The sequence below is a fragment of the Macaca mulatta genome, chromosome 12 (assembly GCF_049350105.2).
Source record: "Macaca mulatta isolate MMU2019108-1 chromosome 12, T2T-MMU8v2.0, whole genome shotgun sequence".
In the NCBI taxonomy this organism is placed as follows: domain Eukaryota; kingdom Metazoa; phylum Chordata; class Mammalia; order Primates; family Cercopithecidae; genus Macaca; species Macaca mulatta.
In genome coordinates this window covers 104,684,032-104,828,210 of record NC_133417.1, presented here as the reverse complement: position 1 = coordinate 104,828,210, position 144,179 = coordinate 104,684,032, and the positions used below count along the sequence as shown (strand labels likewise).

General features: G+C 39.9%; 1 protein-coding gene across 9 annotated transcripts; it reads left to right on the top strand.

Annotated features, from left to right (window-relative positions):
* Window positions 1–33,380: 33,380 nt before the first annotated feature.
* Window positions 33,381–123,881, top strand: FTCDNL1 (formiminotransferase cyclodeaminase N-terminal like). 9 transcript variants are annotated; one of them, XM_077956637.1, is made up of 6 exons: window positions 33,407–33,953; window positions 35,598–35,719; window positions 38,383–38,478; window positions 40,046–40,198; window positions 65,490–65,675; window positions 75,501–78,510. In XM_077956637.1, the coding sequence occupies exons 2-6, from the start codon at window positions 35,605–35,607 to the stop codon at window positions 75,935–75,937; spliced, it is 987 nt and encodes a 328-aa protein (XP_077812763.1). In that variant the 5' UTR covers window positions 33,407–33,953; window positions 35,598–35,604; the 3' UTR covers window positions 75,938–78,510. The 9 variants fall into 9 exon arrangements, with proteins under 9 accessions (XP_077812765.1, XP_077812763.1, XP_077812764.1 ...); XM_015110642.3 differs by having other exon boundaries at window positions 33,415–33,846; XM_028830958.2 differs by having other exon boundaries at window positions 33,433–33,827.
* The last annotated feature ends 20,298 nt before the right edge of the window (window positions 123,882–144,179 follow it).

Here is a 144,179-nt window from a genome sequence, read left to right as displayed (position 1 = left end):
TATCTTTGTTTTCCCTTAAACCTGTCCCTACTACCTTCAAACTTCCTTGTCTCAGTCAACCAATCCAGCATCCTCCCAAATTCTGATTACTTAACCCATAAATCTTGTGATATGTACTTAAAATACAATCCACACTTCTTACCATGACCTAAACATTGTATGACCTATGTATTATCCATATTTTCAATGTCACCTCTTTCCATTTTCCATTTTACCCATGGTGTTTCAGCCATACTCGTCTTTGATTGCCTAGAACAAACCACCTCTGCAGCTTTAGGGCTTTTGCCTTTCTCTGCTTGGTTCACTCTTTTGGTTTTTTTGGCTAGGTCCTTATTTTTTCAGGTCTCAATTTGTACCTGTCTAAAGTCTTTCCTGACTTTTCTATTTAAGGTAGGTTATCCTCTTCCCACTACTATATTCTTGTCTCAGCCTCTTGTGGGGTTTAGCTTGAATATATTGATGTAAAACTCAAAGAAGAAGGCATGTACTAATTAGGGAAGAATGCACATGGGCATAGGTAAATTTAGGGAACAGACGGTGTATTTGTCTGTTCTCACACTGCCAATAAAGACATACCCAAGACCGGGTAATTTATAAAAGAAAGAGGTTTAATTGACTCACAGTTCCACGTGGCTGGGGATGACTCATAATCATGGCTGAAGGTGAATGAGAAGCAAAGTCACATCTTACGTGGCAGCAGGCAAGAGAGCCTGTGTAGGGGAACTCTCCTTTATAAAAACATCATATCTCATGCGACCTATCACAAGAACAGCATGGGAAAGACCCACCTCCATGATTCAACTACCTCCCACAGGGTGCCTCCAACAGAATGTGGGAATTATGGGAGCTACAACTCAAGATGAGATTTGGGTGGGGACACAGCAAACCACATCAGATAGACAAGATATTGAGTTTCCTGCTAAGAAGGAAACAGGGCTATCAATTGAGAGTAGGGGCCTTGAGAATGGTAGAAGTTTGTAATAGCTACTTGGGGTGAGAGGTGGGGTGAGATAGGGCATTTTCACCAAATAATTGGCAGAGTATTGAGTAAGAGAATTGACAGAGTATTAAGGCTCCAGCTGAGACCAGCATGAATTTTTTCCACAAGCTCAGGTGTGCAAAAAATACCATGTTATTTTTTTAAAGGAAATTTAAAAATAATTCTAAATCTCAAGTTAATGAGGGTGGAGGGTAATCCATTCTCAGTCATTATTGTGACTCCCAGCGTTGTCCAAAAGCCACATGTATTGTGGAGCCCCCTTTGGACATCCAGATATAAATTATCAGTTCATACTGCTTACTACTGAAACAACCATTGCTACCAACCCTTGACCAGTCCTTTAGATCCAATAACTCTGCTGCCTGCCTGCTTGGGGAATAGAAATATGTTGCTAGTTGGTGGTTCCTGTGCCTCTAGTCCAGCTTCCCTACGTATCCTCTTTTGTCTTACCACATCTCTGGTGCTAACATTCTGGGATCTGACAACTTCTGACCTTTCCCAATAAAAGATGTAATATAATGGTTATAACTGTGCCTGGAGAAGCAGATGAAAAGAAAAATTTAAATTGTGTTCTAGGCCAGATTGGAGAGAGTGGTGGAGCATATAATTAACTCTAATAATTCGCTAAGAGATGAGCTGCAAGCTGGTGGGAAGTACAGACTCCTATTTTGCCAAATCAGGTAATTAAGTTTTAAAAACATTTACTGTAAAACTTTAGAAAATGTGAAATTTGAAATATGTTGGCAACACATTTCCTGAGAAACTAAATTCTAGAGGATCAGCTTGAGTATAGTCTCAGCAGTTGACATAGCAAGCAGAGCTCAGTTGCAGTGGATTAAGGATGGCTTCAAATTCTTTGACACTCCTCCCATGGAGAAATGGGGTCTAATTCCTTAATCCTTTAATCTAGACTGGATTCAGTGACTTGCTTCATCAATGGAATACACTGAAATAAGATTTTGGAATTTCTGAGACTGTCATAAAAAGCTGAAGGGCTTCTATTGGGCTTCCTGAAATGCTCCCTTTTGGATCCCTGAGCAGCCATGTGAGTTTAACTACTCTGCAGGAGAGAGTATGTGAAAAGGAAACTACCTAAGCCCAGCCTCCTTGTTGTCCACATGAAGACACCAGACAAATGAGTTACACTGTTTTGGACTCCCCAGCACAACCCAGCCACCAGCCGAATACCACCAAATTACCTTCTAGTTAAAGCCTTATGGAGCAAAAGAATCACCTATTCGATTTCTGCTTGAATTTCTGACTCAAAATACATCAGGTATAAAATGATGGTTTTTTTAAGACACTAAGTCTTGGGGGAGTTTATTATAAAGCAATAGATAATTTTGAAAATAAATAGAACAAGCTGAAGTCCCAATAAGAACTCCATGGTTTCATGTATTTCTTTGATGGAATGGTCTTGGAAGTAACATCTAATTTTGACTGAGGTATCATATCTAACCAGTGATCTATAAAGCAGTTTGGGATCTGTAGCCTACACATGCTCATATATATGTACACACACACACACACACAGAAACATATACATAAACATATATATGTATGTATATGCCCCATAGGTAAGTCAATTTACAATGATGAAGTAAATCAAATTCATAATAATAATGGTTAGGTTTAGTGATATATGTTGTAATTACTGCTGTTATATTTGTGGATTTTTTTTCTTTTTTTGAGACAGATTCTTGCTTTGTTGCCCAGGCTGGAGTGCAGTAGTATAATCATGGCTCATTGCAGCCTTGACCTCCCAGGCTCAAAAGACCCTCCTGCCTCAGCCTCCCAAGTAGCTGGGATTACAGGCATATACCAATACACCCAGCTAATCTTTGTATTTTTTATAGAGACAGAGTCTCACTATGTCGCCCAGGACCATCTTAAACTTCTAACCTCAAGTGGTCCTCCCACCTTGGCCTCCCAAAGTGCTGAGATTACAGTCATGAGCAAACACCCCTGGCCTATTATTTTAAGTATTTAAAAAGTTAAAGAGGATGCGATATATTAGCTTGTGGTTTAAATTAGGAAACTTTAAGACAATTTGATGCTAGACATCAGATTTTAATTTGAAGCTAGACTTCAGATTTTATTTTGAAATATGTAAGATAATTAAATGTTTAAATAGTGCTTGAATGTTTAAGATAGCCCTGATTTAACAAATAAATGATTTTCATTCGTTAGACTAATAATAGTTATAAATCTTAGATTTTGCTTATTGAATTATAAGTCTGCCCTGTTAGTTGTTTGAAGTGGCTCAGATAAACATGAATCTTAAATTTGTCAATATAGTTTACAATGGTTAAGATAATTTTTTTGTAAGTGGAGGATTAACTGTTTAAGGAATTTTAATATTGAACTTATGAATTAATTGAACATTAATCCAGAATAAATGAAAGGATTTTTATCCTCCAGCAGATTGCTAATGATGAAAAAGTTGGGGAAGATGAAGACCATGTTGCTTGAGGGAATGTAAAGCAGTAGAATTGTTTGAAACACTATTTGGCATTCCTTACAACCCAGTGATTCTGCTCCTAGATATTTACCCTAAAAAGATTCCTACATGTATACACTAAGAGATATGTGCAAGAATGTTTACAGTAGCCTTGTTTGCAATAGCAAGACAAAACAAAACAAAAACTGAAAATAACCCAAATGTCTACTCACAGGAGGGTAGTCATATAAATTATCATTTATTCAAGTTATGGAATATTATAAGGCAGTGAAAAACAAGTTAACTATAACCAGATGGAATAACTTTGTTGAGTCTTGGAAATACAATGTTGAGTAAAAAAAGCAAATTACAAACAAATGTAAAACATGACACCAAGTAAGTTTGAAAGCAGACAACTGAACAATATGGTTTAGGAATACACACATACATTTGTGGACAAAGCTATTATAGATAGATCTAAGCACACTCTACCAAAAAAAGAAAACCTATTATGGAAAGCAAAGGAACTGCAAATATGAAAATAAAATAGGTAGTTATTTTTGGAAGGAGTGGCAGAGGAAGAGAAGGGGATCAGGAGGGGCTCAAAGGATCTGAAAGACAATGTTCCTTTTTAAGCTGGATTGTGGCTACATGGATATTTACTATTATTATTTTTTGTTTTGTTTTGTTTTGTTTTGAGACAGGGTCTCGCTCTGTCACCCAGGCTGGAGTGCAGTGGTGCGATCACAGCTCACTGCAGCCTTGACCTCCCAGGCTCATGGGATCTTCCCACCTCCGCCTCACAGGTAGCTGGGACTACAAGCCCTTGCCACCACACCCAGCTCATTTGTTTATTTTTTGTAAGGACAGGCTCTTTCTGTTTTCTCAAGTTGGTGTTGAACTCCTGGACTCAAGCAATCCTCCTGCCTTGGGCTCTCAAGGTGTTGGAATTACAAGCATGAGCCACCACATCCAGCAACCGTATTATTCTTTAAATCATATATGTATACAGTTTTATAGGGCTGGGCCCGTGGCTAACGCCTGTAATCCCAGCACTTTGGGAGGCCAAGGCAGGTGGATCACCTGAGGTCCGGAGTTTGAGACCAGCCTGGCCAACATGGTGAAACCCCATCTCTACTAAAAATACAAAACATTAGCCAGGTGTGGTGGCAGGCGCCTATAATCCCAGCTACTCGGGAGGCTGAGGCAGGAGAATCACTTGAACCCAGGAGGCGGAGGTTGCAGTGAGCCATGATCATACCACTGCACCCCAGCCTGGGCAACATGAGTGAAACTCCGTCTCAAAAAAAAAAAAATGTATATAATTTTATATGTGTCATTTTATATATATGTGTATACACACATACATACACATATATTTTTCTGTAGTATTGTAACCAAGTGGCTTAGCTTCAAACCACGTTTTAAAACTTTTTTTCTTTCTTCCTTTCTCCTCAGTCTCATGATGTAGCTTTAAGACAAACTACAATTGTTTATTTCTTCCTCTTGAAATATAGCCTCATGAAATGTGCCTTGAAATGTGCCGTGAACCTCCACTGCCTTCCCTTTCCCACTTTATGCTCCCATGCCTTATGATATTTATTTCAAATGCTTGTTAACACACACCGTGCTCACTTATCTGGTCATATCTTTCTTTAGTAGCTTCAGGGGCCAGATCCTGACATGAATCAGACACCTCCAGAATTCTATCCCAAGCAAAAGATTACTTCAAGGCCAGAACTCACTCCCTGCTGAAGACTGAGTGCAAGATCCACTGAGATTAATTTGTAACCTGATTGGGCCCACAGTGATGCTAGCCCCTTCACCAGATGGAACAATAATTCCAGACAAGCCATCAGAGCAGGTCACACCACTTGACACCTCCTATCCTGCATTCCAAACCCCTCTCTTTAAAATCCCCGTGTTCCCTCCATAAACTGGACAGTGCCAGTTGTTAGAAAGAATTCTGGCACTCTTTTCCTTGTTAGCATGGATAAAAAAATTCACCCTCTTTTTATCACGCCTCACTCTTGTTATTTTGGCTTCTTTCTACAAGCAGTGAGCAACCAGACCCCCTTTGCTGGTTACAGTATGAACTATTTTATTTTTTTTTAATCCACAATAAAATAAAATAAAATAAAATCATTAGATTTCAAAGTAGTGTTTAATGGTTTAAGAAAAACTAGTTTTACATTTGCAACTTGAATATATTGGATATTATTAAAAGCACCACAATTGTTAAGTACTGTAGTACCTTTTCATCTTTGAAAGCCCTTTAGAACATTTTAAAACTCCACTGGCATAGCTGATACCTTTCTTTCTGGCTGTCTTTTCCCCCTCCCCATTGGAGGCACCTACCATAATATTGATAGGGACAGGAGGCAGGGAAATTCTTAGCAGAAGAGGGTGGGTACCTGGTGAGGGCCCCACTCTCAAGCCTAGAACCTGGCCCAAAGTGTGAACATGCATTCCTGTTTTCCTGCTCAAATGTTGCCTTTTCCAAAACCACCCATGGCCTGCCCCACCCCAATCCTGTGCCCATAAAAACCCCAGTCTCCACCAGCAGAGAGCAGAGAAGAGGAGAAGCAGCTGGAAATCAGAGACTGCAGTTTGACATTGGAGAAAAGCAGCTTGACTTCAGAGGGACAACTTGACAGCATGGCTTCAGAGAAGAGAAGATCACCTTCCTGCTCCTTCCCCTTTCCAGGTCCCCTTCCCACTGAGAGCCACTTACACAGGCAATAAAATCCTCTGCATTCACCACCCTTCAATTCATTCATGCAACCTGATTTTTTCCAGATGGCTGAACATGAGCTCAGGTACCATGGGTGCAGATGCAAAAGGCTGTCACACTGACCCTGTGCCCTCACTGGCAGAAAGCAGCTGCCTCATGCAAAAAGGCAGAAGGCCACTGAGCTGTTAACACTTAAGCCATCTGCAGATGGCAGAGGTAACAGAGAGCTGACTGTAACACTCCTGGGGCTTCAGGGGTTGCCAGTACTCCCTGCCTGGATGCTGCTTCGGGAACCACATGGAGTTTTGCTCCTGCTGGTGCTCAAAAACACTCACCCCGGCTCCTGCACCCACTCACCTGTGTGCTCCCTCCTTCGAAGGGTTGAGCACAACCCCTGGCAGTTCAAGTTAGTGGAGTTTGCCCCTGCGAACACCAAAGTGGCTGGCTAGCTCCAGAGCCCATACTGCAGTTCCTGCCTGTGAGGGGATCAGGGAAAATTTCCTTCTTCAATATCTTAGATGAATTTTGGTTTTTACAAAAGATAGAAAGAGCTTGTTGAATATAACTGACTTTTGCTTTTATTTTATTTATTTATTTATTTATTTTTTCTTTTTTTTTTTTTTTGAGACGGAGTCTCACGCTGTTGCCCAGGCTGGAGTGCAGTGGCGCGATCTCAGCTCACTGCAAGCTCCGCTTCCTGGGTTCACGCCATTCTCCTGCCTCAGCCTCCTGAGTAGCTAGGACTACAGGCGCCCGCCACCGCGCCCAGCTAATTTTTTGTATTTTTAGTAGAGACGGGGTTTCACTGTGGTCTCGATCTCCTGACCTTGTGATCCGCCCGCCTCGGCCTCCCAAAGTGCTGGGATTACAGGCTTGAGCCACCGCGCCCGGCCGACTTTTGCTTTTAAACTAAACTAAACAGCTACACAACTCTCCTGACAAAGAGAATACACAGCATGGCTTCCTGCTTGAAATGCGGGGGGCGGGGGGCGGGGGGCGGGGGGGGCGGGTAAAAACGGGGAAATATAGAGAGGACAGGCACAAACTGATAAATTAACTTTCTATAGATGTTTCATACTTCTATAATTTTTCCACATTCAATTGTTTTTCAGGATTTTTAGCATTTATGTAATCTCTATCAGCATATAGTAAATAACACATTCATTTAAAAACCCCATATCCTGTCTTAATAGCATTCATAGCCAGAAGATATTATTCTCTCACAAATTTTTTTTTTTAATTTGCTTAAAATTGGTCTATTCCTGAAAGTCAGTCTTTCATCCTGGCATCTGAGTCCATGAAAAAGCCTTAAGTCATCCCTAGTGACTTTATAATCAAATTCCCTTCAACCAAATCCTTATGTGGGCATTTGCTGACTTAAAAGAAAAATTTCCCAACTGTGAATTGCCCTTTAGGTTCTGGGTTCTGTGCTCTTCCCTTCAGAAATTGTTTAGTGTTTTTCCTGTAGCAGAATTTTCTTTTGTCATCAATCTTAAGGGAATAATTAGGCATGATGTAAATTCCAGAACCCCTTTACCGTTCTTTTCCTGCATTTGACATTCAGTTTTCCTCTCCTATTTATTCATTCATTGTGTCCCTGTACCTTTTGCTGCTTTTCATTTTGATTCCTTTTCTCTGTGTGTAAATGTTCATTCCCTGATTCCCAAAGTAAACACAAGACACTTAGTATAATATTTGGTTGCTTTTCTGCCCCATATTTCTGCTGCATCTTTGTTTTGCTTGTCTCCAGTCCTTTTCAATGTGTTTGCTCGTACCTTTCTCATCTCAAACATAATTTATCCCTTTTACCAAACATTTTCTCCTGGTGTTACTCCTTTTTGAGCTCTGACTCTCTTTTTCTTGGTCACAACTTACAAAAGTTTCACCTGGGACAAAAGCAATAGATTTGCTCTCTGAATTCTCATTTGGTATTTTATGATAAGGAAGAATTAGTTATTATCCACATTTTACAGGTGCCTTAAGAAGATATAGAAAGGAAAATATTAATATCATGCCTTAAACCATATGTTAATTTTTTTTTTTTTTTTTTTTTTTTTTTGAGATGGAGTCTCACTCTGTCGCCCAGGCTGGAGTGCAGTGGCGTGAACTCGGCTCACTGCAACCTCCACCTCCTGGGTTCACGCCATTCTCCTGCCTCAGCCTCCCGAGTAGCTGGGACTACAGGCGCCTGCCCTCACGCCCGGCTAATTTTTTTTGTATTATTTAGTAGAGACAGGGTTTCACCATGGATGAATTAGCCAGGATGGTCTCCATCTCCTGACATCATGATCCGCCTGCCTCGGCCTCCCAAAGTGCTGGGATTACAGGCATGAGCCAACGTGCCTGGCCTGTTAAATCTTTTAGAAAGGCAAACTAGAGCAGAGAACTCCTACCTCCACATCCATTACAACCTGGTGCCCCATCACCTGGGTCCAGGGACCATCTTCATTAAAAGTTGTCCTTGGTGCCTTTCTACTCCAAACTCACGGATTTGCAGATTTAAGAGATGGGGCCCTGGAATCTCCATTTTAAAAATAACTTCCAGGGTTGTTCTTAGGCACAGTGAAGTTAAAAAAAAAAATTTAAGCCACTGATCTAACTCTGCCTCCTAAGATAGCTAAGGAACTGATCCTTTCTGTGCATATACAATGTGTCTAATATCGTGCTCCATTTTATTCTTACATATGCATATTATAGCTAGTCAGGAACAAAATGACTTTAAACACTTGCCCCCAGGCATAGGTGTAGGAGCATGACTGACGTTCTATACCCATAGTTGTTTATTTTTTAAGACGGAGTTTCACTCTTGTTGCCCAGACTGGAGTGCGGTGGCACAATCTCAGCTCACTGCAGTCTCCGTCTCCCGGGTTCCAGTGATTCTTCTGCTTCAGCCTCCCAAGCAGCTGAGATTACAGGCGCCCACCGCCATGCCCGGCTAATTTTTTTTTTTTTGTATTTTTAGTAGAAACAGGATTTCACCATGTTGGCCAGGTTGGCCTCAAACACCTGACCTCAGGTGATCTGCCTGCCTCAGTCTCCCAATGTGCTGGGATTACAGGTGTGAGCCACCATTCCCAACCCCACAAGGGGTTTTTAAGAAATAAAACCTCCTAAATTATTTAACAAGAATTTACTTTAAAATAACATAAGCTATTGATTGGCTTTACATTGTCCTGGTATTACAAATTCCAGGAGCAGAAAGGTAAAGATAATGGGTAAGGCAGCTAGTCAGGAACAAAATGACTTGAAACAAATGCCCTCAGGCATGGGTTTGGGAGTAGGGATTGGAATGACTGAACTTCCATTCTTCTCTCTGGGCCTGATAAATTGTGCATTCCTGACATAGCTTAGACTGCTCTGAACTATTTTTCTTTTTCTCAATACATTAATTACAATAAAAAATATAAATATTGCAGGAGCACAGGGAACTTTATCCCAAAATATGGCACCCTGGTATGATGAGTATTTTGGATTAAAGGGCCTTCGAAATCAACAGACTCTGGAAGAGACTTTTCTCCTATCTACGTGAAGATCAGAGGGACTCACTAAGGAGAACAATGTTTTTTTCTTTCTCTCCCCATTATTTCTTTATTGCCAAAAGAAGACCAAGAATGTAACCACACCTGAACACATTTTTTCATAAGATAATGCCTGTCTCTCAAGTTAATCTCTCCTCCTAGATCACTCATTCTCCCTAGTAATCAGTTATCATCCCTCAACAGAATTTCCTATATTCCCCATCTTCCCTCTCTCCTCTAAAATAAGGCTATATAAGTATTTGGGTTCCACTGGAAATATGGGGTAATTACTCTGTGGTTCTCCTCCATGTGAACATTAATAAATTTGTAGGCCTTTTCTCCCATCAATCTGCCTTTTGTCAGTTCATTTTTAAGCAGATCTTTTAAGGGCAAAGAAGGATTCCCTTTGCCCCTACAGTATTATAGAAAACATTTTGTGTTTCAGTGGAAAACTATGCCTTGTCTCTAGCATGCCCTTCTGGGTTACTATTGGATTCTAGCCTTGTTCATTGTCATTGAGTTGTTTTGCCGCTCTTTGTAGACTGTTATTCATAGGTTTGCAGATCTGTCCTGTCTGCTAGTGACCATGGCTGAAATTTTAAAATTGAAAACTGGCTTAAAACTTACCAGTTCATGTCAAAGTGCTGTTTTCTTCCCAGTGGGTATAAATTATTGATTTGAAATAAGAGTAGACAAACAGAAAAGACTAACAAACCAGATGTTCTGTCACCTCTCACCCAACAGAGACAAGATCTCCATAAACTTTTAATTTGTTTACAGAGATCACCAAATAATCTGACAATAAAACCAAATTCCCAATGGGAAATAATTTATTGGCCATATAGAAGCCAAAACTAAAGTCACCCCAGAGCAAAAATTAAATGAGAAAAACTGAGTCTGTTAAAGCCTAATGGGTTCTTCTTGCCCACTGCACAGGTAAAGCCAATATGCTGAGACAGTGGTGTTGCAGCAGAGAAAGAGTTTAATTATCACAAGGCAACCAAACAAAAGAATGGCAGATAATTTTCAAGTTTGCTCTAAGAATTTGTGGGCTAGGGTTTTTCAAGGATTGTTTGGCAGGAGGGGGCTAGGGAATGGGGAATGCTGAATTGTTGGGTTGTGGATGAAATTATAGGAGTGTAAAACCTATCTTCTTGTGCTAAGTCAGTTCCTGGGTGGGAGTCACAAAACCAGTTGAGTCAGTTTATTGGTATGGGTTATCGATCTGGGTGGCACCAGTTGGTCCATCACAGTGTAAGGTCTGAAAAATGCCTCAAACACCAATCGTAGGTTTTACCTTAGTGATGTTATCTATAGGAATAATTAGGGAAGTTACAAATCTTGTGACCTCCAGCTACATGACTCCTGAGCAGTAAGCAGTTATGAAAAGACAAATTATGAAACAATGCCTTGTTAAAGTAAAACTGTACATACATCTTAGCAGAGGAAACAATGTCTGGTTGGAATTTAACTATGCCTACATCCTAACAGAATTCAGGCCTCTACCATAATTCTAACCTTGTGGCTAATTTTAGTTTTACAAAGGCAATTTTGGTCTCCAAGCAAGGAGGGGGTTACTTTCTTTTTTATTATTGTTATTATTATTATTATTATTATTATTATTTTCAGGTAGAGACAGGGTCTTGCCATGTTGCCCAGGCTGGTCTCAAATTCCTGGGCTCAAGAGAACCTCCCACCTCAGCCTCCCAAAGTGCTGGGATTACAGGTGTGAGACACTACACCCAGCCAAAAGGGTTAGTCTTGGTAAAAGACTGTTATCACCTTTGTTTTAAACTTAAACTGTAAACTGAATTATTCCCATAGTTAGCTTGGCCTATGCCCCGAAATGAGCAAGGACAGTTAGCTTGTGAGCTTAGAAGCAAGATAGAGTCAGCTATGTTAGATTTCTCTGTCATGATTTTTGTAAGACCTCATCTCTTTAAAACAATAAAATAAAAATAAAATCTCTGTAAGGAGCTCTATTCTGACTGGCTTATAGAAATAACTAAGTTCTTATAGAAATCGAATATTCCTAAAATTCCAGAAAATAAAGAAATTGAACTTCTAATACTTTTAGTATGCTAGATTTAAGAAGTATTTTTTAATGCAACTAACTAGGAAATGTTTTAGGAAGTCACATTTGGCTGGGCGCAGTGGCTCACACCTGTAATCCCGCACTTTAGGAGGCCAAGGCAGGCGGATCATGAGGTCAAGAGATGGAGACCATCCTGGCCAACATGGTGAAACCCCGTCTTTACTAAAAATATAAAAATTAGCCAGGCATGATTGTATGTGCCTGTAATCTCAGCTACTCAGGAGGCTGAGGCAGGAGAATCGCTTGAACCCAGGAGGCGGAGGTTGCAGTGAGCCGAGATTGTGCTACTGCACTCCAGCCTGGGTAATAAGAGCAAAACTCTGTCTCAAAAAAAAAAAAAAAAAAAAAAAAAAAACACCAAGTCAAATTCACATAATTTAGGTAAGTCTTTGCTAAACAAGGCAAGTTTAATATTTTTGGTTTAATAAAAAACAGCTATCTTCTATGATTTATCAGTGTTAAGTACAATATAAGCATCAATTTTTATTCTACTTGGGTGTATTCTTTCTAAACTTGTACAGGTTTACTGATCAAATAAGGTAGCACTACTTCTACTTAATATTTAAAGTTATAAAAAATATATATGTATTTAACCAAATTGATTCATTGCTCTAACAAAATTTTATTTTAGCAGTGATTATGTTTCATAGTATGCCAACTTGGAGCTAATTTCCAAGATCAATTGATAACTTAAAACCTTAGGCTGATGTTAAATTGAATTAATTAATGGCTATTCATTGACTGCCTAGATAATTTGTAAGTAAGATTGAATACTATAACATTGATTATTAAGTATCTATTTTTTTTACTTGTTAATTGTTTATTTATCAAGAAAGAAATTATTTCTTAGCCCACATAGTCATGTTTCATAGTTCAGGAGCACAAGTCAGTGACAAACTTCTAGGTAATTTAATTCAAAGAAATTTTTCGTATTCCAGAATCATTTTGTATTATGAAAGATACCAGCCTTCTTCATCTTCTTAAAATCTTTCATGGAATCATAATTTTTGTAGAAATCTGCACATGTTTCCTTTCTTGGTTCAACCACAGCAAACTTATAGAGAGCCACAACCCCAGGAATACAATGCTCCAACAATATGAAACTGCAGCTGTTTGGCCAGAAGGTCACACATCTGAGGTTTCATCAAAGCACTGGAAGCCATGGCAGTTACTGTCCTTGATAAGTACATCAGCCTCAAAACCAATATCCTTCCTGGCTGATAGAGAAATGAATAGCACCTACTAAGCATACTTGTAAGATTGTGCTTTTGCTTCTTATTTTTATATGCTACAGAGAGACAAACTTGGGGTTTCTTACTGTGTTCATTTTTGCCACCTTGGAAATTTGTATAAAGTATGGCTATAGAAAGTTGTGTTAAATGTTTTCATGAACTCTGCAGGACTGCAAGGATGCTGGTGTGTAACATGGTTGTCCACCTCCTTTCCCTCCCACTCCCCAATTTTCTATGAAAACAGAAATTAGGTCCGTTGCGGTGGCTCACACCTGTAATCCCAGCACTTTGGGAGGCCGAGGCAGGCGGTTCACAAGGTCAGGAGATTGAGGCCATCCTGGCTAACACGGTGAAACTCCGTCTCTACTAAAAATACAAAAAATTAGCCAGACGTGGTGGCGGACACCTGTAGTCCCAGCTATTCGGGAGGCTGAGGCAGGAGAATGGCCTAAACCCAGGAGGCGGAGCTTGCAGTGAGCCGAGATCGCGCCACTGCACTCCAGCCTGGGGGACAGAGTGAGACTCTGTCTCAAAAAAAAAAAAAAAAAAAAAAGAAAGAAAAGGAAAATAGAAATTACTTTGGTTAAAAATTGTAATTAATGTATATAAATGAGATAGTACCTTGGAGCAACAGTTTCAGAGAAATACAGTTGACCCTTGAATGGTGTGGGGGTTAAGGATACTGACCCACCTCTCAGTAGAAAATGCACGTATAAATAAATAAAATATAAATATATTTTAGAGACAGAGTCTCACTTTGTCACCAAGGCTGGGGTGCAGTAGCATGATCATAGTTCACTGAAACCTTCACCTCCCGGGCTCAAAATATCTTCCTGCCTTAGCCTTCTGAGTAGCTGAGGCGCCACCACGCCCAGCTACTTTTTGTATTTTTTGTACAGAGGAGGTTTTACCATGTTGCCCAGGCTGGTCTCGAACTGCTAGGCTCAAGTGATCTGTCTGCCTCGGCCTCCCAAAGTGCCAGGATTACAGGCATGAGCCATTGTGACTCGCCTGTTCTTATTTAAAATTTTAAAAAAGCAAAAATTTTTTAAAGTTAAAATAAACTAAAGAAGATTAAAAGAACATAGGTCCATTACTAAAATAATTATTTCTGGTTCCATGGTAACATTTTAGAGACAGTTTTGCTATGTCAAAAATAAAATTAAAGCGTTACAGGATGAGTAATACATTAAGACAACGGAGGGACTCTTTTTTTTCAACATTTCCAACCAGGTCTCTGACTCTATTGCAGCAAGTTAAATGTCCCATGTCTGTATAAAGTACTCCAGCAGATTTAGGATTGAAATGCAAAAATTACGTTGTAATACTGAATAAAACTGGGGCTAATGTGAGGAAATATGAACTCTTGGAGGAAGTGCAAGCATCAACAAAAGTAATCATGGAACTGCAGTTTGTTATTATAATAGATACTTAGAAAAAAATGTCTTCTGAAGAATGAAGGTGAAAAATTCTACATTCCCTGTTCTAGAAGTTGAACTACTGTACCTTGTTCTGTTGTGACAGAACGTATTCCCAGGTTTTAAATATTTTCTCCTTCTTTTCCTTCTCAGAGGGACAGCATCACAGGTGTAGGGGCGGCTGTTGTCTCTAATCTATTTCCATTATATGTTTAGGGGTTGGGGGAAGTAAAGAAGGGTTAGATTTGGGAACCCAAAGAGACAATGAAGAATCAAACAGGGTTTTGTTAAAAAAAAAAAAAAAGGAAAATTTAGTGTTTCATAACTAGATAACCAGTTTTAAAGTGTTCCTCTCTTTCTTGTCACTATTTTTGAATGTAAGATGCATTGAACAGACCTAAACAGGAAATTGAGTGGTGTAATTTAGTGAAATAAATGCAGGATTAAACTGCTGCATACAGAAAAAAATATTACCTATATTTTTCTAAATGTTCAGGTTTCTAAAAATATATAGTTATAACTTTAATTTCATGAACTTAATAAGTTGGATTTCCTGCCTTTTTTATTTCACATAAATTCACCAAGGAATCTAGAGGCAGTCTCTGAAGCTATTAGGGCTACTGCAAACCACCTCACAAAGATTCCATTTTAAAATCTTCCCTAGAGGACAAATTGAGTGAAAGTTCAGTTTATAATTTGCCTCTAAATAATGCCAGAAGACCAAACTGACCCTTTCCGAATTCGATCCTTTAACTCAGTGATTTCTCACCTGAGCTTTGGACCATGTAATAGTGCTTTAAGTACTTTAGCAAGGCATTCATACACTGCGTTTCTAATTAGGGAAACATACAACAAGATCTGTCCTTAAGCTGTTTTACTTTGCCTTATAATGGTCTCCATTTCCTTTCATGCAGCATTATCTTGATGAATTACTGTTTTTAAAGATCACCTTTTGCCTGGAAAGTGTGCAATAGATCAGGCATGATGAGGGTTTGTGTGGAGACTGAGATTTTGGTCAAATTTTGTATAACCCCATTGTCTGCTGTATTAATATTACTATGCGATTCCTGAATTTATTCTTTGTTTCTAGTTTGTATACTGTATATTTTAGCAAATTTGGGTGGATTCTTTCAACAATAAAGCATATTCAGTAGCTAAACTAGGACTAAAAATCATACAAGATTATCACACTCCAAAAAAATCTGTAGAGTACGGAAACTCTGTTGAAAGAAAGAAAGAGAGAGAGAGAAAGAGAGAAAGAGAAAGGAAGGAAGGAAGGAAGGAAGGAAGGAAGGAAGGAAGGAAGGAACGAAGGAAGGAAGGAAGAGAGGGAGGGAGGGAGGAAAGAGTTCTATAAATCAGGTCACATTCCTTGAATTCAAATATTAATTATTCCCAATGACAATTACTGTGGTAATTGATTTATAGAGGTATGTTAGAATTTGCATCACCTACATTTATCCCTAGAAATCTAGCAATAGTTTAAAGAAAACTTACATGGTAATTTGTCTGTACTTACTGCACTTGGAGGAACACTTAAAAAACACTACACATAAACAAAAACAAAGCAGGCACATCACTGTGGAGTTCAAGTTCCTTAGAGTGACAATAACAATTAGTATGAAAAGAGCAGCGTTGGCTCCACTGAGGACTACCATTTCTATAAAAGCAAAGGAGCAATTTAGAGGAAAGCTATCAAAATTAGTCACCATATCGGTGAGTTGATTGTTAAATAATGTCCTGAACTGACTTTGAAATAACACATGGGTATAGCAATGTTACTGTGTAGGGCAAATGGTAAAGAAACATCTTCTGAATTCATTTTAACTTACCTTACCTTTTCTTTTTGTCAAGTAAGTCTTTTATTTTTTTTTCATCAAGAAGTCAAGAAAGCACCTGTCCCTCTGTTAATTTTTTTACAGTATTAGATTTATACCTCTATTAAAGGATTTCAAAACTGCTTTGTAATTATCGAGAACAGATCTCAAGTTCTCATTTAAAAATAAAGTTAATGTCATGTCCAAAGTCATGGAGAAATTTAGAAGTGGTGTTTAAAATAGAAATTTAGACTACTGACTTGAAATCCCATGCTCTGACCACGAGACCACACGCCTGCCCAAAGATACTTAAAATTTTTACTGAGCTATTCTTCTTTGTAATTAGATGCAGTGATTAGAGTGTCTTTTGCATTACTCTGCATTTTTCTTTTAAGTCAGGGTTGTAAGCCACATAGGGCACTGTCCTTTACAAAACTAAACAAGGGATTTTCAGTTTTGCAATACAATCTCCTGATATTTGTTTATAGGTTTCACACATCAAAAACAATGAAATCTGTAATTTTTCAAATTACAATTCTCTCATTCTCTAAGTTATGTGCCTATGAGAATTTGCAAATCTTTTGAAGAGAATGTAATCTTTATGCTTACAAAATGTAGGTTTTCATATTTGGGTGCAATTACAAATCAAGGCCTTTTTTCCCCATAATAATCGGTTTCTTAAAGTTGTGGGTTTTCCTCATTTGAAAATAAATTAATGGGAATTTTAAGTTATAATTCATCCAGCTATTCAATCTTTTGAATCTTCAAAATTAGAAACCATTTATATTCTCAGTTCCCAAAGGAGAAATGACAGAAAGTGCTTTATATCAGAGCATGTAAATTACAATTTATTTTTTTGATTGGGGAAATAAAAATAAATAGTTAAAACTAGTTAAATTTAAATTTAAAAAGAAAGCTTTTATGTGACTGCTCATTATGTTTTTTCATTACAGGTACGTACTGTGTGATTAAATGTGAGTTTATTTTTATCAAGTACCTCTCAAGAAAGAAAGTCAGTTCTGAAACAGCAAAAGCTCAAAGTTCTACATACGGCTTTCAAAGGAATTTGAATTAGGTATCATTTGATGTTGCAAGAAACAATGATATCTTTTATAGCTCTAAACAGCAGTTTTTAAATTAGAGATTGATCTATAAAGGAGCTAAGTTTGCATAATCATTATTCATTTTAAGATAATATATGATAGCTACTAAATTATACAGTAGTTTTGTGCAGAGATTTATACATATTTTCTGATTGCCATCATCACATCATCTAATTATTCAGAAATCTCATTTTCAGAACCTTGGATTTTGGACATAGAGCTTTAAAAACAATTTGTACTTTATTTTGAGATGAAAATGTGGTCATTCACATTTTCCCAGACCTGCCTGGAGCAATCTGCAGGGTGGGGGTGAGATTTGGGAGTAGAGGGGAGGTGGAAATAGACACACACAAAACTTGTTAATTCCCATACAAGTGTGTGCTCTAAAAATGACAATAACAATCACAAAACCAGTTTATCATTGTTTTACATATTTATTTAATTCACTACTATGGGCTTATTTTGAGGTTTCCCAGAGGGAAACTAAGGTAGAATCAGGAACACACTGCCCACATACAAAGGGGGGTCTTCCAGGTAGTAAACCCTTGTCTCTTGATCTCAACTCTAGCAAACACACTGGAAGGCAGGCTCTTTGTCTAATTTGCTCAACACTGTACCTCTAGCATCTAGAGCAAGAAATGAAGGAATGGATGAATTATAAAGAATAATGACTCCTTTGGATACCTTTTAAATCAAGTTGCCAAGTCAACATTAATATTCATAGATAGACTGAAAGTGATGCCACAGATCAGTGAGTGATGTAGGAAGTCTACACATGGAAGGTATAATACTTGAGAGAACAAAGTCATGGTTGGGGAAATGGCTCTCTGACAGTGAGCATTTGGGCAATCTGAACTTTTCCAAAATGGACGTAAGTCATGGAAAGAACAGTGCTCTATTCACTTCAAAAACCTCCCCTTGAATATATGTGTGAAATATGATAGCTGGGCTTTCTTTAAAATTATACTTTGAAGGACAGGGTGGAGAGGACAGGAAAATAAGATGAATTAGAGATGAAATAAAATTGGCTTTGTGTTAATTGTTGAGGTTAGGCATGTGGGATTCACTTTGGTGTTTGAAATTTTCTATAATAAAAAGTCAACAAACATACACATCTCCACTTAAGAGCCTGACATAATAAACGTTTACACGGCTTAATGTGTAAATATAGCCTAATCTTAGAAAGCACTTCTTACACAGATTAACAAAATTTTAAAAACGTTTTTCTTTATGACAGAAAAAATTGCTTTCAGCTCTAGATGCAACTAATCATGATAGAAATTGGTAGTAGGCTGGGTGCCATACCTCACGCCTGAAATCCTAGCACTTTGGGAGGCCAAGGTGGGTGCACTGCTTGGAGCCTAGGAGTTCGAGACCAGCCTGGGCAACATGGCAAAAACCTGTTTCTACAAAAAATACACACACACATACACACAAAATTAGCCAGGCATGGTGGCAGGCGCCTGTAGTCCCAGCTACTCAGGAGGCTGAGGTGGGAGGACCTGAGCCAGGAGGTTGAGACTGCAGTGAGCTGTGATCACCACTGTACTCCAGCCTGGGAGACAGAGTGAGATCCTGTCTCAAAGAAAACCTCCAAAAACCAAACAAAAAAACAAAAACGAACAAACAAACAAACAAAAAACCCACAAACAACGACAACAACAAAAGAAACTGATGTCATTACACATCATTAATATCAGGTTTTTAATGATCTTGGGGGAAACTAAGGAGCTATGCATATTACTTATCTTTATGCAAAGTCTGCATGATTCTCAGCACATTTTTGTGTTCACTTGGACAAGGGCTGAGTAAGTCAAGGAAAGTTATTGAAAAAGAGACCAAATAACCACCATGTATCCTCAATCATTCACCTGCTACCAACCATCTGCCAAAAAGACTTAAGTGTGGCCCTCTTGTTAGGTGGTAGAATTTATCATTTCATAATGTTTTTATGTGATTCTCATTGCTTGATCATGAGTCAGATTTATTTATCATGTAAAATTAATCTTGGATCCTGGCTTAACAACCTTTTAATGATTTTCTAGTTGTCTTAAAGTCTTGTTCCTCAATGTGGGATTGTGTATTTTCCTGCTTCTTCAGAAAACTCTTTTAGGACTCCTTTAGTGTGGTGATTTGTGACCTCATAAATACTAGTTAAATGAATATTAGATAATTAGTGTAAAATGAGTTTAACTTTGAATTGTCAATTATCTTTAGGCACAATCATTAGTGAGGTGATGCATTCAAATAAGAGTTGATGAAACAGAGTAAAGGAGGTGATTTTTCTAGTCCAATCCCCACACTTTCCCACTCAAATGATAACTGCAAGATTGATTTGTGAATGTTTGGCATGAAAGCCTAAAAAAGATAGCTACATATTACAGGGTCCTAAAGGCCAGGAATTATTTCTCTGTAAGTACCTTTTTCATTTCCTCACGACACCTAATAGTTCTGTAGCATAGCAGGCCTCAATGCCTTTCTCTGTAAAAATTACCATCACTACCCCCAGACTTTCTGATATGAAAATACACAGTTCTACCTTTAATAGTGTAAATCTGAAATTTTAAAAGCTAAGTTGTTATTGAATTAAGAAAATGTAAAATGATATCTGTACTAAGGCCAAAAAAAAAAAAAAAAAAAAAAACCCTTTAATAGAAAAGGTCAAAATTAAGGGAGCTGTTTATTTAAAATTCTACTTTCACTCGTATTCATACAGTATATTTTGTAGTCTCCAACTGACCCTCCACCCCCAATCTATCTACTTATAAAAAGAGGGGTTTATGATTCAAATGCTATAGAGGAGGAAATCTAATTTTGACCTTGAGTCAAACTGATGCCAAAGGGAGTTTATGGTTTTCTCTACTTTATAAGCTATAATTGCAAATACAGTTTCCTTCATCTAAAAAACCATTCCACCCTGAAATTTTCAAACAAAAATAGTTTTCAGAAACATTGGCAAAAGACATCTTCAAAGGAAACTAACTAGTTTGAATTAAAAGGAAAGGGAGGAGAGAGATGGTGGATTTTTTTTTTTTTTTTTGATGGTGGATATTTTTAAAGGGATTATGTTTTCAATATTTTGGGCACAAGATGTCTAATTCCTATTTTTTAAAGCATTTCTCATTTAAAATTTAAAGTAGATTAGTAACTTAAATGTGCTTAATTTGTAAATAAGATAAAAATAGCAAAAATGTGTATAACTTTAAGAGAAAAACAGTAATATAAAAATCCTTTCTCTAAATATTAAAGAGAAACAAAGGTATCAGTAAAAGCCATGAACTACTGAAATATAAGGGTCCATGTCATATAATTAATACAAATGTAGTAATGGTATGAAATTTAGTGACCAAAAGTATTTTTGACTATTTTTATCAGAATATTTGATATGATAACTTCGTAATAACTTTAATTTCAACAAATAAATCATGTTAGTTGCCCCAATCCTGTTTATTATGGTGTATCTATAGGTTAAATTTAAAATCCTAACTAACTTTGAGATTAACTGACTAATCACCTTTGCTACAACTATTGGCTAACATTCAACATAAGACAAGTTAGGTTTCCAGTTTTACAAAGTTAGTACAATTTATCAGTAGTTGAGAAGGTAGGGTAGCACATTCAGTGGAAATGTCATCGCTTCTTACTCCTCATCACGGCAGGTTCCAAACTTTAATTTTCTCACTCCTTGTAAATACATAACTCTTTTCTTTGCATTGAATATATATACTTTTTTTTTTTTTTTTTTTTTTTTTTTTTTTTTTTTTAGTTCTCACACTAAACTACTTTTGATTCCAGGGATTATTGAACATGAACTTTCATCACCAAAACCATGTTTGACTGAGGTAGCACAAGGGAACACACTGAATTAGTCTCAATATATTGTGAATTTACCTTTGAATTAAGTATATCAAATACAGAAACGGAAACTGGAGACATCTGAATCTTTGAGATGTCTCAGATATTGGACTGAAAGTTCATTTATCTTTTAAATGTCCATCCTAATGTGAAGTTCAGAGGTTCTTATTAATTTCTAGAAGGAAATAATTAAATACATTTTTTTAAAAATGGAGCTGGAAAAAATATTCAGAGAAGTATAAAATCTTCCCAGAAATGACTCTGTGTCAGGACAGGCTAAAACAATAGGCTTAGAATGGTAAAGCCAGTTTCTGAAGTCATAGCCCCAAAAAATCCTGCCAAAAGTAAATTGACTAACCAAGCCAGAATAAACCAAACTCAAAACAGAAACAATCAGAAAACAAAGGTAAATGTTTCGGAATTGTTGAAGCTTTAACAGCCATTGGGAATATCCAATAAGACGACGAAGTGAGTCTGATACGATGAAGTGAGACCGAAAGTTATTTCGATTGTGGAACCCTTACCAGGGTAAACGTTCTGCAGCCTCTCTTCAGGAAAAGATAAAAGATGTATGATTACAGTCTGTAAAATATGTAAGATATAAAAGGTTCGGAGAATTAGAAGCTGACTTTAGAAAAGTAAGATTAGGTGGATATTCTCTGAAATTTGAAGAAAATATTCACAAGTAAAATGGAAGTCTTTCTGATGTGGTGTATGTTGAAAATAAATGGCATTAAGAAAAGTTCAAAAACTTAAAGGCTACTTCTACCTTTGATCACTAGGAGGGAAAGTTAGAGATGGTTTTGTTAAGTCCTTAAATGTGCAGGGTGACGCTACTCAAATCATTCCCTAGGGCCACTCGCAGAAAGAGAATATTAAAGTTGGGCTAGACTCATACCCAGCAGAACAATTCACAGAATCTTAATCTGTTAAGCTGGAAAGGACATTAAAGAACACCTAGTCCAGCCCCCTCATTTGACAGATATGGGAACTGAGATGCAGAGGGACTGAGTCATTTGTCTAATGTTATGCACTTGGTGACAGGCTGGAATAGAAATATGGTTTCTTGATCCCTGGTCTGAAGTTTTTTCCGCTATGGAATATTGACTAATCCGGGGCATCTCTATGCTCACTCAAAGCCAAAAACTATGTTATTCATAACGTGGATTGCCTTCTTACAGAGGTATGTGGGTTAAATAGAGCTAAATGCCATTACAACTATTGTGGTTATTTGAGCTTGCTGACTTGATCTACCTACTGGGGATCTACCTTCAACCAGGAAGACCTGCAAAGGAGTCCACTGTCCTGTAATGCAATATTGTTACTTTGAGATCGAAACAATTATGTGAAAGTTCTTGCAAGAAAAGTTCTCTTTTAGACCCCCTTGTATTCTTACCATTTCCCTAAGTAATGGTACCTCATCTTGGAGAAGAATGGAGCTTAGATATCCAAATACGCTGGGCTGAACCCAGCCGGCCATTGTTGATGTTTCCATGTGGAGATAATCAGGGAATAGAATCTTCTAGTCTATGGCTATGTTTAGTTTATGTCATGGAGAAGAGAAGGAGACTGTCTATCAGTGTGGAAAATAACAAATGATAATTTTAATCAATTAAACATTTTGCCTATAAAATTGGACTATTATTGATATATCCATTAATAGAAATGCTTTTTTCCATACAGTAATCCCATGTAGGCTACTCGTACGGTCATTAGCATTTAATGCTCCTGATATTTCATGATAAATATTTACTTTCAAGTTAGAAAGAAAAAACTCACATATTTAAAAAAAGAGGAAGGTACCTCAAATCTGTTATGTTTTACATCATTTTCTTTCTATTTGATTCTTCTTTTAGGTTTAGAATAGATGTATATTGAATACATTTTTAGGCCAAATTCCCAAAGGCTAAGTATTGGATCAACATTTTTTGGAAGCTGATGCTAGATACCATCATAGAATGAACTCCTTAGATATAATACAAAATGTGAACTGTAATTGCAATTATGCTTATATAATAAATAACTTAGTAATCAGATTTTAAAAGTTTGACATCATGGTACAGGAATGAATATTCATATTATTGTCAATCTATCTCTATTTCTCAATTTAACAGCTTAAAGATTCTTATTTGTTTTCTGTGTAAGCTTACCAGCTTTCACAATCTTCTCTAATTTTGCAACACTGCTCTTCCAATACTTATAGCACATAAGGAAATTTTAATTCTAAGTTATATCCGTACATTCAAAATGAATATTCAAATATTAAACAGTACATTAGGATGACCTTTCTTGTTGGCACATCCCTTCTTTGCTGATTGCACATGATAGTAACCTACAAAAGAAACACATGATGACAATGACATAGGTTTGCGGCTATTTGACTTTCCAAAGGCCAAAGAGGAAGCTATCATTGAAACCAAACAGTAAATCCTGGCCAAATATAAAAATTGAAGTCAAACTTCACTACGTCTCTAATTCAGAGTTTGGTAGAACATTTCAATAAGCACAACTTATTTTTTCTTTATAGTTGATTATTTTCATCCTTTTCTGAAGAAATAACTAGACATTTTAAACTGAAATCCATGAATTCCTCTGAGAGCCACAAGATGGTGCTATAAAGTGGCATTTAGAAAATTTTGACAAACCATATGACTTCTAGGAGCAAATACTTATTAGGCACGGTCACGTAATTATCATTTAACAATATCAGCTACAGATAAATGGTATTTTAAAAAGGCAATAGTAAACCAAATTTTTTAAAATAAAGGAAGTATACCTTTACTCTTAATGTTGTTTTAAAATATTCTGTCTCATAAATCATATTTTTGTTGACTCTGTTTTCAACAGAGTGTTTTAAGAATATTTTGTGAGAAGATTAAGAATGGAATTTGGATCTCAACAAGGCTAAATCATATTAGAGAAAGTACTGGACTGATTGGAGACCAATCCCTGCTCTCCACCTGAATTGCTGTAACCAGTCTTCTTTCCATCTCTTCCAGTGGTTCTCAATCAAGGGCAATTTTGCCCTTGGCAGGTTTTTGGCAACGTCTGGAGACATTTTTGGTTTTCCTAGCTGCAAGGGTGGGGATGGAAGGAGCTGCTACTGGCATCTAGTGTGTAGAGGCCAGGGATGCTGCTAAGGGTCCTACAGTGCACAGGACAGCCCCTCACAACAAAGAATTATATTGCTCAAAATATAACAGTGCCAAGGTTGAAAAACTGACCTATTCATTCACTTCCTTGTTGTTGGTTTGTTTGTTTATTCATTAATTTGTCCTCACATTCATCCACTGATGCATATACTTATCCACCATCAGTCCATGAATTCATTTCGTCAATACATTTTTACAATGTGCCTACCATGATTCAAGACTGGACTAAGGGCTGTAATGGCTCATGCCTGTAACCGCAGAACTTGGGAGGCAAGGCAAGAGGATTTCTTGAGGCCAGGAGTTTGAAATCAGTCTGGGCAACACAGTGAGACTGCATCTCTAACAAAATTTTAAAAATTAGCTTGGTGTGGTGGCGTAAGACTGTAGTCCCAGCTACTTAGGTGGCTGAGGAGGGAGGATTGGCTTAGCCAAGAAGGGCAAGGCTGCAGTGAGCCATAATCATACCACTGTACTTCATCCTGAGCAGCAGCAACCCTGTATCTAAAAACAAAAAAAAAGATACAAAGATAAGGACTATCCTGTTTCTACTTAATCTGACAGGAGAGAGAGGTGCTTATGAAATAATCTAAACAATAATATGATGTGATCAGTGTTTCATTTCTAAGTGTAAGATGTTCTGGGAACAAAGAAATTATTTAATGAATCCTAGGAAAGAGGATAGAATTCAGGAAGTCTTCACAGAGATGGGGGTTGTTTATTGCATGGGTGGGTGAGGCCATGGAATGAAATTTTGAGCAAAGCACAAGCAAAGTCAGAGCCATGTAATAGTTTAAATTGTTGGTGAGCAGGTACTGTTAGGGTATGAAATTAGAATGAGGACGGTTGGGAAAAGGAATGGAGAAAATACTTTAAAAATTGGGCAGGGCCACTCTGGGAAGGGCCCTGGACTTTATCCTCCAGGCATGTAAAGTTTAAAATAGGATCGGCGCAGTGGCTCATGCCTGTAATCCTAGCACTTTGGGAGGCTGAGGACGGTGGATCACTTGAGGCCAGGAATTTGAGACCAGCCTGACCAACATGGCGAAACCCATCTCTACTAAAAATACAAAAATTAGCTGGGCGTGGTGGCACAAGTCCATAATCCCAGCTACTCAGGAGGCTGAGGCATGAGAATCCCTTGAGCTTGGGAGGCGGCATTTACAGGGAGGCAAGGCTGCAGTGAGCAGAGAGTCTTCCACCACACTCCATCCTGGGCAACACAGCAAGACTCTGTCTCAAAAATAAATAAATAAATAAATAAATAAAATTAAAAAATAAATAAATAAAATAGAAGAGTGATATTAGACATGTAATAATTACCCTCTTTAGGCCTGGGTTTCATACCCTTAATGTGAGAAACATGTCAGGTTTCCTCTAGCTTTAAACCATGTTTTATAATTAGACGGTCAATCCATTAGATATATTACATACTGTATACTATTAGATTTATATTACAACTTTCAACAAAATCACATCTATAAAGAACATTTTTTAATATATAAAAACTGTGTTGTCACAGACATTTACTTTCATTATGATGAGCAAAATATTATATATTCCTATTAACATATTTGGTGTTTGTTTTAAGACTGGACATACTTGAGGAGATCAAGTTATTCTACAGAGTATAGTCTTCCAGGCCAGGCACTGTGGCTCACGCCTGTAATCCCAGCACTTTGGGAGACTGAGGTGGGCGGATCACAAGGTCAAGAGATCGAGACCATCCCGACCAACATGGTGAAACTCCATCTCTAATAAAAATACAAAAATTTGCTGGGCGTGGTAGTGAGCACCTGTAGTCCCAGCAACTCTGGAGGCTGAGGCAGGAGAAGCACTTGAACAAGGGAGGTGGAAGTTGCAGTGAGCCAAGATCGCGCCACTACACTCCAGCCTGGTGACAGAGTAAGACTGTCTCAAAAAAAAAAAAAGAATACAGTCTTCCAGTTGGTTTATTACTACGTCAATTGAGGTTGCACCCAGGATAAATTTTTAAAACATTTTTCCCTCCAACTTCTCTACTCTTGTACTTTTTATCAATAAATTTTAGACAGTCTAATTAGATACAACTAGTTTAACAAGTTTTATAGTTTGAAAAATTTCTTCAAAAGTATTAGTGTTTTATAGAAATAAAACTGTGGAGAGTCCTTTGTGTCTTACATTAACAAATAAAGAAAACCTGATATGAAAAGTTGTGTGGATTTTATTTGAGTAAAATCAGTAGTCATAAAATGAATATTTGATATAATTTGATTCTGATTTACAAAATGTATTTTCATTACGTATTTTTGATTATATGTTTTTATATTTATAATTTAAATTTGGCTTTAAAATATGAGTGGCTGAAGCCACTGCTGCAGACAGTTCTGTAGTCATTCAGAACTTAAGGTCACAGAATAGATCAAAGGGAGTAACATGAGATATAAGTAAAAAAAAAGAAGGATGAGGGTGCAGAGAACAAAAATGGGCCCCATATCTAATTAAAATACAGAAAACCCAGAAATCTCCTATAAGGAGCAGATCTATCCTTTTGCTTAAAATAGAAAAATGAAAATACCGATGTTTAAACTCACAGAGGTATTGGGAAGAGCAGGGTTGTATTACAGTCTTCAGAACTGGTTAATGATACAGTAACTGAGCCACTTTCATTCTTGCATGTTGTTTGAACTGTAATTACCTGCCCTATTTGATTGCATCTTTTGGAATCCTCCTTTCTCCTTCCCCCAAATCTTGATCGTTATGGTTTCTTTACCACATTTCCTCCAGTATTAATTCAAGTCTTTGATGGAACATTTCAGATTTGAATATTCATATTTATTTCCTCTGCAGAAATTAAGACCCATCCAATAATTTACAAAGTAATGTGGATTTTCCACAGCACTTGCTTTTTTTTTTTTTTTTTTTTTTTTTTCCAGACAGGGTCTCGCTCCTGGGCTCAAACTACCCTCCCACCTCACCTCCTGAGTAGCTGGGGACTACAGGTGAGCACAACCATGCTTGGCTAATTTTTGGACTTTTTTTTTTTTTTTTTTTTTTTAGAGACAGGGGTCTCCAAATGTTGCCCAGGCTGGTCTTGAACTCCTGAGCTCAAGCAATTCACCCGCCTTGGCCTTCCAAAGTGCTGGGGTTACAGGCGTGAGTCACCGTGCCCAGCAGTGCTTGCATTTTGAGACCACATAATAGATCTCTTTTCAAGAGAAAGGGTTAATTTTCAAAAGATAAGAACATTGTATGATGTTATAAAAAAGGGGTTCAAGCCCAAGAAAAGTGTTTGAACTAGTTTGTGGTTTTGAAGGGACCTTAGGTTTCAGGCACAGGCTGTGGAAGAAGCAGATAAGGGCAGATGGGGGTTGAAAAGTGCAGGACTGTGGGACACCCAGCTCTCCACCCCAACCCCCTGCTTCCATCAGCCACTCTGCTTTCATCTCTACTGTCTTATTTCAGGTGAGGTGTAATTTTTTTTGAGGCAGGGTCTTGCTCTCCTGGGCTGGGGTGCAGTGGTGTGATCACAGCTTACTGCAACCTCGACGTCCTGGCCTCAAGCCATCCTCCTGCCTCAGCCTCTCCAAAGCACTGGGGTTACAGATGTAAGCCACTGCACCAGGCAGAGGCAGAATTTGAACAAAGGGTTATGAGGAGACGCCAGGTGATCTCTAAGGTTCCTTCTGCCCTGTAGGGGCAGGGAATTTTTGCTTTCAAATCTTTGACATGAGCATTGACCTTTAAGCTAAAAGTGTTGAATAGTAACTGAGAGACACAGGATAGGATAAAGAAAACATGCAGGCTGGGCACGGTGGCTCATTCCTGTAATCACAGCACTTCGGGAAGCTGAGGCAGGCCAACTCCTTGAGTTCTGGAGTTCAAGACTAGCCTGGGCATCATAGCAAAACCCCGTGTCTACAAAAGAGACAAAAATTAGCAAGGTGTGGGAGCACATGCCTGTAGCCCCAGCTATTAGCCAGGTGTGGTGGCACCTGCCTGTAGCCCCAGCTACTCAGGAGGCCTAGGTGGGAGAATCACCTGAGCCTGGGAAGTAGAGGCTGCAGGGACCCATGGTCAGCCACTTCATTCCGTCCTGGGCAAGAGCGAGAGTCTGTCTCAAAACAAAAATAAAAACAAAAAACCATGGTTTAAAAAAAAGGCATCAAAATAAAAGTTTAAAAAAAAGCAAAAGCACCAACAAATTAATCTTTACCCCTTCTTCCTAAGAAATTAAATATTTTTTATTTAAATGTAATGAAACGGTACATTCAAAAAAGTTAAATTCCTTCCAACACTGAGCTATATAGCAAAAACCAAACAAACTAGCAGGAAAACCTGAGTTTGAGTGTCCTGCAGAGACGGGGCTTGGAGATCTACCCAAGAGCAGGAGAACTGGTTCTCTCCACAAGGCGCTCCTTTTCAAAACAAGGGGTGCCTCTGAACACCCACCTGAATTAGGACGTGGCAAACATGACACGCAGGCTTTCGTTCTGGGTCTCTGATTTCTGTGCATATAGGACCTTCCCCTCTTGGTGTCAGTAAGAGTTGCCATTCATTTGCATATACATAGGGACATTAAACAACAACAGCCCTACAAAAGTGTGGAGAGCGTGACTGGCCACTGCTAGACTGACACAAGATGTTGGCAGTTACCATTCACGGGTTGGCATTTTTAAGTAAATATTTATAGATAAAACTTCATAAAACAACAAAAATTCACGTAACTTAGGGGAAAACGTGTCTAAGCATTCCCAGCATTGTTTGAATATAATGATACATTTTGTGAATTTTAGTAGCTTTGGAAATAATCTTAAGGTCATCCCAAAAGTTAAAACAAATTTTCAGCAGAAATTCAAAGTCTATTTTAGGAATTGTTTTTCATCTGCAATATAACTAATAGTTATGAAAAAACAGCGTTGGAGAGAGGCTCTTGGAAACACTTTATTTCATCTGCATTATGCCCAGGTCCCTTAATAAAGGAAAGCACAACTGAATGACCACATGGAAGGTATAAAAAAGCAAATAATGAATTAAGGGGCGGGTGGATCATAGGCTTTTAACTTTTGGCTAGTTACATGAGATATTCCAGCTGTGAATGCATAGCAAGCGATTCCATTTTAAGCTAATAACTATGCTTACATTTTAGCCTATTGGTCTTTTTTGAAAGAGACATTGGCAGACTAAGGAGAAAGACCCCAATCCATACTGTGTAAAAGGAAAGTGATTTCAAAAATATTAAGGTGAAAAATAAATTGTTAATTTTCAAAATTCTATGGTTTCCCACACCCCTCCTTCCTCCAGACAAAAATGGCTAGTGATCATTTTATGTAATTAATACACAGGTGTGTGGGGAGTGGAGGTGTTTCTGTTAGTTGCTGTCACTTTTTTCTGGACATCAAGCTCCTTTTCTTCACTTAAATTAATAGCACAGCTTCTGTCGCTCCAAACTAATAATGGTAGCAGTGAAATCTATTTGCTATTTTAAAAAAATGACTAGTAGAACACATATTTCATAATATCACATGATAAAACAATTTAAAATATACAGGTAATTAAAAACACTTTACTGTCCTACAATGACAACTAAGGTCACTTTTAAAAATCTCTTATTTATCAGACTACATTTATACGAAAGAAGAAATAAATTGTTTTGTGTGTTCCATGAGGGAAGAAAATAGAATGAAGTCTGACATAGTGCAAAAATGTGATTAAAGTGAAATTTTCAAAGAAAAAACTGCAATAAGAATTAGACTTCTGTCTTTCTAAGGATAATTCTCTACTCATGGTTTCCTGAACACAAACAAATGCTACACCAAAAAAAAGAAAAAACAACAACAGAATATAGATAGTATTAATTAGGAGGTTCTTTAAAAACATTTCAAAATTCCACAGCACAACAGGAAACCTAATTTTCATACTCTGAAACGTATCAGGTAAGTAGAGTGGATTCTTTTCCTTGTTCCAATAAGGTTTTGCCACCTTCTTTTTTTCTTTCTTTCTTTCTTTTTTTTTTTTTTTTTTTTTTTGAGACAGAGTCTTGCTCTGTCCCCCAGGCTGGAGTGCAGTGGCACGATCTTGGCTCACTGAAACCTTGGCCTCCCAGGTTCAAGTAATTCTCGTGCCTCAGCTTCCTGAGTAGCTAGAATCACACGCATGCACCACGACACCTGGCCAAGTTTTGTATTTTTAGTAGAGACAGGGTTTCACCAAGGTGGCCAGGCTTGTCTCAAACTCCTGACCTCAAGTGATCTGCCTGCCTTGGCCTCCTTAAAGTGCTGGGATTACAGATGTGAGCCACTGCGCCTGGTTTGCCTTCTTTTGAAATAAATTGGCTGTCTTCTATCTATGGAAGTCTAGAAATTCTTGAACAGAATATGAATTATATGTCTCCACTGGCCTGGAAATTTCTACCCTTGACATTGTTGGTTTTGTTGCCCATGTCGGGGGCCAGAAGAGAGGATGCAGGCAGGGCAGAGTGGCACGGTTTCCTCTCAGGCCTACAATCAGAAACAGGTTGGCGCAAGGGAACAATCCCAGGGCCAGGATCAGGGTGAGGTCAGTGAGGCTGAGTTGAGAGGCAAGTGCAGGGTCGGATCCTGTCTTTACTTAAGATTTTGATACTTTGTTCACCACATTTCTTTTCTGCATTAATTTTTATTTTTAAAAATGTTGCATCCCTGAGTTTTTTGGCACCTACTTACATTTGTGCCCAGGGTGAATGCCTCATTGACCTCACCCTTGTCCTAGCCCTGCTCAACCAGTACCTGGGCTGTGGGCTCAGGTAGATCCGTGAGGCCACAGCAAGCACAGCCTCTCCCTTTTACCCTCTTCAGCTCAGATGGGCCAGGAAAGTCTTCTACAAGAGCTAAGTTCTCCCTGCTTGCAAAAATGAAAACGAAGGGTAAAGAAAAGTGTCCTCTTTGTCTAACAGGAAGCCAATGGGAGTGTTACGGAACAGCAGTTGTAGATAGAACTGACCGGTGGGAGTTTCAGTTTGTCTCTATTCTAGGGTTTATATCTTTCTGGACAGGAACAAAAGAACTAATGCCCACAAGGTGAATTTAGCAGAAGAATCAAGGAGTCAGAATAATACATTTATTCAAAAAGTAGGAAGACTCCCTCCAAAGAATGCTAAGTTAAATAAAAATGAGAGACTTGAGATGCACACACAAATATTACATAAAGCTCTTTTATGTAGCGAAATGGGCAGGATTACATGCGGTACACCTAAAGTAAGCGATGGTAACTTTCCATTCTTGAAGAGAACAAAATAATACTTTCAATCGTATCGCTAAACTTCTCATGAGACAGGTTGGTATGTGTCTCCTTGTATTTTCCAAAAATACATACTTACCGTCCTCAGGCAGGCGCCAGATGCTGCCCCCCACAAAGAACACTGGGGCCCTGCTTCTCTCCATTTGTGTTTGAAGCGAGTAAAGTGGAGAAAGGGATGCTTTCAGAAATGTTATCTTACTTAATGTCCCCATAGCCTGTAGCTCTGTAAGGAACAGTCTCACGGGGAGAGAGAGAGGATTAGGAGCCATGGGGGAAAAAGCTTTCCTTCTGGCAGTTTCTACAGCTAGAACCATGAAGCCCCTAGGTGTCACACTATTTTCTCTGGAGGAATATAAGACTAGATGTAATATTATTACACCGTCTCATTTAGCAAGTAGTATCATCATCCGATTGTTTGGAAAGGTGAAATACAGGGGATTCTAGTTCTTTGCCCTACCATGGAAGGAACATTTGACACCACAGTACTTTTTTTGGAAAACGGAAGCTAAAGCTAGAGGCCAAAAAAGCTCTCAAAAGGGAAGATGAAGAAAGTTAGGAATATTGGTCTGGTTAAAAAGCTCTCAAAATTATGTAGTGAATGCTGACATTAGATAGGTATTGCTCTTTAGGTAATAACATGGATATGTATCTACTTTATGCATTTTTATGCAGATTTAGTAGGAAAAAAACCCTAAATATATATTTAATTCCATAGGATCCCAGTGCATTTTGAGGATTTAAACAGATAAGCCAACCTCAAAGGGACTGATTCTTGCAACTAAAACACAGACACCTCTGGGGTGAAATGTGGCAACAGTTTGACAGGCATAGCAGTAGCTTAGGCCAGAAAGGATTTATCCAATTAAAATTATGGGATGAATTTTGGCTGGCAGAATGTAATTACCAGCCTTGGAATGGATCCAGGATCCTGAGGTTAACACCCCTCCTCTTGCCAACAACCCTCCTACCTGCCAACACTCCGAGATGGAGAAGGCTGGATCTGACATAATCGCACATAATACTGTTGTGACATCTAAGTACAATGATGATGATGTGAGAAGCATCATGAACCTGATTTTTTTTAACACTCATTATGTTACTTATTTTTATGCCACATTAGGCTAGAAACCAAATGTCCACATAAATGTTAATTTCCTCAAATCTGTGTTTAAAAATTATAATTAGAAAATAAAAAATAGATTTAAAAATTAATTTATTCCGTCAAAGTAGTTATTTAGTGATTATTTCACTACAGGAACAAAATTGGATCAAAATGGTGACATTTAATCCTTGCTACACGAAAAAAAAAAAGCAGGTCCTGATTTTTTGGAAGCGAAATGTGTTTTCAAGGTTGAGTGGCCTAGAAAAAAAGGAAATGCGGAAGCCTGTTTCATATTCGTTGTAACTTTGACTAAATGGGTATGCACAAGGACTGCTTTTGTCCCGGGATAGGTCCAGTTCACAGTCACAGGGGCCACTAATCCTTCAGGAGGGGATTTACTAGAAGGGTGTGTGTGACTGCATGTGTCCCTTGCAAGGAAACCAGAGAAGAGCCCCCTGCTGGTGCATGATCAATAGGCAAAGACCTGATCATTAGATTCCAATGCCCCTTTAAAGTCATTAACTGACTAGAGAATTGCGAAGGGTTTGGCGATACAGAAGAGCAGACGAAGAGGCAACACTGAGAAGAAACTGAAGCGTTCAGGGACGCCAGGCACGTGGTGCCGGGTCAGGGAGGGAGAGGCAGAGCCAGCCCGGGCGGTGTGCGGCTGGGGTGGGGCGCGCTCCGGGCGCCCGGGAGGCGGAGTCGGCGGCGGAGGCTGCGCGCGGGCCACGCGCGGCGGCGACTCGGGCTAGGCAGCCCCGTTGCCCCAGTGCCCTTCGGTGCGCGCAGGTCCGCTCCCCTTCCAAAAACTGCGGAGCGGGAGGCGCGGCCGCTAGTTCGACAGCTCGTCCGGGGCAGCGCAGCCGCCGGCCGCCCCTCACTCCCGGGCGCCACAATCCCGCGCCCTCGCCGCTGCTGCGTCCCGCGAGACCTGTGTGGAGTCCGGGAGTCACTTCGGGTTCCCTTTCAGCGCACGTGGTCCTGGGACACTCCACCCAGGAACCCAGGCGGCACCGCGCAGGGATTCCCAGCAGCGGGGTTCTGGCCGCAGCACGCGTTGCAGCAGCCTGGCGAGCCTCCTTGCGGCCTCCAAGTGCCGGTGGGGTGCGTGCGCAGGGGGCAGGTGAACTGCTGCACTTTGCACTTGCTGGGCTAGGTTCTCTGGGGTTAGGGAGGCGCGGAGGCGGAGGACGGTCGCGTGTTTGATCTATCACCAGAGGTCATCCAATGGTAATTGAAGGGATGGGCTAGGAAGACTAGGATCTCCCTGTCCCAAACACAGAGTGTTTTGGGGGGCTTGCGTTTGGGTCACTTTCTGAGCCTGGTACTGCCGCTCATTTCAGCTTCGCTGTGAAGGTGAATTTTTCTAACACCATCTTTGTGTGATTTAGCTGTCCACAGGGAATCAAAATGTGGAATGAGAGGATGAAACTAATCCTTTCTTTTGCACTGTTAGGGGTTGCCATAAACACCATTTGTTAAAAAGCATAATTATGTTGGGAAAGTGCCTGATGAGACAATTAAGCTGCATAAACACACTGAAAACAAATGAAAACCAGAAGACGCCCACACCCCTTGTGTAAAGCAATTTTTTGTTTACATAGAAACGAGAGGTCTGGGCTGATTTATTACAACAATGTTATTAATATATAGAAAAACCTAATGACAGACTTTTTATGAATTTTCAGTGATGAGACGATGGACATGATATGAAAACCTGCCTGCAAACCTGAGCTAGCTACGAAGCCTGAGCTCTCTCTAGGTTAAGATGATTAGGCCAACGAATGATCCTGGCGAACAAGCCAGCGGATTTATTCAGGGAGAGCACCATTACTTGCACCAGAGCACTTTTAGCTTAAACTCCAAAGTTTAAAGCGTGTCTCAGAGTTAGACCACTGTGGTTGATATCCCTCACGCAGGGAACATTACCTGTCAGAAAACGACCCTCATCAAACATTTGTTGAATGAATTCATGAGGGCCTCATCCATTTTTAGTTATGATATTTAAAAGAGACCAACGTTATGAGGTGCTGAACTTGAAGAGGGAAATTGTTTTCTTATTATTTTAAGATATGTTAATTCCTTTAGATCGTGAATATCATTTGAGGTATGGAAAAATGAGTCAAAAATGCTATTCTAGAGTACTAAAAAGAAAGCAACCTCCAAAACCTGTGTAATTAATCTATTTTCAACAAAAATCACATTTTTGATATTATTGAGTAATATATATCAGAATACGTGTCATCTTTCAAGTTACAGAATTTTGTAAAAAGACTTTAAACTGATTTAGAAACTTTGGTGGAACAAGGAGGAACTTAGACAATTGTCATGTAAACCATCCAAATGGCTTCCTTGTTTATTATACAAACAATGTCCATGGTGTGGCCTGTAGATACTTTTTCATTCTTGCCACAAGAATTTCTTTTATAAGAATCCACATATTAAATAATCTTCCTCGTTTCCTTTTTCTGCATTTCCCCAGTAAGTCTAGTTTAACAACAAAAAAAAATCATACCTATTTGTAAAATAGTACAGACCTTGAAAACAGGGATAAGGCTAAGGAAAACTATGCTTAAAATGGGATAACACACTTTAATGAAAAACTTTCACATACATGATGGAATTCATACTGAGGACCCTGCCAGGTATTTTCCAGTGTCGTTACAAGGTTCATATGTATGTGACCGTGTATACATTGTTTCTTATTTTAGTCAATCTGGGGATTTTATGCTTTAGAATTTTTCTAGGAATGAAATAGTAAAGTGCTCATATTATGACTGCTTCATTTCCAAAAAGTTATGATTTTTTTTATAGTTAAAACATGAAAATATGAATGAACTCTAGAGACACATAAAAATTTTTCTCCTATTCCAGAAAAATCATGTCTTCTTCCAGAGTGGGACTCCGTTTGGCTGCCTGTTTACTAAACATTTCAGAAGCCAGAAGAAAATACATTGTTGAGAACATAGCAAAAGCAGCTCTTCTTGACAAAAATGGTAGGAAAAGCAGACAATTGAAGCTGAATATTGTAGTGTTTTGATAATATAGTAATTTTTGTACTGTGCACACTGTATCTACAGAACACTTTTCTTCCTTTCTTCCTGAATTTTCCTCCTTGTTCTTGAGCTGTTGCAGCTCTGCACAACTCTAGGATACTGAGATAGCTCAGTTACTCAGATGTGCACATATGCTCTTTTCTAAATGTCTGCATACGCTCAGCAGCACAGCTCTTAACATTTGCGTGTGAGTCTCTGAGATGCGTGTTGTTCAGAATATTGACAGGCTTCTGGGGAGGATGTATTTACCTAAAAGTATAATGTTTCCCTCATGGGTCGTTTATTTGATCATTAATAGAATGAGCATAATCGTACCTTATGCTTTTTATTGAGCAGGTTAAATGAAAAATAAACTTGCCAAATACCAACTACTTTTCAAAGCACTGCTGCCAGCAAAGCCCATGCAATCATTACAGTATTATTATTTCTGCCCTCTTTTCTCTGTATAGAGACTGTTAGGCAAGTGCATTTAAATGATGTGCGTAAGATCACTCAGCAATTTGGTGACAGAAGACTGGAACTCATGCCTCCTTATTCCCTTGGCCAGTATTACTATGAAGGATACTGCTCTTTTTTTCACCCTTCTTAAAATGTTCCTGTAATGACACATGGTTAGATATTATTTGTCTTTACTTTCACTCACACTAACACACACAACAGTATATACAGTCGTTTAAATAGAATGCTTGTTATTAAATCAATAACTTTTTGGCAACAAGTGAAACCAGCCCTAAAGCATTTCAGACAGTAAATTTTAATTTCCGATTGTCATTTTTAATGTGGTTACTGTTTTTCATATGAAAGAAGTGTTTTCCCCCAACCCATCTTAACTGTGAGCATATTTAAGTTACTGTCTCGCAACTTTGCAGGAGCCAGAAATGTCTATGAAAATTCCTGATAATTGCTGATAGGAAAACTCCTTTGGAGTTGGTATGCAGCTGTAATTTTGCATGCTTTTTGTGGAAAGAGCCAGCTCGGGCTCTTCATTGTCAGACACAGTACACCTAATGGGATTGGGTTGCCTGTCTCTGTGATTAAGTAAATGTGCAGAGACATTTGTGGAAGACACACACTGATGGATGCCTGGGTCTCAACTCACAGTTTTTATCAGCTTATTAGTGGCAGCAGCTCAAATGGAATTATAGCTATTATACTCCATTACAAATACCAAACAATTTACTTCTGCTGAGATTCACACTGACAGCTCCTCTTGCCAGCAGTAATTTTTTTTCTATATGCATGCTTAAGAAATTGCAGGAGAGAGTAGTATTTTATTCTTTCAGCATTTGATTCAATTGAATCATATGAAACTGAGAATAAAAGCTTTTCAGGAGAAGATTTAGGATGAAAAAAAATTGAATCATATCTCTTTTTTTCCAGGAGTTAGAGTATGTTAGGAGGTTGCATGATCTTGTTCTTACTTCATCTTTTATAGTTTTCAAAATGCAAGGAAGGTAGCACTAGTTAAGAAAATGAACCTTTTTTTTTTAAACAAATATTTTAAAGGCATTTTTTTAAGTGAGTGGAATAAAACTATATAAACTGTATTTTTTTTCTAATTAAGCAATGTGAGCACATTTAAATGGCCTAGGAAGGTCTTAGGTAAAGGAATCTGAGTTATAAATTTTAGACCTACACCAGGGCAGGACTCTATAGATGCTCATTTGGCCATGAGTGAGTGACATACATATGTTTATCTTCTCACATTATTAAAATTAATAGTGTAGGGCTGTTGTAAGCTCTGTAGTTCCTGGGTGTAACTTGTTTTTCCTTTCCTCTGAAAAGATTAATTGTTAAGCTGCCAGGGGACAGGGAGACAAGGTATAATAGCATAACCAAAGGTTTAATTACCGCCTGAAAACTTTTGTCCTTCACTTTGAATTTGCTTTTGTAGGCATAAGGGGTACTTTTAAGGAGCCTGGACCATGCTTGTAAACTTCAAAAATAACTCTAGGGCTATGTATGGCTGCCACACAAGGGAATGGCAGCTTTCTCCTCCAGCTTACACATATTCAAGAGAGTCACAAACCACCAAAAGCTGGAAGTTGTTAACATCTGAAGGCTGTTGGTGGCCTCCGAAAAGGAGATGGTGGACTCAGAACAGTTTCTAATGGACAGGTGCATGCGTCTCAAAAACCTCTGCTCTGGGCACTAATTGGTCTATTCTAGGTTTACCAGATGTTAGATCTTGACCCAAACAGTTTAGTTTCTGGATTTGGGAAGGAAATGTTGACAAGGCCTAGGTGATGAGATTGATAAAGAACAGGATTTACAGCGATATGATTTGGCTATTAGAGAAAGGGGCTACCATCTTAGACTGAGTTAAGGGAATTTTGGCAAATTCAATAGCAAGTCCAAAAGAGGGTCTATTATAGACATCAAAAGCTTGTGTCTGGGCTGAGCCATCTGGTTATACAATAAGATGCTGTAAGAAAAGTGGACATTGCCTCTCATGAATTTCATGTTTATTCAACGTCACTTCCAAAAGTCACATCCCAGAATTTTTCAACTAAGCTAAATTTAATTATACCAGAAGAAATAAACTATTAAGGTTTTATCACAGAAAAAAAAATTCTTGCACTCCTGTCTTGTTTTCTTTACAGGAAAGAAACATCCTCAAGTGTCAGTGCTCGATATATTTTCTGATCAAGACTATAATAGATCAGTCATTACAATAGCAGCTTCTGTTGATAAGTTGGGTAAGATTTCAGTTTCTTTCTTCACATATTTGTCTTTATTTTGGTGAAGGGTAGGCCTGAACATTCTCTAATCATTGATTTCCTGTGTAAATCTGAATACTCCCCTCTGTTAAGTAAAGAGTCTACCACAAAACTACATTTAGTCATTTTTCTGAACATGTAAATCTCAAACATCCTCCATTTCCTCTTTGTTACAGTGAACTTTGGGGTCCAAGATTTCATGACTTTTTTTTTTTTCTTTTTCTTTTTGCTGAAGATGATCACATATCCTTTGTGGTTAAGAAAAGACATCTTCAGGTTTTAGCCCGTGAAGTAATAGTGTTGAAGTCAGCTTTCATTTCACTGCTAAGCTGGCATGGAATGAAACATGCTAAGCAGTGCATTCTGGGTTGGGAACTTGAGATCTGGAGTTGGGCCATGAGTTGACATGTCTCACAGGGACATTGTAAGGTTTAGTAGAGAGCTTACTGATAACTTCAGCAAGCATAGGACAGATTATCTTTTTTTTTTTTTTTTTTTTTTTTTTCAAGACAAGAGTCTCACTCCATCACCCAGAGTGGAGTGCAGTGGCCTGATTTCGACTCACTGCAACCTCTGCCTCCTGGGTTCAAGCAATTCTTGTGCTTCAGCCTCCTGTGTAGCTGGAATTACAGGTGCACACCACCATGCCTGGCTAACTTTTTGTATTGTTTTCAATAGAGATGGGGATTTGCCATGTTGGCCAGGCTGGTCTCAAACTCCTGACCTCAAGTGATTTGCCTGCCTCAGCCTCCCAAAATGCTGGAATTGTAGGAGTGAGCCACCGAGCCCGGCCTGGACAGATTATGTTGAATGTTAATCTTAATACAGGATAAAAATCCACTTTTTCCTCTATTGCTAAAATGGTCATACTGTATTACTAATAAAAACTCAGAGTAATATCATAAAACTCTTAGGTGTCTGTAATATGCATTTAGCTATAATAATTCAATGAAAATATAATTAGTGGATAAGAGCAAAACTAAAATAAGTATGCTTTAAAAAATTTATGTGAAAAAGAATTTATGTGGTTCAGCACAGTGGCTCATGCCTATAGTTTCTGCACTTTGGGAGGCCAAGGTGAGAGGATTGCCTGATGCCAGGAATTTGAGACCAACCTGGGCAACGTAGCAAGACTCAGTCTCTAAAAAATAAAAAATAAAAAAATTATGTTTGTGTATCTATTTTAATAGAATTACTCATAAAGCATTCTGCAAATAAGGAATTTGATTAGATTAATTGGAGAAAGTTGAAAAAATTTAAAGTAACCAATTATAAAAAAATAATCAAATAGTATAAGACCAATAAATCTTGTATAATTCTCCCACTTTGGGGAGGAAAAGGTGGAAGAAATATGAAGTTTTATGACTGTTGGGAGGTGGGGTGAGGGGAGAGGTTGGATTTTGTGTTTTTCGTTATTTTGGACAAAAAAGAAGTCTTCTATATAGATGACAAAAGAAAAGCAACTAGTGGAGCAACAAAATCATAGCTTTTTCTGTAGATGCAGTTGAAAGCTTAATGATTGTTTTCCACAATTTTGCATTTTTAGGCAGCTCTGTTCTGGCTGCCTGCCTAGAGGCCTTCCAGGCTATCGATATGGAAGTTCAAGAGGGAATCCACCCTTGCCTGGGAGCAGTGGACCTAGTTCCGATTTACCCTCTCTCTGGAGTCACAGTGGAAGAGTGTGGAGTGGTGGCCAGAAGTAAGAGAAAGTTTGGGGTTATGTGTTCTCCTCTTATTGGAAACCACTTTTGCAAACTGAAATAGCTCGTGAGAATCGCATCACTCCTTAGCTCCCTGGGAAAAGTTGATCTTGAAGAACCGTATCCACAATACACTGTGTGTTTGTGACATACCCCTCCACTTCCTATGCCGTGACATTATGGAACACTAAATGTTGTGGGGTATGGCAAAAAAAAAAAAAAAATCAATAATTTTATCCCTTACAAATTCACAATGGATCATGAGGAAGCAATAGTGGTTTCTAATAAGTCCTTCAGGCTCTTCAGGGCAGAACGATGGTGTGTTTTGCCTATCTGTGTCCTATTTTCTTGAGCAGGGGTAATGATGAGGTTGAAAATCTACTTAAATGTTAACTCTTACCCCTTTTTCCTCCGACTTTTTTTTTTTTTTTTCCTTTTTTCCCTGTGCACAACTCTCACTAAGATTTTCTTTAGAGCTGAACTGTCACTTGAATGATTTCAGCCCCAGGGGTAAGGTTAATTTGGAAAATTTGAGCTATGCCACTTGAGGTGTTTTTGAATTAGGCAAATTGGGAGGAAAGAAAGAACTTTTGCCTGGACTGTCTAACTGTACCACGGTTAATTACAAGATGCAGAGGCTTATAATCTTCGGGGAAAAATCCGCCTTAGGATAATTGCATTCTTTTCTACCTCAGAAATCCCTCTATGATGTTGTCTCATTTTTAATTAATGGTGAATTGTCTAACATTTGGGATGTAGATTTGGACTTTAGTTGAGCTACATGAAGCACCAGAAATAGGAAATGAGACTTGCTTCCAAAGGAGTGCCTCACTACTTATGCTGCATTTTCATGTGACCTGACAGTTGAAGGGTTATTTCCGAGGGAAATCTTGGCCTCAGACTTGCTTTACGTTTTAAGAAAGAGTTAAAATTCAGCATGGAGGGGAAAATGTGTTCCACACAAAAATGAAGAGTTCAGAATTGTCCAGACCAGAATAATGATTTTAATTGTCTTCAAAACAATTATGGACAATTACATTAAATCTCAAATTAGCTAGTACATGAAGTTCTTCATTACATCGGGACTGGTCCACCCCAGATGTTCGTCCTGCGTAGGAGACAGTTAAGAATCAGTGAGTCTGGACACAGGATTTCTCCCTTCCCTTGCCCTTTGCTTCATTGGCAGCTACTGTACCTCATGATTTAAACATGGACATTTCTAATTAAATGAGAGCTCAGCTGCATTCTTGAACTAATTTATAACATTTGATTTGAAATGTAATAGCTTCAATCTTCATCTGATTAAAAACAGTCCTATACTGTACATGGTTACTATTTTGATGCTCCAACATGCAGTTTTTATTTTTACATTCCCTTTTCTACACAGCTGTTCATCTAATATCATCCAAATTTTTTTAAGTTGTTTTTTTTTTTTTTTTTTTTGTAACAGCATGCTCAGGCATTCTTATGAGGCAGAAGTATTCACATTCTAGGATCCTGCTGTTCTCAGAACAGTGAAAGGATGTTTTTCCCTAGAATAAGGCTTTCCCAGAGAAACCAGCTGTAACATAATAATCAGCTAACTTTCTCTGGACAAAGGGCAATAAATAGCATCCCAGTGACATAAAAGAGTTGATACTGATATGTGCAATTTATGTATACTTTGTGTGCAAAAATGCTGAATAACATATTTCACAACTTTTTAATATCAGCTGTAAGTTTGCTTTTAGCTTCAGGAAGAGGTTCTTAAGGTGGGTCCAAAGTTGGTATTCAGAGGATTTATAAATAACTGTCAACAATTTTTGCAAGTTTTTCTGCATGTGCATTGTGTGTATATACATAGAGACATACACTCACATATACTTTTGCATATCATTTTAGTTTAAGGACTTTTAGAATACAGGGAACAGTGATGCAGAGGCCCACAGGTGAGGGCAGCCTGAACTCGAGCACCTGCAAAGGACTTCAGTTTGGCTGCATGGAATGTAGAGGTGGGGTGGGATGGGAAAGACATTCCTGGGAATGTTATGAAATGAGGCTCAAGAGGTAATCAGAGGCCAAATTATGAAGTTTTAATTTTTTAAATTTTTTGAGATGGAGTCTCACTCTGTCACCCAGGCTGGAGTGCAGTGGTGCAACCTCGGCTCACTGCAACCTCCGCCTCCCAGACTCAAGTGATTCTCATGCCTCAGCCTCCTGAGTAGCTGGGACTACAGGTGTGCACTGCCATACCCAGCTAATTTTTTTTTTTTTTTTGTATTTTTAGTAGAAATGGGGTTTTTCCTTGTTGGCCAGGCTGGTCTCAAACTCCTGACCTCAAGCAAGCTGCCGGCCTCAGCCTCCCAAAGTGCTGGGATTACAGGCATGAGCCACTGCACTTGGCTAGATTATGAAGTTTTAGATGTCTGGTTGAAGAGTTCAAATCTTGTGCTAAAGGCAGTGGTAACCACTGAAGTGTTTTAAGCAAGAAAATTATATGATTGGCTTTCAGTTCTTAGAAAGAGCACTCTGCCTACATGATAGACAATGGACAGGAAGCAGGCTGACCAGTTTAGAAGGATGATATTGGCCTAAGAGAATAGAGAATGGACAGATTGCATGGGATCTTGCTGGTGAGGGACAGAGCAGTGGTGTGATAGTGTTACAACTTAAAATGGCAGAAGAAAGGAGGTTTGGGGAAAAGATGAATACATTTTTTACATGCTGTCATTTGACAGCATGTAAAAGGTTGGCAGAGGTAAAATAATAGTAATGTTCTAATGATTCATTGTGAGCAATGTTTACATAGGTATAATAATGTAACCACTAACTATTCACCCAAATTGATACAAATATTTTGAGAGGATGATTGATTATACAGTTTAGAGCTCAGGTGAGATGTAGATCTAGTCTATATTTATTTAAAGCTTATAGGTTTTCTTCCCAATATTTTGGACATTGGTATGTATGTATGTATTTATTTATTTACTGAGATGGAGTCTCACTGTATCACCCAGGCTGGAGTGCAGTACATGATCTTGGCTCACTGCAACCCCCGCCTCCTGTGTTCAAGTGATTCTCCTGTCTCAGCCTCCCCAGTAGCTGGGATTTCAAGTGTGAGCCACTGTGCCTGGCTGGTTTTCATTTTCTATAAAAACTCACAATTGATCTATTAGGCTCTGTCTCATTTTTATCACTATTAGGTCTCTAAATTTTTTTTTAAGACAGGATCTTGCTGTGTTGGCCAGGCTGGAGTGTAGTGGCATGATCTTGGCTCACTGCAACTTCTGTCTCTCTGGTTCAAGCAATCCTCCCACCTCAGCCTCCTGAGTAGCTGTGATCACAGGTGCATGCCACCACACCTGGCTCATTTTTGTGTTTTCGTAGAGACAGGGTCTTGTCATGTTGCCCAGGTGGGTCTTGAATTCCTGGGCTCAAGCGATCCTCCCACCTCAGCCTCTCAAAGTGTTGGAATTATAGGCATGAGCCACTGCCCCTAGCCAGGTCTCTAAAATTTTTTCCTTTCCTCCTTCTCTGTCTTTCTTTTTGTTTTTATCAAAATGATACAGGCATGTAGCTAAAAATCACATACTGCACAGGGTTTATTCAAAAAATTCTAAGTACCTATCTAACCCCTTTTACCTCCCACCATACACACCCTTCAATTTCCTTTTCCTCAGAGCCAGCCAAGTACTTTCCACTTTTTTACCTTGTTTTAACTCTAGATATCGAAATATCACACTTACACTGGTATGTCTTGGTCTTTCAGTTTTAGGCATTATCTATTGACTTCTCACTGTGGAAGATGAAAATTTAGCTTCCCCTTACCCCACCTCTCATCTCTAACACACACACACACACACACACACACACACACACACACACACCACTCACACATCCCAATCTTCCAACCTCTCAATATATTTATATCAAAATTTGAGTCAATAGTTAGTGGTTACATTATTATAACTATGTAAACATATGTATAACTATGTAAACATTGTTCACAATGAATCATTTAGAACATTATTATTATTTGACCTTTTCTGCATAACTTTGTATTTTTGCTGGAGTTGGTCATTATCTTTTTGATAATTTGTTTGCTTAGTGTTTTATATACTTACCACTGGTTTGGCTCCAAATTCACTGTCAGTTGTTACATCTCTCTAAGCATCCAGATAGAACACTTCATGCATTCATTGAGGGTTCTATCAATTCCATCTTCTTAAAGAAGTATCTTCTAGAATTCTCCAACCTGTTCCAGTTAGGACTAGCTGCCCTCAGTGTGCTGAGGATAACTGTCTTCATAGGATCTCCCTCAGCCATCATCATGACTTTCATCTTTCTCCATGTTGAACGCCCTGGTCCTCAACCTGAATCCCATATCTTCTCTTTCTCTTTTTTTACTTTCTTAGTTTAAGGTGTCATTTTGGTGGAACACATCCTTTAGTAGCTTTCTGGAAAAAAAATGAAGTACATTGTTGACCCTTTGCATGTCAGAAAGTGCCATTATTCTCCTTCACACTGAATTATTAGTTTGTCTTGCTATAGAATTCCAGGTTAGACATAACTTTAATTTAAAGATGTTGTGTCATTGACTTCTTGTTTCCACATTGCTATTGAGACTTCTGAAACCGTTATGACTCCTTATTTTTTGTATGTGACCTTTCATTTCTCTCTGGAGGCTTGTGAGGTCTTTGCTTGGTTCCCAGTGTTCTGAAATTTCTCTCAAGTGCTTTTGTATGGGTTTGTTTCCATCCATTATGCTGGATACTTGGTGAGTCCTTTTATTCTTTGAAACTATTGTCCGTCAGTGCTGGACAATTCTTTTAAATTATTCCATTGATGATTTCTTCCATTTTCTCAGTTCTTTCTAAAAGCCTCATTATTTGGAGATTAGAACTCTTTTACTGGTCCTCTGCATTTACTTTCTTTCTTATTTTCCATCACTCTATTTTTATAACACGTTCTGGCAAATTTCCTCTACTTTCTATCCTAGCCTTCCATAAGTTTTTTATGGCTTCCATGTTAATTTCTAAGTGCTTTCATTTACTCTGTAAATGTTCCTTTTATTTTACTTTTCAAGAGAACATCCTGGTTTTTTTCATGAATGTATCATTAATGGATCATCGTGGTTTCTTCTTCCTGCATAGTCTCCCCCCACCTTACCCCCTTCACCCCATTGCTTTTTCTTGTTTTTTTTTTTTTTTAAATTTTGTTTTGTTTTGTTTTTTAAAGACTTTCCTAAGATGTTTGATGATGCCTGGTTGGCTGTTTATTCTGAGTGGATGCTAGAAGGCTGAATGGACATTCCGAGTATGCACATGGGGTTTGTCAGCTGTAGGCTGACATGGCTGGGTTGTTTCTTTGGGGAACTCATACTTCAGTATCTTTTTGTCTTTCCTCTTGAGCTGTTCATGTTCCCCAGAGAAGGATCTTCCAGTGTCCAGCCTGGAGTGGAGACACCACTGCCAGTGTTTTAGAAGCTAAGTTGCACAAAAGGGCTGAAAAAATCTCAACATTTAGATTGTCAATATAAACATTCTTTTAATTCCTCTCTTTTTGTTACTTACCCCAGCCCTCAGCTGTGTCCATATTCCCCAGCCCAGACACCTTGTGTTTTACCTCTTGCATATTCTGCCAGGGTGTGGCAGGGCAGGTGCCTGTGTGGATCAGGGATGGGCTTTGACCGCTGCTGAAGCTGACTTCCCACCCATCTTCCGGTTTTGAGCTTCCCCTTTGCCTTCCCTCCCAAAGTGGGGCTGCCAGTTCTGCCCACTATCAGGTGTCTGTGGGATGCATCAGGCGCTTCTCTGCTGCTCCACTTGCTGCCTTGGGTCTGCCGAATCACCTCCCCCTCACACGTTTTCTCTGCAGCTTCCACTGCGATTGCCTCCTCTTTATTTCTGTTTGTTTGAGTTGATGCTTGGGAAAAAAATTTCTTTACCATTTTTTTTCCTTGGGGTTTCTGGAAGAAATGAAAGTAAACATATACATCCACATTTTCATGTTTTCCTGGAAGTCCCTACTTCTCTTGGCGATTTTAAATCATCGTGGATCTTTCAGGAACAATGCATTCACCTCACTTGGAATCATTGGTAAATTTTCAGGAGCATTCTTCTTTTGTCTGACTTCTACTCAGTATTGAAGATATTTAGTCTGATTTTCTGGACTTCTGTCAAGTTTCTATAGACAATTTCTCTGCAGGATACTGTGGACCTTGATGCTTCTTGTATGTGTTCTACGTCTTCCTCATTCCGTGTTTTCACATGCTGGACCCAGTGTCTCTGTAACATGTAAAAGTTTCTGTTTACACACAAACTTTCATGAGAAGGATTGAGTGATGATAGAGGGGAAGGGTCAGCGCCGAAGGTTCTTAGGCAAATTCTCCCAATGCCTTGACAGTGAAAATAGGCTTAGCTAACATGTAGGCTCATAATATTCAGCTTTAAGAGTCTAGACCATAGTTAATGGATTTTATAAATGATATGGAAACTTGCTTTTTGTTTCATGTCATTGATCAAATGAATATTTGTACAATGCCATATCAACTAAGGTCATTATTTAGAGAACTGGAAAGATAAATGCTAGCCATGTAAGTTATATGAATAAAGAAATAGCTCTGGCATGACTGATTCTTATTTTTTTGATTTTTAAAAAATATATAAAACATTAAGGACTTTGATCAGAATGATCAGCCTTGTAGATTTTTTTTTCAATTATTCTTATGACTTGGAGGATGTGTGCCATGACACATTCACACAGCGTCAACACTCGCATGGTAGTCTTGAGACCCTTTGATTACCTTATTACAGATTGTCAAAACATGGGCTGATCTGGCAAATCAGGAACAACTTTTCACTTTAAGAATTTCTACTCTGATTCTCCAGTTGCTATGGAGATTGTCTCATAAAACAGTGTTGGATTTGGTTGAGATCAGTCAGTTTAGATGCTGGGTTCTGATAAAGTTCTTACCACCATCAACACTACCCTCATTGCCATAACATAAAAACAATAGTCGATTTTACAAATGTGTGTAAACGTATTTAGGGCATAGCATTTAGTTGGAGAATTACAGGAATACTGCCACAACAGAAAAATCTGAGAAAACAAGGGATTGTACATTGGGAAAGTACTTAAAATATTAAGATTGATTTCCAGTGACTTTAGTACCTTTTAACTATGAAGGAAAGTTACCAGGTTGCTCATAAATTCATATTGCCTCAGGCTGAATAAATGCAAGAGGAGTCTACCAACCACTGTAAAACAGGTACTAATGAAGAAGGAAAGGCCAAATGGGAGAACTGGAATAAACAAACTTAATCTTCCATGACCAGCATTTGTGGATGAACCCAGCCATACTTGAAAAAGCTGCACTCTTTTCTCTTACTGTGGCTTTGCTACAACCTGCAGTGTGAGTGATCAAGCAAGTTAACCCCATCGGGCAACACTTGACTTGTCGGGGACCAGAGCTGGTGGATAAATGCTTGCCTCTTTTGTCCCTGAGATGGACAATTCTGAGGCCCATCTCAGCAGGATTGAGTCCCAGTTGCTCACGGCTTGATAACATACCCTGGTATTGACTTTTACTCCTTCCCTGTATCACTCCTCCATTTTTTTTTTTTTTTTTTTTTTTGAGACAGGGTTTGCTTTGTTGCCCAGGCTGAGTGCAGTGGCACAACTGGGGCTCACTGTAGCCTTGACTTTCCAGACTCAAGTGATCCTGCCACCTCAGCCTCCCAAATAGCTGGGACTACAGGCATGTACCACTATGCCTGGTTAATTTTTGTATTTTTTGTAGGATGGGGTCTCCCTGTGTTGCCTAGGCTGGTTTCAAACTCCTGGGCTCAAGGGATCTGCCCACCACGGCTGGCCCCTGTCTCACTCTTGATATAAAAGCAATAGGGTTTATTGAAATATTGACAAGTAGCTGGGAGTGGTGGCTCATGCCTATAATCCCAGTACTTTGGGAGGTCAAGGCGGGAGGATTGCTTGAGCCCAGGAGTTCAAGACCAGCCTGGGCAACATAGGGAGACCTTGTCTCTACAAAGAAAAAAAATAAAAAACATTAGCTGGGTGTGGTAGTGCGTGCTGTAGTCTTAGTTACTTGGGAAGCTGAGATGGGAGATCCCTTGAGCCCAGGAGGCTGAGGTTGCAGTAAGCCATGATGTACTACTTGTACTCCAGCCTGGGCAGCAGAGCGAGACCCTGTCTCAAACACAAAACAAACAGACAGAAAAGGAAATATCAACAAGAATAAATGTCTTATAAGAATCTCCTAATTGGAACAAATAGGTGGGGTACATGAAATCCATGCTGCCTGACTATGTACTTCTTGTAATTGTTTCCCAATCTAGAAGCCACAGGTGAGATTTAACAGTTAAAAATTAGGAGCCCCCTCCCCAGCCAACCACTTCACCTAGGTAAAAGATCTCTTAGAACACTCAGTGTTAAACCAGGAGTCATTGTGGGAGACATCAAACATTCACCCCTTACTAACAAAGGGAGCCCTGGGGGGCCTCAAAGTGGAGGGGTTTTAGGTTTTCTGATTTTCAGTAAATATCTACAGCACTCAGAGATTGGCATTTTATATGATTGCTGATGGTGTTTTAGAGATTGTGGATCTAGTAGGGGTTTATTACTGGTGACTGAATACTAGGCTCTGGTATTTTTAAGCCCAGGCCCCATTACTGTGGAGATGTTTTTCCTGAATCCCTTTTCCTTTTATCTTTCCTTCTTAGTTTTTATAGTGGCTTCCAGTGTCAAGGCCGCTAGGACTAGAAAACTCTGAAGAAATGATATAATAATGTTAGTGACATTGATGGGCTTGTAGATTAAGTGCAAGTCTCTCCACACCGTCATGCACCCAGCAGCCCATCCACCTGTTCTCTATTGGTAGAGTCTCCTTCCTTCTCAGGAGACTCACAGCCTGCAATAACAATGACAACAATGTATGGCTGTAGTATTATGATATTACAAGAATTATGGCATAATTAATTAATTATCGTTATTATGTGACTATTAAAATTACATAAGTTGAATAATTCATTCTCCAATTTTAATTACCTAAAAATATGTAGTAAGATAATATTTTGAGATGTTAATTGTTGTGCTTTTCTTTTCCCCATAGCCTGTGTGGGACTGTCTAAGTACCTTGAGGGGATTATAGGATTGTTATAGTGACAGTGCAGAAGTAACAGTGTTCATGTTCTATTTATTTATTTATTTATTTATTTATTTATTTTAGAGACAGGAACTTGCCTGTTGCCCAGGCTGGAGTGCAGTGGTGCAGTCCTAGCTCCCTGCAGCCTTGACCTCCTGGGCTCAAACGATTCTCTGCTTCAGACTCCTGAATAGCTAGGACTACAGGCATGGATCACCATGTCCAGCTAATCTTTAAATTTTTTTTGTAGAGACAGGGTCTTGCTATGTTGCCCAGGCTGGTCTGGAACTCCTGGCCTCAAGTGATCCTCCTGCCTTGGCTTCCTAAAGCTCTGGGATTATAGGCCTGAGCCACCACACAGCCAGAATTTTTGACAATCAAAACCAGAGGCTTTGGGAAAGCAGTGCACAAAGTTTATAGCATAGCAACGAAATTAGAAAGAGTAGAGAAAGAAGGTCACTTCACTCCCTCCCCCCAGGGAAATAAGAGTATTGGGGTGGGTTTAAGAGGAGAGCATGACAAATAGTACACGTCTTCCTTTCCCACATTTGGAACCAGCCCCACAGAAGAGAAAGGCAGGTGAGAAATGGCAATGCTACAGTAACTTTATTACTGATCAAACTAGTATTGGCGGCTGGGTCTGCCCCACTAGAGAATTAGACTAACCCAGCCGGCCACAGGCAGTACTGGGCAGCCAAGGCCTGAGGCTGGACAGCTTTGTGGTGAGGAGGAGTAGCCTGGAATGTGTGTTTCCTGCTAACAACCAGTTCCTAAGAAGGAAGAGGGAGGCAGGGTGGGTCTGTGCACATCCAGTTTCTCTCCCAAACTCCCCATCAGAGAATGAAAGTTAGGAGGGAGGGAGGCTGGTGTTTTAGTTTACTAGGGCTGCAATAACAAAGTACCACTGTCTGGGTGGCTTAAACCGTAGAGATTTATTGTCTCACAATCCTGGAGGCTAGAAGTCCGCAATCAGGGTGGCAGCAGGGCTGGTTCCTTCTGAGAGGTGTGAGGGAGAACCTGTCCCATCTTGGCTTGCACTTGACCTTCTTCATGGTCACATGGCATTCTTTCTGTGTATTGTCTGTGTCCCAATTTCCCTTTTTTATGAGGACCTCAATCATATGGGATTAGGGACCCAACCTACTGTAGTATGACCTCATCTTAACTCATTACATCTGCAATGACCCCATTTCCAGAATAAGGTCATATTCTGAGGTACAGGGAGCCAGGACTTCAACATATGTACTTTTAGAGAACACAATTCAGCCTTTAACAGACAGCAAGATGAGCAGAGCTCTCTCCATGAGGAAGAAAACATCAGTAATGGGTGGGAAGCATTTTTCTCCAAAACATAGTTGAAAGAGGTTGGAGAAGGGTGTGTGGAAAAGGTCGTTGTCTGAAAGGTGGGGATATGAAAAGGGGGAGGGCAGGACTTGACTCCTTTGGGGGGCAAATGGTGAGAGGTAGTACCAGCTTTGAGACCACTGAGAGATTATTGTGCGTTGTCTGTGGCCAGCAGCCAAGAAGAGGCTTGAGAGCTGAACACACACAAGGAAAGCAAAGTAACTCGTGCAAAGCATTTGTTTGCCCTTTTGAGGAGCACCAAATAGGTGCAAGAGCCAAGTTAACTCTTTGTTGCTGTGGGGAGTAGGCTTAATGCTGAAGGCTATTTATACATTGCTGATATGTTATCCAACAGAAGGATTCCTGGCCATTCCCAAGGCTTTGCCATGACCCATCTGAACTACTCTTTGGGGAACCTTTAGCATCTCTGTAGCCTCTCTGAAAGATAGCGAGAGGTCCTTAACAAGCAGGGAGCAGTATATGGAAGTGAAAGGCCAATACCAATTCTCCCCACTCAGGATGTATATGTATACGTCTGCCGGTCAGTCTCTGATCAGCATGAACTAACCAATAGCATCACATTCCACTGTGGTTAGACAAGGAAGCAAGATGGGAAGTGGGCAGGATAAGAATTTGAAACTGGACACACTGGCTCACACCTGTAATCCCAGCACTTTGGGAGGTTGAGGCAGGTGGATTACTTGAGCTCAGGAGTTCCAGACCAGCTTGGGCAACACTGTGAGACTATATCTTTACAAAAAATTAAAAAAAAAAAATTAGCCGGGCGTGGTGGTGTGTACCTCTAATCTCAGCTACTTGGGAGGCTGAGGTGGGAGGATCACTTGAGCCTGGGAGGCAAGGCTGCAGTGAGCTGTAATGGTGCCACTAGACTCCAGCTTGGGAAATAGAGCAAGACCCTGTCTTTAAAAAAAAAAAAATTGGGGAGCTGAACAATCTGAGTTCAAATCCCACATCTGCTACTTGTTTGCCAACTGGCTTGAGAAATTTTTTAATCTCTTCTTTTTCAGTCTCTAAGAGTTTTTGTATCTGTAAAATGGGAGAATAATACCATTGTATCAGGATGGTTATGATAATTGATGACTGTGTAAAGTACCAGGTCCTCTGCCTCCTACCGGCTGTCATTATTTTTAGTGTTTCTCCATTGCCTTGTGGAGGGGATACTGAGCAGTTGGAGCCCAGGAGAGGCTTTATTCACCATAAAGAGAGGTGGATCCCCCTTTTCTGTTTTATGAATCAAGATTCCAAATAAGGTACCTTCTAAGAAAAGGGATTGCACAGCAAGATGTTAGAAAATCACTTGAGCAAGAGATGTCTGAAGTGCTTTCAGCTCTGAAATTTAAGTTCTATAGCAAACAGCTTCTCCTTTATCAGTTCTTCATTTGCAAAATGATATTCAGTACCTATTTCAGAGAAATATTATGAAAATAAATGGAGAGGTGTTTGTGAACATCCAGACAGTCTTGGAGTGCCTGTTATGTTTCCATTTCCTATAGTAAATACTATTGTGACTTTTAGAGAAGTATAACAAAGTACCTTTCCCCAACAAAACTGAGACCATGAAATCTGTGCGTGAAGCCATTAGAGAGCACCACAGGACACAATAAAATGAGTTACGGAGTACAGTATAAGTTAAATATGTTAGGCCACTCAGGAAAGTATAATTCTTTAAATGAGTAATATCACATCTGCACAAAGTGGTAAATATATCAGCATATGCCCTACAAAGGAATAATAAGCTTCTGTACACATATCTTTATGAAACTATATGTTATATACAAGGAAATAATAACCTTCTTGGATTATTGGTTATGAAATATATATGTAAAATATGCCCCAAACTCCTGATATACTATATACTTTCATGAATACTTATATCTGTATCTCCATGAAATTGTATGATACTTTAAGAGTTTGAGGGCACCTTATTTTTCTGTTTATAGGGAGGAGAGTAGATAGGCCCAATTTTTTCATTCCATAGCTGGAAAGCAGACCTAGACACATTAAGAAATTCACTTGTAGTTTTTTTCTATCAAGACAATAATAGAACAAAGAATGCTCACAACCATTTATTTATTAGACCTTGCTGATTTTTTAAAATTAATTCTCTGTTTCAAAATTTTGAGTATACAGTTAAGGTTAAAATTCACCTCTGATCACTACTTTCATTCCTGGTTCTCTGAATGCCCCCCTGCCAAATTATGGTAAGAGTATAGCATGACCCAAATCCAGAATTTTCTACATGCTTTACTTACATACGTGTATAAACCAATAAAACCAATATAGTATTGCTTGGATATGTTTGTATTAGAAATGCTCTCATACTATAATTTTTTCATTCAGCAAGATAGCTTAGAAATATATCCATGGTATTACATATAGTTCTATTTCATTCTACCTGCTTTATAATTATCATAGTATGAATATAACACATTTTGTCTGTTCTCCTGTTTGTGGACATTCAGATTGTTTCTTGTTTTTCCTAGATCAAATAATGCAATGATGAACATTCTTGAATAGTCTCTGTTGTCACAAATGCAAGGCTTTTCCTAGAGCAAATACAAAGGAGTGGAATTGTTAGGTTAAAACATTAAAAAAAATTTTTTTCAGATTAATTTAACATGAAAATCAATTAAGTGCTTATCCTGACCTCATTTCCATAATAGGTAAGTTTTTTTCTTTGCATTTTATTTTTTACCGTCATGCCAATAATAAACTGACAACTCAGAGATGCAAGTGAAATTACTTTTTCTTAGCAAGGCCTGTTCATTTGGAAGCGTAGATGTTGTTATCAGCCTATCGTGGTTTTTAAGTTTGTCCTTTTGAAGTGAAACATGGTGGAGTAAACAGTAGCACCCAGTGATGTGCAGTAGAGTTTCGTTTCTTCCCTTAAATTGTTTTCCGCTACCTCAAGAAAAAACAGGCAACAGAACGTGTCAGTCGAAATGCAATTTAGGAATTGCACTTGATCTCATTTTTCAGCCTGATGTTTCTGCTCTTTCATCATAAAGATCAATTGCATTTTATTTTTTTCAGTCCCTTAGAATAACATCCAGTTCTAGTCAGCATGTTTAATGTGCTTCTCAATGATGTTCTAGCACAATAAATTTTTGTATCTCGTGCATGTGTACATATGGTAAAAATTTCTTCACGTTCTAGCCATGTGGGGGAGGAATACTGCGGTCGCTTTGTTAATGCAGTGTTTGTGTTGGAGCAGTTAGGGCCCCGCGCTTTAACTCTCAGCACTGGGCGTAATGAGACGGCTTTGATGGTGGTGTAAGAGTCTAGTGGGATGGTCACAGCTTCACACTTCAAAGCAGAGCATATGGGACGAATACTGGTTAGCTTTGTACTCTTTGGGGATGGTTGGGAGACAATTCTTAACAGCTCTGTTTAATGAAGACATTGGAAAAGAAATGTTCTATCTTTAAAATAATTTTGAATTGCAAAGAGAGAAATTTCCACCACCCCCCTTTCATAGACTAAACTAAGAATAATTTTTCCTAGTCTGCACTTAATTAGAGGCAGTGCAGCATCACACTGCTATACTGTATTTTCAAATGCCACTCTTTTTAAACATACTGTAGCAAGATTAATCGGCCAGTTTTAGTTTATGTGCATGAGTTTAGGCAAAAACTTTTAGGGCTATCTGTTTTATCATCTGAAATTTTTATGACTTCTGGTAGAGAATTTTACCTTCTTCTCATTAAAAAATATGTAAGTAAAAAATCAGCTAAATAAAAAAAACTTGGCTGTATTAACAGCTATACTAAAACTAGAGGATGCTTGTAAGCTTTTAAGTCTAGCACCCAGTTTAATTTTTAGATTTTGTGGGTTTTTTTTTTTTTGTACTTGATTTGAGTCTCAGGTGATATGGGTTGGAAAATGTTCTTTTTGATTGGTTTGTGCTTAGGGAAAAGTTTGATACTTTTCTGAGTATCATTTGAATCCAGGTTTAAGAATAATAGTGAACCATGCATTTATGCAGTAGGTCACAGAAAAGAGAATTTAACTTTTCCTAGAGGAAAGGGAACAGAAGACTCTTGAGTTCTTTTTTCTGAGTTCTGCATTTTGGCTGGCATCAGAAATATAAGAAAACGAATGAGTTATATTCCTTGAGCTGCTGAAATGCAGTTCTGTTTAACAATTCAGTTTCAAGTCCATTTATATCAGTAGTCCTAAATTGCTCCTGAAAGAAAGAAAAACAGAAGGGAAAATAATGATTTTAAATACTACTGTAGACAGATACATTTAATTAAGCAGATTCTTAAGTCCTGAATTAATGTACTACTTTTACTGTTGTATATTCTTAATAAAATACTACATTTAGCCACAATTATGTCTGTTATAGGCTTAGAAAAGACATTTGTGTTATGAATATGAAGCTTAAACTTCTCATTGCACTGAGAAACATCTAATTACATCGATTCTTCTGCAAAGAGGAATATAACCAAACTCACAGAAGTCTCTAAAGTTAAGCCTGAAAAGAAAGTGCTAGATATTCATGTATAGGAATGACTAAAAATTATTTTTTAGCTAATAAGATCAGCCAAACATGAAGGTTAAAAAATATATATTGTTAAAAAGCATTTTGGTATTTCCTTAAATCAACCCTTTTAGAATATGACCAGAGAAATTGGAAAGGGCAGAACCACTAACAATAGTGGTGAGAAAAGCTTCTTAAAATGGGGGGGAGGGGAACCTAAAAAAGTTGGTCTTTTAATAAAGAGTGATTTAGGAAGCTGCAGTTTTGTTCTGCCTGTTTCAAAACTATATGGTGGCATGATATTCTTTCTGAACAGGTGGTTCAGATATCTGCCCTGTCTAACAAAGCTGATCTGCGCGGATATCCCGTAGGTACATGTGGTTTTGACTGCTGTGGATATGACCACTGCTCCAAGGACAGAGCATAAAATTTTACACGACTGTGGAAAATTGATCCCATGGTTTCTCACTAGAAATACAGTATGTTCTCGCTGGTGTTGAACTCTCTTCTCGTTTTGTTAGCAGAGTGACTCCTTATTCCCATTTGTTAGTTTAGAATGGACACTGAATTTTTTTTTTTTTTTTTTTTTTTTTTTTTTTTTGAGATGGAGTCTCTATCTGCCGCCTAGGCTGGAGTGCAGTGGTGCGATCTGGGCTCACTGCAAGCTCCGCCTCCCAGGTTCACGCCATTCTTCTGCCTCAGTCTCCCGAGTAGCTGGGACTACAGGCGTCCGCCACCTCGCCCAGCTAATTGTTTTGTATTTTTTAGTAGGGACGGGGTTTCACTGTGTTAGCCAGGATGGTCTCGATCTCCTGACCTCGTGATCCGCCCATCTCGGCCTCCCAAAGTGCTGGGATTACAGGCTTGAGCCACCGCGCCCGGCCTAGAATGGACACTGATATTCCAGGTTTGCAGTGCCAACATCAGCAAAGTGCTTAGGAAGCAAAGTCAGTTCATTCAATTTGATAAACCTTTATTGAGTAACTAGAAGGCACTGCATTCTGGGATTTTGAAACTCAGAATGGAAAACAAAAGCTCAAGATTAACTATTTAATACAAGTCTGTTAGATTTGATGCTATCAATAAAAACAAACAGAAGCTGTAGAATATTCTAACACAAGGATGGGAGAAATGAATTCCAGGAGAGGGAGGGCACAAATACGAAGCAGGGCTTAATTCAGGAGTTTGGGTTTCCTGGGACTCTTTCACAAGGCTACAAGTTTGGTTCCACTGTAGAGGGAAGTGGAACAAACAGCTTAGAGAGCTGCAGTGAGCAGTGGCTTTACAGCAAATCTGAACAAAACTGTTGCTTTAAACGATAATGCCACTTACTTGATAACTGATGAGACAGTTTTCCACAGGCTTGAGCTTGAAGTATTCATAATTATTATCTTCTTTAAGAGGCCTATGTGATTCACTTGATGTGGACATTTGAAGTTACAGGGGATGATTTTTATGCAGATTAATTGAGAAAACCATAGTATAAAATCAAAATTAGCCCTTTTGAATATATAATTCATATAACAAATAAAATAGCTTGGTTGTTAGTAATTCTCTAACTAAATAGGAGACTTTTTTTGAAACACAGGCTGTCTAAATTGTTTTCCAACAAAATTTCAAATACCTACTTACCTTAGGCCCTTGGGCTGCAGTCATTGGAAACACAAACGTTATTTCCTTGAGTATGAAGAGGGTATTGTACTGTCTTTATTGCTAAATATTATTTTGGCCTTGGTTTTCTCTTCATTGTAACAAGAATAATGTAATATTTCATTTTCTTGCTTCATTAGAGAACAAAAATCAAGCTTGATTTCTTCCATGATGAATTTATGTAGATGACATAATGGAAGAGGAATTGTTAAAATATAGGAGCATTTTCTACTAAGTAGGAACATGCCAGCCTAGGAGGGTATCCAGAACTCAGAATTCAAAGCAGGGCTTAGGCTTGCAAAAAGGAAAGGGAGCTATTTATTGAGTTATTCTCTGTACCAGACATTGGGCTACATGGTTTTCTTAATTTATCCAATCTCTATCCATCCTATGGGGAAGTTTCTTTTTCTTTTTTTTCCTTTAGTTTCTGTTATTTTTTTCTCCTTGCATCTCCTTCATTTTCCTTTTGTTTTTAGTAAATAATTTTAAAGCAAATTCCAAAGATCATGTTATTTCACTCCTTCATAATTAATGTACATCTCTAAGCAATTCAAATATTTTCTTACATAACTGTAATGCCACCATCACAATCAACAGAATGATAATTTGATGATACTGTCTAACACCTAGTGTATAAACCAGGCAAATATCTCTTTATAGGGGCCTGTTCAAATCTAGATCTAACATGGCTCACACATCATACTGATTGCTGTATCTCTGAGTCTGTTTTGATCGAGACCAGTCTCCCTGTCCCCCTCAATCCCGTTTTTCCACTGCCATTTACTTGTTGCAGAATCTGGGTCAGTTATCCTATAGAATTTCTACATTCTGGATCTGTTTGCTTCCTTATGGTGTCATTTAATTTGTGTCTTTATCCCTCACATTTCCTGTAAACTCTGTTAGCTCCAGAGGCCTGATTAGTTTGAAGTTTAATTTTTTGGCAGGAATTCTTAAAGGTGGGCTGTGTGTTTCACACTGCATCACACCAGGAGGCTGCAGTGCCTGAGTGTCTCACTGCTGCCTTTGTCTGATGTTGTGAAGTTCCTAATTGCTTTTTCAGGAGGGTTTCATTTATTCATAATCTTGCCTAAAACAATCATGTTTTTAGGTGCTGCAAAATTGTGATTTTCTAATTCTATCATCACTTCCACATTTATTAGTTGGATTTTTTATCTATTAAAATGTTTTTTTCTCATCAGTTTGGACTATCTAGCTACCCTAAAATATTGTTCATGCAGGAAGGACAGGATAAATTCTTATTATTATTTATTGTTTTTTGAGACGGAGTCTTGCTCTGTCACCCAGGCTGAAGTGCAATGGCACAATCTCGGCTCACTGCAACCTCTGCCTCCTGTGTTCAAGTGATTCTCCTGCCTCAGTCTCCAAGTAGCTGGGATTACAGGTGCCCGCCACCACACCCAGCTAATTTTGTATTTTTAGTAGAAATGGGGTTTCACCATATTGGCCAGGCTGGTCTTGAACTCTCGACCTCAAGTTATCCACCTGCTTCAGCCTCCCAAAGTGTTGGGATTATGGGCGTAAGCCACCGTGCCCAACCCATTCCTTTTTTTTTGACTGAGAAATTTCTAGATAAGGAATTGGGGATTTAGATAAAGTTTTTCTTTTTTTCTTTTTTCTTTCTTTTCCATTTTACAGATAGAGAGGTTAAGACTCAGAAATGTAAAGTAAATTGTTCAAGATCTCCCAAATAGCTATTAAGGAGCAGAAATGGTATTCAATCCTATACTTTCTGGACTTAAAAGTGTATGTTGTTTCCACGAAACTAAAATGCACCACTGCCCTTGAATCTCCAATTGCAGTCAGCTGGGGGTTGCTACCACAAATATCTCCCAATGCTTTGCCCTTTAGGAACCAGATTAAAGAACCTCGTTTATAGGCATTCTGCCTATATAAACAGGCAGTGCTTCAGAACTGTAGCTCCAAATGGAGGGGCTGGCCTGCGTAGGCAAAGAGCTGGGCAGGGCCAGGAAACATGTCATAGTATTTGGTAGGACAGGCTTTTGGGCATCACAGTTTGTGATTTTAGGCTACTGCAGCAGCCCAAATGTGAGTTACACTAAGTTATGGGTGGAGCACATATATGTGACCAGAACAATTTGGAGAGTTATCAGAATTTAGTTAACCTTTCCTAAATATTCTCCCATTTCTCATGCCGCCTCCTCAACCACTGTAGATTTGAAGGGAGAATTTAGCTCACTGCCTGTGTTAGTCCGTTTGCATTACTATGAATGAATACTCGAGACCTGGTAATCTATAACGAAAAGAGGTTTATTTGGCTCATGGTTCTGCAGGCTGTACAAGCATGACACCAGCATCTACTGGTCTTCTTGTTAAGGCTTAGGAAGCTCTTACTCATAGCTGTAAGGCAAAGGGGGAACAGGTGTGTCACATGGTGAGCGAGGGAGCAAGAGAGATGCTGGCTCCTTAAACAACCAGCTCTCGTGTGAACTCATAAAGGAAGAACTCACTCATTGCCATGGGAAAGCACCAAGCCACTCATGAAGGATCTGCCACAATGACTTAAACTCCTCCCATTAGGCCCCACCTCCAACACTGGGGATCACATTTCAACATGAGATTCGGAGGGGACAAACATCCCAACTGTATCACTACCTAAACATTATGTTGCAATTCCTAAACTTCGGTTGACTGTATCCCTGGCATCTAGCCTCGCCCCGCTCCAGGAGCTGTGACCCTTTGGTACTGGCTTACTTTGCTCATTATGACTTTAAGTATCGCTTTTTTTTTTTTAAACAAATTAAAGGTTTGTAGCAACCCTGCATCAAGTGAGTCCATTGGTGCCATGTTTCCAACAGTGCGTGTTCACTTCATGTCTCTGTCACATTTTAGTAATTTTCACAATACTTCAAATCTTTTCATTACTATTATGTCTTTTTTCTTTCTTTTCTTTTCTTTTTTTTTTTTTTTTGAGACAGGGCCTTGCTCTGTCACCCAGGCTGGAATGCAGTGGCATGATCCTGGCTCACTGCAGCCTTGGTCTCCCAGACTGAAGCAGTCCTCTGATCTGAGCCTCCTGAGTAGCTGGCACCACAGGTGTGTGCCAACATGCCAGGTTAATTTTTGTATTTCTTGTAAAGACGGAATTTCACCTTGATGCCAAGGCTGGTCTCTAACTCCTGAGCTCGGGCAATCTGTCTGCCTCAGCCTCCCAAAGTACTGGGATTACAGGCATGAACCATCATGCCCAGCCACTATTATATCTGTTATGGTGACCTGCGATCACTGATCTTTGATGTTTGGGGTGCCATGAACCACAACCACATAAGACAGATAACTGAACTGATAAATGTGTGTTCCAGCTGCTTCATCAACTGGCTGTTCCCCCATCTCTCTTCCTTTCCTTGGGTTTCCCTATGTACTGAGACACAATAGTACTGAAATTAGGCCAATTAATAACCCAACAATGGCCTTTAAGTGTTCAAGTAAAAGAAAGAGTCTCACATCTTGTATTTTAAATAAAAAGCTAGAAATGATTAAATTTAGGGAAGAAGACATGTTGAAAGCTGAGATAGGTCAATAGCGAGGCCTCTTCTGCCAGTTGGCCAAGTTGTGAATGCAAAGGATAAGTTCTTGAAGGAAAATAAAAGTGCTGCTACAGTGAACACACGAATGACATGAAAGCAACACAGCTTTATTGCTGATATGAAGAAAGTTTTAGTGGTCTGGATAGAAGATCAAACCAGCCACAACATTTCCTTAAGCCAAAGGCTAAGCCAAAGAAAGGCTGTAACTCTTCCTCTATTCTATGAAGGGTGAGAGAGCTGATGAGCTACAGAAGAAAAGTTGGAATCTAGCAGAGGTTGGTTCATGAGGTTGAAGGAAAGAAGCTCCCTCCATAACGTAAAAGTTCAAGGTAAAGCAGCAAGTGCTGATGTAGAAGCTGCAGCAAGTTATCCAGGAGACTGGTATCTAGCTAAGATGAAGGATGAAGGTAGGCTGGCCGCGGCGGTGGCTCATGCCTGTAATTCCAGCACTTTGGGAGACCGAGGTGGGAGGATTGCTGGAACCCAGGAGTTTGAAACCAGCCTGGGCAATATAGTGAGACTCTGTCTCTACAAAATTTTAGAAAAAGGATGAAAGTGGCTACACTAAACAGATTTTCAGTATTGATGAAACAGCATTCTGTTGGAAGAAGAGGCCATCTAGGACTTTCATAGCTAGAGAGAAGTCCACGCCTGGCTTCAAGGAGCAGGCTGATGCTCTTGTTAGGGGCGAATGCAACTGATGACCTTAAGTTGAAGCCAATGCTTATTTACCATTCAGAAAATCCAACGGCCGTTAGGAATTATACTCAGTTTACTCTGTTTGTGCTCTATAAATGCAACAACAAAGCCTGGATGACAGCACATCTGTTTACAGCCTGGTTTACTGAATACCTTAAGCCTGCTGTTGATACCTACTGGGCTCAGAAAAAAATATTCCTTTCAAAATATTCCCACCCGTTGACAATGCACCTTCTCACCCAAGAGCTCTGATGGAGATGTACAAGGAGATTAATGTTGTTTTCATGCCTGCTAACACAACATCCATTCTGCAGTCCCTGGATCAAGGAGTAATTTTGACTTTCACATCTTATTATTTAAAAAATATATTTTGTAAGGCTATAGCTGCCATAGATAATGATTCCTTTGAAGGATCTGGAAAAAGTAAATTGGAAATCTCGTGGAGAGGATTTGCCATTCTAGATGCCTTTGAGAACATTCATGATTCTTGGGGGGAAGTCAAAGTATCAACATTAACAGGAGTTTGGAAGAAGTTGATTCCTACCCTCATGGGTGACGTTAAGACTTTAGTGGAGGAAGTCACTGCAGATGTGGTGGAAATAGCAAGAAAACTAAAATTAGAAGCGGAACCTGAAGATGTGACTGAATTGCTGAAATCTCATGATAAAACTTGAATGGAGCCCAGCATGGTGGCTCACGCCTGTAATCCCAACACTTTGGGAGGCTGCAGCTGGTAGATCACTTGAGGCCAGGAGTTCAAGACCAACCTGGCCAACATAGTGAAACCCATCTCTGATAAAAATACAAAAACTAGGCCGGGCGCGGTGGCTCAAGCCTGTAATCCCAGCACTTTGGGAGGCCGAGACGGGCGGATCACGAGGTCGGGAGATCGAGACCATCCTGGCTAACACAGTGAAACCCCGTCTCTACTAAAAAGTACAAAAAACTAGCCAGGCGAGGTGGCGGGCGCCTGTAGTCCCAGCTACTCGGGAGGCTGAGGCAGGAGAATGGCGTGAACCCGGGAGGCGGAGCTTGCAGTGAGCTGAGATCCGGCCACTGCACTCCAGCCTGGGCGACAGAGTGAGACTCCGTCTCAAAAAAAAAAAAAAAAAAAATACAAAAACTAGCCGGGAGCAGTGGCACACACCTGTAATTCCAGCTGCTTGGGAGGCTGAGGCATGAGAATCACTTGAACCCAGGAGGCAGATGTTGTAGTGAGCCTACATCACACCAGGGCACTCCAAGACATCTAGCGTCTTAGAGCAAGACGCTATCTCTAAAACAAACAAACAAACAAACAAAAACCCCAACAACTAAAATGGATGAGGAGAGAAAGAAGTTTCTTGATATGGAATCTACTCCTGGTGATGATGCCATGGACGTTGTTGAAATGACAATACGAGATTTAGAATATTACATAAACTGAATTGATAAAGCAGCATCAGGGTTTCAGAATATTGTTTCCAGTATTGAAAGACGTTTTACTGCGGGTAAAATACTATCAAACAGCATCACATGCTACAGAGAAATTTTAGTGAAAGGAGAAGCCAATTGATGCAGTAAACTTCACTGTGGTCTTATTTTAACACGTTAACCACAGCCACTCCAGCCTTCAGCAGCCATCGGACTGATCAGTCAGCAACCATCAAGATCAAGGCAAGAATGTCCACCAGCAAAAAGATGATAACTTGCTGAAGCCTTAGCATTTTTTAGCAATAAAGTTTTGTTTTTTGTTTTTTTTTTTTGAGACAGGGTCTAGCTCTGTCATCAAAGCTTGAGTACAGTGGCATGATCCCAGCTCACTGCAGCCCTGACCTTCCAGGCTCAAGTGATCCTCCCACCTCAGCCTCTTAAGCAGCTGGGACTACAGGCGTATGCTGCCACATCCAGGTAATTTTGTTTATTTTTTGTAGAGATGGTGTCTCACTCTGTTGCCCAGGCTGGTCTCAAACTCCTAATCTCAAGCAATCCTCCCTCCTCAGCCTTCCTAAGTGTTAGGATTACAGGCATGAGCCACTGCACCTGGCCAATAAAGTGTTTTTAAATTAAGGTATATGTATTGGTTTCTGCAGACATAATGCTATTAAACACTTAAGAGATTACAGTATAATATAAACATAACTTTTATATGCACTGGGAAACCAAAAAATTTACGTGACTTGCTTTATTGTGATATTTGCCAGTGATATTTGCTTTATTGCTGTGGTCTGGAATCAAACCCACAATATCTCTGAGGTATGCCTGTACCTTAAAGTAGTGTTAATGAAACCGAAATCACTTAGGGCTAAAATAAACTTAGGAGATTTTCTTGGTTTTATGGTATCTACAATACCAGGGACTTCTAATGCTGGAGTTGCTACCTGATTCAGAGAAAGAACATTTCCCAGGCTGGGCGTGGTGACTCACACCTCTAATCCCAGCACTTTGAGAGGCTGAGGCAGGCAGATCAGTTGAGGTCAGAAGTTCGAGACCAGCCTGGCCAATATGGTGAAACTCTGTTTACTAAAAATAGAAAAATTAACCAGGTGTGGTAGCAGTTTCCTGTAATCCCAGCTACTCTGGAGGCTGAGGCAGGAGAATCCTCTGAACTCGGGAGGCTGAAGTTGCAGTGAGCCAAGATCATGCCACTGCACTGCAGCCTGGGCGACAGCATGCAACTCCATCTAAAAAAACAAACAAACAAAAAACCAGGCTGGGCATGGTGGCTTATGCCTGTAATCCCAGCACTTTGGGAAGCTGAGGCAGGTGGATCACGAGGTCAAGAGTTCAAGACTAGCCTGGCCAGCATGGTGAAACCCTGTCTCTACTAAAAATACAAAAAAAAAAAATTAGCTGGGCATGGTGGCACGTGCTTGTAATCCAAGCTACTTGCGGGGGCTGAGGCAAGAGAATTGCTTGAACCCAGGAAGCGGAGTTCGCAGTGAGCCAAGATTGCGCCACTACACTCCATCCTGGGCAACAGAGCAAGACTCCATCTCAAAAAACAAACAAACAAACAAAAAAACCACCAAAACCAAAACATTTCCCAAGACTTTTTACACCCCAGTGGTACCAAATGTTTTTTCAGTGTCTTCCACATTTCACTTCTTCCATTAACATGGCAGCCTGCATTAGAATTAAACAAATAATAAACACTGAAATTGCAGTTGGGACGGTCTCCTATGCTTATTGTGGCCAGAAGTCTCATCTCAGCCCTTATTTTGATGATCCATGATATGTAACAAATAAAGAAGGCCTGCACTCCTGCTGTCCCAGGCCAGCACCAGAATTCCCTTAGCACCTATATTCCGTATATCAGACAAAATGTATGCCATCTCTGTGCTTGCTTACAGGGGACTATAATTAGCTCCTAGAAAACAAGCAGAGGTCCTGTGAAGGAGTAATCTAGAAAAGCCCAGCAATTCTATATTTTGCCTTGAGAAAAAATCATATCCAGAGAATCCAGATATGAAGAATGGCAGAGGAAGATGAAAAATGTTCTGTCATTTGGAGTAATCTCCAATTTTGTTTAAATATTAGGCTTCCTTATAGAGCATCTGGCTCAGAGCTGTCCAATAGAACTTTCTGTGGTGATGGAAATGTTCTTTATCTGTGCTGTCCAATATGGAGACCACTAGCCATGTGTGGTTATTAAGTACTTGAAATGTGACAAGTGCAACTAAAAAACTTCATTTTTCGTTTATTTCTTTTCTTTTTTTAGTTTTTGTAGAGATAGGGGTCTAACTATGTTGCCCAGGCTGTTCTCGAACTCCTGGCTTCACGCTATCCTCCTGCGTCAGCCTCCCAAAGTACTGGAATTGCAGGCATGAGCCACTTCCCTGGCCCATTTTATTTAATTTTAATCGATTAAAACTTTAGTTCTAGAGATAAATCCTAACGAAAATTTTAATTGATTAGAATTAATTTTTAATAGCACATACAGCTGGGGGCTGCTATATTAGACAGTGTGGTTACTGGCCCTTGCCCTCCTAACTTTTTATACCTTCTGACAATATTTACAAGTTGGGACTATTATAACTGTTCAAAAATTGAAGGCACTAATTTCATTAATCCTACATATACATTTCCACTGTGAAATTAGCTTTGCAATGGGTTAGAAATTCAAGTCTCCTTGTATCAAGGCAAGCTTTTATTGTGAGATTAACTTCAATGGAACATTCATTATGTTTAAGCTTTGATGTTTAAAATTTGTATAAATCATGTGCTTTAGTGGTGATGCTTGTGAAACAGTGTGCAACTTCATGCCTGGTCTGGACACTTAGAAATGACTAAAATGATGAGTTCTATGTTAAATATGTTTTACCACAGCAAAAAAACTATATGCTTTGGTTTTTAAGATTTGGCTTGATTGTGATTTTCTTTGGTTAAAATTCCCTCTGCTACAGGCCTTGCTGAGGATCTGGTGCGGCATGTTCCTGGCTGTAGCGTGTTTCTCTTTGGCGAAGCTGACCTGCCTGAGAAGCGTAGTCTCGTCCAGAGAAGGAAGCAGCTGGGTTGGTTCACGAGGAGAGATGTCAGTGCTCTTCAGCCTGACCTGGGAGCTGCCCCTGCCCGAAGATGTGGTTTAACAGGTTCTGAGCATGGTTTTTGCTTTGCTCTGTTTTTTTTTTTTTTTTAAACTTGAGGTCCCCTTTCTGAGTCACACCCTCTTAATGCAGGAAGAGTTATAGGAGTGGCTACTTCTTAAATGGGTGAGGCTCTCCTTTCTGCTGTTACTCTCACCCGGGCCCTGTTAAGCTAACCTGTGAGCCTAGAAGCACCCGTCAGGTATTTGATGAGGGCCCCCAGAAGTGATATTCAAGATATATCATTAGCCCTGCAATGTGATCACTGATGAGAAGAATGCTCATAGCTCCTGGCACTGGGGCAGGGTCCTGGAGGCCCCTATCTGTGAATGGTGTGGGGTGTGCCCTGGGGTGTGATGGAGACACCTGGGGAGGGAGGACTTAGGGAGAGATCACTTCTAGCTGGTAGAAAGGTCTTTCAATACTTAAATATCAGTGTAGCCAAGTTGGTGCTTACAGCTGGAAATCAGTTCTAGAGGAACCCTGGAAAAAATCTTTTCTAAATAACGGACTTCTAGAATACAGAGACTAAAGACTGGGAAAAGAAACTGTTCCTTCCCCTGGCTCTCATCAACTTTTGCCTCTCTCTGCCACTCCTGCCCTCTCTCCCTGCCCCACCCCTAAGGGATGTATCAGGAAAAGGTGGAACTCCTCCTTGTTGCCTGCATTTCCAGCATCTTAGTGTCACTTATTTGAGTCTCAATTGTTTCATTCTCAAACATCTGTTGGGGGCCACAAATTAAACCATGTAAGGTCACATTTTGATGGTCAATCAATAACTTAAGCAGTTACCAAAATACTAGATATCCAAGGAGTGAGAGGTGGGTGAGCATAAGAAACACATTTCTCATGGCACAGCTCTGCCAAAGCCCTGCAGAATCATTTACACATAGGTCTTTGGTTACTAGCCCCTGGCACAGAATTCTGATCTTAAACAAATAATATCTATAATCAAGTAGAGCAATGCAATTAAAAAAAAAAAAAAGCACAGGTTTTGGGGCTATGCTGAAATCCCGGCCTTGCTATTTGCTGGCTGCGTGACCGTGGTTCCTTGGTCTCGTTATGCTTTGGTTCCCGTATCTATAAAATAGACGTAATAATGTCTCCCTCTCATTACTGTGAAGTCGAAATGATGTCTGTAAAGTGCCTGACACAGTACTAAAGGGCCATTTTTTTCTTCCCTATGAAGAGGAGATTTAATAAAAGTGATATTATAAATGTATTTCATTCAACATTTTGTTATAGAAAAAAGGAAGAGACTGATTGCTCTCTGCCAATTTGAACCTCACATATTTTCCCATGATTTGTCTCACAAATGGAGAAGTGTAAAGTTTTATGACTAAATTTTCAGAAATCTATTTCCTGGTTTCTAATTTGAGCCTCCCTAAAGACTGAAGAGATTATACCACAGATGCAGTCGCTTCAGTGCCAGGTGGACTGGTATTGCAGTCAGGTGGACAGGAATTAGACATAGGTATACTGCTATCAGAGCATTAGGTTAAGCAAACACTTGAATAACTTAATTCTCATTTTTGCAATGCTGTTAGAATAAATGGGTTGATATATGGGAAAAACTTTAACCTGATATAAAAGGCATAAGACCGAATGCCAATATTATCGCTAATTATGTTTAGTTTCCTAAGAACAAACTCGATATGTAGTTGTTTAAACTAAAGGGAGGATTGCCTCCCAGTTTGATCTATCACCTGCCTATGGTTGGATAATCTGTGCCTCTGCCTCATCATGATCTATTTTATATTGTTTGATTTGAAATGGTCAACACATTGGGATTTCTTATTTTTTCTCTTTCTTTCTTTCTTTCTTTCTTTCTTTCTTTCTTTCTTTCTTTCTTTCTTTCTTTCTTTCTTTCTTTCTTTCTTTCTGTCTGTCTTTCTGTCTTTCTTTCTTTCTTTTTCTCTCTTCAGGGTCTCATGGCATTTGCCTAGGCTGGAGTGCAGTGGTGCAATCTCGGCTCACTACAGCCACAACCTCCTGGGCTCAGGCAATTCCCCCACCTCATCCTTCCAAGTATATTTTGTAGAGACAGGGATTCACCATATTGCCCAGGCTGGTCTCAAAACTCCTGGACTCAGGCAATCTACCTGCCTCGGCCTCCCAAAGTCCTGGGATTATAGGCGCGAGCCACTGTGCCTGGGCCATGATTTTATTCTGTTTTTACTCACATGGAGATCTGTAATTTACATAAAAATTTTCATAAAAATCTGCAAATCCTAAGTTAAAACATTAAGATGCCAAAATTGGCACAACGAATGTTTAAAGATGATATTTTAAAGGTAATATTTAATACTGGGGAAGATGTAGTTAGAGACATTTACAGTGTTAATGATAGTATAAATTGGTATAAACTTTTTAGAAGTGAGCTTGTGATACGTATGAAGAGCTCTAAAAATGTATATAACCGCCTTTCAGGAATTCTAGATCTAGAGATAAATCCTAAGGAAATAGTAAAAGGGACATGTACAAGGATGTTTATCAAAGCGTTATTTATAATAGCAAATACTGAAAATAATGGAAATGTTTGCTATTTGGGAATGTTTATATAAACTGTGGCATACTCAAGCATGATGTTTTAGAAGAACCTTCAGAGACATAGAAAATGCAGTCTAATGTAGAGAGAATTTGCAGTTAAGTTAGTTAATAAAACAGATATTAAGTACCTACTGTGTGCTAAGCAGTATCACCAGTGGGCAAAATAGAACTTATGTTTCCTCAAAGAACTTACATTGTAGTTGGGGAGGGGCAAAGAGACAGATCATAAATAAAAACCTTAATAAACAAATGAATTATGTAGTACATTAGAAAATAACAGGTGCTACAGCCAAAATAAATATTGAACAGGACAAGGGCATTAAGAGTTCTAGAATGGGGCCGTATTGTGATTATAGGTGGAATAATCCAAATTAGGCCTCTTTGTAAAGGCAATATTAGAGCAAAGACTTGAAGGAGTGAGACCACTAGCCACGTGGAGATGTGGAGGAGAGTTTTAGGCAGAGGGAATAGCCAGTGCAAGGGATACCAGGTAGTATAGGCAGCGTGATCTCAATATTGTAAAATATATATGTACATATTTTGTTTGTATTATATATAAGAAAAACATTTTTAAATTCTTAAAGCTTCCAACATATTTTCATAATATCTCTAAATCAATCCTGTGATTATTTCCGTCACCTTCCCTGCAGAGTAATTAGTAAGATTTATTAGTGGTAAATTTTATAAAAGCTAAATTTCAGTTCCTGTATTTGGATTATATTTGATGGCATATTCATGATAAGAAGGGAAAAGAAGCACAGCTCTTCCCGTATATGCCTTTTTCCACTGGTACCCATGACCAAGGGTAGAAACTTTAGCTTGTGAAAGAAACAAGAAAATTACGATTTGCCAAGTTTGGGCAGTCTGTTTGTGCATCATTTAGTAGGCTCAGTGCAGATGCTAATAGCAGAAAAGTAAAGTATTTCAAGGAGGATCAGTGAATAAGGGATGTGAATAAACAATTAGTTTCTAATATTCCTCACACTAGATAGTAGAGTTTAAGACTTTCTACTAAAATATTAGGTTACCTTAATTGCACATATTCTTCCTTAAACAATAATCCAGAAAGAAGTAAATTGCTTTCTTTCTTTTTTTTTTTTTTTGAGATGGAATCTCACTCTGTCACCCAGGCTAGAGCGCAGTGGTGCAATCTCAACTCACTGCAAGTTCTACCTCCCAGGTTCAAGAGATTCCTCTGCCTCAGCCTCCCGAGTAGCTGGGGCTACAGGCGCGCACCACCATGCATGGCTAATTTTTTGTATTTTAGTAGAGACGGGGGTTTCACCATGTTGGCCAGGAGGGTCTCGAACTCCTGACCTCGTGATCCGCCTACCTCGGCCTCCCAAAGTGCTGAGATTACAGGCATGAGCCACCGTGCCTAGCTGTAAATCGCTTTCATTTTTTGAAGTAATATCTACTGAAGTATAATTTATAACACCTCTTTCTTTAGGGTAGAAATGTTATTCATCTAATTTTTCAATGAATTTGGTTCCCAACAATAGCGATTTTGCACTTGCTTAAATTTAATTGGCTTTATATATTTTTCTAACATTTTTTTTTGGTTATGTCAGTGTTTCCCAACATATTTTTCCCTCCCACCAAAACAGAAAAACCTCAACACATTGTTGCTATGTTTATGTTGTTTCCTACAAAAATTAAATAGAAATGATTGGCGCTATCAACTGTACAGTATAGTCAACAATCCAGGACAAATTAATTTACACAGTACTGCAGAGGAAGCAGAATCTATAAGGAAACAGGTTTCTGTTTTGAAGTTCCCAAAGAATATTATAAACAGAAGAGAAAAAGAAGTGAGCTCAGAAATGATTAACACCCATAGTCAGTGCCAAACACACAAAATCTTTTAAGCCAAATTCCTTTTAAAAGTTTGTAGTTGGCCAGCTTGTGGGGAACATAAATAAGGGCAAAGCAGTAATAGTTGATACTTTTAGATCTATAAATAAATACTTCATACATATATATTTAAAACCCTAAACATTTATGGGGTAATTTAAACACTGCTGTCTGATATGTTGTATGAATGGCCTGCATGTATGCATCATTGTTTAAAAATGCGGGGAAAATTCTTTGAACTGTAGTTTCATATGATGCCCTAGGAGTCAGAGATGGTGGAGGTAATTGGTACATCTTGGAATCAGGGGCTTCTGTTTAGTTATTTAAATGGGTTACTGAGCACTTTCCTGCTTACTTCTTTCTACTATAAATAAGAAATGCATCATCAGGCACTTTTCTTGACATTGAATACTCCAATTTACTCCACACCAAAACTTTATCTGGTATTTGAAAAATAATTTCCAGTTTTAGAATGAGTCTCATTTTAAGGAGCCTATTTTTAAAAATCATTTGCTGATGCTGGCTAGGAAGCCTAGTTGGGATGATGAAAAATGGAAGTCTCAATGTGTCACTAAGCATGTAACCTACAATTGGAACATGAAGGACTTAGACTTTGCCTGAACTCAGGGAGGGCACTATTCTATTTTTGAAAAACCTGAGAGTAGCAAGTCACTTGAGTTTCCCTCTTATCTGGACTGGCTTCGTTATGGGAGGTTAATTTATACTTATGTTGTAATGTCTTCTGAATTATTTCTACTCTGAAAGATTCAAAGGCAATAGAATGAGGTTCACAGTGCCTCACTGAGCAAGGAAACGTCATAGCCATTTTACAGAAAGACAGCTGAGCAGAGGCAGTGTCCCGTTGAGGTGGAACTTGAATTTGGACCCACGAGAGTACTTCCTAGCCCTGTGGCACACAGTTCTCACTTAGCTTTCTTTTCTGTGAATTCAGCCACATGCACATAAGTCCCGCATTCTTCCCGCCATGGGAGCATTGGACTTAGCAATTATGTTTGAGTTTTATGGCTTTAGTCATCAAATGTCCTGTTTCAGCTGTGGTTTCTCTTTAGTGCATGGTCTAAAAAATTTAAAATGCCAATATATAATGATAACTAATTGTTTTTGGTATAATAACTGTTTATATTTTTGAACCGGAGTTCTGAGTCTGGTGACCTTGCTCTGTTTGTGACTCTGAAGCAAAGTCCACATTTAGGCTAGGGTTTTACCTTATTTTAACCTTCTTCCTGTTTTTATACTCAGGAACCTGCATGGTTCCTGGCACTCACCAGGTTTTCAGTAACAAAGTTTTTTTTTGTTTTTGAGACAGAGTCTCGCTCTGTCACCAGGCTGGAGTGCAGTGGCGCGATCTCGGCTCACTGCAACCTCCACCTCCTGGGTTCAAGTGATTCTCCTGCCTCAGCCTCCTGAGTAGCTGGGACTACAGGCGCATGCCACCATGCTCAGCTGATTTTTGTATTTTTAGTAGAGACGGGGTTTCACGATATTGGCCAGGCTGGTCTCGATCTCCTTACCTTGTGATCCGCCCACCTCGACCTCCCAAAGTGCTGGGATTATAGGCGTGAGCCACCGCGCCCAGCCCAGTAACAAAGTGTTTAATGAGGGAGTTGAATTGGTTGAAAAGAATCTGTTTATTCAAACTGTAATGCAGTCCACAAATTTGAAGTTTTCTTTTTAGATGTAAAAGTACCAAATATCCTAAAACACCATCCCAGCTCTCTCTTCATGCATGCTTTAATACTGGCCACCAGAGAGGAGTATAATTTAATGAATGGAACTTCTGAAGACACCCCTAAACAACTTTGGACCTCCTAAAGTGAAACTCTTTTCTGTAGAGTTAAAATATGTGGAATCCTTTCACCTTTAATTGATTGAAAATGATGGTGCCTGGAACTATTTTTGAGAATAATTTTGATCTAAAGGGAAAAAAATACATGTGTTTCTTCTGAGTGCTGCTTTTCCATTTTCCTAATGGGCTCTTCACTATTGTTTTGTCTGAATGCAGTTTTTTATTTGTGTTATTCCAGACATGGTCCTACCACAAGCATCTTTAAACCAGACATTAATAGCATAGTTCACAGTCATTACTGCCAGTGCTCAAACACAAATATTGCATTTGTGTTTGCGAAAGCTACACATCAGATGTTAATTAAGTGCATTTGGTTTTTTTCTGCTTAAACAATCTGGCATAAAGAGTTTACATCCGTATCAGTTCACCATAAGGTCTCAACAATATCTAAATCACCAGCCGTACAGTATATGATAAATACAGTGTTTCTACACAAGAAAATAACGGAATTGTCAGGAAAACATCAGGCCTGTTATATTTCTCTGTGAAATAATAGCAACTGAATCTCAGTTTCTTTTTCTTTTTGATAAAAAAGTATTTAACTAGGAGTAAACACCAATATTTAGAATGATAAATTTTTCATTAAAGCACACATGGAAAGCGAAATCATAGCAAAGATTTTTTTCCTTGTTTTTAGCTTGCTTCAGGGCGTTGTGACAGTTGTGTTGGAAGAAAATTGGAATTTCAGCCTTGCAGTGAGGGGATTCGTGCTGCCACCAGAGCAGCCGAGTGCCAATCTGCGGGAGGTGGGAGTGGAGCGAAACCGCAAACTGAGAAACAAACTTTCACATCAGGTTTCTAATTTTAGAGCAAAAAGTGGAATTACTTTAATTATATGACATTTAACTGGAAAAACGATTTGCTGGGATTAATTATCTCTCTCATTTAAAATACCTTCTTAGTAGGTTTAAATTAACATAAAAAATCAAATTCAGCATTTAAATAAGGTCAATGGGACTGCTGGATTTAAACACAGAATCTGATTCAGTATAATCAGATCACCGTATTGGTTTTGACTTGGAAGGATTAAATGGAGGAAATTGGAAAAGCGTGAATTTGGGCAGAAAGAGAAATGTTCTCTTCTTTCTTTCTTTCTTTCTTCTTTCACCCTCTAAGAGAGAGAAGTTTCCCCACCTTGGGAGGAAACTATTACCCTGATTAAGTCAGAAACATCTCAGATTCGTTAACTGTCTCTGTTTTTTCACTACTTGAATAAGAAATAGTAATAAAACAAAAATATTGTGTAACTAAAGCTTACTAGAAGAATTTAAAATATATATAACAAGGTCCCGTTTGAAAAATGATTATTCTGTGTTAAGTGATTACCTCTTATTTTATTTAAAAGCATATGAAAGTTATTTCTGATGTTTTATTTTGCTAGAAAAAAATGAACTTTATGCTTTTGAAGGAATTTTAAAAATAAGAGTTTCATTTTAGTCAAGTAAGTCGGTGTTGGGACACTGAACAGTATACATTTCTTTATTGAACTCTTGTCCTTAGGGCTTACATCTAAACTTACTTTATCTTTAATAATTTATCTTAGGCAATGAGTTCATTTATAGCAAGAATGATCAACTTTGGAAATTCTACTAACAAGGGGAAGTTATTAGACATGTGATGGTAGAGGATGTCTTGGAATTTGCTGGGTGAGGGATTCAGGAAAAGTCCCAGGGCCACAGGGATGGAATGACCCATGTCATGGGGAGAGCCCCAGGTCCATAAGCAGGAACTTCCTTTGAAAGTGACTTGCTCCCCAAGGCTGATGAATTGCATGTGAATATCTGAATGTGACTGGGCATCTCAAAGGTATGGGTATGGGACAGCAAAGTATAATGGTGAAGCACTACATGCCTGGTAAGGATTTTGAATAGTTGTGCTGATGTAACCCTCAGTGTTATATACTCTTCAGCAAAACCTGAGTGTGATCCAACTATTTGTTGGAACGATGGTAAAGTTATTACCATTCCTTGAGTCAAAATAGGATATGTACACTAGATTTGAGGACATAAGACTATTTGTAACATTACTTGTTGGGGGGTAGATGAGAGAAAAATGTTTGGATGTTTTCTGTTAATAGTGGCAACATTAACATTGACAAAAATTCCAGTTATACTCTGTGCAATGTTAAAACTGATATAGTTCTTAAAGATATTTAGGGTAAGTGATTGGGACATGAGATGATGAGAGAGATGTATTGACTGTTAGGAAATTTAATTTTTATGAAATCAGCATTATGGGGAAATACTGTAATCTGATTCATTCCTGCAGAATTCCCAGGAGGAAGAGGCCCAGCCTCGGGAGTTGAAATGTTTCATTATGTACATGTGTGGGAAAAAGATGAAATGTGGTTTCCGTGTGCTGATTTTCTGTAAAACATCTATTAGTATGAGAGTAGCCAGGCTAGGCAACAGAGCCCCCAAACCATCAAGTCTAGGGAAAAGTGAACCGAGAAGGCACTTCTCTGATGGATACTGACATCAGGAGCAATAAGTTTGAAAGCAGCAAGAAAAAGGAATGACAGTAAAATAATGTTGAAATAGTAGCTAAGAAATGATCACATGTTGAAGATGAGGTCAGCCCTTTATCCCTCATCAATCCCTGCTTAACTTTGCTTTTAGAAATGTAAGGTTCCCCAAAAATGAGGAAACTGCAAATGTAAGCTTTTTATACCAATGCTAATTTAACCAAGTTGTCCATCTTCTAGTGTAAACTATAATTAGAGCCACACTATTTATGTAACGTGAGCCGCACCATCCCTGAGACAGGGAAAAGCGGGACATTTGCCCCTGAACTCTAGCGTAACAGGGCTGTAGAGTGGCAGTGGCCATCTCAGTCTCTTGTGAAGCTGGGGATAAAAGAAAGAGGTGCCTCCAACAGGTTGTACAAGGAGAAAGGCACGAGGTTTATAAGTCTGTGTGAGGGGATTCTTGTGTTTTGTTTGGCTCCAAACCCTGCCAAACTCACATCATCACAAAACACATGAGTCCCTTTGCTCTTCCCAGTTTCAAGGCTGTTTGTTAGTTTTTAGTGACTTCTTTCCCTAGTTAAGACTGGTTTTGAGATTCATTTTAATCTGATATTAACCTAATTCAATAATGACAAATGTTTGTTTCAGGGAGAGGGAGTGGTGGGTACAGAGGTGTGATTTACTCCTGTCTCTGAGACTCTTAGGCCTGTCATTGAATTCCAAACCCCATGGAGATGGCCTTGGAAATGAATGAAGTTCCAAGGCCTGTTGCTGCTGATGGACTTAGCTCTTAACCGTGCTTTTCTTTCTCTGTTGGTATTTTGGAAAGTTTGAGCTCTTTTAGGAAAAAAAAAAAAAATCCTTCAGATACTTTTATAGTAGATAAAGTTACCTGATTATATCCTAAGTACTTTCGTTATGGGAAAAAAATATTATCTTCAGAAAATTCTGGAGTTGACAATGAGGAATATTTGTACTGTTTTTAAATAAAACCGAGTAAAGGAAACGCCTCCGATTAAAACTGGCTGACGAATAGAATCTTCAAAACGAGGCTTTTGTTCTGCCTGATTAACATGCTCTTCTAATGATTTAGGTGTTGGTGCCAGCCCGTATGTGATGAACTGCAACATTACCATAGATTCTCAAGACATGTCTGCAGGAAGAGAGATTGCTAGTGCCATTCGCGGCTCAAATGCAAATGGATTGAAGGGTGTCCAAGCGATGGCTTTTCCCCACGAGGGAAAAATTGAAATAGCCTGCAACGTGGAGAGTTTTGATGACCAAGAAGCTGCAGAAATCTCAGAAGACTTCCAACATGTGTCTTACAGTGTCCTTGGTGATCAGTTTTCTTACGTGTCTCCTCATTACATAGAAGCTCAAGTTAAGAAGTTGGCAAGTGATTGGGGAATTGGTACTAAAGGGAGAGCATTAGTTGGATTTACACCCCAAGAGTGCAAGAACTGTGCTGAATATGCTATAAAGGAAAATATTGGGGAATTCTGGAAGATTCGGGGAGGTGTTTTCATGTGATCCAATCTAAGGCCTCACTGAAATTTTAAGGAAAATTATTAGTCGTTACAAAATTTTCTTTTGGGCACTGAAGATGTGGAGAAACTACAAAGAGCTTAGTTGCAGCCATGTATTGGAAAATTGAAAGCATTCTTTGTTCAACAACAACAAGTGTTCATAGATTATTCTTAATTACCTTGTATTTCTAGTCATTGTTACAATTTCGAGAGAATCTACTTTGTGTCATGTGCTAGTAATGTGTGAGCATTAGAAGCTCTTCTCAATCCACTGAGTAAAATGGCCATGGTTTCTGAACCATCTTTCATTATTATAAGAAAACAAGATAAATGGACTTGATTGGATTTTCCTGAATGAACTCTCAAATTCCATATTCAACTCTCATGTTTTGAGTAATTACTACTTTATTTATTTATTTTTTTGAGACAGGGTCTCACTCTGTCACCCAGGCTCATGGATCATTGCAGCCTCTCCCTCCTGGGCTTAGGCAGCCCTCCCACCTCAGCTTCCCAAGTAGAGGGGACTACAGGTACCAGCCACCACACCAAGCTCATTTTTGTATTTTTTGTAGAGACAGAATCTGATTGTGTTGCTCAAGCTAATCTCAAACTCCTGGCTAATTATTCTTTTAATATGTACATTTTAAAAAATCAAGACTGGGTACAGTAGTTCATGCCTGTAATCCCAACGCTTTGGGAGGCCAAGGCGGGTGAATCACTTGAGCCTAGCAGTTTGAGACCAAACTCAAACTGGGCAACGTGACAAAACCACATCTTTACAAAAACTACAAAAATTAGCCAGGCATGGCAGTGCACACCTATAGTAGCTACTTGGAAGGCTAAGGTGGGAGGATGACCTGAGCACAGGAGGTCGAGGCAAGATCATGCAGTGAGCCATGATTGTGCTACTGCACTCCAGCCTAGGCAACAGAATGGGACCCTGTCTCAAAAAAAAAAAAAAAAAAAAAAAAAAAAATCAAATACTAAGTGACTAAAAAATGGGAGGGTAACAAAATATAATCTCCCTTTCAAAGCATGATGGTTCATTCTTGCCTTACTACTTTTAGGATGCTCTGCTGTTCATAAACCAGATATAGAATTTTGAAATGTTTATATAGGGAGATGGCATGATGGTGTTGGGCATGACTTCAAGGAAGTACTTATTCTTTTGGAATTTAGATGGAAAGTCTAAAGGTTTAGAGAACATATTGTTTTTGAGCAAAGAGAAGGGTATTGGCAGAAGACATTTTTTTTTGAAAGAAATTAAAATTTGTAGCTTTTTTGTGAACTAAAAGAAGCTATTTGTCAATGATGGCAATTTTAAGTAAATCCTTAGTATTTATATTGTTCTAGTATCAGGTGCTTCCCATAAAGCACAGAGAAATGAATTTTTCCACAAATTGAGTTTAGCAAGAAAGACTGTGATCTTCTTTAATAAAAGCAGAAAGTGTGAATTTATTTTAAGGAATTAAAAATAAAGAGGTTGGCTAGGTGTGGTGGCTCATGCCTATAATCCCAGCACTTAGGGGGGCCGAGGTAGGAGGATCACTTGAACCCAGGAGTTTGAGACCAGCTTGGTCAATGTAGTGAGACTATCTCTATTAGAAAAAAAAAAGTTTAAAAAAAGGTTGAACTCAGTTTTTTTATAGGATCCAGTGATCTAATTTTTTTTTTCTTTTTTACTTACATTTGATTCTTGAATCTGATTGCATTTATATCATTCTGGAATTCCAATTCTGTGTGTGTTTTCTCTGTCAATATGGTTACAACGAAGATGGAAAAGATGATGGACTAGGTATGGTTTTTAGACGTGAGGAATTTTAGTTGCTCTGGTGAAGAGACAAAATGCTGTCTAGCTAGACCTGATAGGTCTGTCTCTCAGTCTCTGAGAGCTGAGAAGCAGTAGTGCCCAGATCTTGCCTTGCTTTGGCAGAGGCTGTGTGGCCCAATAGAAAGAACAGTAGACAGTGGATTGGAGGGCTTGAGTTCAGTCCTTGCTGTTATTTTTCATGTAGCCATAATTTCATTAGCTATGAAATAGGAAAAATAATTCCCACCCCGACTAGGGGAATAAATGTCTGTAAGCTGTAATGTAAAAATGAAATGTATTATTAACAGTTTTTCTAGATCTATTCTAGAGCTTTGCTTTAGTTTTGAGCATCAGTATTAAACAGATGAGAGGGGATAAAAGCCCATGGTGCTGCTGATTCATATTGGGTTGTAGGAGGGGTTGATTCATTTGCCAGTTACCTGAATTAACCTCTCCAGGTTCCTGTCACAGCATTAAAGGCTGCTGGCTTTGAGCAAGGCCTATTGAAAAGCAAACATGCTTTTAATGGGTACAGTGTGTCAGTTTGGGAAGATGAAAAATGTTCTGGAGATGGATGATGGTGCTTGGTTGCACAACAGTGTGAATGTACTTAATTCCACTGAATTATACACTTAAACATGACTAAAGTGGTAAATTGTATGTTCTGCACATTGTGTTCTATAATTAAAAAACAAAAAGTATGTATTTATCCCACAAAAGTTAAGAAAAAAATTAAAAAATCACCTCATATCTGAATAAGATAACTTTACTAAGTCTATTGTATTAGTCCATTCTCGTATTGCTATAAAGAAATACCTGAGACTGGGTAATTTATAAAGAAAAGAGAGGTAATTGGCTCATGGTTCTGCAGGCTGCACAGGAACAATGATGCTGACATCTGCTTGGCTTCTGGGGAGGCCTCAGGAAGCTTACAGTCATGGTGGAAGGGGAAGGGGGAGCAGTTATGTCACATGGCCAGAGAAGGAGCAACAGAGCTGGTGGGGAGGTGCTACATACTTTAAACGACCAGATCTCATGAGAACTCACTCACTATCATGAGGAGAGTACCAAGAGGATGGTACTAAACCATTCATGAGAAATGCACCCCTAATGATTCAATCACCTTTCACCAGGCCCACCTCCAACACTGGGTATTATGATTAAACATGAGATTTGGGTGGAGACACTGATCCAAACCAGATCATCCATATGTTCTAAATAAAATGTTGGCAAATTTCTAATATCTATTAATAGATACAACTATGCAGGACCTATTTTTCCCTTTTAAAATCTATTATGATGGACTGTAGTGCTCCAGATGAGGTTTAGTTAATGGTTTAAAATAAAGTTGATTAAATGTGGCCTTTGATCCAGCTATCCATTAAAAAATAAAAATTTACTATTTTTATTATAAATAAATAATTTTCTTTTTCTGAGATAGAGCCTCATTCTGTCACCCAGGTTGGAGTGCAGTGGCACAATCTTGGCTCACTTCAACCTCCACCTCCCAGGTTCAAGGGATTCTCCTGCCTCAGCCTCCTGAGTAGCTGGGATTACAGGTGGGCATCATCACACTCAGCTATTTGTTTTTTCAGTAGAAACAGGGTTTCACCATCTTGCCCAGGTTGGTCTTGAACCCCTGCGCTCAGGTGATCTGCCGACCTCAGGCTCCCAAAGTGCTGGGATTACCGGTGTAAGCCACCACGCCTGGCCAATAATTTTTAAAACAAGCACAGACACACCTCTTACGTCTCATTCATATTTGAATTTGTCTTTTCTTTCTCTGTTTCCCTTCTGCCTTTTAGAAAATCTGAACCAGCTGTAAATTGCTGAAAGTGTTCTGGTGGATGGGTAGAGTATCACCAGCTCTTCCTGTGCAGGAACTGGCAGAAGTCACTGGGATGCATCTATGATCACTAGGAAGGACAATCCCATTGACTTGAGAAAACCTGACAAAATGAACTAACAAATACCTCGACTCATATGCAGCTTTTCTCGGATTGGCCTCTTAGAAGCAGCCCCACAGTTTGTGCCAATGTTTCATCAGTATTTGTTTTTTAAATCTTACTACAAGGTGGACATTGTATGGAATATGTGCTTCATAGCTCATATTTACCCTCCCTCCTTTTACCAACTGTGAAGAGGCCAAAATTGATGTGAACAAATAGACTTTACTTTCTATCAACCCCTTTGGTTTTTATTCTACCCAGCTTTAATCTTTAACTTTTAGTTTCTTAAAAGAGGGATAAGGAAAGCAACAAGCTAGGCTATGAGGTGATAAGGTTTTGTGTGTGGGGTGCGGGGGAGAGGGGGAGTTGTCGTTGGTTTCCAGCCTAAATTGGGACTTAACTCATGATAAATTAAAACTATTTAAACATTGGGAGAAGGGAGTAAGTAAAATATAACTGAAATAAAACAAAAGGGGGGTAATATTTTCATTTCTTGACATAATGAAAAGCCTTGCTCTGTAATTGGTTTGTACTGTCTTGGAAGTGGCGTCCGTGGTCAACAAAGGACCACTCTGTGAGAGATCTGCAAGGAATTTATCATCCCCCCTGGCTGAGCCAAAGCAGGCTTGATATACAGTTTTGTTTCATATAAATATTCTCATGTTACTGTTTACTCTGTGGGAATATGAGGATCTCACTGACAGGGTACGTGCTCCACTGCCTTGCTTTTAAAGGCATTTATTTGACTCTGTTGTTTGTACTTGCCCAGAAACTTCAGAGAATAGCCCAGGAACTTGTTTGATAAGCATCCAGACCATGCTCCCGGAGTATGTTGTGCTTGGGGGCTTAGGAAAGCTTATTGTTTTAAGTGAGCCTGCACATGGCCTCCAAGGAGCCCATTTTTCATAGATAAAACAATTGGGACACCCTCAGCCATGTCTTAGAATGCTTCTCCAATGTGTAATAAAATGTCCTGGTGAGCAGGGCTCTGGTTGAACTCAGACTGCCTTTGGATAACTCTGCCACTTCTTTTGTTCCTATTTGCAGTGTTGTGAGGCAAATTAGTGTATTGTGAATTAAGATGTGAGATACAGACCTAAACATGGGACTAATTTCTTTTTACATTTTTAGTATGGGTGTTAACCTATTATCTGTCACCCTTCCATATACTTTTTTTTTTTTTTTCTTAAGACAAGGTCTTGCTTTGTTACTCAGGCTGGAGTGCAGTGGCATGATCATGGCTCTCCACAGCCTTGACGTCCCAGGCTGAAGTGATCCTCTCATCTCAGCCACCTAAGTAGCTGGGACTACAGGTGCACACCACTACACCTGGCTAATTATTTTTTATTTTATTTTATTTTATTTTATTTTATTTTTTGAGATGCAGTCTCACTCTGTCACCCAGGATGGAGTGCAGCGGCATGATCTCAGCCTGCTGCAACCTTCATCTCTTGGGTTCAAGCGATTCTCCTGCCTCAGCCTCTGGAGTAACTGGGATTACAGGTGCATGCCACCATACCTGGCTAATTTTTTGTATTTTTAGTAGAGAGTGGGTTTCACCATGTTGGTCAGGCTGGTCTCGAACTCCTGACCTCAAGTGATCTGCCCGCCTCGGCCTCCCAAAGTGCTGGCATTACAGGTATGAGCCACTGCGCCCAGCCAATTTTTTTTATTTTTTATTTTTATGTTTAGTAGACACAGGGCCTTGCTATGTTGCCCAGGCTGGTCTTAAACTGAGCTCAAGCAGTCCTCCCACCTTGGCCTCCCAAAGTTCTGGGATTACAGGCATCAGTCGCTGCACCTGGCCCCATACTCTACTTTCTGATACTGGGACTCTGCAAACCACATTTCTTCTTTGCCAGCCAGTTCCCTATTAGGCTCTGCCAATACGGGGTGCTGGACCGGGGATGCTGCAGGGGTGGAAGATGGTGAGGGATTGCTGCTTCCTTTTGACCTCCTGTTTCTAGAAGCCCCACTTCAGCAGTGACTCTTCACCTTGACAGTGGCTCTTAGTTCCAGGCTCCAGCTGTTCTTTCCCCCCACCCCCCAACACTTTTCAGAGCTTGCTTCATTGCACTCAGAAGCCCCAGCATCAGCTGGGCAGTGCCACCTCCTCAGACACCCGAGCCCCAGCTCTGCAGGGCCTCTCCTTTCAGCTTCTGGCTCTGAGGACCCCTGCCTTAGGGAGTGGTGCTGCCTGCAATTACAGCTCTGTGATCCCATGTTCTCTGTTTTGCTTTTCAAATTCAACAACTGTTGACAATTTTTTTGTGTGATCTCTTTTGAAATACTTAATGTGATTTCTATTTTCCTGATTGGGTTTGGACTGGATTCTGTCAGAAACAAACCAATCAGCAGACCAAATGGGACTGGGGGAAATGGAGAGGGAAAGGAGAATGCAGAAAATATTCATTGTGAACATAGCTCCCAACACAAACAGCCCACGCATGGTTACTCTCCTTTTCTTCTCATTCGCACATTATTCTCTTTTTTTTTTAAATTATACTTTAAGTTCTAGGGTACATGTGCATAACATGCAGGTTTGTTACATATGTATACTTGTGCCATGTTGGTGTGCTGCACCCATCAACTCGTCAGCACCCATCAACTCGTCATTTACATCAGGTATAACTCCCAGTGCAATCCCTCCCCCCTCCCCGCTCCCCATGATAGGCCCCGGTGTGTGATGTTCCCCTTCCCGAGTCCAAGTGATCTCATTGTTCAGTTCCCACCTATGAGTGAGAACATGCGGTGTTTGGTTTTCTGTTCTTGTGATAGTTTGCTAAGAATGATGGTTTCCAGCTGCATCCATGTCCCTACAAAGGACACAAACTCATCCTTTTTTATGGCTGCATAGCATTCCATGGTGTATATGTGCCACATTTTCTTAATCCAGTCTGCCACTGATGGACATATGGGTTGATTCCAAGTCTTTGCTGCTTATCTCACTGTCTTCTTATTGTCAAATTCGCAGTTCCCTTTGGCATTCGTGCTATTTTTTCCACCAGTAGGAAGTCTGAGTGTTGACTTAAGGTGAGGATGGGAAATGCCATGGAAAGCCACTGGGCCAGGTTTTCCAAAGCACGTCTTTTGCATAGTAGTGTATTCCATCATTTAAAATGTAAACTAATGTAATTATATAATTTTAAAAAGTAAAGTCTTTTGAATCTTATAATAGCTACTTGTCTTTCCTTGTATAGCCATCTTTACCTACCATGAAGATAATGCTTTTTATCTGGCGGTAGACCCCCAGCCAAACGCCTTTCCCAAACCTCTGGGTACCACGCTATCAACTTTTTCTCAGGAAGCCCCATCTGCAGCCAGTCGGTTTCCTAACTTCTTAGGTACCTGTATCTCCATGAAGACTAACTGCTTTGAAAAAAGTAATAATATGGATGTGGTTTAGCTAGGACCCATTGTTACAAAACTATATTGTTTCTGATACGTATAAAGGATTTTTGGTAACTGATCAATATTAATCTGTGTGTATCCCGAAATTCTTTTTAGTAGTTCATCTTCATGATATCCACTCTGTTATTTCACAAAGATAAAGGAAGATAAAATAGCAAGATATAGGAAAAGAAGTCTTGAGTGAACCCTTTTGGCATCATTATCTGTAGCTATCTTTTACTGAGTACCAACTAAGTATTAGTTATTACATGATCTTCACAACAACCCTCTGGAGCAGGTGACTAAAGTAATAAAATTCCCTAAGTTCTCTTAGTCTATTGGGTCAACCAGGAACCTCCTCCTACCATATCCCATACCTGTAGGTTTATACCACTGCCCTAACCCTACACAATACCCCTTGGGCTGGGCATGGTGGCTCATGCCTGTAATCCCAGCAATTCAGGAGGTCCAGGCGGGAAGATCACTTGAGCTCAGGAGTTCAAGACCAGCCCGGGCAACATAGTGAGCCTTGTCTCTACTAAAAATAAAAAAATTAGCCAGGCGTGGTGATAACGCGCTTGTAGTCCCAGCTATTCCGGAAGCTGAGAAGTGAGGATCGCTTGAGCCTGAGAGATCAAGGCTGCAGTGAGACATAATTTTGCCATTCTAGCCTCGGTGGCAGAGTGAGACCCTGTCTCAACAAACAAACAAACAAAACAAAACAAGAATAACCTTGGACCCACATTCTCAGGTCTCCAGGCCTCTCTCTTCCTAGGCCTGATGGGCCTTCACCTCTAGTTAGTTGTGTTCTGGTTAGAAATTGTACATCCAGTTAGTTGACTCACCCCTCTGTGGCAGTTTTATAGGATAGTCCACTCAGTATCCTGAGACTTCTTCCAGATCTTAGGCCTCTCTCCAATACTTCTGTACTCTTTACTCATTTAAAATTTCTTCCAGATCTTTTTAATTTTTTTTTTTTTTGAGACGGTCTTCCTCCGTCACCCAGGCTGGAGTATAGTGGCATGATCATAGCTCACTGCAGCCTCAATCTCCCAGGCTCAAATGATTCTTGCACCTCAGCTTCCCAAGTAGTTGGGGTTACAGGTGCACACCACCACAGCTGGCTAATTTTTTATTTCTTTTTATTTTTAGTAGGGATGAATTCTCACTCTGTTGCCCAGGCTGGTCTTGAATTCCTGAGCTCAAGCGATCCTCCTACCTCAGCCTCCCAAACCCTGTCTTTTACTCTGTTATCATATTCTGAGTTCTTGCCCATTTATTCCTTTTTCTACCTGAAAGACCTATTAGCTTCTAGTTTTGTGACTTCCTCCCCTGGACTGTCAGTGCCTCCTCTGTAGGACTGTGCATTTTGTGCTGCTAGGCACAACCCTCTCTCATCAGGTGGGGAAGTGGAGGATGAACTGCACATCCCCAGATTTCTCCCGGATGAATTTCTCTGAGTTGGGCCACAAACTTGCTCCAACTCTTTAGGAGATGCCTGAAATCACTCCCACTCTCTTGAAATAGCCAAGTCAGCAATAGGACCCAGAGTAGTCTCCATCAGTATTTAAATCAGGGAGGAAAATTGCCACCAGGTGAGGCCAACACTGCTGCTAGAACCAGGATGGATGTAGATTGTGCAGCCAGTGATCCAAAACTCCTGGCTGGCTAGCCATGCAGAGTCATCTGGTCATTTCTTTTACTTTTAATTCATATCCCTACATTTTAGGCAATTTTAGTTTATGTACTTGACACATTGACTTGTTACAGGGTTTTACTGATGTTGTTTGTTTTGATGGCTAGACTGTAAAGTCCCTGAGGATGAAGCTTCATTCATAAAGATTTGTTGAGCTCCTACTGCATTCAGCAGGAGCAGATTTATCATTATCCTAGTGATGCATAAGATGTAGGTACCCTCACTTGTATGGAGCCCTAGTAAGACCTGGGTAATATGTTCACAGGCCCTAGTAATATGCTTACATGGTTGTATGATTTTGAAAAATGTACACAAGTTAGATATTTTAGGCACAATCTGTTGAAAATGCTGTCTCTTCCCACCTCTATTTCTTTGTTATATGTCCTTTCATGATGAGTGGTAGCAGAGCAGCTACTATTGGCTTCATGAGCTTGCAACCTGTGCAATAGCACAGGGTCCTATGCTTGGTTCAATGTTCTGCTGTTACTGTCAGGAAATTCTGAATATTTTTTTCTTATTCCTTTTTTTTTGTGTGTGAAATGGAGTCTCGCTGTGTTGCCCAGGTTGGAATGTAGTGGTGCGATCTTGGCTCACTGCAAGCTCCACCTCCTGGGTTCACGCCATTCTCCTTCCTCAGCCTCCCGAGTAGCTGGGACTACAGGCACCCGCCACCACGCTCGGCTAATTTTTTGTATTTTTAGTAGAGACGGGGTTTTACCATGGTCTCGATCTCTTGACCTTGTGATCTGCTTGCCTTGGCCTCTCAAAGTGCTGGGATTACAGGTGTAAGCCACTGCACCCAGCCTATTCCTTTTTTTTTAAGAAACACATTCTCACTCTGTTATCCATGCTGGAGTGCAGTGGTGTGATCTTGGCTCACTGCAACCTCCGTCCCCAGGCTCAAGTGATCCTCCCACCTCAGCCTCCAGAGTAGCTGGGACCACAGGCGAGTATCACCACACGCCTGGCTTTTTTTTTTTTTTTTTTTTTTTTTTGTATTTTTGATAGAGATGGAGTCTCACCATGTTGCCCAGGCTGGTCTTGAACTCCTGAGCACAAGAAGTCTGCCCGCTTGTGTCTCCCAAAGTGACATTAGAGGTGTGAGCCACTGAGCCCGGCAGGGACCCATATTTTCATTTTGCACTGGGCCCCATGAGTTATATAGCTGGTTCTAGGAGTGGCTCTGGACATTTTTGGGCCCAGATAAAGGGGAGGTTGAGTTGGGAATATTTGTGTGATTCATAGTCACATCCGTGTGTAGTGAAGTCATTACCAGCTCTTCCAGTGTAGGAATGGCTCCCAGGAGTACTCCTCTTATCCTCTGTGATGGCTCACTCAGTGCTGTGACTCACAAAGCAGAGCCAGAGGGTCAACACAGATGAGTGTGTCCTCTGGTGCCCAGCATCAGAAGTATGTAAGAAGTGGAGGAAAAACGAGGGTCAAAAGCTATGGAGCCAGAAGCTAATCTGTGCAAAATCTTTCTAGTTATTGGCAGCACAAGGTTGTAAGCAGAGGACGTGGTTAATAATGTCCATCCAATACAGAAGCTGTAGCTGCATTTATGTATATGTTGATGTAGCATATACAATTTTAAGGACACCACATTATCTCATTTTTTATGATAATCATAGGAAACAATTGATCAGAATTTCTGTTTCTAGAGGAACAAATCTGTGGTATAACTATCAAGAACAAGTATGTCCCATGGGAATTTGCCTGTTGGGAAAGTTGTATCCCAAACATTAATGATTAAAAACACATTTCTATCAACCATTCTAAAAAAAAAGAACGAATTAGTTTTATATTCTGTTTATATAAAATGACAGGTTACTATCATTTGCATAGGTGACAAAAGAGTGTCCATAAAAATGTGGAAAACATGTGCAGCACTAAACAGATGATAAGAATATGTTATTTTTCTGGAATTCACGATAATTATAGTATTTCTCTGCTTTAAAAAATGTATAGTGAGTTGTAATTTATTTTCTCATTCTAAATTCACTTACAAACCTATTTTTGGGTTATTTTTTAATGATGGTACTCAAAATGGTGTAAGTGTCCGGCTTCACAGAACCTGGACCTGGTCATGTGCTGAATACATGCCGAGCACTTGGCACATCTATTTATTTAATTCTCACAACATCCCTCTGAGAGCAATATTATTCCCACTCTACAGGTATAGAAACGGAGGCTCAGAGAAGTTAAGTAACTTCCTTGAGGTCATACATCTCTTAAGTTGCAGGACCAGGTTTCTGTATAGGTTTGTCCTTTCCGAAGTCGACTCTTTTACCCTTTGCTCTCCAGTTCCTAGAGTGACAGTGTCATTTCCTCAGAAAAGTCTCCTAAGATCACCAGGGCAGGTTGTATGCTCTGTTATGCCTGTCCTTTCTTTCCTAGCTCACGTCACAATGACCTAATTACTAAAGTGATTATACTGTGATTATTATATAATCACAGTGTATTATTATACTGTGATTAGAAAGTGATTATCCTGTAACCTCCATGGAGGAAGCTGTCTGTTTTACCTACAGCGTGGAGACTCTGGGTATTCAGTGAATAATGCATTTAGATCTACTAATTTTCAGAGGCATCTTAGAGCAACCTCTTGCTTCAAGCACTTTCTTTCTCACCTTTTCTTCTGCTCAGCAAAGGAAGGGTCTGGGAATGGCAAAACATTCAGGCTCAGAATTAACACCCAAGAGTATTAGGGTTGTGCAGCTGATAATGTAGAGATGTTATCATTTTACATTCACACCTTCATATGGATTGCCTGGTACCAGTTTCAGGTACCAGTTATCTATGGGGACGGGATATTCGTGCCAAAAGGGTATCTGTTACATAGTTTTATATTTTTGTAAACTGAGTCATCTTAAAATGGGGGAGCACCTGTATTCAATTTTCCCTGCAATGAGCTGCTAAATTCTCTTGTACTCTTCACTTCAGATGAGGTTTTCTGGATGACACCATCTGGGAAATGTCACTTTGATTAAAGTAAATATGCAGCATAGTTAACACTGGGAGCCTGTTTGAATTTCTCTAAGTAGCCACATCTACAGAAGCAGAAGGCAGCCGGCTCTTTGGGCTGGGAGAACTTGAGAGAGATGCGTTCCACGGTTTGGTGTCAGTCGAGTGGCAGTGTGTGGCCAACTAAGCTCTAAAGGATTTTGTGTATTTTCCTTTTCTTACCATTGGGCTATTTTTTTTTCTTTTCCAGTTTATTTTGACATGAAGAAGAAAATATATAAAAATAAAAAACTCAGCTTTACGATTGCCAAGTTTTTATTTCAAACTAAGAAAAGAAACCAGTTGTTGAAAAATATGATGAATGGCATCCTTTGTTTTATTTTCAGCATAGCACATGAGGGCACTGCCATTGGAAAGGGGCCAAATTCCCCAGGCAGGAGGGAACCCTGGGCTGAAAGGCGGCCTAGTGATTTTGGAGACTGGTGTGTCAGGATTTCCTCTCAGCTGTTACAAATATCTCTCTTCTTTCCGCAAGATTTCCTCACAGACTCACCCCCCTCCCATCCTTCAGGAATTCCTTGTGTTTTCAACACTTGCTACTGATGAGGATGTCATCTATTTGTAAGAAAACGCCATTGGTACAATGTGGGGCTTTCAGCATTTACATTGTGGTTTTCCCAACTTCCACAGCTACTGACTTATTTGGCTGTGGGATCGTGTATGGTTGAGGGCAACAGTCGGTAGTTGATGTGTAAGCAATCCGTAAGATTGTTAGCGTGATCCCTCCTCATTGTTGTCTTGTCACCAAGTGGTTTGGGAGAACCAAGGGAAGAGACAGTCTAACTTTCTTGTTCTGAAAGTCAACCTCAGGGCAGTTCCCTTCTGATCTCCCTCTGCCGCTCACATGGTGGAATGAAGAGGAAGGGATGGATGAGAAGAAGGGTCATGCTACTCTTTCAAGGAAGTGAGGGAAATGTCCCAGATGCCTTGAGCTCATCCTCATGTGTCCCGTGAAGTGAAATCTAAAATTGCTCTGAGGACATATGTGAACTGTACCCCCACAGAACCTGTAGCACTTTCCCAGTTTGGAAGCTCCTTCTGAAAACTTATGTACTTTGGCTGGGGTATTTAACTCATTTATTATAAATTTTGTTTGCAAGGGTGTTTTTCTCACTAGACTGAGATCTTTGAGAACAGCGCTGTTTTATTCCACCTGGTAATTCCAATACCTGGTCTCAGAAAACCTTTGCTAAATAAATTAACGTACCAATAGCTGAATTCCAAGCCCTGGTGTTGAGTCAGAACTAGACAACTCTCTAGGTATAGATGGTTTAATCATTTATCAACTGACTTCAGGTTTTGTTGCATGAAGTTGAGTTACATTTATAAGGGACAGTTAAAGGAAAAAGCTGTCCGGAACTTCTAGGGAACAGAAAGTCTGTCTCGACTTACGTGTGAGACTGGGGAAAGAGGGTAGAGACACCAGAATTCCTCATAAAGACAGACATAAAGTGACTCGAGAATGCAAACACCTGACTGACTTCCTGCAGAAACGCCAGTGGGGAAAAGTGTGAGTTGGAGCTCCTCATGCCTCTTCCTGTTGTCTTTACTCTTAAATTTAGGCTGTCTTTCAAATGCCCCATGATCTACTTGTAAACTCTCTAAGCAAAAACGATGCCAGGTTCTGTTCTGTGGCTACCAGATTGGAGCTTTTCTCTCCCGGCTTCATTCAGTTAATTGAGCTGTGCTGGAAGGTTCAGTAATTTATTCTATGGAGTCTTTCTGTGCAAACAATTCCAGGCTGAGGGAAAGAGACTTAGCTGAATCTCTTAAACACTTGAAATGCAGAATTTATGTTTTGGAAAACACCAGTGAGTCAGTGTCCTCAAATGTAATCAATAAAAGACAGTCTCCATCATCAGCTTTTCATTAACTGAGCTTAGAGTCGCCTCCTTTTATTGCTTTTTACATGTTTACAGTATCTCATTCTTTCCTTGATTCTGGATTTTCACACCATATGGCCACATCTTTAAGTCATTTTTCAGCTGCTCTATTAAATAGTAAAATGAGATTCAGAACAGATTTCTTTGATTTTAAAATAGCATTTTGGGTGTGTGACTTTTTTGTAAATAAAAAAAGAATTAAGGCACTCAAAAGCATGAAATTTCAGGTATTTCTACCCAGACAGTGTAATATGTAGCTTTCTGCGTACTTCGAATAAATATATGTTTATCTTGTGGAATTTCACCTGCTGCATAAATGGATTCATTCATTCTGCATATTGATATTCATTTCTACTTAAATAAGATTTAGCCTCCACTGTTGCTAATGAACATAGATTGAAAATGAAATTGAAAGTATGTCTTTATAACTATTCAATATTATACTGTATTTCTCATTAGAAATGATTGCTATCGCTTATAAACATCCATACTGCATGTCAATAATGCTCTACTGCTGTAATTGTGGTGGTGATTCTACATTGGATCATATAAAAGATGGGATTCTTTTATGTTTTACTTTTTTTCCTGGGTTATTTAGTGGTCAGTTCCTTGAGAAGTTGCAAAGGAGAGATTGTGACTGCCAACATTTGGATCTCACAGTTTAGAGTTGGTCAATGAGGGCTTAAGGCATATAGTCCTGTAACTTAACACAGTTTACTTTGTAAAGGGTTACACATATTTCAGAGACGATTAAATATTTGCTACTTGTTTTCTGAGTCAGAAAGGACATTTTGGTGTAGATTGAATGGGAATTTTTTTTTTTTTAAGGATACTACTTAACAAAAGGAAACCACTGCATGAGCAAATTTTGTAATATGAGTAAATTTGCCATTGATCCAGACTTTAGCAGTAGGGACTGTGTCAGTCACAATTAATCAGCTTATGAGTATGTGATTCAGAATCTTCAATTATCCTTTAAAATCTGGACATCGACTTGAAGAAACGATTGGCCTACAGTTGGTTGTTTAAAGTTAAAACCAAGTGCACTCAACATCCAAAAGGTCGATAGTCTCTTAATTGTAATTCAATAAAGTCCATTTAAAGTTGTGTACAATTTGTGAGTGTTATAAATACAGTTCACATATTTTTGACTTCAGTGACGGTACTGTTTGCTAGAGAAATATGCTTCAGTTGAGGATAAGTCCATTGAATGTGTGTATTTTGATGACTATCAATATTTTAAAGTTCATTACTTAATATGATACACAGGAAGATAGCAATTTGGAGAAACTATTCTAAATAACTCAGGTAAAATTCTGCTTTTTCTTGAACTATTCTGGCATTATTCATTGTTTTATTATCACCATGATGAACTTGCGCAAAATTTTTAAGCAATAGTAACAATAAAGCAAAACCTTGTTTTTAACTCTTTTTAAAATTTTAAAATCAGAGTCACTTCTGCATGTTCTATTGTATTTTTTTCAATAACATATATCTCTAGAAGATATAGTTGATATCTCCCAATCTGTTGTATATCATTTCTAGAGTATAAAGATTGTCTCTGAGGCCAAAATTAAGAGTCTGCTATCCTTTCCACATAGCAAAAATCATCACCCGTCAGCGTGTACTAAGTATCTAAAACTTAGTGGTGGCAGAAAATGTTATAGACATGGTGCTTTTACCTGAGAGCTTGAAATTAAGAGAGAGAATAGCACTTACCAAAACAAGAAAAGCAAATATGGATGACAATGAGATATAGACAGGACATTGACAGATCGGAAAGACAAACATTTCTCAAAATCTCCATTGTCATTTTCAGCTTGGGGGTCAGCACAGGGGGTCCCCCTGCTCCTTGAATGAGATCCACTAGGAGTTTTGGAAGAAGTGCCAGCCCTTCTGGTGTTTCCAGATCACTGCCTGGCAGGAAACAGTTTATTATTTTGAGAAAATTCCTTATTTAATAAATATTTGTTGATCTACTGTGTGCCAGTCAGGGTTCTAAGAAACAGAGCTGTGAAGAAGACAAAGTGCCTGTCCTTAGGGAGCTTGCTTTCTAGTGGCAGCAGTTTACAAATAAAAAGAAATGGAAAAATGTTCATGTGATGTAAGTACCATGTCAAAATATAAAGAAGAATAAGGAAGACATTTTTGTAAGGTGTTCAGGAAAGCCCTCGTTAATAAGATGCCCTCTGAGCAGAAAGATAGAAAGAACCACGTGTTTGTATTGGGAGGACAGTGAGGTATCGAGGCTCAGCTGAAGAAACCTGCGATAACTCCTCTCTCTAGCAACCCTGTATTCAACCAGCATGTCTGATCTAGCCTAACAAGTGAATAAAAGACAAATTACAAGATAACTCAGGTCAAAGGGTCTCTTATTCTCCAGTCAGTGCCATACTGGAAAAGTAATTTTATCAGTTACCACTTATTAAGTACCTTGTACATCAGGCATTGGGTTGGGCATTTTGCAGCAGTTCATGTCAAATTTTTATTATTTCCTTTTCTCTAATAGGGAAACTGATGCTTAACTGAAGTTAAATGACTTTCTTAGGCCCACATGGCTTTGAATGATGAAGCCAGAATCTGACCTTGGGTCAGTCTGACTCCAAAGTCCCCACATGTTGTCACCGCTTCAAGAGGGTAAGGTGTCTGGGAGGACAACAACATGAATGCATTGTTATTATTATTAGTAGTAGTAGTATTTGAGACAGGGTCTCACTCTGTCACCCAGGCTGGAGTGCAGTGGCATAATCTTGGGTCACTGCAACCTCTGCTCACTGGCTCAAGCAATTCTCCCATCTCAGCCTCCCAAGTAGCTGGGACTATAGTAGCATGCCACCATGCCCAGCTAATTTTTTGTAGACATGAGGTTTCACTATGTTGCCCAGGCTGGTGTCGAACTCCTGGACTCAAGCGATCCACTTGCCTTAGTCTCCCAAAGTGTTGGGATTACAGGCATGAGCCACTGCACCTGGCCATGAATGCATTATTATTAAAATATCCTCAGAAAGTGACAAATGTTAATGTTCTTAATTTAATGAGAATAGCTGAGTTGTTCTCCAGGAAAAGTCAAAATAACAAATGGCTACCAGCCTCTGATTGGATTCACTGAAAGCTGCAAGGTTTTGTGCCATAGAGAAGCAGAAACGTGGTTATTATCTAGTACATTCGGAATCTTTGGGCCACTGATCCGCATAATCCGTCACTCCTTTATTCCTTCAAGTGAGAAATATTTGCTTTGGCCACAATGCTTTTTTATTTTTAAGCTTTTGTGTAGGAATGCTGGTTCTTCTATGCAAATATTGCCAGCCCACTATTATGAATAAAAACCACCCAGTTCCTTTCAGGAGCATTGGAAATATATTAAAAATTTTCTGGCTCTTACATTTTCCACCAGTCTGTACTCAAATAGATAGTGTTAATAAGATTAATATGCATTACTATTCATCCAGAATTATAAAATTTCAGGGTATCTGTATTTTCAATGATGAAATTTAGAGTATTTCTATCCATCTAAGACACAGCAGAGTCCACTAGAGTGCTGACTCATTTGAACATCAACATATGGAAAAGTGATCTTCAACTGGGATAATTACAAATGCAGCTTTTACTCTTTATGCCACCTCTTTCTATAACGTTTTGGTCCCACACTTTGAACTAACCTTGTGGAGAAAAAAATGATAATGAAGTGAAGTACACATATAATGAGTATCTGTTAAAATAATAGCTCTGGAAAGAAACTAAAGTTTAATGCAACACAGGAATTTTCCCTACTTTTTAGCGGATTCACATTACCTCTGGTCTTAGGTCGTGGCCTGGGTGGTTGTGAGTTCTTGATGTCAATGCCATATGTTTAAGGGGGAATATCAATCCGATAGCCATTTTCTTTACTCATGTGTACTGTGCATTTATTGTTACACTGGGACTCAGCCTTTTTTAAAAATGAAAATGTCTATATCAAAAAATAGTCTTAGATTTTTCATTGCCTTGATTAAATCATGGTTAGCGTTGAAGAATGGATGATTTTGTGGTGAAAATTCATAAGGGAAAAATGTTGGTGTAAATGGACTGCACCAAACTTCAAAATACTTTTATTCCTTTTTTGTTCCCCAGTTCGGTTTTGGTAGCCTTATTATGACACTTTATTGATGATGGGTGTATATATTTTATGTTTCTTTCATTTGCTTCTTAAGTCTGTTCTCAGGAAATATGAAACTAACTCTCAGAGGGTTTCTGTTGAGGACTAGACAAGAATTATGCCTTGGATTATTTATCCTTTATTCACATCTCACCTACTTTATTATTTTTCTGATCTCATGTATTATTTCCATTTCCACTCATCTCATTATGTTTCTAAGGGAACTTTGAGTATAAAGATACTTGCAGGCAGTTAGAGATGTTAATTCCATATGTATAAGAGCAGCAATTAGCATCAAGAGCTGTTTCTAGTAGGAGGAAGGAACTTGGGTCCTTGTGGGGAGATGAAGAGAGACTCATTTCACCACTTTCCCAGAAGTATTTTGAGGTTTTTGTTTTTGTGTATATGCTCCCTAATCTATCCATTAAATAGAAATCAGAAAATTATACATTTAATAACATATTTGACAATACAATGAGAATCTAGAGGGGAAAAAGATATGTTCCTTAATTTAACCAGTATTGATGGTTAAATTACTTATGTTTGGTACTAGCATATTTGGAAATTTAAAAAATAGGACCCACGGTTTCTTTTCAGGATCTTGCTTTGGATACAAAGGTTGCACATATGGAGTCATTAGAAAGCAATTGGAAGCAGTGCAGAGACACGAGGAGATAAATCTCTATGCTGGGCATAAGTGGACTGTAGAGATAAGAAGTCATCAGAGGGAAATACAGTCAGTTTTGCAGGAAACACAGATTAGCGAGACGGGTGAGAATACTAAAGACCGAGGTAACACGGGCAAGAGCACAGAATGGGAAATGAGTGATGCGTGAGGGGGTAGTTGGTGGGCATGTATGTAGTCAGGCACGAAAGGTACAGAAATGACTGGACTTTGGTTTGGCCCTGTTTGCTCACAAGCAAGCAGGGAGAAGAATATACAACCCCCTAAGTATAGTACCAGTGGTAAGGACAGAAGGGAAGAGCAAAAAGTCCTCTGCTGGACAGAGTCTGAGAAGGATCATCAAAGGAGGATGTAATATTTGCAGGATGAGGCAGGGACTTTGGAAGGGTATAGCAGATATGGTTGGATAGAAGTGAGATCTCTGGTGAGAAATAACCTTCAATGTACTTTAAAATCTAGTATCAATTATTTCTAAATTTGCCAAAACACCTACTACTTTAGGAGACTTGATTGCATAATTGCTTGGGGGCTTCATATTTCAAATATTTGTGAAATTTGAATCATTAAGGGTGATAGAAAAATTATAATTTTTCCAAAATTTCATCTCCCACCATTTGTTTTTTCCTTTCAACAAAATTTACTATGTTTTTTTGCACATAAAATTGAATGGAAAAGGCAAAACTGAGGAAAAGGCAAAATTCATAGTGGAAAATACTCCATATTATTTATTTACATATTATTTTCTTCTACAGGGGGTAACATAGCTAATTATTTTAGTACTGTTGTGGAAATTAGCTCATGTAAGTGATGTAATTTATGAAAGGTGATACTGTATATAAATGTAGTATATACTATAGTGGTAGTATATACAAATAGGTATATACACATATGCATACATATATTTGAATGGGGCACATTGTATTTGCTTGTAGTCTCTCTTATGACTTTTTACTGCACCATCAAAAATTTTTCTTTATACTATTAGTCCTTTGGAAACACAGTTATCAAAGTAAACAAAAATACATGGCCTTGACTGCATAACATTATATGGATTTAACATAAATTTTATATTATGTACAATGACACTATTAAATGTGTTAATACAACACATAAAATGACCAATTCTCTTTAAATTTTAGTGTTTAGCATATTTGTTTTGATTGTACGTGTGGGAGCTGTGAGAACAGCTCTGCAAAAATACTTTGCAAGTTACCATAGTGACTAAATTGTAGTGCTTTATGATGTTGCCTTTCCCCTGGGTCTTAATTCAGTTACATGCTTTTTAAATCATAATCTAATAGTTGACATTTAAATTTTTCTATTTTTAAAAAACTGTATACACAATGCAGGTTTCTAACTTTACTTAAATGTATAATTTGATTATATTACACATTCTTCAAGTAAAATATTACTTTTTCCTTTCTCTTTCTGCTGGGTTCCCATATCTCCTTTTTCTCCTTTTTCTTCCCCCTCTCAGTGACCCATGTTGACAAATGGTATCTTTTATTTTTTCCTCTATTTTAATACAATTATATACAGACCTACATATGCATGTACAAAAATAAAGCAGGATTTTTGTAAGCAGGATTTCATGGAAATAGTTCTGAATTAATTGATATGTAGTAGTTCCTATTTATTCCTTTTAATGGCTTCTTAATGTTTCATGTTGTAAATGGATCATAATTTATTTAATCACTTTGCTTCCATGTTTTGTTCTATGAATAATGCTTTAATAAACATCACGATACCTATGTCCATACTTGCCAGTGGTGTTTTTATATCTGTGGGATAGGTTTGAAAAAGTTGAAAAGGGTCAAAGAGTATATTATATATTTTAAATTTTCATAGAAATTGAAATTACCTTTTGAAAGAGCTGTAACACATCAAATTTATACCTAGCAGTATTTGTATCTTTATCGCATGTGTCTGCCAGCAGTAGGAATTAAATATGATTCTCTTTAATTTTTGCCACTCAATTAAGTGTAAAGTAAAATTTCATTGTTACTATAATTTGCAGTTTCCCAACTATTAGTGAATTTGCTGGTTGATAATTTGGATATGTTTAAAGAATATGTTTGTTGAAAAAATGTGTTTATTTAAGAATTGCCTATTCATATCCTTGTCCGTTTATTTGATTTTTATCCTTTTCTTATCAAATTGTGAGATCTGTTTGTATATTACAAAGATACCTGTTTGTATATCAATTCTAACGCTTTTTTTTTTTTTTTTTTTTTTTTTTGAGATGGAGTCTTGCTCTGTTGCCTAAGCTGGAGTACAGTGGCAGGATCTTGGCTCACTGCAACCTCCGCCTCCCGGGTTCAAGCAATTCTTCTGCCTCAGAGTCCCGGGTAACTGGGACTACAGGCGCACGCCACTATGCCCAGCTAATTTTTGTATTTTCAGTAGACACGGGATTTCACCATGTTGGCCAGGCTGGTCTCGAACTCCCAACCTCAGGTGATCTGCCCACCTCGGCCTCCCAAAGTGCTGGGATTACAGGCGTGAGCCACCGCATCCAGCTGCATTTTTTTTTATAGCCACTGTGTCTCTTTTGCCTTTCAAGTGTCTTATGCTATACAGAAATTTTAATTTTTTACATAGTCTTTCAAAAGTGTTTTAGTATAAAATTATCTAATTCTCTTTTCCCACCCTCATAAAAGCAAAACCTTGTCAAAATTCTAATCAAAATGACATCACATTTATATAACTGACATTTTTAAATAAAATTAAGTATTCCAACCAAGAACCTGGTATATTCTTCCACTTGCCAGACCTTATTTTATGTCTTCAGTAGAGTTGTGATCCTCTTTATGCAGGTCCTGTATCTTTCTTGGAAAATTTATTCCAAGTATTTTCTTTGTTGCTACTGTAAATATAATATTTTCCTGTTTTCCATCTCTAAGTACTTCTATGGAGAAAATATATTGATATTTAGATATTTATCTTATATCCAGCTACCTTGTCAATTTTATTTATTCTAAAGGTTTTTGTTTTTATTTTTTAAACTTGAATTTCTCATGGGCTTCCTGGGCATGGATTCATGTTACCAATGAAAAGAAGTAATTTTATATCTTCATTTCCAATTCTTATGCAATCTATTTAATTTTCTCCAAAAATCAGAGATAATATTAAATAATAATAAAGATACTGGGCTACTTGCTAAGTTCCTAATTTTAATTAAGGTGGTTGTGATGGTTTACCATTTAGGAAAATATATGTGCTTGCTTTTTTTTTTTTTTAATTATACTTTAAGTTCTAGGGTACATGTGGATAACGTGCAGGTTTGTTACATATGTATACTTGTGCCATGTTGGCATGCTGCACCCATCAACTCGTCAGCACCCATCAACTTGTCATTTACATCAGGTATAACTCCCAAAGCAATCCCTCCCCGCTCCTCCCTCCCCATGATAGGCCCCAGTGTATGATGTTCCCCTTCCCGAGTCCAAGTGATCTCATTGTTCAGTTCCCACCTATGAGTGAGAACATGCGGTGTTTGGTTTTCTGTTCTTGCGATAGTTTGCTGAGAATGATGGTTTCCAGCTGCATCCATGTCCCTACAAAGGACACAAATGTGCTTGCTTTTTCATAAATATTCTGTGTTATAAGTTGTGTTCTTCTATTACTATTATTTTTAATGTTTTTAAAATAGAGATGACTACTGAGTTATATCAAATAACATCTTGGCACTTATTAACATTTTCAATAATTATTCTCCCTTCATGTTTTGATGTAAGGGATTATGTTGATGTGTTTGTTACTATTAAACCATCTTGCATTCCTGAAATAAACTACTCTTGGTTATATCATATTACTCCTTTGGGATTTTGCTGATGTTTTGCTTAGTATTTGTAGTATATTCACTGTAAGATTAATCTGTGGCTTGTTTTTTCAATTTTTGTGTTACCATCTTTCAAATGTTTTGGTGTATTTGTAATATAAAGTAAATTCAAGAACTTTCACTTTTTTTGTCTGGAATAATTTAAATAAGTTTACAACTACAACAGTTTGAAGATTGGATAAAATTACCCTAGTGACTTCTTTTATTTTCAAAATGATAGTTTTCTTCTATGGTAATTTCCCTATTGAAGTTTTCATTTGGGTAATTTTGGTGACTTATATTCAGCTATGAAATTATCCATTTATTCTAGATTTTCAAATTTGTTTTCTGTAGAGTTACACATATAATTCTCATAATTTTCAATCTCTTCTGTGTCTGCATCTGTTATACATCCTATTGCTCTTATTTTTAGGATCTCTCCTTTATCCTTAATCAGTTTTTTGAGTCTTTTATTTTTTAAACATCATTTTATAATCTTTTCAAAGGAGGAACTTTTTATAATTTATTCTTTCAGATTTGGGGGTCTATTTTATTAATTTCACCTTTTATTATTATTAATTCTTACTTTCTAGTTTCTTTAAGTTTATTTTTGTGTTTATTATCCTAATTTTAAAGAAGGAATATTTAATTCTTTAATTTTTAGCCCTTTTTCTGTAATAGCAAACAATAAATTTTTCTCTGCAAAGACCTTGCTATGTCTTATAGGATTTATTATCCAAACGGTTCCTAATTTCTCTTTTTATTTTATCCTCAGGATTTACTTCAGGCTTAAGACAGTGCTTTTAAATTTCCAAGTTGTTAAGATCATTTTGGTGACCCTTTTATTATTTACTTTTAATTTTATTCTGCTGTGATCATAGAATATGCTGTGCTAAAATATCTACTTAAAAAAATATTTCCCTAGAATATTCTTCTCTGTCTTTCAGCTAGAATGCAGATATGCCAGCCCCTGCTTCATGCCAAGGGCACAGATGCCTTTGGGGAGGGCAGAGGAACAAGATAGAAAGGACCTGGTCCCTGAATAGCCATATGGAAAAAACAGCATCTTTATCAGGACTGCTCACTTAAGCACTATTTTGTGAAAGAAAAATAAGCTTACATCTTCTAATATTGTTTATGTTCTTTTTCTTACAGCATCTTAGCCCTTAATTCTACTCTTATAAGCTTTATCTGCAAGCTCATATTCACATTGCCTTCTCATGTTTTGGTTATTATTTTCAGTGTAGAAAATCCAGTTTCTGCATAGAATAAAAGTCTGCAGTGCTTACAATTCCAATTTTGCATTTAGTGCTAATGACACTATCACCACAGGGATGCAGAACAAAATTATGTCCTCGGAAAAGTATGCGTTCATATACATTTATGTATTTTATGTTTTTACTTAAATATAAAATATCAAAATTGACTATCTGTGAATTTATACTCTGTTTCCTTCAATCTAAGATGCCATTGACTCTAGGATTACAGTCAAAAGATTGCAAATCATATAGTTGACATTTGTAATTTTTTCCCCACATAATGTCATCGTCTGTGACACCAAGAGCTGTGGCAATGTAGAATATTTTAAAAGAATGCTTCTCTCTTGTCTCTGAGATTTTCTTTCAAACCTCTGACACCAGTTCTGCAAGTTTTTATATTGCATGTATGTTGTAGGTAGAATATTGTCCCTCCCCCAAAAAGTGTCAATATCTTAATCCCGGGAACCTGTGAGTATGTTAGGCTACGTGGGATAGAAAATTAAGGTTGCCAAGGCTTGGAGCAGTGGCTCATGCCTGTAATCCCAGCTCTGTGGGAGGCCAAGGCAAGTGGATTACTTGAGCCCAGGAGTTTGAGACCAGCCTGGCCATCATGGTGAAACCTCGTCTCTACTAAAAGTACAAGAAGTTAGCTGGGCGTAGCGGCATGCGCCTGTAATCCCAGCTACTCAGGAAGCTGAGGCAGGAGAATCACTTGAACCTGGAAGGTGAAGGTTGCAATGAGCCGAGATCATGCTACTTCACTCCAGCCTGGGCGACAGAATGAGACTCAAGAAAAAAAAAAAAAAAAAAAAGGGGAAAGAAAAGAAAAGAAAATTAAGGTTGCCAATCAGCCAACCTTAAAATATTAAGACTATCCTTGATTATCTGAGTGGGCCAAAGGAATCACAAGGTCCTTAAATGCAGAAGAGGGAGACAGAAAGGAGGTCAGAGTGATGCAATGTGAGAAGAATCCAGACTGCTGCTGCCAACTTTGAAGCTAGTAGAGGCTATAAGCCAGGGGAAGAGGGCAGCCTCTAAAAGCTGAAAAAGGCAAGGAAACAGATTCTTCCCTAGAACTCCCCTAGAACCACAGAGGAACGGAGCCCAGCTGACACCTTGATTTTCACCCAATGAGACCCACTTCAGACTTTTGAACCACAGAATTGTAAGATAACAAATTTGTGTTGTTCCAGGCACTAAGTTGGTGGCAACTTGTCACAACAAGTTGCCATAGAAAATTAATACAATGTGCAGGCAGCGCCAGTGTTTCAACACTGACCACCAGCTAACAGCAATTTGAAGACTCACCCTGATCTCAAAACTTTAAAATATGAAAAAATATGTACTGTGAATTTGATGAAATATGGTAAATGTGTGTTAAATAGTGTCATAGGAAGGACCATTTAGAAATGGTAACAGTGGACTCAGATAGTCTTGTGTGATACTCAGAATCCAGTTAGACATCATTTTAATATCTGAAGTAATTGTGTCAGTCCTAAATAAGAAAAGTATGAAAAGAAAGTGGAATTCGATCAAGTTCAAAGGTTTTTAGTAAGGGCTAGGCAGAAAAAACAAGCAAATACCTTAAAAGCCAAAGAAATGTAAACCTCAGTCAAATGATGTGGCAACCTGGGCTAAGTGACACCCCCTTTTAAGATTCTGAAGTCCCCATTGTACATATAAACAGGGCTAAGTGACACCCCTTTCTAAAGTTCTGAAGTCATATATATATATATATATATATATATATATGTGTATATATATATGTGTATATATATATATATGTGTGTATATATATATATATATATATATACACACACACACACATACATACAGGGCTGGAGGTAGCCCAGTGTTCATGCTTGTGGTCACTACACAACTCCACAATCAGGGGTGAACCCAAAGTTGTTCAGGATGGGGGTCCTCAACTGCCAGGCCACAGACAGGTACTGGTCCACGGCCTGTTAGGAACCGGGCTGCACTGCAGGAGGTGAGCAGCAGGCGGGCAAGCCGAGCATTACCGCCTGAACTCCACTTTCTGTCAGAGCAGCAGCAGCATTAGATTCTAATAGGAGCACAAACTCTATTGTGAACTGCACATGTAGGGGATATAGGTTGTGTGCTCCTATGAGAATCTAGCTAATAGTTTCATCCTGAAACCATCCCCCCTGCCATCTGCCATCCATGGAAAAATTGTCTTCCACAAAACTGGTCCCTGGGGCCAAAAAGTTTCGGGACCACTGGTTTAGGACATCATCGTTCTGTTGGTGACTAAACAGCATTAAATTCAATCAAGTGAAACAGGCATGGTGGTGCACACCTGTAGTCTCAGGGAGGACCTGTACTTGGGAGGCTGAGGTGAGAGCATCACTTGAGCTCTGGAGTTTAAGACTAACTTGGGCAACAGTGAGACCCTGTTTCTAAAAGACAAAAAAATTCAATCATGTGAATTGCTGCCAATAATAACTAAAACTTAATAAAAATGTATTTTGAAATAATATCTACACATTACAAGTAAAAAGGACTACAACTTAAGAATTTGGAAGAGTTTAGAGACCCTGACAGAAAGAAAGGTATGTGATGATACATGACATTTCATATCCCCCATATATGAGATCGTGAAAACACTCAAGAATATGTCCAACCAAACAGTGAATAGAACAGAACAGATAACTCAAGTTAGGGAAGATGAAAGAGCAAATATGTAAGCAACAAACCTTGTCACTTCATTATATAGCTGGGAAATCCTAATTTTTAGTTTCAGGGGAATAGGATTAAATACTCTTACTGTTTTTGTTAAATGAATCTCAAACTTCCCCAGCAATTTGAGTTAAGTGGGCATGTGTTCTGTGTGTTTTAAGTTTTCTCAGGCTACAACTCCCACTTTGATAGAGTCATGAATGCTATGGGGTACCCTTAGGCCCCTTTTCTAGAAGACCCTGTTTCCCCAACTCTTGGAAGTGTTACTTGCTGATAACTCATAGATGAGTTTCTCCCCAGGAACTGTACCCAGTCAGAGAGCTGCCTTCCCCAGCCCACACCTCCTCCCTGGGGAAAGCCCACATCAATGACTGGCTGATGTAGGATACAAAGTCCTGCCTGCAAGTCTGAGGGAGCGTCCCAGCTCCAACAGCTCCCAGTGAGACTGACTGAGGCCTTCATGGCAAATACATGGCACTGAAACTTCTCCCTCTGCCCAATCCTACTTCCCTCACCCCTGACAGGTTTGTTTTTGAGCGTCCTCCCCAATAAACCTCTAGCACACAAATCTCAGAGCCTCAGAGTCTGTTTTCCAAGGAACACAACCTACAACAGGGATTTTAAAGCTGAATCCCATGGCATAGGTTGGCAGCAAGGACCCCCATCATTGGTGTGAGATAGAGCACTGATAGCCCCGGCATACAGTCTTGGCACAATTCCTAATCTTTACCTGGTGCTGAGGAGGGATTATATGTAGGTAGACCAGAATGCCCTGTTGGAGGAGTATCTCAGGCATTTGAGAGTAGTAATTACAAGGACTTTGGAATCAGATTACTGTTGCTTGCAGCCAAACAAGCTTGGGGATAATCACCAAGAAGTCCTACTTGGTAGCATATAAAGACTCTTTCATCTCCTGTAAATGGAGGGTAGAAAAAGCTGAGGTTCAGGTTCCAAACTTAATCATAAGGGTAGTGAGCCATCAAGGAAGATTAAATTTTCGACCCTAAGAAGTTGGCTACCCTGAGCTTAGGGCCTCGATTCGGAATGGGAACCTGAGAATTGAAATAGGGACATGTGGAATGATGCACTTGTCATCCTGAATCTTGAATCCCCAAATTCCTCTGAACTCTCCAGGTTCACTCCTCCCCATCAAAAGCTAGCATTGTAGCATGGTTGAACATGATACAAAATCCTCCCTGTTTTTCAGCACAGAAAGACCACACTCAGAAGGTACCACACCTGGCTGCATGGCTTTAGACCAGTAACTCACATGATGAACAATGTAAGGTGTCTAGAGAAGTGCTGGGCCTGCTGAAGGAGGAGGAGAATTGTGTCCTGAAGGTGCTGCTAGACTCACCTAACATGGCTAGGCAGGAGCCAGGAGAGGCCATATGGGACAGGAGCCTGAAAGTGCTGGTGCGATGACGGTGGAACATAAATCTGGATAAGGGAGAATTTATTGATATGAGCACTCTTCTGATATATAGGATTTAAAACCCTGACAGGGTCCCAGAAAATACCTAAGCTCTAGGAAGCTTGGAGATAATGATGGCCCATACCATGTAACATTGAAATATTAGAATTATGATGGCCAATGATTGAAGGGTGGATCAAAAGATCCAAAGATGTATATGAGAACTTATTAATATTGGTGTCGTTAAAGTTGGTATACAACCCCCTACTGCTAAATTTGACTGACTTTAAAAAAAAAAAGACCCAGTGATGCAGTCATACTAAAGTAGATATTCTACATAGGGCCAGAAAACTTAACCAGCCAACTATGTTGTGTGGGCTTGGAGAATACTTGTTTATTGTATAATAAGAAAAGTACTAGTAACAGAGGCCATGGCCTTGCAGTAAAGCTTAGTGGCACCTTCTATTGTCTAGGGCTGACAGTAGGCAATGCTGCTTCAGAACCAGGCTCCCTGATGGCCCCATATGATAGAATGCAGAGCAGGCACAATTATCATCATGTGTAGCAAGTCAAAGTGATATCCAAGAGTGCCAAACCTACAGAAAGCTGTAGAGATGGGCAGTCAGCAAGAGGCTTGCTTATCTTATACAATCAAAATAACTCAAGAATGGATGACAATATGTTAAGGATGACCACCCAAAAAAGTCATAGTCCTTTGTCTAATTTATACAACCGCGTTTTTAGACATGGAAGCCACTGACTGAAGGAGAGGCTGGATCTGAAGGATGAAGGACCCTGCAAAAACATGAATGACTATAGTATACAGTTATGAAACAATGACAGAAGAGGAAGTCCCAGACATTTTGAGGACTATTGAATAGAAGTTATGGGCTGGAAACCGAGATAGAAACTTGCTGTTTTAATATGGCCCCCTCTTAGGAGGATATATGGAGGCCGGGTGAGAAATGGAAGAGTTCTGGTTCAGGTCCACCAGTCCCACAGACCCACTCGGTGAGCATCTCTTTAGTCCCTCAATGTATTATTGGAGTGAACATAACTGCCAATTGGTAGAACCCCACATTGAATCTCAGGACTATAGGTTAAGAACCTTCACATAAGAGAAGCTACATGGAATCCTTTGAAACTTTCCCCCCAATCAAAATAGTAAATTGAAAAGAATCACAAAAGAACATAGTGGGGTGATGGAAATGTTCTATATTTTGATTGCGGTGGTACTGATTACATTGATTCATACATTTGTCAAAAAGTCATCAAACTATGCGCTCAAAATTAGTGCATTTTATTGTATGTAAATTATTCCTCAATAAAGTTTATTAAAAACATCATTTTGCCTGAGTGTGACAGACATTGAAGAAGTAAAGAAATCATATCTCTATTTAATTCAACAGTCAGCCTCCTGAAAAATCCAAATGGATCCTGGAGCATGAGAGTGAACTATCACAAATTCACAAATAGGGGCCCCAGTTGTAGCTCTTCTGCCAGTTGTGCTGTCTTTGACAGAGCAAGTTAACAATACCTCACAAAGGCCGGGCACGGCGGCTGACGCCTGTAATCCCAGCAATTTGGGAGGCCGAGGCAGCAGGATCACGATGTCAGGAGATCAAGAATATCCTGGCTAACACGGTGAAATCTCGTCTCTACTAAAAATACAAAAAAAGAAATTAGCCGGGTGTGGTGGCGGCTGCCTGTAGTCTCAGCTACTCGGGAGACTGAGGCAGAAGAATGACATGAACCCAGGAGGCGGAGCTTGCAGTGAACCGAGATGGCACCACTGCATGCCAGCCTGGGCGACAGAGCGAGACTCCATCTCAAAAAAAACAAAAACAAAAAACAAAAAAAAGACAAAGAAAAAAAAAAACTATTTTTTTTTTTTATACCACAAACATGTTATGTGACCCTTTGTCTGACAAATATGTATTCTATCTCCTTCCACAGGAAAGAGAATCAGACATAGCTCACAAGTTTTGGAGTGAACAACAGAATGTATGTTTTTTCTCTAGGGCTATATTAACTTTCCCACCCTCTGCCATTCTGTAGTTCTGAAGAGATATGAACTGCCTAGATATTCTACAGAATATCTTACTAGTCTATTGTATCAATCTATTGTGACATGTGCTAATTGGATTGGATGAAAGAGAAGCACCAAGTAGGTTCGAGGCTCCAGAAAGTGGAAATAATGCCTATAGATGATTCAGGAGCCTATTAAATTAGTAAGTTTTATAGGGCTTCTCTGGTTTGGGGGATGACCTCCAAGGTAAAGGAAATGTTATTACATCATATAGTCCTGTCAGTAGGAAGGAAGAACAGTGCCTGAGGAGCTGCTTCAGATTTTGGTGGTAGCATATTCCACGCTTGAGAATATTGCTCTTAGAGAAGAATAAATATGTACATATAGGTAATGGTTTATATCCCGATTGTTTGGTCAAATGCCTGGAGGGAGAAATACTGGCTAACCAAAGACAAGGAGGTCTGAGCAAGAGACATGATGGACCCACGGGAGTGAACGTGAAGTAAGAGAGCCTTGAACATCATGTGAATATCTATGTGGAAGGAGAAAGTCATCAGCCAGCCTCTGATACCAGTCACTCGGTGCTGGCACAATGGGCATGTGAATGGAGTATGCTGTGGCAAAGATTGTGTGCTTCCTGTCTCTATAATTCTAGGCTTTATGGGGTAGACATCTTGGCTCCTTAGAGGAAGAGCACTTCCATGAAGGGACACAAGAGACCAGCAGGCACAGAGAGAAGTGACTCTTCTGGCAGGGACATTTGATCCTGGTCACACCAGGAAAGGGCAGAGGAGCTGGCACTTAATGGTGACAGTGGAGAATGTATTTGGTACCAAGGCAATTTGCTGTGGCATCTCTTGGTATTCCCCTGCCCACTTGTGATATCAAATAGACAAGTGCCTCAGCCATGCCCTAAGCTAGGGCTCAGAACCCCCAAAAATGAGGGTGTGTGCTACTTTGCAAAGCTGTCTAGATCAGCAGAAGTGCTACCTAGGAACAAAGGGAACCTGGATTAGGTAATAGAGGAAGAGATGGGCTGGTTTTGAGACCAGATGCAGAAGCAGGAAGAGAAGCATGGCAATAGTTTTCATCTTTACTTTTTTTTCCAGGAAGAGACGAATGAGAATCCTGGAGAAACTGATCCCAGAACTTGTTACATGAAGTCCATGGCGGTGAATGGCCTAAGGGTGGACTGAGGTATGGGGCGCTGCCAGATTCCAATCAGCAGGAGGGACTCATTCCACAGTCCACTAGGAGTGCTGGCAGAACACAGCTCTCAACAGAGTCCCTCTCCAGGATTTGCCCTTGGTCAATTTCTTCTGTGAGGCAGGCAGCATCTAATGGGGGACTCAGGGATATAAGGGCCCAGCAGCCCCTTGCCCCATCCTAGTGAGGTGGGCCATGCGGGTTCCAGAGGTCCCTGTAGAGCTGGATAAGGTCTTTGCTATTAGCTGCATCCTAGTTCAGTTTCTCTGTCCAGTCCTGTTTCCTTCACCCCACAGGCACTCCTGAGAGCACCTCCTACACACCAATCTTAACCACAGTCTGTTCTCCAGGGAACTCCATGGATTGCTATTTTTCTTGCTTTTTATTTCATCAGGGCTAGCTGTTGGCACATGATAATAGGTGGTACTTTTGCAGGTAGTGAAAGCAAAGTGTCTCACTTTTGCAGGCTGTGGTCCTCTGCTGAGCTCCCTGGAAGAAGCCCTCAGTTGTCTTGCCTGTTTGTTCTTTCAGAGTCAAGGAGGATACAGTCTGGCTGTTGAGCTCCTCTTAGGAGCGAGGACAGCCCAGTACACTTAGGACTGATGTCACCATCTCCATCTCAAGCACATTTGCTGGAGGCTGATGTCACCCTTCGCACCACAGTTCCCTGCCCCTACCTGGGGTACACAAACCACACTGGGCCATGGGTTTTCAGGTTTGATTGTCCTTGTGTCCTTGCTCCAGAACCCCTGACATTGTTCTCCAAGATTGGTGCAATCCCTGGAGGCACATTGCTTTTTTGCAAGGGTTCTCTCCTCTAAGAGTGCAGGGGAGCCCTTTGGTTCAAGAGAGGCAGATGGATTGAAATAATGAGTGCACATGTGGAAGGTGGAGGGGGAGCTGCATTCAGGTTACTGTGTTCCCAGAATCCTCTCTTACTTTCAGTCTTCCATTTTGCTTTCTGTTTCCCCATTTGCTCTTGAGATGACTTGTTTGTGTGCTGATTAGTTTGTGTGCTGATCAGTTTGTGTGCTGATCTTCTGTATGAAATAATTGTCAGGTCTAGGTAACTGACAAGGACACTTACACAATTGGTCCAGCAAATTTGGGAAGGTTAGCTTCCTTGGTACAGTGAATAACTCTTCTAGAATATGTTTCGCTTCAGCTTTATAGTTCTAGTTAAAATTTTATTTGAGCAAATATCAGTAAAGTCTTTTGCCCAGCCAATAGAGCCAATTTATAAGAAATATTGTCTATGTATAGTTTGAATATGGTAGTGGATATTTCATTTGGATTTTTCTTTACTTACATAATAAGGAAAACAGGACTTTTAAGTCTTTATTTTACCTCCAATTTTTGCATTTCAGAACTTGGAGAGGTACATTTTAAGACTGAGCAAATCTATCAATTATAATCTGATGGAAAAAGATATGACTGAGTGTTCCACCTTAGCAAGAAAGTTCTTGTGATTACTTATTTGAAACTCATGTCCACTGAGAAAGCCTTTCCTGGGCTATTTATTACTCATGTGTTTTATAGAGCATTACAGTCAGTAAATATCCTTTGCCTGTCACAAGAATTTGCAATTATACTAGAATGTCATCATTTCAGGAAACTATAAAGCAATGAACATGTTTATTTTCAGCCACAAAGGGAAAAAATATCCTGAGAACCACATTCTCTTGGCAGTTTGAGGCATTTATTAGAAAATCTGTAATTTCTTTTTGTAATCCCACACTCAGTGGCCATACCCTTTAATGGAGGTATGTCAAGTCAGCAGAATTATATGGTACATTCTAAACTTGCTTTGCTGGGAAAATAGGACTCATGGCTTAATTTATAGGCTTGTTGAGCTCACCACCCTGCTGGCTCCCTAGAAGGAGGAGTTAAAGTCTCCTAATGGCTTAAAGGGGCCGAAAGTGCTCTCAGGTGCCCTCAGACCCTTGGAATGGTGGGCACTGAATTTCGACAATCTACTCAGTGGAATTACACAGAAATCCCTGAAGTCATCTAATTTTGCAGAGAACACATTCCTTAAGGTAAAATACAAATGTCGAAATGGATGGGATAGCAGTAGAAGGAATGTACTCAAATATTTCAGGGTTTGTTAGATTCTGAAGGGATGGGTACTGATGAGGATGGTGGAATTGAATAGCTGTTGTGGACTGCAATCTCATGCCCTGGAGAAAGACGGTGAATGCCTTTGAGTCAGTAATCAGTAATTTAAGAGATACTGTGAATGTCAGAGCAACTCTTTAGGAACATATAAAGAGATTCTTATCTCTATGATCAAGGACAGAAAAACCCGCGGGTCAGTTCTAGGCCATAATTTTCAGGATGGCAAAGCTCCATAGAAGGTTGAAGTCTCAGCTCCAAAAAGTCTATCATGTCAAGGCCATGCCCTGGGTGGGAGTCTTAGAAAGGGGATACCTGAGTGGGTGCACTAAAAAAACCCTTAAAATCCCTTTTGTCTGGAACTCTCTGAGCTGGTAAATGTTCAAGGCTAGCATGCCCACCCCATAAGGCCTCCACCATTAAAATCTGTGGAGGCCGATGCTTTTTAAGACAACATGTACCCCTCAGGAATTACCTCCACCACCCCTCCTGGCCTAGTATGAGACAAATAGAGTCAATTCCAACATAATCTGTCCAGGAAAGAGGGAGCCTGCTAAGGGAGGAAAGGCACAATATTATAAATGAGCTGTGAGACCTGGCCACATAATCCATATGGGACTGGAGCCTGAAGATGATGAATTTGTAGGGCAGAGCATGAGATTGAGTAAGGGAGAGCATATTGATAGTGGACTACTGTCCTAGTCTGCAGTATTTAATGCCCTGACAAAAACGCTGGTTGCATTTGCACCTTCTAATGCATGGCTAGGATGGCTCTTGGAAGACTGGAGAAGGTTATGACCCATGCTAAATAGAAAAGCCAAAACTTGTGTGTGGAAGATGGGAGAAAAGGACCAAAAGGCCCCAAGGATGAGTACATTCAAGAATGGATGTATTACAAAACATTGCAAACGCTCCCAGCTGACTACATTCCAGGGACAGGACAGAGGGCACTCTATTGACTAAAGTGATACGAAATTCATCACTCAGAGAGGGACCAGCATCACTGAGAACTTCAGTGGTGGCTTTCCTCTGTAAGCCAGGGACCTGCTGCTAGAGAACTGGGCTCCCTCACTACAACAGGGATGATGAGATCCTGAAATCATAGAGGCCAGTTGGTGGTGCTTAACATCAGAAGCGAGATGCAATGCAATTATCAGAATGAGCGGCAATGTCATAATAGTACTTGGGGGGATGTGACCCACATAGAGTCACGGAGATGGTTTATTGGATGTAGCAAGATAGATGGACAGTCATCAAGCGAATCACTCAATCTATACAATTAAAAGAAGTCAAGGAGGCTAAGTGCAGGCATCCTTCTAAAGAGTCACAGTCCCTTATCAGTGTCTGGACGTGAGCCACTTCTCAGAGTGGATGCCATTGACTGAGGGACAGGCCAGATCTCCAGGAGGAAGGACCTGCAAAATTATGGCAAATATATATGACAATAACTCCTACAGATTTTCCCCAGAGGGACCTAAGGCCATTTATTCAGGTAACCTTACAATGGGGAAAGAGTAGTACTCAGACACTTGTGAGTACTTCTGGATACAGGGTCAAGGTAGCACTGATACCTAAGGAGCTAAAGGGTTATTGTGACCCTCTCAATAAGAGTGGGGGTAGATGGAGACTGGTAATAAAATGGAGTCCAAGCCCAGGCCTGACTCTTAGTGTATATTTGTGTATATGCATATATGTATAGTTGGGATATATATGCCAATAGCTAGTGAAACTCTCAACATTGATCCTTTGGCTTGAGAGTAAAGAGTTATCATAGTGGGAAAGCATTTGAAACTGTCCCCACTCCTATTACAACAAGATTATAAATAAAAGGCAATGTTTTGTTTAGGGAAAATGGCAGCAATTAATACCAGCCTTACGGGGGTAGTGAGCCTCATCATATCCCCATTAAATTAATATGTTTCTGGCCGAACAAAAAAGACAAAAAAACCACAAACAAAACAGATTAACAGTGGACTTCTGACAACTCAACCAGGTAGTAGCTCCACTTGCAATTACTGCACCAGAGTAGTATCTTACCCAGCCAATGAACACAGCTAATTATTAATACAAGGTGTGTGGCTACAGATCTGGCAAATGTGCTCTTTCCCATCTTTCTCAGAAAGGAGGAGCGGAAGTGGTTTACATTCACATGGAACAGACAACAGAATACGTTTAATGTCTTATCTTGAGGCTATGTTAACTCTTCCTTTTCTGTGATAATATAATCTGAAGGGACCCAAATCATCTGAATGTCCTGAACATCATCACATTGATCCATTATATTGATGGCATTGTGTTCATTAGACTGGATGACCAAGAAGGGGCAGATGTACTGGAGGCCTTGGTAAGACACATGTGCTTCAGAGGGTGGGAGATAAACCCCCCGATGATTCAGAGTGTGGGGTCATGGGGAGGATTAGGGCTACTGTGTAGATATAGAGCATATTGACATTTACTTAACCCCTACTATATGTCATACCTTGGATATGTGTCCCCTGCTCTTTGGGACCCTGACAGAGAAAACAAGAGTTAAGTGCTCAGAAAGAGGAAGCCCAACGTGTCACAAGATGATTTCGATTAAGGCAGTTTTCTCCCTTATCTGCAGTTTTGTTTTCCAAAGTTTTGGTTACCGTTAGTCAATGGTGGTGCAAGAACATTAGATGGAAAGTTCCAGAGATAAACAATTTATACGTTTTAAGTTGCATGCTACTCTAAGTAGCGTGATAAAATCTCCTGTCATCCTGCTTTGTCCTGCTCCAGATGTGATTCATCCCTTTGTCCAGCACATCCACACTGTCTATGCCACACGCTCATTAGTCACTTAGAAGACACCTTGGTTATCAGATTAACTCTCACAGTATCGCAGTGTTTGTGTTTAAAAACCCTTATTCTGCTTAATAATGGCCCCAAAGTGTAAGAGTGGTGATGCTGGCATATTGTTATAATTGTTCTGTTTTATTATTAGTTATCACTGTTGGTTTCTCACTGTATCTAATTTATAAGTTAAACTTTATCATGGGTATGTATATATAGGATAAAACAGTGTATACAGAGCTTGGTACTATTAGAAGATTCAGGCATCCACTGGAGTCTTGGAACTTATCTCCCATGGATAAGGGGGGAACTAGTATATTCTAATTCTACTGCTTTAATTGTAGGTAGTATTCTCTTAAAATCTAAATGGCATACAACACCAGTTCTCTACAAGAAAATCAGAACATCGCTTGCTGTCATTGGGTGGTATGGAAATGATCTTTTTCCTAGAGTTTATAAAGAATCTTTTACTTAATGAGCTAAATCACCATGCATAATACATTTAAATTATGTCATACTTTTCCCATTTCCCATTTGGTTTTGTTCTTTTATACTATAAGAAATTAATGAGGCTGAGAATCTTAAACTGTGTTTTATGTATTTAAAATAATTATGATTAAGGGTCTTTCACACATGTGTATTTATCATGAATTCTTGTTCAAAGAACTATTTTTTATGGTTCAAGAAGCAAAATTAATTTAAATCGGCAGCTAATGCACAGTTCTCAATTCCATGAGTCAACTGGATACTGCTGACATTTTTGTATGGAGTCTCCTTTAATGTAATAAAAAGTACGTCACTAAATGGTGTCTGGTATGAGAAGGGGTAGAACACTCATTGCCTGAAACCCACATGGTGATGTTCTGGGTCGTGTCATGAGCCATAGGTAGCACTCCGCTGGCTTCATGTTCTCTGTTGTCTTACAGTTGACTCATAGTGACAATGGAATGGTGTAATCAGTTGCTAATTTTTATATTCATATGCTGCAAAACTAAGGTGGCTAATCCATGAATGCACATGCCTGTCATTCTCTATAAGAGCAGGAAATAAAATTCATTATTGCACGCTCAGAATCCCTAACATAAGCCAGTAGAAGCATTACAAGGACGTTGCCTTCAGTGCCGTATACATGTACTGTGAGCTTGCATTTGGTCTGAGTGTTCAGGACTGCAGGGCTCAGCATATAACACGGCTGGATTCCTCAGCAGAGTAAGAGCTTACGGCTCTGTGCAGCTCTCTCTGTGCATCTGCTGGCAGCCAGGTGCTCCTTGTAGGACAGAGTATGTAATTATGAATATTTTAAATGTGGGTAGTTGATCCCTTTTTTATTCAGCATGTAGCTATGAGTGAAGTGGCAGACAATGACCAGAATACTCTTTGTGTTCGCCTGAATTTATCTGAGAATATTGAAGTAAAGAGCCAAAGGGCTCTCTTCTCCCCTTCCCAGATATACAGGGAAGAACAGAATTCAGTCTTTGTCTGGGTGGTTAATTTTTAAAATGATATGCGAAGGATAATGCATGAATGACTAACAGCCCTGGGGGGCTCAAGAAAATTGTATTTCACCAGGAGGAACAAATACATGCTGTTTTGAAGTGGAAGGGCTACACTAAGAATTCAGATATAAAGAAGTATATTTTTGATAAGAAGATATTGAGACACAAAAAACCGGTATCAGAGGCAGCAAGGAATGTAATAAAAATATTCTGGCGTTGAGCCCCAGATGTGCCACTCGCTGACTATGCGATGTTGGACTTTAGGTCATCTCTCCAAGCCTCAGTTTTCTCATCACCACAATTGGGAGATTAGGCCAGATTATCTCCCTAATTCCTTCTTAGTTGACTTATCTGTGATCCTATGACACGCTCTCTTAAGGTAAATGTGCACTCACACCTCTTTTCAAGGTGTGATCGCTAGGGATTGACTGCTCCAGCTCAAGAATGACTTTTGTTGAGTACCTAATGCTGAGCCAACACAGGATCAAGCAATAAGGGTATAAGCAAAAAAAATTATCAGCTGTACTGGTGGTGCTGAGATGAAGAAAAGGCCTGAAACAGAGGACAAATTGGGAGCTGTGGAGTACGAACTTAGAGAACATCAGATGGGAGACATCACTGTCGATGCACAAGCATGAGGGTGAGTTTGAATAAAAATGTGAGCTGAGCTTTAGAGGATAGATAGGATTTGGGTAGGTTAAAAAAAAAAAAAAGACAGAATAGATCATTCCTGTTGGAGGGTGAATCAGTCAGGTTCCTTGTAGGAAACAGATGATTCAACCAAACTGGGTACTGAGAAGAGTTCAGTAAAGAGATCACTGAAACAGGTGTCGCCAGGGCTGAGGGAAACCAATGCAGATGGGTGCTGCGCCCTGGGCTAGTGACAGTGGTGAGCCACGACCACCCTGAAATAGCTAGGGGAAGGCATGGGGACCACAACCAGACCTGACTTTCTGAAGGGAGGAGAAACCTTCAGTAGAAGGATTGATGGAGACCAACAGATTGCAAACTGGCAGCAGGAATCAGGGAAAAAATACCCAAATCTCTTTCTTCTCTCTCCTTGTATTAGTCTGTTCTCACACTGCTACTAAAGACATACCTGAGACAGAGTAATTTATCAAGGAAAGAGGTTTAATTGACTCACAGTTCCACATGGCTGGGGAGGCCTCACAATCATGGTGGAAGGCAAAGGAGGAGCAAAATCATGTCTTACATGGTGGCAGGCAAGAGGACTTGTGCAGGGGAACTCCCATTTATCGAACTATCATAGCTCATGAGACTGATTGACTAACAGGAGTAAGGGGGAAACTGCCCCTATGATTCAGTTATCTCCACCTGACCTCACCCCTGACATGTGGGGATAATTACAATTCAAGGTGAGATTTGGGTGGGAACACAGCCAAACCACATCACTCCTTCAATTATTTTCTGGTAGATAGTGAAGGTCAGCACCTGTGGGAAAGGATGAAAAATGGATCTGAAGAAGCAAATGGAAGAACTCAGCAGAGCAGGAGATGTGAACACTCACAGAGATACAGCTAGAGACCAACATGAACGGTGGAAGTCTCTTGGTAGAGTCTTGCAAATTGGGAAGAGGAATCACACATAGTCTGCCACTGAGCAGTGTCCCCTTGATTGCAGGACCACATTAGATTGCTGCAGGAGTGCGGGTGTGTGTGAAAGAGCTTGGAGAACACCCCCTAACATTCCTGGCCATGGTGAGGGTGCCCACGATGCCTACCCATCCAAATTTTCCTTTGTGAAGAGACAAATAGCTCCTCTCTTCTCATTCTTACCTCCAATCTCAGCAGCCAAATACATGCTAAAGAGAGAGGGAATACTGGAGCCTCAGCAAATAATGATACAAGTAGAACTCTTGCTTTTCCCATGAGAACTCACCCTGGTAGGCTTCCAATGCTCCATGGCACACCTTGCTGTCATCCATCTAGAGCTTGCCTTCTCTTGGCTTGTCCTGGCACACCAGGTACCTGCCATTACTCTTTAATTGGTCAGCCTTTCCTTCCTTATTCTTCTTTCTGATTTCCAAATTAAAAAAAAAAAAAAAAAAAAAAAAAAACTAGGCGGGCACGGTGGCTCATGCCTGTAATCCCTGCACTTTGGGAGGCCAAGGTGGATGGATCACGAGGTCAGGAGATCGAGACCATCGACCATCCTGATTAACACGGTGAAACCCCGTCTCTACTGAAAAGTACAAAAAATTAGCCGGGTGTGGTGGCGGGTGCCTGTAGTCCCAGCTACCTGGGAGGCTGAGGCAGGAGAATGGCATGAACCCAGGAGGCGGAGCTTGCAGTAAGCCGAGACCATGCCACTGCACTCCAGCCTGGGCGACAGAGTGAGATTCCGTATCAAAAAAAAAAAAAATTATAATAAAATAAAAATAAATAAATAAATAAACTAATCTCAACTGTGGGAAAAGGGGAAATGTCAAATACAAAGTTTACCTTCTTCATGATTTTGCTCTGGACCATTAAAACTAAGTGGGGTTGTAGATCCTTTCTTCAGAAAGGCATTGAGATGACTGTAAAATGGGTCATTTGTCTGGAAAGTAGTAAATGTAATAGTATATAAAAACATAAAATGATGTAGAAGACTTCTTTACTCCTCATTGTCCCTTTAATCTAGTAATAACTCATGGTGGAATATGTGGTGTTCTTATGAATAGAAGAACCTCGTATTAAGCATAAGAACCTCGTATTAAGAATTTTTCTACATGCAAATATAAGAACCAAATAACAATGCAAATGCAATCTTTGACACAGGATTGATTTTTGTTTTTGTTAAGAATTTACAACTTCCACAATATATATTGCAATCAGTATAATTAATTCCCATGTCTTACATATCTTTCCATATTTCTAAAAGTCTATATTTTCTTGAGAATATGTATAATGAGGCACAATACTCTTCACTGTCTGTATCATAGCCTACTTATCAAGCCTAGAAAATGGGCTAAATGTTAAATATGTATGTTTCAGTTTATACAGAATTCAATAATATCAGGTAATTGAGAAATTTCTTACTTTGTCCTTCTAATTCATTGAAATAAAACTTGTGCTGTGCTTATCTGGAGGTTTTAAAAGTTAGATTGTGCAAAACTCATTGTCGTAGTCTATTCCTGTTGCTATTGCAAACTACCTGAGACTGGGTGATAGGTAAATAATAGAAACCTACTTCTCACAGTTTTTAAGGCTGGGAAGTCCAAGATTAAGGTGCTGGCAGATGTGGTGTCTGGTGAGGGCTTGCTCTCTGCTTCCAAGACCAAGTCTTGTTGCTGCTTCTTCTGGAGGAGACAGATGCTATGTTCTCACATGGTAGAAGAGAAAGAAGGGGTGCGTGGACCAAGCAGCTCTCTGAAGCCTGTTTTATAAGGATATTTATCCCATTCATGAATGCAGATCCCCTATGGCCTAATCACCTCCTGGAGTCCCTGCCTCTTAATACCATCACCTTGGGGTTTACATTCTAATATATGAACCTTGGGAGGGATGCATACATTTAAACCACAGCATTCATTAATGCAGTTCTTTAATTGTCCTAAAAGATTGAGTTAATACCAATAGATGAAAGTTAATTCAAACCAAGCTGTCTCAAATAAAGTAAGGTGATAACTGGAGGGATTCAAGTAGAAGCTGACTGTTCTTGGCTGTTGTGAAATGAGAGGATTCAGCTATTTAAGAAAAGATTTGCCTTCAAGGGCTTCTAAGCCCCGAGTTCTCAGACTACCTGAAAACTGAAACTGATAAGCTCACTCACAAATACTCATGGGAAACATGGTACCTGGTATGGAAAAGAATCTGTTTTTTCAAGAATCTTTTTGTTTTCTAAAAGATTATTTGGCACTTAGAAATTTTTATAGAAAATCATTTTGATTTTATAAACTTCTTACTTCTCACCCTGCCATTGTCATCTTGATCAAATGTAACTTTTTTATATTGGGATCTTTTCATTATTAAATCCTATTTGTATCAGAATGGCTTGATCTCGATATTTAGTACTAATCAAAAATATTGCTTTGTTTTTTCTTACTTCCCCTACCTCAATAACCAGAAATATTGTATATTTTTAAGGCCTTTTTGTATGTTGCTCCCCACACATTTCAGTAAATCATTATTGTCTAGACACCAAGAGGAAGTCAGAAAACATTGCTGGAAGTGAAAATTCTTTAGGGATTCTCATTCAATACTAGGGCAATTAAATCGGACATATTATTGATCAATAGAGAGTACTTGCTTTACTATCTGCATACTTAGCAGTCACATCATTAACCGTCAAGCCAACGTTTAAGTTCAAGGTCACATAAACCAAAAAAGCACTGTTTGGTACATGGCCACATGATCTGTCTTTGGAAAATACTTAACACGTTACATAGAAAATGAAATATTACGTTCTATATTAAAGCCACAATTAATATAGTATGTTGTGATTATCTACATATTTCTGATTCCTAAATTATATGGCAGAAACAAAATTATCAAAGTATAACTACTCTGCTCATTTAATCAGAAGATATAGGCCTAAAAATGTGTTCCTTATGGAATTCAAAGCTTCCATAGCTTAAGGCAAACCATGCTGAAGGACAGTGGATGTCTGTTCAAAGGTGAATATGGTAAGGCTATGATGATGTCTAAGTTCAGTTTACAGTTTATATACCCTGTCAGCTTTGAGTTAGATAATCTTTACAAGTGTTTATTTGTGGAAGCTACACATTATTTCAAAATTTGTGCCTAATGGGAAGCTGTGTTAATATTATTAAAATTGCACTGTTCTCAAACCACACAATTTAATACTGTGTGCAATTTAAATTTACATTTACACTTATAATGCCACTTTATTGCATTGACAGCACTTCCAGCAATTTGACATTGTAAGGAGGGTTTCACACTGGCCTGCCCAGGTTGTCTGTACATTGTTGAGTTGATGGGGGTGAGGGGAATGAGGAAAGCAGCAAAAATAGTGAACCTCAACTGACTTATTGAAGAAAAGACTTATTGCCACTAGGAATGAGGTATGCCTATGTGTGTGGACCTGTAGTTAGAACAAACAGGGACAGAGGGACAGAGAAGGAGAAAGAGACCCAGAGAGAAAGCAGGGTGTCAAAGCAGGAGAACCACAACCGTAGCAGGTGGGCTGGAGTCAAAAAAGAATGAAGGCCAGATGCAGTGGCTCACACCTCTCACGCCTGTAATCCCAGTACTTTGGGAAAGTGAGGCAGGTTTATTGCCTGAGCTCAGGAGGTTGAGACCAGCCTGGGCAACGTGGTGAAACCCTGCCTCTACCAAAAATACAAAAAGTAAGCCAGGCATGGTGGTGTACGCCTGTGGTCCCACCTATTTGGGAGGCTGAGGTGGGAGGATCGCTTGAACCTGGGAGGTTGCTGTGAGCTGACAGCACACCCCTGCACTCCAACCTAGGTGACAGAGTGAGACCTTGTCTCAAAAAAAAAAAAAAAAAAAAAAGAATGAAGACAAAAAAGAGATGCCACATGGTAGTAGTTTCAGGCTAGGATTTCCTTTTTGCCTCCTTTTACAAGGCTGAAGTAAAGGTCCATATTATTACTACTCTTTTGTAACAGACTTTATTTTTTTAGAGCAGTTGTAGGTTTGCAGCAAAATTGAGCACTAAGTACAGAGTTCCCATATACTTCTTGCTCCCCTCTCCCAGCCTACCCCACTGTCAACATTCCCCCCACAGAATGGTACATTTGTTACAATTGATGAACCTACATTGACACATCATCATTTCAAGTTCATCATTAACATTCAGGTTAACTCTTGGTGTTGTACAGTCCATGGGTTTTGACAAATGCATAATGGTATGCAGCCACCAATACAGTATCTTACATAATAGTTTCACTGACCTAAAAATCCTGTGTGCACTGTCTGTTCATCCCTCCTCATGTTATTTTGTACGTTGACTATTTTGGGACTGAATTCCCCCTTGCCGATCTTGAGACGGGAGAAAGAAGGCCCACATGCTCAGGTCCTAGGTGTGGGCTATTTACCCATGAGTGACACTGACGTCTACTATGAGGCACTCAGACCACTAAGTCTGTACTTAGATGACTTGAGAAAGCTTCAGAATGGCTGTGTGCGAAGGTCAGGGAGGTCTTTGGGGCTGGGCCTAGGCAGGTCTGAATGCCTGGGTCAGGGGGAGTAGGGAAGCGGGTGCAGGAGGAGAGCTGGGGCGCATGACACAGGGTCTTGAAAGGTCCTATTTGTGCAGAGTAGTCACAACAGAAAGCTCATCTGGATTCCAGGTTTCACATGCCTAGGGGCACTGTGGACATTTTCTTTACAGAATTCTAGTAATTCTGCTCCAGTAAATGGCCAGAGTCCTCCGATTTCGCTGGACTTGGGGAAGAGGCAGCTTTTAATACCTCTCCAGGCGTTTCACAGGAGAGCCCTGAGTCCTGCACTTACTCAGAAAGTGACTTATAAGGTAGGAAGTAGAGAGAATCTGACCAAATAAACCACTGTACTTTATGAGTATTCATGTTCCAATGTGACCAAAATGAAGGCTTTTGGGGAGCTGAATCATGAATGTTAGCACAGCATATGACTTTGGTGATAGTCTAAGTGGCAGCATGGTACAAAGACTAACAGATGGCCCCAGAGCCAGGCTTCCTGGGTCCAGAGTCCAGGCCTGCTGCTTTGTCATCTGCATGATTTTGGGCAGGTTACTTCACTTTTCTGTGCCTCAATTTTTTTCATCGGCAGAATGGGGATAATAATAGTACTTGCCTTATGAGTATTAAACAAAGTAATGTTTTAGTAATTTGGTAGTGTTTTAGTAACTTAGCCATGTTTTAGCAATGTGTATCCCTTTGGAGAGTGTCTAGTGCACAGTACGTGCCAGGACAATATTTGTTAAATAAATATTCCAGGCCAGGTGCGGTGGCTCATGCCTGTAATCCCAATACTTTGGGAGGCCGAAGCAGGTGGATCACTTGAGGTCAGGAGTTCGAGAGCAGCCTGGACAACATGGTGAAACCCCATATCTACTAAAAATATAAAAATTAGCCAGGCGTTGTGGCAGGTGTCTGTAATCCCAGCTACTCAGGAGGCTGAGGCAGGAGAATCGATAGAACCCAGGAGGCAGAAGTTGCAGTGAGCCAAGATCATGCCACTTCACTCCAGCCTGGGTGACAGAGTGAGACTCCATCTCAAATCAATCAATCAATCAATCAATCCATAAAATATTCCAACATTGTCATTTGACAGATGAGGAAACTTCTCTTAGACATAATTTACTTCAAAATTTCACAGGGATTTCACCAGTCTGACTGTAAATCCTTACAGTTTATAAAGCTGCTGCTGCCAGAAATTTTGAGATTTTTTCTTCTTGGCATTGAATAGAGGCAGAGGTTCTTTCCTATGAAACAGTCTCTGCATTCAAATCCCCAAGTTATCTCATCCTTGGACAAGACTAGCAGAAACAAGTGAGAGCTCTGGCAGATCCAGGCAGGAAACACAGGTGGGTAAGTGGGAGCTTGGGGAAAGGTGAGCAGGGAGCTGGGAGGAGGCTGAGAAAGGCTTCATTATTTCTTCGATGAAGATCCCCAGTGAACCTCCAGATGGTGGGGGCTACACAAAAATATTTAAGACAGGGAGCCCCCTGTCACCTCCCACCCTTGTAATACTATATCAGGTGTGTTTTGGGAGAATGCAAATCACCCACATTGTAAGATGCTCTGCAAAACTTGGTGCACACTACAAGTCATGCTGCGAGAGAGGACAGGGTGAATGCTCAGAGGCCCTGGAGCCTCCAGCAAGGAGCCTGGTTTTCCTGCATGGTCTGTGGAATCTACCTCATTAGTAAGGGTGAAACCCTGAAAATCACTGGAGCATTGTCATCTCTGCATGACGTCTCTGTAATTGTAGTGACTTAGAACCGGATGGGCCCTGAGCACTGCTTTTCGGTCAGAAGACAGTAATGCGGTGTTACTTAGAACTAGATGTATTAAGAAATGTCTCTTTCACTCCTTCACTTTTTTATAACTCCCTGTTTAATTGACTGCATTGAACATGCATCTCATGACAATTATGTGATTTCTCTAAGTGATGTTACAAAGCAAAAATGTTAAGATTGACCCCAAATGTGTGCTTTTATGTTAACACTGAACCTTGTATTTTACAGGAATGATGTTGTCCTTGCAGTTTTCAGGATAGTATTACCTTATCTCATTTGATTGTTATAGATAACCTATAAGGTGAAATATGCTATTATATATAAATGTACAATTATATGATAGATATGACTGTATATGTGATATATATGACATAGGCAGGTCAGTTTCTTATTGCCATTGTACAGATGAGACACCCGAAAGAGTGTATACTGTCACACAATAAAGTGTAACATTGCAAAAACTCATTCATTTATGTACTTATTCATTTACTTGTTAAATATCCATTTGCGCTGTTTTACTGGACCGACACCATCTAAGCTCTGGAGAGACAGCAGAGAATAAGACAGAAGAGACCTCGGTTTTCCTGGAACTTATTTTTCAGCAGGGGAAAGATAAGCATTAAAGCGAGTTTGTCCAGCCCGTGGCCTGTGGGATGCACGCAGCCCAGAATTGCTTTGAATGCAGCCCAATATAAATTTGTAAACTTTCTTTCTTTCTTTCTTTTTTTTTTTTTTGAGATGGAGTTTTACTCTTGTTGCCCAGGCTGGAGTGCAATGGCAAGGTCTCGGCTCACTGCAACCTCCACCTCCCAGGTTCAAGTGATTCTCCTGCCTCAGCCTCCCGAGTAGCTGGGACTACAGGCGCCCACCACCATGCTTGGCTAATTTTTGTATTTTTAGTAGAGATGGGGTTTCAAGATATTGGCCATGCTGGTCTCAAACTCCTGACCTCGTGATCTACCCACCTCGGCCTCCCAAAGTGCTGGGATTTTAGTCGTGAGCCACCCCGCCTGGCCACAAATTTGTAAACTTTCTGAAAATGTTACAAGTTTTTTTTTTTTTTTTTTTTCCTCATTGGCTATCGTTAGTGTTAATGTATTTTATGTGTGTCCCAAGACAATCCTTCTTCTTTCAATGTGGCCCAGGGAAGCCAAAAGATTGGACACCCCTGCATTAAACAAACAACTGAAAGATAATGTGAGATAGTAAACAATGTTAAGAAGAAAATAAAATAGAACAACTTTTGATCAGGTGGTGAGGGTGGCTTCTGAGGAGGTAAGTGACCTGAGGCTTGAGAAAAGTCCAAACAGACATGTGAAGACTTGGGACAGAGCATCCCACATGAAAGTCACAGCAAGTGCAAAATCCTGAAGACAGGACCCAGGACAGGAAGCCAGCATGGCTGGGGTGTAGTGGATGAAGATGTTGGGGTTTGGGATTTTACCCTATTTACAGGCTCATAAATTAGCCTGTTACTATTTCATGGATACCAGAAGATGACATGAGCGTCCTGGGTTAGGCTCATAGCACAGCCAGCAATATTTAGCATCAGGTTTTCCTCAGTTTCCTTTGTCTCCAAAGTCCCAGGAGGGCAACACAGACGGGCCAGGTGGGTGGCATGTACTCAGTGAGATGTGTCCACCTGAGAAACGTCGAGATCAGGAACCCACTGCTCTATTTATGGCAAGTGGTAAGCAAGACTGCTCTTTTTGTCCTGGAGAGAGACGTAATCTCATCCAACCAGCCTGGGTCAAGGGCGGCCGGAGTCTTGCATTTTCAATGTACACAGTGAGAATAGGCAGCACGCTCAGGTCCATGGTAGATTGCCTCTGCCAACAGGGGCAGAGCATGCAGAAAGGCAGACCTGGGTTGTGCAGGACCTGATGTGGCCCTGGCTGGGATTTATTCAGGGGTGGCATGAGCCTTCATTTACCAGTTGCTGTCATTACACCAGTATGTTCATGGATACCTGCAGGCTTCTTACTCTGTGCAGGGAGCAGTCAGGGTCCTGGCAAGAAACTGCTGGAGTATTCAAAGGATTAACTGAAAAACAGAGTAGTGAAGGGACTACTTACAGAGGCGTGGGCTGGGTCAAAGGCATCAATAAGTGAGAGCTAGTAACTTAGGGACCACTGTCACCAGAAGCCAGAGAACCTGAAGCCTTAGGAGAGAGCTGCTGGGTAGCTACTGTCAGCCAGACAGTGAAGCAGGGAGAGGAATGGGGGTTGAGTGGAGCGGGGTAATGCCTCAACCACTCTTTCTCTTCCAAACACTAATCTCTCCTTCCCTTATTCCCAGTGGACAAATGCAACCAAGCCTAAAGACAAGTGCTGTTGCGAGGTCAACATCCAGGAACCAGAGCAGGGCGGAGCAATCCACAGAATGGATCTGGGGTGACTCATGGAGGAAAACCAACACACAGTATCATTTAATTCTTTTTAAAAAGATAGAAAATTATACCATACCCAGAATTACTAAATTCTAAATAGAGGGTATATTGCATTTGCATTTTTAAAAGAATGTTTCCCCATATATCTTTTAAAAATTCATTTTAAAGATATACAATAAAAAGTGTTTAACTCTGTTTTTCAAAATAATTTGTTTATAAAATTGGACTGACTCACCCACTTATATACAAGGTGTTAAAGGCATTTGTGTTTGTTTGTTTTACACTCCGGAAGGAGCCCTGGCCTAAGGGACAGGAAAAGTAGATTCCAGTCCCAAATTTATCATTAACTGGTTGTAAATGACAGGGTTGCCAATAGTCTCTGAGCCTCTTTCCAGTTAACTGCTATGTTTGAATACTGCGTATGATCAAGAAAGCAGAACTTTCTCTCTGTTATGGGAAACAGTTGGGTTGCCTGAACTTTGTAATTAGCTTTGCCTTACTGTTTGTTTTTCAGTAGAGTTTTTTTTTTTCTCTTCAGCTCTGATTTAATCAAGGTTCTTTCTTATGACTCCCCCGCTCCACCCCCAGAATTCTGGTTTATTCAGATTTCTCTATATCTTGGTCAAAACAAATCCAGATTCATACATGAAACAAGTTACTAATCCTTTTCAGTTTTCAAAGGTGATATGTAATATTGAAGATAAACAGAGTGATCGACATAAATCCCTACTTTTCGTGTTAGAATCAAAGCATGATGCTGTCATTAGAGCTCTTTGGCCTGACACCATCTATATGCCCAATACAATGACAAGCTGTCCGCATGCATGACTATTGTCTGGACCCGTGCATTCGGCTAGGATGGGGTGGCCATGTTGTTTATGTTCACATACTGATGCTACTGAAACTAGGGACCTAAAGGTTCATTTAAATTCAAATCCCTAGAAAACTTTGAGAAACAATTTGTTTTATCAGATTTCTAAATGTTTACTTTAAAAATAAAGAGCTTCTCATAGCCACAGCAGTATTTAAAGGCAGGGTATCTCATGCAAGTCATTTGTCCTATGGTGACATGTGGAAGTATTATCATTATTAACTATTTCTTCAAAGGACCGATACAGGCATAGATTTAGATATACACATACATGTTTCTGTTTATTGCTTTGGTTAGGTTTGTTAAGTGATCTGACTTTCACACCAAGACTCTTGGAAGAATCATAGCATGATACAGCTGAATAAAAGGACTTTGGGGTTAACTGGCCTAATTCCTCTGTTTGGCAGGTTAGGAATCTGAAGTCATGGAGGCAGGGACCCCCAAGGTAACACAGCTGGGTGGTCTAGAATCCAAATCTCCTAAACTCACAGGGAGTGCACTTTCTTAAAATAAAAAAAAAAAAAGGAAGACAAATGTTTTCACAAATAATACCCATATGAATTCTTGTTACTAAAAATCAAGTGATAAGGAAAAAGCCATAGTTTTCCTTGACCACCATCCTAATCCCAGTATTTTCACCAGGATTAAGCACATTTATCAACTGGTATATCTACTCTGGGCTTTTTGATGAATGCTGCACACACACATACACAGATTTACATGTAGAAATGTAGGTTTAAAACGTATGGCTTTGTTTTGTAGCTTTTTTAAAAAACAAATATTATACTGTAGATTTTGTTCTTCAGTGTTTTTCTGGATCCACACATATCTACCCCATTCTTTTAAACTCTTGGTCAATTTTTTGTAATATGGTAAGCAGTGGTAGATGATGGACAGTTAGCTTGTTTTCATTTTCCCTCCAGTACAAACAGTGTTTTGACACAATGTTTCTCAAAGTTTTGTGAGCATCAGAATCCCCTGAGGGGCTTTTTAAAACAGATTTTTGGGACCCATCTCCACATACTCTGATTAATTCATTCTGAAGTGAAACCCCCACCCCATTTCCTACAAGCTTTCAGGGGATGCATATGCTAGTACAAGAACCTTACTTTGAGTTGTACAGCTGTTATGGATATCAATACATAGACTTCTTGTATACTTGTGAATGGTTTTGCATGGGTAGCCAGTGGGAGGGAAGGATTTGCTGGGTCATGGGGGGTGTGCATTTTAAATTTACGGACACTAAGAAATTATCCTCCAAAGTGGCTATACTGATTACAATCACCCCAGCAGTGTGTGAAGTATGAGCATCCTTGTTTCCCCAATTCTTTTTTTATTTTTGGTGGGAATGGCCTCTTGCTTCTCCCTGACTACTAATGAGTTTTATCATCATTTCTAACTATACAAGGCATCTGAATCTCCAATTCTGTGAATTGCATATTCATACCCTGAGCGTGTTTTTAAAATAAGTTATTTGTTTTTCTCATTTATTTATAGCAATTTTAAAATAAATATTTCATATATTAAACCCTTGCCTGTTTTATATGTCTGAAAATGTTTGTTTTTTCCAGTTCTCTTTCCTCTATACAACATAGTTATTACTTCCCTCCTAATTTTATAATGTTACCTGAATGGTACAGGTCCCTCTGAGGATCATAAAAATTCCAGAATAAAACATTATTTTCCTTTTGGACCCTCAGCCTGTGCCTGTATTGCTGAATGTTGGCTAGTGATCAACAAATTGTGGAGAACCCAAGAAAGGGAATAGGTTGGAGACTTCCCCAATCCCCTTCAGCCAAGGATATTCCACTGTGGGGGAGCACCTCAAATTAACTAAGGAATAAGACTCACATATGGAATTGAAATAAAGCAACCTCCATTTTGTCAAAAAGGAATTTCTGTAAGCTCCTTAGTAAAAGTTCTTCTGAGCCACTTTGACATAGGATTATTCTCTTTTGACATATTATAAACATTAAAGAAAATTTAATGCCCATCTGGACAGTTAGTTTTTGCCAATTGCTACCACCACCAGCTGCAAAACTACACTGACTACAAGCCATCCAGCTGCCATGCATACTCCGTGCCAAGAGAGAGCAAGCTGCCAACACTGCTTCAAGTGGCTGGGCTGGTTTGCAGCCAGGATTTGAGGGAGGATGTGCAGTGAAACACAGTAGTCAGGACTCAGATTTTCAATGAGTGTTATTTGTGTTTGCTTTTTTTCTGGTCATCTACTGTGGGAGGCTGCTGGGGACACCATCCCTTTCCTGGAAATGGCAGCGAAACATGTTGATCCTTCTTCCTCTGCCTTTTATGTACTTTCTGGCATCCTTTGCATTCACATTCTGCTTACACGCCATCATTAGCTGGAACCGCCTGGAGCTGCAGGAAATGGTGTCATCTCTCCAAGACTGGGTTTCCCCAAGCTCCTAACTCTCTCCCCATCTCTAGCGGCGCCCCTCTCCTTGGATTTTTTTTTCCTATTTGTTTGGCATTTATTTCCTCACAAAATAGCAAAGAGAAACTGCTTCCCCAGCTCGTGTTTTCCTAGAAGGGTTCTTATATTTGTGTACTTGGGTCCAAGCACTCCTGTGTTATGGACTTTTCCCCTCAACAAAGAGGAGGTTCTTCTTCCTTCCTTTTAGGCACAATTCATTTTCCAGTTTAGGAGATAAATTCTACATTGACCTCTGTAGTAGATTGCATTAGTGTTTGCCAATTATTCTATTTTCTCTCCTTGTCATGTTCTTTGTGGGAGATTAGATTATTCATGCTCTGCTTGTTGAAGTCAGGAGAAACCATGTGATTCACTGTGGCCAATATAATATGGACAGAAGTGATGTGTGTGACTTTCATGCAGTCGTTTCGAGAGACAGCTTCTGGTTTGAAATTCCTCTTTCCCTCTGCCAGAAGAATAGCCATGTCCAGATGGAGACTGCTCCATCAGTCTGGGCTTTGGAATGAAGAGGACATGGAACACGGCCGCAGCTGACCCTGGATGCATGTGCAACATGGGTAAAAATAAAACTGAGTTGTTGAAAGTCACGGAGATATTTGGAATTATTTGTTACTGCAGCATAACCTAACCTATTGTGACAGATACAACCTCCTTTCCTTTGTAGATCTACAATAAAATATTCTTATCAACATATTGAGGCTATATAGTAGAACATGAAATGGGAGATTTAGGAAAGTTATCCTTAAAACTAGGCAGTGTTGCTTGCCTGCTAATGTGTATTTGGCCAGGTTAACATAGGACTTTAGAGAGTGAAAAATTGTAAGGCTCTTAGAGTTCTTCTAATTAAGTCACTGTGTTATGCAGTTGAGGAAATTGAGGCTCAAAATGTGAAATGAAACTCTTCAGTCATCCCTCTGGCTGGTGAAAGAACATGGCCCAGAGAGGAGGATGCCAGGCTCCCACCCCCACGCCCTTTCACCCACACCTTCTCCTGAAGTGTTAGCTTAGTTAGCATTGAAGAAAAGATTCGTAAATAAATTGAGAAGATTCTTAAATAAAATTGTTCTATCATTTTATTTAAAGTATGTCTGACAAGCTTAATCACATTTTCACCTATCCCCTTTAAATCCAGATTGTCTCCCATTACCTGTACTACTGTTTATGTCGAGGACACCTCATATTACCCCAGTGAAATGCATATTTAGAGAAGTAAATTTATTATAAAAGACAAGTATAAGATTTTTCTTTTAGTCACTGTTTCCATATACCCATATTCACAGTCCTCTTCATTTTACTACACAGTTGAGAGTTGACTCTGTGTAATTATTTTTCCAAATCAGTTAAGCCTAATTTTATTTTAGAACATGTAAAGCGGTCAGCTCACTTCCCAGAGAGCCCTCTTATTCTGTATATTATTACTGCTTCGTAATAACAGAAGCTAATATTTATATCATACTTACCATTAGCAAAATGCTTTTCACAGCATTTTGTGAACTTCATTCTGTGAACTTTTCACAGAAAAGTTCAGTAATTTACCCAAGTTCACACCATTAGGGAGTGGCAAAGCTGGGATTTGAACCTGGGCAGCATAGCTATACTGTTCCTGGAATGACTGCAACGATGATAATGATAAAAGTAACAATAACAGCAGCAATCACCTTGCAAGTATTAAGATACTGCCATGTGTAGGGACTAGGTACCATTTTGTGTTCATCATTTGTAATCCCTAAGCTGTGTGTTTTATTAATTTAGAAAATTGAGGCTTAAAGACATGAAGTGACTTGCCCAAGATCACATAAATGGTGAACCTAGAGTTCAAGGCTAGATGCACCTGCCCTGCAAGTCTGACCTTCCCTCACCTTGCCATTCTGCCTTTCATGTCTTCTCCACAAGATGCAGTAAGACAGACTGAAGGAGCTGCTTTTAACTGAGCAAATTTGTATCGCTTTATGTATCAAATACACTGGGTAGCTTAACAGTGAGGTCCTTGTCAATGGAAATGTAGACTCTAGACAGAACAGATAGAAACCTACTTATCAAGCCAGTGATGAAGGGGATACAGGCATCAGATGGGCGTATGAACCAAGTACCCAGTAATGTCCACTCTTTCCTTAAGCTTCCGTGAGGCTAGAATCCTTACTGCCTTTCTCTGGAAGAGTTGCAACCATTTCTCCTCTTTTGGAGATGTGAAATTGAGGTTCAGAGCAGCAGAGTGCTTCAGGCTGCTTAACTCTGAAGTTATTTGTGGGGCTGGTAGTAAAACTTGGGTCCTTTAACTCAGAGATTACACTCTACATGATGGATTTCACAGTTTTGACCATCTGGTAAAGTCGTTTGCAGAGATTTCCAAAGCTTGACTGGAATTTTCTACCGCTAAAAGTGTTTAAACTGTTATTCAAAAGAAACGTTAGAAACATATATATAGTTTAAAATTATGTGTGTGTTTTACTTTTTAATTAACGGCAACTAAGGAAGCAGCTACAGAAGGATAAGGACTCACTTTGTAAATCACTGCGTAACTGAACTGCAAGGCGCAGTCGGTCATGAGGCTCCAAAGTCCCAATCTGTGAACAAGGTTCACAGGGTTCACTCTTGTGGGAAGAGTCTGCACTTGTTTTGACCCCCACACCTCTAGGATGGGAGTGGGCAGAAAAAGTTTAAAGCCCTGGAGACTCTCTAGGAAACAACTTGTATCAGTTAAGATATGGCTTAAAATAACAACTTAAATAAGATGGAAGTTCTCCCTTTCTTGCATGCTAGTCCAGGCATCAGTGTTCCTGGTCTGGTGTGGTGGCCTCCTAGTGTTAAAGACTAGACTCCTCCCATCTACAGGGCCACCAGCCCTGATACGCTGCCTCTAACCCATCCTCCAAAGTTCTTACCATCACTTCCACAGTTCAGCCTCTGGAGGTGGAAAAAGGTGCTAGAAGGGGGCGTGCCACTTCCCTCTGGGGCATGATCTGGGAGCTTCACACTTTCCTTCTGCTCCTCCCATGACCCACAACTTGGCCCCATGGCCACACTCAACTCCAAAAGAGGCTGGAAAATAGAGGCTGTGTTCTGGGTGTCCGAGTGCCCAGCTACAAACTGTATTATTTACAGAGGAAGGGAAGGATGAATTGTGGGGGACGATTTTCAGGCTGTGCCACACTTCTGCTGTCTCTACTCCTTTCTCTCTCCACGTCCATGAGAAGACCCCGAGGCCCTGCTCTATCATAGCCTGGCCAAGTCACTGGCGTGCCTGCCTGTAGGACTGCTTTTACATCCTCTAGATAAAGGCCCAGGGAGTCTTGGAGGGGCAATATCTCCAGGGAAACACAATATTCATTAACAAATAACTCATTAATGTAGTTTTATTGATAACTATAGAAAGATTCCATCATAATCCACAGTAAGAGTGTTAAATTCACTTTTCCCTTCTCCCTGGTTTTCTATCCTCAGACCCTTGGAGGAGCTTCTCACCAGCTACTCCTCTCTCCACAAATAATCTCTGAATATTCACCCTCAAATGGACTTCTCTCTGACCTACCTCTTCATGTCTGAGTTATGTATTTTAACTTAAGCTATCTCCCTGTAAGGAGGCATCTCTCCTCTTGAGGGGCAACAAACCGAAGGGGAGAGGGTAAATACAGGCGTCCCTTTTCCAGCTGGGGATGGGAGTAGAAGTGAAAGCTGTCAGGAATTCCCGGTGACAGTGACCACGTTTGTTCCATCACACTGGGCTCCCCATGTGTATTCTCCAGTCATGTCCCACATGGTGGTAGCCAACATAATTAAAAATATATATAAATCAGGATAATGTCATTCCTCAGCTTCAAGTACTTTGTTGGCTTCTCACTGTACCTGGGGGAAATGCACCGTCCTCGGCAGGGCAGCCAGGCTCCCGTGCGGTGTGGCCCTGTCCCACGCCTGCCTGCCGTCCCCTGCTGCATCTCGTCTCGATCTTCCTGCCTCCAGCCTCACACCTGCTGCCGCCTCATCTGAAATGCTCTCTTGCAGCTTGGGAAACTCCTATTTGTTTTTCAGTTTCTCTAAAATGTTGGCTTTTTGGAGATGCCTTTCCTGATCTCATATACCACAATAAAACAGGGTTATTTCCCCTAATGGGACACAGCAGCTATCACCACATACCTTTATATATGTGCCTTTATTTAATGGTTGAATCTGTCACTAGAGTGTAAGCTTCAAGAAGGCAAGGCCCTGTTTCACTCCCCACCATGTGCCCATGGCTTAAGCACTGCTGGAGGATGAAAGTCTCCCTATAAGCTTCTTATTTACTTGTGGCACTCATCAATGAGACAGACCAATTAGATACACTGCTGTGTCAGATGAGAAAACCTAAGCTCACCCTTTCTCAAGGCTTGCTAAGCCCCAATCACTTTCATATCTCATATACTTCTCTCTCTCTCTCTCTCTCTCGTTCTCCCTCTCTCTCTATCTATATATCTCCAGTTTAGTTGAAGACCTGAATACACACACACACACACACACACACAGATAATATATATGTATATACTGAGAGCAAGAGAGAGACACAGAGACAGACATTAATTTTAAGGAATTGGCTCACATGATTATGGGGGCTGAAGTCCAAATTCTGCAGGTTGGGGAAGAGCTGATGCTTCAGTTCAAGTCCAAGGGCATCTGCCGGCCAAATTCCCTCCTCCTTTGAGGAGGACAGTCTATTGTTCTATTCAGGCCTTTAACTGATTGGCTGAGGCTCACCTACATTATGGATGCAATCTCCTTTACTCAAAGTCCACTGACTTAAATGTAAATCCCATCCAAAAACACCCTCATAGAAACATCCCAACTAATGTTTGACCACATATCTGGGCTCTGCAGCCAAGCCAAGTGAACTCATAAAATTGACCATCACAGGGTGTAAATTTGTTCCACTCAGGGAAGAAAAAGTTTCAGTGTTCTTTTGAAAACTAGGATGGTCCCCAAACAAAGAACCTAAGTAGTATCTGGGAATGCTGTGGGGTGGGGAAGGAGAGGGGAGGCAGCCTCAGCTCCAGGGAGGGTTGGCTGTGCCCAAAAGTCGAGGCATCATTGAAGAAGGCAGAAGGAGACAGGTGAAAAGGAATCACAGGGGAGGAGGCTGGGGGGAAATAAGAAGGAGAGAGAGAAGAAGCTCTCCGGGTTTCCATACTGCCTTTGGGCGCATCACTCTCTGACTGTCTGTGGACAGTCAGCCTGCCCCCTCCCTTCCTCCATATTTAGTGATCCACCCGTGGCTCCCTGCCACGGTTTATTTGGAAGCAATAGATAAATGTCAGCACTTAGAAGCTATGAAACGTCCTAACTGGCCCCCCAAGACTAATAAACATAAAAAAAATCCTGATTCAGGCAGCCTGATGGGCTCATTGGTGAGAGGGAGATAAAGTTTCCCTTCAGGACATTTATAATTTACATAATAAAAAGCTTTTCACCTTCTAGTCAAGGAGCAAAATTAATTACCACGGCCCTGTTACCTTGCAGAACAATTTTTGCTTAAACTGGCAGGAACAGTTTGTGAACTCTTAAATGAGGGGCGGGGGTGGGGGGATGTTAGCATAAGTCGGGGAGAGAGAAGGGGAGAGAGGCACCCTACAACTCACTTTACAATGTTCTGGAATGGGCTTGTGGGGAGTGGGGGTGCTCTGCCATTAACAAAGACAGCTGCGCCTGACCTGTCCTTCCAATCCATTCCCCACCAAATAATGCGCTAATGATAATAGACTCAGGCAATCTGAGGCTCTGTAATCACCTCCCCTTGGACAGATGTTGAATGGACAGTCACCAGAAGGGTGGACTCGATCAGAGCCTTCAGTCATGTCTTGTCCTCTTGTCTTTTGGGCATCGTTTCAAATAACAAATAGAAAAGCTGGTGTTCCTGTGCCCCTGGTTCTGAAGATATATGGACAGCCTCAAAGTCCTTTGATTAGGGAGCCATATTTGATATCCATACAAGGTCCCTCGTTCCAAATTCATCGAGCTCTTCAGAGAGCTGACAGCATTAGCCTAATATCATTAATTATCACCACACTCCTGTGAGGAAAGCAGGTGGCCCACATTATTTCGCTATTTTGCAGATGGAGAGACAGAGGCGAAGGGAGGTTAAGTGTTGCATCCACTTTCCACTGATGAGCTGGGAATATAATCCAGTCTCAGGTCCCCAAGGTTATAAGGTCTCTCGATAGATGGGGGAGGTCCAACTGAGGGTCTTTGGAAAGCAGGTAGGAGCTGTGAAGGTGAGGATGGCAAGTCAAAGCCCCCGCTCTTATGAAAAGGGAACAATTATTGCTTTAACATTCCTTCTTAGCTATAGCAATTATAATATGACACAGTATTATAAAAGGAAACAGGAAAGGATGGCGTGGCAAAATTATATTTTTCATCTCCTTTAAGCCTGGCTTCCTATCTTAGATAAAAAGAATATCAACAGACAAGTAAGGTAGCTGCTTTTATTCAAAAGTTCGGAATTTTGTGGGGAGAGCAGGATGTGTGGACAGAGTCCACCCCGTGGAAAGCCATCCATGGTGGAGTCCTTAGGGCCCCTACCTGGCTCTGATTCACTTTGGCTTCTACGCTCCCTCCCCAGATTTGCATTTTCTTGGTGTTTTCTAGAACCTGGTATCCTCAAAGCTGCAGAGCACCCATATTTCTTTCTCTTCAGGTAATGATTAAGTTAAGTTCCTCTTAGAACCAGTTAGGTGGGGGAAGGGGGCAAAAATAAGTTCAGTCAAGTTGGAAACAACCTTTTCCCACCTGACTTTTGGTGTGTTGTATTACGAGCAAACTGACCAATGGGAATGACAGGATCGAACTATAGAGGAACTGAGATTTGCAATGTCATTTTATATTTAATTAATTAATTAATTAATTTATTTATTTATTTATTTAAGACAGGGTTTCTTTCTGTCACCCAGGCTGGAGTGCAGTGGTGAGATAATAGCTCATTGCAGCCTTCACCTTCCAGGCTCTAGCAATCCTCCTACCTCAGCCTCCTGAGTAGCTGGGACTACAGGCACATACCACCAAGCTTGGCTAATTTTTGTATTTTTTATAGAGAGGAGATCTCGCCATGTTGCCCAGGCTGGTCTCGAATTCCTGGGCTCAAGAGAGCTACCTGCCTCGGCCTCCCAAAGTGTTAGGATCACAGGTGTGAGCCACTGCACTCAGCCTATTTTTTAATTTAAATTTTTTAATTTTTAAGTTTTGGGGATACATACTAGGTGTGTATGTGGGTTACCTGAAATATTTTGATACAGGCCTGCAATGTGTAATAATCACATCAGGGTAAATGGGGTGTCCATCACTGTGATGTCTTTTTGAGGTGAGTATAAGATGGAAGCTGTAGATAACTGATTTATAGATCTACACTGGAAAATACCATGTACTGTTTCTGGTGGAAACCACACAATGCCCATTCGTGTCTTCAGAGACAGTAGAACCTAGTGAGGGAGAACTTGGGCTGCGTGGCTACATCGTGAGCCCAACTCAGCCGTGCCTGCTGGGTGCCCAGAGACAGCTCTCTCATCTGTAAAGTGAGTACTATGAAAACATGTGCCTTCTAGAGTTTTTGTGAGGACTCAGTGCATCAGTCCATGCAAAATGAGTAAGATAGTGCCTAGTACATAGTAAACACTCAAATAAATGTTAATACTTTCCATTCATAATAGCTTGCATATACTCTTTTTTTTTTAGGGGGAGAGGGAGAATTTATTTCATATGTGATTTAATCAACAAGTGACTAGTCTCATTTGCAAAGATGATCAAAACAGTGAGTTCAGTTGTGTCATAATCTGGTTATTGGCTGGTAGGTTAGTAGTCCAATTGAGTTGATTGTATCGTAAAAAGATATTGCTACCAACTTTTTGCAAAACAGTCAATTTAGTCAGTTCATAGAGACCTCACTACCATGATTTCCTTTACCCATGTATTTATTCCCGCACATCTATTCATTCAAAAACCATTAAGCATCTGCTATGGGAGACAAAGATACATGCAACCTGTCTCCCCCCTCAGGAAGTCCTAGGCTGGGGAAGAGACAGGCAGGTCACACATGTGGAGTGATTGTGAGAAGGGCCAGGTGTGTGCGCCAGGTGATGAAGAGGCCCCTTCCATTATGAGACAATGTCTAGTGGGCTTGATAGAGAAGGGGAGGAAAGAAAGAGCACTTCAGCCGGGGGAAGAGCAGGCTGCTCCCAGTACAGAACAGGTGAGTCTGGATTGGCAGGCACTTGGGTGGAGAGGCTGAGAGAAGCCAGTTTCTGCAAGGCCTCCTGTGCTCTGGGGAGTTTGGACTGCACCTTGTGGGCCAGAGGGTTTGGGAGGCAGCAGGGAGCAGGAGAGGTGAGCAGGAAGGAGGCAGAGGAACTCCTCAGAATGAACCAGAGACCTTTCCAGCTCCCCTCTCTCACATCATGTCAGAATCCAGAGGGATGAAGGGCGGTTCCTGTAGAATTGGTGCAAAGTATAAAACTTCCCGGGAGAGATTCTAGTAAATTCCCTTCCCTCCACTCCTCGACCCTTTTGACTACCTTCCTTGGTAATGGAAGTCATGGAAGGATATAGGTAGGGCAGGACACACTCAGAGGTGCATGTTAGAACTATCGCTGGTAGTGTGGGTAACGGACTGTCTTGCAGATCAGGGGCTGATTAGGATAGGATTGATAGTGCAAACTCAGGCAGAGGGGCTCGGCGCTAACTAAGTAGAAACCATTTAGAAAGTCTTCTCTCTTCGTGGCGGCCTGGACACAGGGATAAGGGAAGAGGTGGCTTCATCTGGTATCATCAACTAAGGCGGGAACACAGGAGAGGAAGCAGTTTACTTTTTATTTGAGGGGCTGGTAAGACTTCCCCGTGGACATACTTTGGTAACATAGTTTTCAAAAAAAAAAAAAAAAAAAAAAAGCTGTGTAGTTTAGGAGAGAGTTCTGTCTTAAAATCAGTAGCTTTGTTTTGTAGTCCCAGCTGATGTATCTGAATATGGAAGATGACTTCATCGGAATTTTTTTCTCGAACTCTTTCCGTAGTGTGTATAAGGATGATCATGTGCAGGACAGGATGAATGAGTTTCCTTTTCTTATGTGGAGTATATTCTATATACTTTCATTGAATTATTATATTTTTTCAACTATTACACTGCTGTCTTTGACCCTACTTTTTCTTCTTTAAAATTCTTGTTTACATTTCAAAAGTTGACTTTGTTCTGTTTTGTAGGTTAAAGATTGAAGGATAAAGAGGACTGAGGAAAATAAGGACTTTGTAAAAGTAAGTAGCAGGATTAAATAGGGAGGGAAAAGAGCAAAATCTAATCATTAGCCATCCAACGTTAAATGAAACCTAAAACAGAGGTTCCCAGGCCAAGAAGGGTCTTGGGAAAGGGGAAGAGAAGAGACTGAGTGTACTCGTGTTGATGTTCTTTTCTTGTATAAATTTTAAATCGAATTTGGCTTAGGGTTTCTGGCAATGCAGACTGTGCAGAATGAGCTGGAAAATGGAGACTTCTTGCTTGCTACTTTTAGCTCTCACCATTCTGCTGGTTCAGACGACTTCTCACTGGGTTCAGTGTACGGCAATGAAATGCAAATCATAAACGATGCGAGCTGGCCTCCGGGGAAAAGGGGTCCTGGATGTGATCCAAGGTCTGTAACACAGAGAAAAGACATATTTCTTTGTCACACACAGTAGATTCTCCCCGAGGGTTTTAGTGATGGGAATAAAATGATTGGGAGGGGGGTGGGTGAGTGGTAGTGGAAATCATTACAACGTTCTTCTCTCATATGAAAAACCAAACAGAAACAAACCCTCTGTGAGTGTGAACACAGACAGGCTCGAGGCCTTGCAGCCCTTCTTCACAGCACACTCCATATACCATAGTTATTACTCCAGGCCGCAAAAATGTGTGCGCCCCTATGACATGCGATAGCCGTATATCCATGAATTTATCATGCGACCTGACCTGGGGTGGGGAAGCTGTCGAGAAAGTTTGAGATGATTTCTCGAACATTTTGAGTTCAGGAAAATCCAGAATATATTTCCTAAGCACTTTCTCTCTGAATATTTAAACCCAAGTGTATTTTGAGGGAAATTTAATCCACATGTTCCTGATTCATTTACACTTAATTCATCAAATTGTTTTGTAAGAGTCATGTGATGTCCAAGGAGCTTTATGAGGGATTTTGGTTTTTTTTGTGTGTGTGTGTGTGTGTGTGTTTTAAATAAACCCTCTTCTCTGAAACAGGATATTGCTCATGTCAACACTGGCTGAACAAAATCCACCAGAACCTCACTCTGAATCTGAACTCACAACCCAAGACATTTAAGGTAGTGGGAGGGGTGAGGGAGGGAAGAGGAGTTAAGAAGGACCTTTGTTTCTCAGAACACAAGGAAACATTCTCTCATCTTTAATTATAATGCTGGGGATGGAGGCTTTTCCTTTAATTTTTCGAAGAAAAATAAATGCAAAGGACACCCTGACCATGAGCGGTCTTAGCCATCTGCTTGTGATTCTCGGTGGCAGTTGTTTTCCATTGTCTCATTCGTGAGGGTTCAGGGCCTCTTGCTAGTCTTCAATAGGACCTGAGCCCTGAGCAGAAAGATTACTATCGATTTTCAAAACCAGCTTGACATTTGGTGGCCAAACATCAGTGATTTTTAACAAAGCCTATTGCTTTTAATGCTTCTCAGTCTGGCTCCATCTAAATTCCAGATGCTGACCTCCTCATAGGGCTCAAGGGCAAGGGCTTCGACCTCTCTGCATAGTTGGCACCGTGGCATAGACATTAAGCTTTGCCTTGATGATCAGATTGGTTTGATTCTATACAACAAGTCTAAGGGTGGATTGTAACTTGTCACTCTATGACAGAAGGCTAAGTCAATGCAACTTCTCTAACATAAGTTTCTGGGAATTAAACCCTATTCTGTTTTGACCCAAACACATTTGACCCATCCCCCACTAGCCCTGTTGCCACTGTTATAGCTTTGGAGAGGGTGATCTTTGGTATGACACAACAGTCAGAGGAATTAAGAAAGAATGCAAGATGCAAAGGGATGATTAACCACAGCCTTGAGAAATTCTCCTGCTTTAACATAAAACCTTGGGACACTGATGATTACTGATTTTGGTAGAGGAAAAAAATAAATTATCTTCAAACACATTTATGAATATGATAAAGGTAATTTCTGGGTTGGTTGACCTTAAAGAAGCAATTTTATGTCATGTAAAATCTGATCCATGTTGTGGAATCATTTATATTTAATATGTACATTTTACACTTAAGTATAAGTTGGCTTTTAGATGTTTTCCAAAAGCAATGCTTTGAACCCAGGATAGCAATTTGATTGAGACTTGCTATAGTCAAAAATAAAATAATTACAGGGTAAACTCAGTGTTACTTGAATAGGAGTTCATGCTTGTAATTCCTACGCAAGGTCTCTGATCTGCGTGCAATATGTATTTCACTGTCGCGACCCTGGTTGCTTTTGTCTGAATCAGGGCAATGGAGTCATAAGAAATCAGCCAAGAAGGGTCCTTGTGGAGAAGTTATGGGGAATTTTGTTTGTATTTTTACTGCCAGCACAGAGCTTAAGTGGAAAGTAAGAATGTGAAGCACTTGTGCTTTGCTTTCTGATGGTTAATCTGTACTCCAGACTTTAGAAATCCTAGTTCCTCTCCCTGGCATTGAGATGATGTGTATGAGTGCTATGGGAAAAGACAGACTCAATTATCCTTTGTCCTTCAACATCTGTACTGGTAAAATGGACTAATGATAATGTTCCTCACTTTCTAAGAAATGGGAAAGCAGATAAAAAATGGTTAAAAACAGAAACCTGTCATAGAGTAGGAAAAGGCATCTTGTGAAAAATAAAGAGCCGTGTTAGAATAACATAAAATAAAACAGAATCTTACTTGATTAAAGGTTTTTTAATTAGGCCTTGCAATAAAATGTGAGCTCCATGAAGACAGGGATTTTTGCTTATTTTGTTCACTGCAATATCCTAAGTCCCTGGAACAGAGTCCAGCATGTAACAGGCACTAGTAACCATTTGTTGAATGTAAGGGTGAATCGATAAATACTAGTAAAACTAGGCACCGCAGTGAAGTGGCAATCTGCATTTGTCTTTCCTCCTCAGGCAAAGTCATAGACCCACATGTGGGGAAAATGGCAGGTAGGCGGGTGGGCGCCCACAGGACAGTCCAGAGTTCTGGGGCCTGGTTTCCCCGGTGGACACAGGATGATGCGTCTGGGAGGGCTGCCAGCTGAGAGGTGTGCACAAAGTCACCAGGAGTTCTCTTAGGAAAAACGGAGAGGCCTTTGCGAGGAATGGGCGTTTTCCTGTCTCTTGCCTATGGCCAAGTTCCAGAGGCTGGGAGAGCAGGCCTAGCTCTAGGAAATCAGCCTTTTACTCCTACCAAGGTTGGGAGATAAAGAAATGAGCTAACATGAGGAGAAATTAGAAATCCTGCTTCAATTCTTAAAATCCGACGTAAGGAAAACAAGTAGTCGTGATTAAGTCACTGAAAAAATATGGAAGTTACTTTGGGGATATCACAATGTCAGCCCTGGGGAGTGTGTTAGCAGGCTCTGGCTGCCATAACAGAATACCACAGACTGGGTGGCTTAAACGACAGAAATTTATTTTCTGACGGTTCTGGAGGCTGGAAGCCTGAGATCGAGGTGTTGGCAGGTTTGGTTTCTCCTGAGGCCTCTCTTCCTGGCTTGCAAACAGCTACCTTCTCGCTGTATCCTCACAGGGCCTTTTCTCTCTCTCTCTGTGTGTATGTGTAGGGAGAGAGAGAGAGAAAAACAGAGAGAGCGTGCACGAGAGCACGTGTCTCCTCCTCTTCTTATTACAACACTAGTCCTATCAGATTAGGGCCCCAGTCTTCTGAATTTATTTAATCTTAATCACCCGCCTAAAGGCCCTATATTTAAATATAGTGACATTGAGGGTTCAGGTTTCAACACGTAACTTTTGACAGAGACACAATTCAGTCCACAGCAGGGGCTTAAAGAGTCCATCTCAGGTTGGAGGTGTCAGCACGGAGGGGCATCTGAGGCCTTGCCAGCCCTTTTCCTAAAGCAGTCATAGTCAATAAAAACGAAAGACTTTCTCGAATATTAAGGGGTGGCATGCTCTGCGATCTCTGGCTCCTATTTAGAGCACCATTATTACTATTGCATTGTGACATTAATCATGACACAAGATACATATAAAGCCTAAGGCCTTCTTTATGGTTGAGAAGCCTAGGCAACAGGCATGTTCAGTAGGAAGAGAGCCAGCCTATTTCTTTATTCATTTATTTTTAAAAGCAAGCTATATACTGGAAATATAATACTTAGGTTTTCAGATTCTTACCCAAACCACTGAAAATGCAAATTGTTTACCAGTCATGTCGACATTCCTGGGAGAAATTTCTATTCCCTTCAATTCTGAAAATATCACTCTAAAAATGTCGAGTTAGAAGAACCCTCAGAGAAACCTATATCCTCATTTTATTAACGATGGCCTGCAGACCCCAATACATTAAAAGCCTTAATTACCATCTTGCAGCCAGTCAGAGGCAGAGGCAAGGGGCGAGCGTAGGTTCCACACAGCCTGTAGCCTTGGGAAAAACGCCCAGAGCCTCTGACGGGCTGACTTTGCCTGCAAGTCAGGCAGAGCCTCCACCACTCCATCTACACCTTTGCTTTTGGTCCTCATTTAATCAGTGCAAAGACGTTCAATGAATATGTACTCTCCACTCAATAGCGATAGACAAAAGCATAACATTCTGTCTCAAGAGGTAAACAGTCTGGTTTTAGATGTTCAGGCTAACATTCAAGAAAAGAATACAAGAGAATATACAATTTCACATAAGCAGCTAAAATCCTAGCAGGCTTCCAAAGACTGCTTGGTTTCCTGAGAGTCTCTCAAGGGGCTTTGAAGTCAGATCTGGATTTGAGCTCAACTTTGTTATTAACTGGGTGACCTTAAGCAGTCACTGGGCCCACTAAGCCTCAGTTTCCCCATCTGTAGAGGGGAGATTACAGTGCTGGGGACAGATCCACATGGGCTGTTGAGGTGGTCATGGTGGTTATGGTAACCACACCACTGTAGTCCCAGCTGCTGTTAAAACAGCTGCCACTGATATTCCCATTGCCGTAGGGATAAAACAGCAGGAGCTTAGTTGGAGATTAGCCTCCAGCTGGCCCTCCAGGTAACCCCTGATGGCTGCTTCATTCTTACAAATAAATAACATTTCCAGTCTTCTTTATAATGCTCGCTTATTTTCCCAAGAACCTAACAGGTGGGTTTTTGCGAGACCCATTTGTAGTTCCTTTGTGGTCCTCCTACACTGCACCACAAATATCCAAGCATAATTCTTCCTCCTCCTTAGTGAATTGGAGGAAAACTCATACCTTATTTTTCTACTTCTATTGTAGTGAACTTTTTCCTTATTTGAATAGAAACCGAGAGACTCTTCGGGTATGAATCCCAGCTCTGCCTCCACCCGTTGTGTAACCTTGAGCAAATGATTTCATTTCTGTGTGCCTGATTTCCTTATCTGTAAAACGGAGATAATCATATATTCATATCATATGGTGGGTGAGATCATTAAACAAGGTATTCCATAAAAAATACTTAGTATGGAGCCTGGCACATAGTACACACTCAATAACTATGAGCTATTAGTAGTAGCAGTAGTATCATCAAGACTTTTAAGAAGAGATAAAATTGCTTTCTGTAGGACTACTTTGAATAAAGAAGAAATTAAAATAAGGAAGAGAATCTCAGAGCAAAATCCTCCAGGCATTAATCCATGAATGTTCTAGGCATTATGATAAATCCTAAGAAACAGAGTTACTTTGGGGCCTTTGAGCAGTTAATGGGGAAACAGAGGAAACCCCCCCCACACACATTGGTATAGTAAATGGAGGGAGGTACCTACTGGGCCAGGAGAAAGAAGGAGTAGGATGTAAGTCTTCGTGGGATGCGTTAGGGAAGTATTGGGGGTAGTGGGGGAGCCTTCACAGAGAAGGAAGACTTGACTTGAATTTGAAAAGATGGTTAGGAGGGAATCAGATTGAACACAGAAGCCCCAGGATGCTCTAGCCAGAAGGACTAGTGTATTTTTAAAATAAATTGAGGCAGAGAGAACAAGATACATTTTGGAAACAGCAAATAGTTGAATCTGCTGTAGGGCACCTGGGGGCGGAGGGTAGGAAATGAAACTGGAGATGGTAGGCAAGTATTGGTTTATGAAAAGTCCATGTACTATGCTAAAGAGTCTAGATTTTATTAAGGCAGCCAATATTCCATAAACCATATTCCCCGGATTCCTCGATATGTTAATAGCTGTTCCATTAATTAAAAAACATTCTGTGGTCCAATATATTTGAGAAATGTTTAGTACAAAAAAGTTAATTTTTTTTTTTTACTGTAGGATTTTCAGAGCATTAATATGTCAAGAGGAAGATATAAAATGAAGCTTTCTTAAAATGTTTGATGTGGTTTTGAAATACTTCTTATAGTGCATTTGTTAACATCTAGTTCCAGAGGACAATGAAGAATTTTGAGGAGGGAAGTAACGTATGAAAATATTTTATTTAGGATTACAAAGACAATTCTGGAAGCAAAGTGGAGATGAACTAGAGAATGTTAATGAGGGGGAGGTGTTTTTGAAGGAATATATTTGTTCCATAAGTATAATTATTCTGAAATGAGTAATATAAATATGTGGGGACTGCTAATTAAAAAATAAAATATTGAATTAGTTCTTATTTAAAAAGCATGGTGGTGCTTTGCTAGCCAGTGCTACTTCCTAGAAGGAGTTCATCAATTAACTAGGTACATATTTAATAGACTTCTTTGGTTATCCAGTTTTGCATTTGTATTTTCATAGGTTGATACGGAGACTTTGAGTTTTGTTTTTTCTTTTGTTTTGTTTTATTTGAAAGACCGGGTCTCACTCTATCGCCCAGGCTAGCATGCAGTGGCGCGATCATAGCTCATGTCAGCCTCGAACTCCTGGCCTCAAGCGATCCTCCTGCTTATGCCAACTCTAAAATGTCTAAGGCAGGATGAACACAGGCTCTCTTCCCCCTATTAACTGCACGAACATGAGCAAGTTATTTAATCTTTCTAACTGCAAATTTTCTAACATATAGAGGGGAGGTCATAATTCCTGCCTTAGGGAGTTGTGTCGATAGGCTGGCATGACCGTTCTTTTGATCTATAAAGGACTACCTGAATGAAGACTTGAGAGACACTGCAGGAAGCTGGCACACAGTAGACCCTCCATAACATTTGCCGAACCATTTCATGAAAGTAGATCCTAGCCCTGTCTTCTAACAGCATGAAAAGGGGCACGTGCTCAATTTGTGTAATTCAGATTTTCAAATCGAAAATTGTTACCTGTTAGCTCTCCCCAGGGCTGCCACCTCCCTGTCGCATGAATGTGAGCTGTGTTTCCAGACTCCCCTCAACAACCGCCCTCCAAACTTTCCTAACTCAAAGAGGCTTCAGGAGATTCAATTGCAGGAGCAGGCAACTCTTTGGTTCTAATGAATCCATTGGACGGGCTTTTCTTCCCTGCATCCTTGGTCTTGGAGATCACCTTGATCTCAGCTCACCCCACGAAGCTGGAGAAGGGAGAGCACCTATGGAATGTCCTTGTGGTGTTCTAACACGTCCTTAGAATGGGGCTCCAGCCCTGTGATGTTCAGATTAGGGGGCAAAAGGGAATGGGGCAGAAAATAAGGCGATTCAGAGGCTCTGGAGAGGTCTCGGAACTACAGTTCGGCTTGAGTTCTCACTCTACCTTTTGGTGGTGCGACTGGCTACGTCAAACTCTAAACTATCAACACCTGCAGAGTTTTCTCTTCTCCAGGCCCTGCTCCATCTCAAAAGTTTCCGTCACCACCGTGGCTGCCTTTGTCTCTCTTGTCCTTTCATTTGGGTGGCTCTTTGCCAGCGATGGTAGCTCATAAAAATGACTAACAGTCATAAAATAAACCAAGTTGTTTTCCCATGCAATAGTGATTCTTTGCAGTTATTATTCTTCTGACGTGACAGCTAAGAACTGAAAAAAGGTGCAGTAATTGAAGTTAATTTCCCCGTTATACAGTGGTTGTTTTCCAGCGGCAATGCGTACTCTCGCCAGCAGGGGGCAGTGTTCATCTTTAAATGACGTGAGCCTG

Bases quoted from the DNA above. Each gene is read 5' to 3' on its own strand.
- FTCDNL1 (XM_077956637.1), top strand. From the start codon at position 35,605: ATGTCTTCTTCCAGAGTGGGACTCCGTTTGGCTGCCTGTTTACTAAAC. The intron at 35,720-38,382 runs GTAGGAAAAGCA...TTTTCTTTACAG, and splicing joins AGCTCTTCTTGACAAAAATG to GAAAGAAACATCCTCAAGTG. The intron at 65,676-75,500 runs GTTCTGAGCATG...CTAATGATTTAG, and splicing joins CCGAAGATGTGGTTTAACAG to GTGTTGGTGCCAGCCCGTAT.